At 46.4% G+C, this 121,670-nt stretch overlaps 5 protein-coding genes and 1 long non-coding RNA gene across 16 annotated transcripts; 3 read left to right on the top strand and 3 right to left on the bottom strand.

Moving 5' to 3' along the window:
* Positions 1 to 262: 262 nt before the first annotated feature.
* Positions 263 to 44,562, bottom strand: UHRF1 (ubiquitin like with PHD and ring finger domains 1). Of its 6 annotated transcripts, none has more exons than XM_074978646.1 (19): positions 44,504 to 44,519; positions 38,673 to 38,798; positions 30,113 to 30,281; positions 22,015 to 22,278; positions 21,031 to 21,206; positions 20,197 to 20,412; positions 15,544 to 15,650; positions 15,153 to 15,339; positions 12,228 to 12,351; positions 12,033 to 12,140; positions 10,964 to 11,068; positions 9,163 to 9,269; positions 7,090 to 7,252; positions 6,840 to 6,977; positions 4,577 to 4,676; positions 4,300 to 4,457; positions 3,720 to 3,818; positions 1,548 to 1,631; positions 263 to 1,172 (listed from the first exon to the last, which is right to left on the bottom strand). In XM_074978646.1, exons 3-19 carry the CDS (start codon positions 30,269 to 30,271, stop codon positions 1,083 to 1,085), a joined length of 2,385 nt encoding a protein of 794 aa, XP_074834747.1. In that variant the 5' UTR covers positions 30,272 to 30,281; positions 38,673 to 38,798; positions 44,504 to 44,519; the 3' UTR covers positions 263 to 1,082. The 6 variants fall into 6 exon arrangements, with proteins under 6 accessions (XP_074834747.1, XP_074834746.1, XP_074834749.1 ...); XM_074978645.1 differs by lacking the exon at positions 44,504 to 44,519 and adding an exon at positions 34,757 to 34,888 and having other exon boundaries at positions 38,673 to 38,750; XM_074978648.1 differs by lacking the exon at positions 38,673 to 38,798 and having other exon boundaries at positions 44,504 to 44,562.
* ARRDC5 (arrestin domain containing 5) lies at positions 35,419 to 44,947 on the top strand. Its single transcript, XM_074978659.1, has 3 exons — positions 35,419 to 35,671; positions 38,622 to 38,830; positions 44,465 to 44,947. Exons 1-3 carry the CDS (start codon positions 35,419 to 35,421, stop codon positions 44,945 to 44,947), a joined length of 945 nt encoding a protein of 314 aa, XP_074834760.1.
* A 5,475-nt stretch (positions 44,948 to 50,422) lies between these two features.
* LOC142002497 (perilipin-3-like) lies at positions 50,423 to 68,646 on the top strand. Of its 2 annotated transcripts, none has more exons than XM_074978658.1 (8): positions 50,423 to 50,498; positions 58,894 to 58,973; positions 59,463 to 59,658; positions 61,643 to 61,725; positions 63,041 to 63,452; positions 64,654 to 64,853; positions 65,079 to 65,210; positions 65,309 to 68,646. In XM_074978658.1, the coding sequence occupies exons 2-8, from the start codon at positions 58,911 to 58,913 to the stop codon at positions 65,873 to 65,875; spliced, it is 1,653 nt and encodes a 550-aa protein (XP_074834759.1). In that variant the 5' UTR covers positions 50,423 to 50,498; positions 58,894 to 58,910; the 3' UTR covers positions 65,876 to 68,646. The 2 variants fall into 2 exon arrangements, with proteins under 2 accessions (XP_074834759.1, XP_074834758.1); XM_074978657.1 differs by having other exon boundaries at positions 65,306 to 68,642.
* On the top strand, positions 68,551 to 76,142 carry TICAM1 (TIR domain containing adaptor molecule 1). 5 transcript variants are annotated; one of them, XM_074978654.1, is made up of 3 exons: positions 68,556 to 68,690; positions 71,608 to 71,716; positions 73,508 to 76,142. In XM_074978654.1, exon 3 carries the CDS (start codon positions 73,754 to 73,756, stop codon positions 75,860 to 75,862), a length of 2,109 nt encoding a protein of 702 aa, XP_074834755.1. In that variant the 5' UTR covers positions 68,556 to 68,690; positions 71,608 to 71,716; positions 73,508 to 73,753; the 3' UTR covers positions 75,863 to 76,142. The 5 variants fall into 5 exon arrangements, with proteins under 5 accessions (XP_074834757.1, XP_074834755.1, XP_074834754.1 ...); XM_074978653.1 differs by lacking the exon at positions 68,556 to 68,690 and adding an exon at positions 69,964 to 70,102; XM_074978652.1 differs by lacking the exon at positions 68,556 to 68,690 and adding an exon at positions 70,899 to 70,971.
* Positions 76,143 to 87,141: 10,999 nt separating this feature from the next.
* On the bottom strand, positions 87,142 to 91,100 carry FEM1A (fem-1 homolog A). The gene has a single exon (XM_074978374.1). The coding sequence runs from the start codon at positions 90,996 to 90,998 to the stop codon at positions 88,947 to 88,949; it is 2,052 nt and encodes a 683-aa protein (XP_074834475.1). The 5' UTR covers positions 90,999 to 91,100; the 3' UTR covers positions 87,142 to 88,946.
* Positions 91,101 to 94,550: 3,450 nt separating this feature from the next.
* Positions 94,551 to 96,388, bottom strand: LOC142002323 (uncharacterized). The gene is made up of 3 exons (XR_012642646.1): positions 96,340 to 96,388; positions 94,776 to 94,821; positions 94,551 to 94,605 (listed from the first exon to the last, which is right to left on the bottom strand). It is a non-coding gene; the product is annotated as an uncharacterized LOC142002323 (long non-coding RNA).
* Positions 96,389 to 121,670: the final 25,282 nt, after the last annotated feature.

The raw sequence follows: 121,670 nt of genomic DNA, 5'->3' as shown, positions 1-121,670 counted from the left end.
TCTTAATAAGGAATCACCAATATAATCCTTCAGAACCAGAGGTATTTGAAAATCCATTTCCTTGTTTATTTTAAACAGAAGTGTTATAGTAAAAAGTTTTCTAAGTTCAGATTAAGTCTTACCATATTCTTGCATTTATACTATAGATCTAGGCTTGGATTTTCAAATGAGATTAAAAAAATATAGATTTTAATTAATTTCTGTATGTAAACCTTTTCACAATCTCAAAAACGTAAAGAAAAAGGAAAGGCAAGCATTTTAATCTGAGAAGATATTTATTTTGAGAACTTCAACTTGCACATTGTACAAAAATTGACAAATTCAGCAAAAACCTATAAAAATTTCCCTAACATATTAACATTATAATTTTAAAGGGTAAATGTTAAAAAACCACGCATATTTGTTCCAGTCTGTGTGCAGTAAAGTGTAATTAAAAAATCCCTGGTACACTGAGGTATCAAACTGCTAACTTTGGTACTGTTAGGAAAAGACATTCCATTCACAACATAAGATCAGGAAACCTTTTATGTACAAACATCAGATGTTTAATTAAAAAATTCAATATTTTATCCTTAATTTTCAGATAGAAATGCAGTGAAACCAAATAAATGCATGTTATGATAATATACCTAGCATCAGGAAAAAAAAAAAAAAAAATCTTAAAATTGCAGCTCCACGCTACCAACATACAGCTACAGTGTTACGTTTTACCAAAAAGAAACCTGGCTGGCAATTTAAACATTTCAGTGCTTTTTTTAAAAAAAAAAAAAAATGGCAATTCAGACCCCTGTGTCTTTCCCAAAAAGGACCAAAGGCACTTAAAAATGGCTTTAGTATGTTCTACTATGGAATTCCGGCTAGAAGACAGCACCTGGCTGAACAAACAGTTCCCTAAGTAAGAGACAAGTCCAACTGAGGTAGTAGTTCTTATTGCCCCAACTACTTGGCTAATGCATAAAGGCTTTTTGTATATAAACTGGTGAGGAATGGCTTTTAATAAAATTTGATGCAAGCACAAGAGCAGAAAAGGTTATCAAAAATAATCTGAGTCACAGGTCATCAGACAGGAACCATCTTGTACATCAAAATGCTGCCATGGAGATGCTCAGTTTTTCTTTTATGGCCAAATCCATCGACTTAATAAAGATTGTTCTAAGCAAAAAAGCCATTTTCTGAATAAAAAAAATAAAGGGAACATTGAGAACTTTGTCACAATCTTTAGCAGCCTTACCAGAAGCAGTTTGTAATTCCATTAAAAAAAAACGTGCTGATGAACAGGCAGGTTTCAAGGGGGGGAAAAAAATATATGAATGCAAAGTCCAATGTTTAAACAAAAAACCCACGAACATACAAAAGAAGATTTTGCAAAGTTTATAACAAGGAAGACTTAAAACTTTATGGAAAAGGGAGACTATTTCTTTAAATTAAGCCCACTGAAAACCCATTGGCAGGTTTAAACAAAGGAATACAAGTGCTTTACAAAATCACCGTCCATTGCCATAACCGGGAAAGAGCTGAGTTAGGAGGGCCTGCAGCGTTTCATTCACCTGCATAGTATAGTTTTTGCCAAGATCATAGCGACACGCTGGACAACTATACACATCTGCTTTGAAGGATCGATCCAAACAATCCTGAGGGAGGAAAGAAACAAAAAAAGACAGATTAAATTGCAGGCCTTAACTGATTTTACACATATCTTCCCGACTTCCCCCCTCTCCAAAAAATGTTCATTCTTTCTCCTCAGCCTCCAAGTCCATTCTCTTGGCAAAAATTCACATAAGAACGGCCATACTGGGTCAGACCAAAGGTCCATCCAGCCCAGTATCCTGTCTGACAACAGTGGCCAGTGCCAGGTGCCCCAGAGGAGGTGAACTGAAGACAATGATCAAGCGATTTGTCTCCTGCCATCTATCTCCAGCCTTTGACAAAAGGCTAGGGGCACCATACTTTACCCTTGGCTAATAGCCATTTATGGACCTAACCTCCAATAATTTATCAAGCTCTTTTTTAAACTCTGTTAGAGTGCTGGCCTTCACAGCCTCCTCTGGCAAGGAGTTCCACAGGTTGACTGTGCGCTGTATGAAGAAAAAATTTCTTTTTAGTTTTGAACCTACTACCCATTAATTTCATTTGGTGTTCTCTAGTTCTTATATTATGGGAACAAGTAAATAACTTTTCAATATTCACTTTCTCCACACCATTCATGATTTTATATACCTCTATCATATGGCCCCTCAACCTCCTCTTTTCTAGACTGAAAAGTCCCAGTCTCTCTAGCCTCTCCTCATATGGGACCCTTTCCAAACCCTTAATCATTTAGTTGCCCTTTTCTGAACTTTTTCTAATGCCAGTATATCTTTTTTGAGGTGAGGGGACCACATCTGCACGCAGTACTCAAGATGTGGGCGTATCATAGTTTTATATAGGGGAAGTATGATATTCTTCGTCTTATTCTCTATCCTTTTTTTAATAATTCCTAACATCCTATTTGCTTTACTGACTGCCGCTGCACACTGCGTGGATGTTTTCAGAGAACTATCCACTATAATTCCAAGATCCCTCTCCTGATCTGTTGTATCTAAATTTGCCCCCATCACATTGTATGTATAATTGGGGTTATTCTTCCCAATGTGCATTACCTTACACTTACCCACATTAAATTTCATTTGCCATTTTGCTGCCCAATCACTCAGTTTGCTGAGATCTTTTTGAAGTTCTTCACAATCTACTTTGGTTTTTACTATCCTGAACAGCTTGGTATCATCTGCAAACTTTGCCACCTCACTGCTTACCCCTTTCTCTAGATCACTGATGAACAAGTTGAACAGGATTGGTCCCAGAACTGACCGTTGGGGAACGCCACTAGTTACGCCCCTCCAGTGTGAAAATTTACCATTTATTCCAACCGTTTGTTTCCTGTCTTTTAACCAGTTTCTAATCCATGAAAGGATCTTTCCTCCTATCCCATGACCACCTAATTTACATAAGAGCCTTTGGTGAGGGACCTTGTCAAAGACTTTCTGGAAATCTAAGTATATTATGTCCACTGGATCCCCCCTGTCTGCATGTTTGTTAACCCCTTCAAAGAACTCTAATATTAATTGGATGAAGACAACTCAGGAGTGGCCATACAATAGAAGCATCTGCATGATTTCTTCTGTAAAGTAAGTTGCTCAAGCACAAGGTTGAAATACACAATATGACTTGTTTAAATGTATGATTAAGACTACTGAAGAGCAAGAACTCCACAGTTGCTAAGTGCCATGGTCTCTGCAGGAAATAATTCACAGGAATCCTCATACTCATGTTTACAAGTCTGTCAATAGTTTAAGTGGGGGCAGAAGGTGGGTGCAATATCTTATTTCCTCATCTCCACCCCATCCCTCTAGTATCCTGGTACCAACAGTACTGTGAATAATAATTAAGTGGGCTGGCAGGCTTACTTGCCCAACAATGATTTATCTATTGCTCTCTCAATCAGATCCTGGCAGTGGATAATCCATTATAAGCATTTCTATGTCACAAAATATTCAAGTTACCATTATTTGTGACCTTAAGCAGGACAGAAAGATACCTTGATTTGCCTACAAGAAAAACTATTGCATAATCGTCAGGCCAGAATACAGTTCTTAAATGCTATAGAAGGTTTTTTTTTAAATTTTGGATAGGAAAGTTCACAGCTTTCTTAATGAGCAAAATCACATATCCTGGCTACTTACCTTGCACACGTTATGCTGGCACACTGTTGTGACAGGCCGAAATACCACCTCCTGACAGCAAATACACAGGAAGGTTTCTTCCACTTTATTCAGAAATTTCTGCAAGAGAAAGTACAGTTGTCATTCCATTGCTATTGCTCTCTTGATTGAAGACACCATTCATAAAATGGCAAAATGTAAGAGACAGATTGAAAATTAAATCAGGATATTCTGTAGAATTCAGAGAAGGGAACCTAAAATTACAACAGGTTATTCCAGTCAGACTATTTAGTATTGAATTTGAGCTGTGCTATAGATTTCCAGGTACCTGAACAGCCACTGACACAATGGAAAATAATTAGTTTTTCTTGTCCAAAGAGTTAAGTACTAGACAGAAACAGGATTCAATGCACAGCAGTCCTGGCTTCAGTATTCTGACTGAAGACAGCATCCATTCAGCCTTCCTGATATAAAGGAATGTTTTCTATGAAATTCAGTGAGGGCATTCCCCTGTAAGGAGTGAGGCCAAAAGGCTCATGTCTGAAAAACAACAGGTAGTTATTGTGACTTCAGGTTCTGGGATGAGGAATATATGACTTACTGGCCCATCCTTGAGAGCTTCTAGTACTTCGTTCCATAGTTTTTCATTAGATTCATCCTCTTTAATAAGGGCCTTTTGCTGAGATGTCAGCTTGTATGGCTCAACTTTAGTCTTCTTTGGAGTCCCTCGAGGAGAGGTGGGGAGCTTTATCTCATTACCTTAAAAAAAAAAAAAAAAAAAAAAAAAAAGTGACCTGTTTTAGAGACAGTATTCAGCTTGTTAATGCACTAAGAGCTATAGAAAGAGATTGCCACCTTCACTTGCCTATTATACCAACCTGCTGATTTCCTTTTTCTCTTTCCCTTCCCTGGTGTTTCACACTCTTCATCACCTCTCTTATCTTTGTTTGCAACAGCTTCCAAATACCCCTCAGGGTACTATGGGGAGGGAAAAAGATTCTAAAATATCAGATGTAAACATACACACTCATTGGTAGGACTCTCAGATTAAGTTAAATCAAAATGATTTAAAGCCAGTTTAGAGATATGTTCAAGTTTTCAGTCTCCTGCTCCTCCTCCTTTGGAAAACAAGACAGGAACAGGCAACAGAAAATGAGAAATCAAGCTTTCTGGTGTTCTATAATTTTGAAAAGTAACTTTAAAAGTTGTGTAGACAGTGCACTACCATGCTACAAGAAAAGGGGTGGAATACATGCTAACTAATTTACCTACCTATCTTATACTGGGCACCCCTGCACCAGAAGGATCCATAAATAAAACTGACAAGGTTAGATTTCTGGGAGTCTCTGAATAAAGAATTTTATACCTAATCATGCAAATGTTAGGGAAAAAAGCCTATGTAAAACAAATGAAGCAAGAGAGTATAATTGTACAATTTATATCACTAAAGAACTCTAAGTTTAGTAATGATACTTATTAGTTGATTACATTAAACACATTACAAGGATTTCGGGTAGCAACTTCTACTAGAAAATCCAAGACAAATGTAACCTGGGATTCAAAATACATTCATTACATAGCAGCTTCCTGGCTCCAAGAGTTCAGTTTTCCTACTGATATATACATTGCTGACAAGGGACACTGGGAATCTCAGCTAGCAAAAAAATAGTTCAACTCCATAACATGATAAATTTGTACTGTCAGTTTCAATTGTTATTAAAGTTCAATGGCCCCAAATCAAATTCACTTTATAATAGACCCCAAGTGAGATAAGATTTCCATCCCACACACACTCACATAACCCAAATTTTGTGTAAGTGGGGGTCCGGCTTTTTCCCCGGTGGAACACATGTTCTACAGCAGGGGGAGCAGCAGGAAGGTAAGACCTGGGGTGGGGAGGGCAGTTAGGGAGGGTTCAGCCTGGCAGTGGGTTGGGGCTGTAGGAGGCAGATAGTAGGGGCTAAGCCTGGGGTGGGTTAGGGGTGGACTTGAGCCAGGCCACATGCAGGGGTTTGAACCCAAGCCACCCGTGAGGGTTGGTGAGGCAGAGCCAGGCATGGAGGTAGGAGCTGAGGCAGAGCCAGAGCCAGGCATGGAGGTGGGGGCTAAGTGGTGAGCCAGCGCTGGGGGGTGGGGGGCGCGGCGGGGTGTGTGTGTGTTGAACTGGGTTGAGCCAGAGTCACGCGTGAGAGGTGGGGAGGTGAGCAGGAGCTATGCATGGGTGGCAAGCAGAGCTGGAGATGGGAAGCGAGTTAACAACTGAAAAAAAAAAAAAAAAAAATCGCACATTTCCAGGGTTTACTGTAGAAGATTGGGGTGAGCCGCATAAGAGCAGGGTCGCATACTCTGGGTTTGCGTACTCAGACCTTGCTGTATTAATAAAAGGAGCTGTACTAACTGCTCAGACTCAAACTAACCTCTGGAACCTACATCACCATATGTCAGAGATTTCACGGGCCAAATTTTACCATGATTTACAGCTAAATAATTCCACTGTTCTGTTGCAATTAAACGGCAAAGTTTGTCTCTGCTATTGGAAATCAACTTTGTTGTTGATGTGCTAGCCAGAAGGAAATATCAGCTCAAAATGCATTCAGCTGTGCTGGTTCTGCAGCAAGAAGATTAACAATTTAACATAGTAAGTGAACAGACAGACTCTTGGCCCTCAGATCTGACTTCTGATAAAGAAGGTGCCAGTTTCCACTGACCCCAAACCAGTCACACCATGGCCAGTTCTGGGAAAACAGGAAGGGGTGGCATCTTTGTGAGTTATGAACAGAATATCTTCAGATATACATTTACTAGTGCAGTGCAACCAGCAAAAGTTGTTCCACAGAACATCAGTTTGGGATAGAAGAGTTCCAGCAGGACTAGATTTTGCCTGTATTTTGGGGTAAACAATGACTATATTCCATTAACCAACTTTAATTTACAGGTATGCTAACTGTCTGGTAAACAGTTCAGAAATAAAAGGTGCAGCATCCCTCAGCTGAGGCAGTACAATACTAATTAAATTCCTCCCCTCAGACAAAGCAAAGAATCCTAACTCATCTGCCAAAGTAAAAGGCCAATATAGCAATCCTTGCACTCCTCCTAGTTCTTCGAGCAGGAACAGTTTTATACTCAATAAAAACCATGTACCTGCATCGTTAGGCCAAGCTTTTTCATCCTGTCCTTTCCTTCCTTGGTCCAGGGGGCAGGCTCCTCATCATCCCTCCTAAGTAGGTAACGCCACACTAAAAACCCAGATTTCCCTTTCTCAGGCCAGTATTTCACAACCTAAAAAGGTGAACATAAATAAGGTCCTTAGAAGCTACAGAAACATTTTTCTGCCATAGCCAATGTTTATAATCCTCTCCTAGTTCATTCCAAGGTGGGAATGCCAACTCACCTTGTATATTCCATCATATCTGTTTCCATCTAGGGGAGCATATTTGCTGTGTTTGCCTCCCTTTACATTTCTCACCACCCTGACTGGCTTCCCAGCTCTCCAGTCCTTGGCCTCTGCTCCATCTTTATCATTGATGGGGGCACTGCAGTTTAGTGCCAGAGCCCTGAAAGAATAAGCCAATTTAATGTATTTATCAGGGAAGCACTATCCAGAAGCAGACAAGAAAAGCCTAGTACAGTACACTATTATATACACAAGTAAACCCTTTCATATTTGGCATTCTATTATCCAGCATTTTCAGATAACTGGCATTTTAACTATAAGTAAATTTTAGTTACATTTCCATAAGTACAGTATAGTGAAAATAAATACAGCAAATACAGTACAAGTTTACAGTATATAGTAATACTGTTGGTAAATAAAGTACTCTGCATAGCTTTTTGTTTAATATCTAATCTTGTTTTTCTTTATTGTTATGCATTGCTAGGTATACACCTCTATTATCCAGAATATTTTGAGTATCTGGCAACCTCTCTGTCCTGAAGCTGCCAGATATGAAAGGAGTTCACTGTAATAAGCTTGTTAGAAAGGATATGAAGTACAGTAAGGCAGTATTAATGCTCAATACAAAGCTGAGCAGCACATACCAAAGTCAAAAACAGGAAACAAAGCTACAACAACCAACGTTACTAAGAAACCTACTGCTACCATGCAGCCTGACACTACCCGCTTTGCAAATCTATGCTTTTAATACTCTCTTTAGTAAGGAAGGTAGTCAAACAGCATACTTCCAAAATTCCAGGTGAAAGTATGGAGTCTTGCCCACCCATTTTATTTGTTTATTGCTTGCCTAGACAAAGGGGGAAATATTAACTTACAGGAAAGGCCAAGCAACCAGATAGCCAGAAACATGATTATGATCCACATCACCAAATTTCCTTAGTGAGCACCATATTTTCACTCACAATATCACACTGATTCCTTATCTTGCCTCTCTCAATTATCTGCACAAACCTCCAACTCCCCCCCAATGACAACCAAAATAATATCTATCAACAGGAGTGTTGTGGGCAAGATATGAGAAGTAATAATTCTGCTCTACTCCATGCTGATTAGGCCTCAGTTGGAGTACTGTGTCCAGTTCTGGGCACTACAGTTTAGGGAAGATGTGGGAAAATTGGAGAGGGTCCAGAGAAGGGCAACTAAAATGATTAAAGGTCCAGAAAATATGACCTATGTGAGAAGATTAAGAGACTAGGGTTTGTTCAGTTTGAGAAAAAAAGGAAGGCTGAGAGGGGGCAGGATAGCAGCTTTCAAGTACCTAAAAGGGCACTATAAGGAGGAGGGAGAAAATTATTCTCCTGAGCTGCTGATGATAGGACAAGAAGCAACAGGCTTAAAGCGCAGCAAGGGAGGTTTAGGTTGGACATTTGGAAGATTCTCCTGTTATGGTAGTTAAGTACCGTAATAAATTGCTTAGGGTGATTATAGAATCTGCATGGTTGGAGATAAATTTAAAAACAAGTTGTATATCTAACAGGGATGACATAGATGGTGCTTGGTCCTGCCTTCAAGGCAGGGACAGGACTGAATGACCTCTTGAGGTTCCTTCCAGTTCTAGGATTATATGATCTTCCTGCCAATAAGAATACCTGATTATTTGGTTTTAAAGGAACTTTTAGTTGTCCTAAGGTGGTTTAAAAGCTAAAAATTAGCTGAGGAAGAACAGTCCCACGTGACCTGCCATCTCTGCAAATCAATAGCAAGTGTTGTATGGATCACAAATATACCAGAGGCTACAGTTTGAAAACTTGCATTCCAATCATCCCTCTGTTCTTTGAGGTTGCAGGAAATATTAAATCTGGAGTCTAATCCCATTCTAGTATGCAACAGGGAATTTTCTCATTACACAATTATCTACAAACCATCATGCACAGCAAAGCCATAAATTGTGAGATCCTAATTTTTGGTTGTCTGTGACAGACTTAACAGGAAAAATCTTTTCTATTAGTCTGTTATAGTGCCAGTCACTAAGCAGAATGTTTCATAAAGCACAGCATGAATGTTTCCAACCTGTTCATGTTGGTGAGTTTTTGATCACAAGATTGTTCCGCCGTACGTTTGTTTCCGGAAAGATCACGACCTCCACTCCCTGTATAAGTGAAAGAATTTCCATGGTCCTGAAAAACACAAATCAATTGTTTAGGCATTCATACTCACAAAATACTCCAAGAGCTATACAGATCTAGTGGAGATAGTATGGGATTCCGATTTGTAATTCCAGCGCTGCCAGATTCAATTGCCCTGTGGTTCCTTACTCTGAGATTCCTTTTTATACTGTCTACACCAGTTCAAGGTCAAGGTGACATGATGTACAGCACCAGTAAAAGGGATTTGTAGAAGTCCTGGCAGTCCCTGTGCACTCACTCACGAACAGCTTTCGCACTGCAGCTTTCACACTCAACCTTACTTTTACAAATAGGCAGCAATATAGTCACTTTAACAGATGTGAACAAGGAAATGTGAACACCACTAACAAACCCCTTTCCAATAAGAGCTTCACCTCAAGACCCTGGTCAAGTTTAGCCAGATTAGTCTGTTGGAGCCAGAAAGAAAACCCACTTCCCACTGCACAGCTTGTTCCCTTATCCAGGGCTTGCTATTTATATAGCCCAAGGCAAGGTCAACAGCACAAAGTTTCAAAGGCGACCTGCTAGCTTCCATCAGGAAATCCCTGGATTTTCAGGGGGGGGGGGGGGGCGGGGGGCGAGAATACAATTTGCCTTCCTTTGTTTCTTGCACTGGTAGACGTAAGTCCGCTGAAGTCTGACTTTACAGCAAGAAAAAACTTAAAGCCTTTAGGCTACTGGTTAGTTCAGATATATTCTGTTTCAACTGGCTCTTCCCAGGATTGAAGGGCATGCACTAGGGGGAACTAAGGCTAACAGAGGTGGTGGGGGAGGAGGGAAGACAAGTATTCATGGACAAAGTCAGCGCCAGTCAAACCTGCCCATGCCAAAAGGCCAGCAGTGGTGGTTCAATCATACTTCCTAATTCCCTAATTCTGCAGTGAACACTTGATACAGGGAGATATGTCAAGAAGGAAACAGGTCTCCTAAAAAGGAGGACTGTGTTTCCTGGAGAGAGGAGACACACACAAGCGTCATATGACCTGAATTAATTTGTCCCTGACCCTCATTATTGCTTGGAATACCAAGCAAGAAAATCATCCTGTTTCAGAGTTAAGTTTTCTCTTTGCCAGTTCTCCCTGTATGAGCTGGTATTAAGTTCTTCAGAGGAAAGATGAGCTGCAGAATGCAGAGTATCAAATAAACCAAGTTTTTATTTTAAATACAGAGTGTAATTCAGTATTCTGGGATCTTTTTTAAAGAAGATCAGCAAGTAAACACAGTTCATAGAATGCTAGAACTGGAAGGGACCTTGAGAGGTCATTGTATCCAGCCCCCTGCCCTCATGGCAGGACCAAGTACTGTCTAGACCATCCCTGATAGACACTTATCTAACTTGTTCTTAAATATCTCCAGAGATAGAGATTCTACAACCTCCCTAGGCAATTTATTCCAGTGTTTGACCACCCTGACAGTTAGGAACTTCTTCCTAATGTCCAACCTAAACCTCCCGTGCCGCAGTTTAAGCCCATTGCTTCTTGTTCTATCCTCAGAGGCCAAGAAGAACAAGATTTCTCCCTCCTCCTTATGACACCCTTTTAGATACCTGAAAACCGCTATCATGTCCCCCATTAATCTTCTTTTTTGCAAGCTAAACAAGCCCAATTCTTTCAGTCTTTCTTCATAGGTCATGTTCTCTAGACCTTTGATCATTCTTGTTGCTCAAAGTTCCAAGATTCACTTACTATATCATCTTCATAACCTCCTGCCAGTACCAGAGAGTAAGCACCATCATTGCTCCTGCCATGTATACCTGCTACATGGGGTCTGTGAACTCCAGATTCACTCACCTAGAAGAGATGAGAGTTTACCAGACAGCTGTTCCAACAGGCCAAAAATAGCTTCAACTATTTAGCACCAACATGAACCAATGCATGTGCACAACTGAACTGATAATGGCCCACACAAAAAAGCTCTGATTTTTATTTACCTTATTCTTTTGCATATTTGTATGTATGAAAAACAGGAACACATGAAAATATTCAATTTACCTGTATTATAGTTACACATCTTCTAACAGAAAAGGGTCTTGAGTTGTTGCCCTGTACAATGTGCATTTACACCAGTGCAAAGTAAATGTAAAATACTATCAAAGTAAAACATTTACATTTGCTATGCTCAAATGGCAAAAAACAAACTGAGCACTGTAACTTCAAGTTGAAGAGAAAAGGAACAGATTAACTCTTAAGAGCAACATAAAGGACAAATTTACTTTCCCCCCCACCTCTCATAATAGCTTCATAGGTGAGAGTAACCATCAGAAATGCATGTCTTACCTTCATGCTTGTGTTGGAAGACTGCCACCTGAGCTACTAGATTTATGATATTACAAATACCATGGAAGAGAAACAGTTACGAGGGAAAGCAATTTTATTCTGTCTGTACATAACAGAGTGCAGGATGGGAGATTCTGGTTAATTCAGTTCCCACACCCCACTCCTTTTAATTATGTGATAAAAGATCCCCCTTTTTATATATCTAGGTTCTTAAGAGAAGTCTCCAGCAAGACCATAAAAGATATTTTACTGTCTGCTTGTGTTTGTATCTAAGAGTCATATTACATCAGCACATAAAACAACAAAAACAATTCACCACACTTTACACTCACAACAAAAAAAGCCACTATCTTCCTCTCAGCACACTGAAGTCCTGTGGCAAGCATGCCAACATAGCTTCTATTTCAAGTTCCTTGGGAAAAAGTTACATCATTCCCATTTTCTCATCTGAGTGTTCACTGACACTGCTATTTCATACCTGGACTCTGAATTTCCACATGGTGCCAACTGGAACTCCAGGAATTGGTCCATAGTGGTTAGAGGGGACAATGGTGCATTCCCTTGTGCGACCCACACATGCCATACCCTGTTTCAATGATAAAGCCAGATCTAAGAACTAGCATGAACTATCATGCTTAAGATATTAAAACACGATCCAAAACTTTACACCAACCTTGCCCCAGTCTCTCCGAGAGGATGAATTAGCAGATGCCATCTTTGCCTTCTTTTTACTTTCTTTTAACTTTTCTCCTGCTAAAACCACTTCACTCGCATCATTCCGACATTCAGGGCAATACCTAGAATTACCAGCCAGTATATATTAGTTTCTGATAGCCCCTCAAGTTAAAAATTGTGGGGGTTTTGTTGGTATGGGTGTATTAGTGGATTATAAAGTAGATGCTTGAGAAACGTATCTGAAGTTGTGGACACACTCTATACTGACAGCTTGTCCACAAGAGGACTAAAATTTTAAAAGCTACAGCTGTTCAGACAGGGTGCATGCACAGCATCAAAACAGGGCTGTGTCTGAGAATTATGATGGAATGCTGGAACAAAATCTGTGGAAAAGAACGTTAACACACACACCATTTTTTAACTGGCATGGTTCTCAAAAAGGGCAGGGTCACGACGGATAAGGTAAAATATACAGAAACTCTGCAATAACTAGACTCGGGGTAGTCATGTAGTCTGCATCTTTGCAAAACAAAATCCTGTAGCACCTTAAAGGCTAACAATTTCATTATGAAAGCTCATTACCTAGGAGAGACCCATCTCTTCAGATTCTGGAGCAGAACCAAAAGAAAAACGGAGGAATCAGCTAAATATAAAAATTAAAAAGTAAGGGGTGGGCAGGGAGAGGAAAGACAAACAGGATGACCCCCATGCCAAAGGGAGAATGGACACAAAAATGAAACATTAGACATTTGAATACACATAAACCTGTAAGTGACCACTTTAAACTTGGAGGACACTCCGTAAGTGACTTAGAGATTTTAAAATCAGATTCCAGAGACAGCTGAACTGGAATTCATTAGCAGGTTTGATACTTAATCACTGGGGCCTCAAAGACCTCAGTTCTCTTATGCATTACATGGACAATTTCCCCACCTTTGATATTTACAGACATCCCACTTAATTTACTCTTCCCAGAGGTTTCTATCCCCTCCTTCCTCTGCCCCATTTTAATTTTTATATTTAGTTGATTTCTCACTTTTCTCTCAGTTCTGCTCCAGAATCTGAAGTGGGTCTCTCCCATGAAAGCTCATTACATAATAAAATTGTTAGTCTTTAAGGTGCTGCAGGGCTGCTTGCTTTGTTCTGTAATAACTGGTCAACTAGCTGGCATCACTCGGATTCCACTCCAGACAGGCTCTACCTAAGACTGTAATCTGTAGTGAAATAAATTGGCTCATTCCCACCCTGTCAATAAAGAGCTACATTCTCTTCCCCACACACTATCAATGAAGTGACTACAAATCAGATTAGCTGGAAAGATTGCACTAACAAAATACCATTTATTAGATATCTATGTGCTACTTTCAAAATTACATAAGTTAGCACCTCCACAGCAATATAGCATGGAGAGAAGGTCTAGTCTCCTCTTCTGCCCCCATCTGGTTACATATACACTGCATATTTTTGAACTGGACTAGCTAGTCCTAACAGCAGCAAAGTGCCTGCTTATTTTACTTTCCACAAATCAGCACTGTTCATAGAACTACCATTCAAGAAATGTACCTATAAAAACAGTAATCTGGTTTATGAAACCACATTATGGTGCTCAAGACTTTTCTGTTATTAAAATGCATTTTAGATTTTAAACTGAATCACAGTCCTGGTTTTCATGTTTCTGTAAAGAAGCCCTGCAATTTCCAGCAAGTGACCCACAGCTCAGAAGAGTCTAATTCACAGATCCATCCCCCAAGTCTGAGACAGTACAACTTAATAGTGCCGGTAAAGTTTTATTCAGCTATGCCACCAATTCTTCTACAAGTTACATCGAAACAATTATTTACATTTAGGGTTGACTACACACAAAAAGTTTATCTATGATACTTCTGCTATGGCAGTACAACTACAACACATCAACAGAAATTGTTTTCAATGTTGTTACTCACTCTCTCCAAAAGGTGGCATTAGTCAACAGAAAATTCTGTCAGCCTACCTGCATTTAACCACATGAGCTATGTCTATACTTAAACTTGATCCACAAAACTCGTCATTCATAGATGCTAAAAAAAATACCCCTGGAACAACCAAGTTTTGCTGCAGCTAGTCAACACGTAAATGCTGCTTTGTTTACAGCAAGTGAAGCAACCCCCGACCCCCGCAGGAGGTGGAAGTATTTTGTTGACAAAAGTACAGATAAACAGTGTTCACAGCCTTTTTGCTACAAGTAGCAGAGTGTAGATATGTTCTGGGTTTCTGGGTGATCTAAGTACAGTGCTCATAGTGACTTTTTCCCCTCTCCTTAAGTGACATCACTAAGTCAATCTAATTTTGAGCAGACAGACCAAAATTCCACATATGTCTCTGAAGGTGTTTTATTAAAAAGGATGAGAATTGACTTGAGCTAACAACTAAATAAACTACAATTCAGCTTTAAATTGATTAATATCATTCATGGGGTCTTGCATAACAAACATGTATAAAACCCTATGCGTGCGCACACAAGGCATTATAACAGTGGCAAGCGACCTGCAGACCGACGACCACATGCAGCCTATTGTGGTTCTACATGTAATACATAAGACATTTTGTTTACAGTTGCGTGCACAGGGTTGCCAGATTCTGAGAGATTTCTTCCTCATAGTGCCCCCCTTTCCTATATTACAAAAATGACATGCATGTGAAGGGAGGTGCATCCTGATTACACACAACATTGTGACACCAATGCAGCTCTGCATTCAATTGGCACACCCAACAAATTGTACGTATGCAAGCACAATTAGAAAAACCACCCTATACTGAGATTGATTACAACAATCTTGCAGCCAAATAACGTGGAGGGACATCCATACAGCCCACTTGCCTCTCACTGCCTTACACTTTCTGCCACCTAAAGTTACAACACCGAACAGGCCTGTGCGTGGCTTACCAGTCTTCATCATCCGGTATGTTACTGAGAGGAGGGTTGAGGCAGTAGATGTGGAAAGCCATGTCACACTCATCACACATTAGCTGTTTATCAGGATCCTGTTTACCTCCACAAACATGACAGGCACACATCCTGCAGGTCTTGTTTGGGTTGTCTTTACAATGTTTACACACTGGTCCACTCTGCCCTAGGAACACACAAAATTATTGCTGCTTCAGATTAAAAAAAAAATAGCTACGCTGAAATGGACAAAAAGCCTCAACCATAAAAAAAACCCTTTTTAAATTAATTTTCTTGGTATTAAATTAATTTAAATACCAACATCATAATTATAGGATGCAGTATAAAATTTAAGGACTACATTTTAGAAGAAAAAAAACCCACAACTTACTTTTTAATGGGTTGCTGATAGCTGGATTAGCACTGCCAGGTTCTTCAATTTTGTAAATTTCATCCACAAAGATAATTCTGCAGTCATTCAAGGAATCACCAGCATCCCTACAGGAAAAAAAATTAAGAAATCAGTTTAAAAAATAAAATAAACTCACTACTCTAGATATACTACATAATGCAGACTGGGAGACAGGTTCAAGGTATCCTGTATCACAAGTAATTTCAGTGAAGCATTCTGGGTCACATACAAGGTGATCAATTAACAGATGTCTAATAGTCAGTGAGGCAACACCAGATCTGAAGAAGTGGGTCTATCCCCACAAAAGTGCATCACCTATAAATTATGTCGTTAGTCTTCGAGGTGCTACATTACTGCTTTTTTGTTTTGTGAAGATACAAATTAACACAGCTACCTCTCTGTGACTATGGTGCTATAGTACTCATACACATAGCATAGTTTGCCTTAGTCTGCACCTGGACAGGAGCACCACAATACTAAATAAAAAAACCGAGAAGTTCTGTGAGACCCTATACACTAACGGATGTTTGGAGCATAAGCTTTTGTGCACGCATCTGACAAAGTGGCTCTTTGCCCACAAAAACTTATGCACCAAAAAATCTGTTAGTCTATAGGGTGCTACAAGATTTCTTGTTGTTTTTGCAGACACAGACTAACACAGCTAACCCTCTAATACAGTACTAAGTGCAGCTCTATACCCTATTTTTGGACAGCTATACACATTGAGAAACAGATATAGTTAAGGACAATACAAATCTCCTGTGCGTGTGCGCACGCACGCTATTACTCCTATAAAAAAAAGCAACTTTATCATTACAGTGATCCAAAACCTCTATATAGAGAAGTCTTTAAAAATTAAGTTCAAGTGTTTGGGTTCCATGTTGCTTTATTTCTTTAAAAACATGCCATTAATGCCTATTCTAAACAGCAGAGGAACTTTAATCAATTAATTCCAAAGGGTTTTTAACCAGACTGCCCTACCTTCACTAACAAACAAAAGGTTTGTTTACCTGGCTGTTCATTTCTTCCTAGGCTCCAGAGTCTGCTCCCTCACCATCCTTAACTGCCTTTTTCCCCCACACCCTCCTGGAACATTCCTGACCCTCACAGCCTCTATGCCACTGGCCAAAAAACCCTTTCTAACCCAAGTACACAGCCTCTTCACTCTAGCTTCACTTTGAATGCTCCACAATCACCTATTCATGGCTATTGCACACCACCTATAGCTTGGTCTCCACCTGCCCCTTATTTGATTTGAGATAACACTTAGGTGCTCTAGTCATGGACCAGGGTCTCACCTAGATTCCACACACAAAACAAAAAGACAGCCCTGCCTGATGTTTAAAATCCTTTACTACCAACCTGAATCCCTTTTCACACTCCATAAATTTACTCATTAAGGGTTTAATATCCCCTAAACACAGTTAAATATAGGGGCTCAGCTGAACTTGGAAGAATCTGAACCTACAGCTCAGAAGAGTTCACCCTTTTTTGAGGAACTCCCAGAATTTCTACCAAGTGTTTTGTCCACCAGTGTCTATATGCTTCCCATTCCACCCTCCTCACCTATGGGGTCTGTGCCCTTTTTTCTCTGCCATGCCATGGGTTGCATGTTCCCCACACCAAAGACTATGTACAGGTTGTACCTTTCTTGTCTGGCAGCCGAGTGGTCCCAAATGAGGGGATTTGCTGAACTGGGAGTGGAGGTTGAGTGGTGGTACCACCAGCCTACTAACTGGGCTCCCCTCTTGGCCCCCGCCAGCTCCCAGCCTGTCTGTCTAAGTGGCTTCACTCCTGCCAGGGCCCCCTACCACCAGCAAGGCTCTGCTGCAATTCTCTCATCCATGCGCACTCTGGTTCAGAATCATCTGTGGTTCTGCTGGACCAGGGATGTTACTGAGAGAGGGAGTTTCAACCTGTATATGCCTATTTCTCCCAGATCTTCCATTCCCCATTTCCCACCCACCCTCCCTACCCCCTGCAAACTTCCATCACCTGTATGCCTCCTGCCCTCCCTGAGACAAAGATCCATTGGTGAATCACAGTTCTGTGTCAGTACCTCTTACCAGGATACATACCTTAAAAGTGGCATACATCATCTCACTGGGGGTGGGTGGAACCCAACTCATCCCTCATTAATATTACCGAGTAATAATACATGTATGCCACATAAAAAGAGGAGTACAATGTGCCTTAAGTCAAAACAACATGTATTTTGGACCAGCCTTGTCAGGTAGTGACATCAAAAGTACGTTCACACATAAGGTAAATATAAACCTATCGTGATAATAAGCAGGACAGAGAAACTTCATATGGGCTTATTTTTCAAAATATGTTTTATGGGTTTCCTGGCCTATAAGAAGATCGTTTTTTCTCCTATGTAATGGTCCACCACTTGAGAGTGTCAAGGGGCCCTTCAGCCAAAGTGGTTGAAGTCTCTAGGAACTGAATACAGAGGTGAGAACCTGCTTAGGCAAAAACTGTAACTTGCTGAAGTTAGGTTCTTCATCTTAGGCTACATATACACTACAACAGAAAGTCTATTTAAGCTATACGACTCCAGCAACGCAAATAACGTAGTTGGAGTCAGTGTATCTTAAACTGAGTTACTGCAGGCTCTATACTGTGTGTGGAAGCGGGGGGGGGGGGGTCAATGGGGAAACCCTCCCACTGTCTTCCCTTATTCTTCTCATCTGGAATGGAGTAACAGTCAGGAGCGTGATCTGTGGTCCATTTGGCAGGTCTTCATTAGATCCACTAAATCAACTGTCAGTGGATCTGGGCTACAATGTAGATGTTGCCTTAGAAATGTATTTTTATCTATTTCTAACCCATTCTATCTTTACTCCCCATAGCTAGAATCACTCAAGCCTCTTTCTATTTAAGGGAAAAAAGTGTTTTGCATTTATTCTACGCTAACTCAGACCTTTGATTGAAGCAGGTTTTGTGGGTCACTCTTCAAAAAGTAATTGAGTGGTGGAAGCAAGAGTATGACCTGCATGCTCAGAGGCTGGTTGTTAGTGTCAGGGCTTGAGCCACAACAGAATTAGCATTTAAGGCACCCAAAGCTGCAGAGCAACTGCTGACAGACCCTTACTGATCAAGGTTAAATCACAAACACGTTACCCACCTGCCAACCCCATTCTTCCCTCCCCATAAAAGGGTCTCTATGTGAATCCTTATTACCTGCTTCCACATGTAAGGGTTTTGCGCACCCACCTTTACCCTGACACCAGACTCCCTGATTCTCCCTTCACATTCCAGAGACTGTATGCACCACCTCTTGCACCGTAATTTTTTGACTTCTGTCCCAAACAGAACATTCAAATGTGCCAATATATTAAGCCATTGCTAGGATGAGCAGGTTTATTATTCTAGAAAGTGTTAATGAATACAATACACAATTACAGGTGCTAAAAGCTACTGTTATGCTAAAAAGAGGTAGCAGAGCCTCCTTTTGACCTCCATTTTCAGTTTTCTAATGTCCTTAAAAGTTAACAAGGTTCTGACTAGTCATCCCAAGAACATTCCTTGAAATGATGGCATTAAGTGCAGCATTCAAAAAATTACTTCACAGTCACTGAATTTAGTATAAGGCCCACAAACATTTGGCCCAAAATATGCGAATTAAAAACTGGGACCAAAAACAAAATAAAAGGGTAGATAAGACTCATTGCGGTGTGGAGTTGTTAAAATTCAAATGATATAAATATCAAATACACACAGAATGTTGCCAGATAAAACAAACAAAAAACACACTATACACAGAGATCTTATCTACACTTGCAGGGCCCTGGGGAAAAAAAAAAGTGGAGCGTTCATATTGCCATGTATGAAAAGTCGAGATAAGAGGGCTTTTCCTCCAAAATAACTCCAGCTCTGTGAATGACTTTTGTCCACTCCAACCCCAAATTTCAAGGAATAAAACAAATGTGTGTGAACAAAGCACAGTTATTATCAAGTTACGTGAACAATCCTTTTGCAATGCTGTGGCTGTAAATTAGAATGCTGTTTCACAGTGCTGTGTGAACACAATCTTTTAACTTTACTTATTTTGACCTTGGAACGTCAAAAAAAGTATAATGGAAGAAAATGCAGTACAGAGAGAAACAGACTTTTTTTTTCAAAGGTATACGTTCAAAATGCTCAGATACCTTTAGCTACCTTCATTTTCTAGATTAAGACTTGGTCAAATGAAGCTTAATGTGGCAATGTACACAATGGTATTTTTCTAAATAAATAGTTATTGTAAAATGAAAACAATGGGAGTTCTTTCTTTTTCCTCCCAAGTTCTTAAGGAAGATTTTTCTACCTGTAGACCTTTCTTAATGTGCATAATGAAATATGGGATCATGAATTAAATCTAGCAAGTGGAACTCACTGTTCTAATAGTCTAACAGCTGTCCAGATCAAATGAACCAAGTAAAACAAATGGTTAAGACTTAGAATTTTACATTCCATTCAGTTTGCTAGTCGTACTAGCAACGTTACTTTTTTTAAAAAGTTGAAAGTAACTGGTTTCTTCATTGAAGGCAATAATGTCAAGCAAAAATCTATTAAATAAAAACACTTGCAAATAGAACATTTAAAAATAATTTTGTGACTCTACACCTCATTTTCATGATCACTTACCCAAGCAGTATCTTTGCATGCATCTCCTTGTTCATTCTAGTTTCCCGTTTTTGCAAGATCTCTGCATCATACCAAAAACCTCTCTCTTTTGGCTCATCAGGATTATAGTTGACCATCACCACTTGTCCTACTTCTAGCTGGTGCCACTTCAAAACAGTGCGTGCACGAGCACGTACATCTTTTGAGCTCAGCTCTACAACTCCATTCTCTGGGTAGCTTGGTGGGGGGGGGGGGAAGAAGGGGGAAAAATGCTAAGTTGTATTTTCACGTTATATTTAACCACCTATTTTTAAGGACAGTCTATGCCCACACATTATAAAAAACTGTTCAGAAGTTAAATCTCTTCTCTCCTCCCAGCATATCCACTGCTGGAAGAGGGCACATCTAAATTCTTAGTGCTGCATTCCATTTAATATTTTGGCTATTTATTTAGTCAACAGAAATTACACTTATCCTCCACTCTTGACCACTTATCCTTCCATTTTATAGTTCATACAGGCCAGACAAGCTGGCAGTATTAAGCCTGTTCACACATGAAAGGGTTTATTGTTATAGATATATTGGTAGAACTAAACTGGCAAAAACACTCAGTGGAGAAGCAGCGTTATTAAAAAGCTCTCCAAATGGATGACACTATACCAGGTTTTGTTTTTTTTTGACAGTATAGCTAGATTGTCTAGAGTTATGACTTCCTCCATACTCCTATCAATTTAGAAGTGCTGATAAAGCTTTCTAGCGCAGACCCAACCAAACATCTTGCTTCTCTACTTGATCAAACTCTCCAACATCAGGAATCTCTCTCATTCAAAATGACCTTCATTAGCCATAACTCACTCTTCATATTTCACATGATATATGATGTCTTCTTCAGCAGTAGTTGATTGAGGTTCAGATTCTGTATCACTGTCTGTTGACTCATTTGCTGCCTTCTCTTTCCTGGTCACATTTACAATCTGGGCTTCAAACCATGCTCCCATGTTCATATCCCGGGCATCTACAAACTCATTGATCTAAACAAAGCAAGATATGGAACTAAAAATTTATTTTGGAGAAATAAAATTAAAGCTCAGTTAAACCACCATCAGTGATGGACAGCCTGCAGCCCATCAAGGTAATCCACTGGTTGGCCACGGGACATGCTGATGTTGACCATCTGCAGGCAAGCCCCGTACAGCTTCCAGAAGCCACCGTTTGCCATTCCTGGCCAGGGAGCAGCACAGGCCATGCAGATGTGCTGGCCTCAGCTTCCTGCTGCTGTCATTGGCTGGGAATGGCGAACCATGGCTACTGAAGATAGAGGGGGAGGGGAGGATATGCTTGTCATAGTCAACATCAGCAATATGTCTTCCAGCCTGGCACAGGATTACCCTGAAGGAAGCATGTGGCCAACAGGTTGCCCACGACTGCTCTACAGGCCTTAGTTTTTGGGGAAAGATAACTGGTCACTTTTAATAATCTATGTTTGAACTCGCTTGATGGTCCCATAGCACATCCTGACATCTCTCTGAGGCAGGGTCAGGAATTCTCTTAATATTTGTCTTGTGCGTCATCGAGCACACAATGATGTTTCAGGAATAAATGCTGTTGGTAAATCATTTAGGACAGCCTGCGAAGATGGTTATTGTCTGTATTGGACTGATACGGGGAGGCAGGGGGACAGGACACAAATACTCAAACCTATAAAATGCCACTATAAAATGTTCATAAAAGATAACTGTTCTAAGCCATCAGTTTTGCACGGTAGTTTCAGAAAGATGTTTTACTGTTTATTTCTATCTAATACTTGGTTCCAGACAAAGAAATATAAAGTACACTCACCTTATAGAGTCCAAATCCTGGATCAACCCAGTCAGCCTGTGCCACTGTACTAGGCTGACACTCCAGCTCTATTGCACCTTCACCATTGTTTGAGTTCTTATCAGACTCACTCTGGCCTGAGCCACAGCCAGAGTCTGTATCTGAGAGTTCCGAGTCCTTCTCTTTGTTAACATTAGGAAGCATAGCTGGGCTCTGTCTTACAAGTAATTGAACAATGTCATTCAGCCCAACGTTGTAGTCAAAGAGGGAGTGTCCATCTTCCATCTACAGGATAAATTCAGAATTTAATCTAGTTAATTCAATTTCTATTTTAAAGCCAACTCAAAACTGCCTTTGATTTAAAAAAAAAATATCACTGCAAAAGTAAAGATATGAAAAGCACTAGCAAGAATTAAGCAATATTTTTAATTTTCAAACACTTATGTGTAAGAGATTTTTACTCTATAAACAAAGGAATTTAACAAGAACAAACTCAGATGCAAATACTGCAGAAAAATGCATCTATGCTATGGTAGAACTGCTGCACTGGACAGGTCACTCCACTTCCCTCATGGTCTTAATTTCACTTTGCAGCTGTTCAGCAAAGCAAGCAGCAGTCATGGTCACTGGACTCAAACTATGTCAGGTCACATTTTTCAAGTTACAGCTAACTTAAAGGAAAGTTAGACTAAAATTTTGTAAAAGTGGCAATGCCACTTTTAACTATACAAATTTATACAATTATAAAAAGTAGAGGCACCCGTCTGTCCATCCCATCCCAGCCAGGTCCCTGAGGCTAGAGCTGCTGGTGGAGCTCGACACCCCCTGCCAGGTCCCAGCCCTGGGGTTCCCCTGGACCCAGAGTTGCCATCAGAGTTCTCCACCCCTGCTGGCTTCCAGCTCCGAGGCTGCCGGGTTACCCCCTAGCCCCAGATGGGTCCCCGGGGCTGGAGCTGCTGGTAGAGTTCTATGCTGTGACAGAGTCCCCGGGACCAGGGTTGCTGGGCTGCCCCTGGCCCTGTCCAGATCCTCCAAGGCCAGAGAACTTCCAGCAAGGTAACTGCCACAAAGGGGTGGGCCCTGCTTGTAGTAATAAAAATATAGATGACCAAATACATCAGTATCTTTTAAAGTTCTTGAAATTACTAAAATATTGCTATTCCAGATCTGAGGCATAAAACTTGATGCTGCTTCAAGTTTGGCAGTTTAGACAAGCTTCAACCACATATTTAAGATCTGACTAATAGAAATTCTACAGGAAATCATCATCTCTCCCAGTCAAAACTATCAAAAAAAGCAATTCTCAAAGCTTTGTTCTCTATCAGCAGGAAACAAGTTAACCACAAAAACTTGCACTTCAGAAGAATCACTGAGAATTCAGTTATGATTTATGGCATAAAATAACCATGAGAATATCAGTAGAAAAAAATGATAGGAACAGCAACGGTCTAGTCATTTCCTGTGAAGGGATGAAAAAATCATAGCACTAATTAAATCCGTAACTCGAGAAGCCACTGAATCTTCTTATAGTTACTACGAGTAATGGTATCACAAAAGTGAGATTTGACTAGTAATTCATATGAGAAAAGCAGCACAGAGAAAATCCAAACGACAACTTCAAAAAAAAGTAGCACAGAATAAGAGAACATGCACAAAGAGCAGAGAGCGCCAGATGTCATGAAGAAAGTAGACATAGCATCTGCAATTTTTTTTTTAAATGGGAGGTTCTCCTCTCCTGCCATCATTTTGCACTATAAACCAGAACATCACAAATATAACATATATATTGGGGAAGAAACTGAAAATCTGACTACACTCTATCCTCAAGTAGTCTCCATCAGCTATTCCCTATATGTGCCCTGAATGAGTCTTTTGTATTCTAGTCCCGCCAATCTCGTAATAGAAAATGTACCATCAAATACATAGAAAGCCAGTACTATTATTATCTTTCACGTCTCTAAGTCTGCATTTTTAGAGTTTTCTTTTGTTTCCCACATGCATTTGAGGCTGCTGAAGTATGTGCAAGCTACTTTCCCTACCTGACCATAAGCAAGGTGAGGCAAAATAAGATAACTTGGAGATTTAAAACATCACTAGTTTCTTCAGAAGCAACACTAACAATATGGTACTTTTTCTATGCTTTGCAAAACCACTGCAATTTACAATGGCAGTGGTTACTATTAGTTGAAGCTTTTACTAATTAAGGCCTCCAGTCTATCAATGCCCAAGAGCCACTTATTTAGAAAGGAATATCTTGACACTTCACCTTTGGAAGAATTCTTGTTAACCATCTTGACTACACTGTTATCTTTTGCTCCAGTTAATATGTAGGTAATCTTGTATTTTACAAAAAAAATCTGTTTTATAAAAGATCAGCTCTTCAAGAAGCAAAATACCAGCAAGTTTCACTAACAAAACATGCAGAAATGAGCTAAAGCAAGGAGGTAGCCAGAGAAGGAGAAAAGAGCAAACACGCCTCCAGACAAGAAATCAGAAATGTTAATAATGGTGCTCTCAAGAACACCAGTCAAGTTCTCTTTTTCAAAGATGAACATAAGAACAGCCATTACTGGGTCAGACCAAAGGTCCACCTAGCCCAGCATCCTGTCTGCCAACAGTGGCCAGTGCCAGGTGCTCCAGAGAGGGTGGACCAAAGACAACATTCAAGCAATTTGTCTCCTGCCCTCTATCTCCAGCCTCTGACAGACAGAGGCCAGGGACACCATTCCTACCCCCTGGGCTAATAGCCTTTTATGGACCTAACCTCCATGAATTTATCTAGCTCTTCTTTGAACTCTCTTACAGTCCTAGCCTTCATAGCCTCCTCTGGCAAGGAGTTCCACTGGTTGTGTGCTGTGTGAAAAAGAACTTTATTGGTTTTAAACCTGCTACCCATTAATTTTATTTGGTGTCCTCTAGTTCTTATATTATGGGAATAAGTAACTGTTCTTTATTCACCGCCTCCACACTGCTCATGGACTTTATAAAACGCTATCATATCCCACCCCCCACCCCACCCAGTCTCCTCTTTTCTAAACTCAAAAGTCCCAGTCTCTTTAACCTGTCCTCATATGGGACCCGTTCCAAACCCCTTATTTTACTTGCCCTTTTCTGAACCTTTTCTAATGCCAAAATATATATATTTTTGAAGTGAGGAGACCACATATGTACACAGTATTCAAGATGTGGGCATACCATAGTTTTATAAAGGGGCAGTAAAATATTTTGTGTCTTATTTTCTAATAATTCCCAACATCCTATTTGCTTTTTTGATGAAGACAACAAAAGTGCAGACTCTGAAAGCCCAGCCTACACTGGGGATATTTAACAATATATCCCCACTGGGTCCGGTATTCAAACCAGAGAGGGGGCCACAGCTCTGGCACAGGTTTGATTACCCTGCTAAAAAAAGAACAAGACTCAAGTTACATTAGTGGTTAAAACAGTTCTGGGTGCAGGAACCTTGTCTGCATCAGGGCTAACAGTATTTGGTAGGTGTTTGTTTTTTTTTTTTAAAAAAAAAAAAAAAAAAAAAAAGGTAAGTTTCTCTGAATAGCATCCACATGGGTGAACAGTGCTATGTGACAACTTCTTTAGCAATCAGTGCCATGTCACTAAAAACAGCACACCTGGCCTTAAGCCCAAGAATACAAACAGATGATTAAGATGAGCTGCAGTTTGTCTTGGGGCTCAGAATTCCTACTCTAGCAATAAACACTGAACAGTGAAGAAACAGCTTCATTCCAAGATAAAATTGGTGCTAATTTTTGATACAGGACCTCAAATACTTTAGAACAACCATTACTTCTGTTGGTGTCTGTACACAAATTACTTATAAAGGCACTTTGGTACTTAAGCAATGAAAAAGTTACATTCTCTACATTTGCTCCAAAATGTTTTCCATCATCTTGACTCCTTAAACAGGAGAACCCCTCTTCATGTGCAAGCTACACAGACCTTAAAATTCCTGCAAAATCTCACTTAAATGTGCTTCCAGCCGCTCACAAAGCATACAATTTGGCACATATAGTTCTGGCTGAACACTAGTAAATAGCCTCTAAGCCTCCAGTGAAATCTAAGTATATCAGCACTGCACTCAGAGAACTCCAATGCACACATTCTGAGAATTTAGGAGCTAGCATGACGGGGAAGTTCATATTGAACAGGCGCAAGTTATTTCCCTCAGACAGGCTGCAAGTGTTCCCTTTACAACTGAGTGTATTTTGTTTGAACAACTAACAGAAGGCAATAACCAAAATTGTGGGGGAAATAGTTGTATGTATTGCTAGAACAAAAACTGCATGTTAAATTAATGGGGTTTCTTCTCTCTGAGCCTTGTAATTTCCAATAAACCAAGATGAATTACATACGAAGCTTTGGAATGTAACAATGCAAATCTGTCTAGGATATGAGCCATGTACTTAAGAGCCTTTTAAGCTTATTTTATGACAAATTCAGTTAGTCATTGAAGTAGTAACTTCTTGTTAGAAGAAAAATATTCTTGTTACACAACTGTAATATCCCACACAATGTCAGGAATGTAATAATACTGAATCACTTAAACTTTGGCATGGCAGTCTCAACTTGATAACATGATTTTTAAGAAGTACTGCTGTTTAAGGTTTTATGGAGATATAAAGACCTTGATTCAAAGGAAGTAGTCTAACTTCTCAAAGCAGTAAAGCTTCCATGACTTGAAAAAACTTACTATTCAACCTACCAGTCTGAGATCACACAGATCTAGTAAAATCTGATTTTCTTAGATAGCATGTGGTTTTACACACTAACCTTTTCTTATAAATACTCTCTGAACAACTAAAAAATGGAGCTGTCCTACTCTGGATAAACTCCAAGATGTTGCACCAGAATTAGAAATAAATTTGTTTTTAGACAGCTCAGAACTCTTAGATTTGTTTATTAAGTCAGGACCTCACAGCAGAGGTCTAACTGTTTTCAGCTATTTACACAGAGTACTTACATACAATCTGTTGATTTCCAACAATAGTAATGTGTGTGCACAACAGTAGATACTGAAAACATTAAAACATCCACCAATAGGTTTCTAATTAGCAGTAATGATGTTCAGAGTTTGTCATTTAATTCTGGATAACAAGACGCACTGCTGTCTGCATGCATACTCAAGAAAATGTTACAGTTGGTTTAGAGCCAACAGTTTTCTTCACAATCACAAGAATCAAAATCTTAGGACTCACGTACACAGCCATTACTGCAAAATAAGATAAGGTCTAAATTTAAAATTGAGTATCTGTTTCTGAATGTCCGGACATACATTTAAAATGAGCATACTAAACCAGAAGAGGGCACTCATGCTGAAACAACAGTGCCCACGCACTTAGCTGGTTCTGAATAGCTCACTGTGCAGACAAGCTCTTGGATCAGTCCATAAATCACAAGTCATCATACCTATAGGCTATGTGTAAACTGCACGCTTCTATAGGAACCCAGAAGTCTCCTGCTTCAGAAGCATTCTGCCAACATCCCTTCTTCGTCGTGGAATAAGGAAGACAAGGATGTCTCAGCAGAGGGGGGCTTTACCGACATTTGGCCTCAAGTCGTTGGGCAAAGTGTTGGGAAAAGCCTCTCTCAACTGAAATGTTGGCAGAAGAGATGCAAATGCCTTGCCCAATTTGCATATCTTTTGCCAACGGTCCTTGGCAATCTAGACATAGCCATACAGGGGAGTTAAGACAAGTCACGCTCTAATTGGAGAAACGTTCCTATTGAGCAGCAAATTCCCGTTTAACTGGGTATGGGTATGTGTGCTGAACTAAGATAGAAACAGATTGTGAAAATGACTTAAAATCAATGCAGACTGTACAAGGCAGTATTAGCCCAAGAGTTTCTTGAAAGTACAACTAGGCAACATTCCTGATGGAATGTGCAAAACACAAAGTATAATAATGTCTAAGAAAAATCACTAGATGGCAGCACAATCCAGTTTTTAAAAACAAAATGATTCAATCCGACAAAACTTACCACTGCACTTCTCCAGTTTCAATCACTACATTCAGCTCATATGTGGTGATAGCCAGCCCCTTTGTCTTTACATTAATTTTGGTCTATTTAACAGACATACTGCTGAAACCAGTCACTGCTGCTAACCCAGAAATCTTCACAGTTTTACATCCAATACCACATGGGTCTCACTAGGAGAGCTAAAGAGTATGTGTACACTTACTGCAGCATTAATGCTATGGGTAGCCATCTAATAGGGATGCACTAAACTGAATGCTGCGGGTGTCACCGTCAACCCCAGTAGGAAGTCAACCAGAAACCTCCTGCTGTGGGGAAGGCAGCAAAAGTCGACCTAAACTACATCACCTCCAGCTACACTATCCTCACAGCGGGAGTTGCATATCTTAGGCTGGACTTTCTTCCTTTGTGTAGATCAACCCAAAGAAAGGTAAAGTCTATTCTGCTCCCCACCCTCCCTGTATACAACCATCTCCTCTTTGGTAGGTTTTTGCCAAAGCTGCATGCTACATTTGAATTACAAAAAGAGTAAACAATAAGCTCGGGGTGACCATACTCCTACTAGCAATGAGGTTCTCCCACACACCAAGATATACTATTCACATCTAAATTCTCAAGGTGCACATGGGCTATGTCTTCACCACATAAAAGCTGTGTTTGATTTACCATGGATACAAACTGGACTTTACACATGTCCTTTCCTGGACTGCTCACAGACAGCCTCCAGCATGTAAATTACGGCCAATTATATTGTCTGAATGCTACAGCTAGCCTCTTATGAATTACACTGCAGAGCAACACCAGCAGATTCCTATTTCCAGACTTTACCCAGATCTCTCCTAGACAATACAAGCTCACATAAAGTTCAGAATTTCATTAATAGAAGATGATATGCACAAATCCTTGTCTCACAAATGGAGTTCCCCCACAGTTCAATCCAAACACACTGGTTTAGATAAAAACAAGTTTTGGGTTTGTTTTTTTTTTTAAAAAACCTTAAAAAGATATATTTTAAATACCAAGTAATGAAGCATAAGTCAGAACTGATTACAAGAAAATGAAACACAACTAATGCTCAACTTAAACTAAATGAACTCAAAGCAAAGGTCTCTTTCACATGTTCTACCAGTCTTACTAACTGAAATTTATCAGTCAGCATTCTTGCCCAAGTCCAACCTGTTTCCTTTGTTCTTTGGATATTGCAGATGCCAAAGGGCAGAGCAAGAGGAAAAATAATGTGGGGCATCTCCCCTCTCCCAATAGTTCTTGCTCTTTTTCCAAGAATGATTTCCAGCAGAGGTTCAGGGAGACAAAGTCAATCCAGACAAGAATCCCCAGCTGTTTTGTCAATATTTAGATTTGCACCCAAATCATCTTTCCTGTCAAAGAATAGCTACTGAATCATGAGATGATCCATTTGATTTTGTGGCAGCTCCTCACAGACATTAAACAAGTTTTACACTTTGATACAGAGAAGTCCTATCACTTTATAAACTATGCCACCACACATTTTACCGTGGAAAAAAAATCAGAATGTTATGAAATTCCAAACAATACCTCACAAGGTATACTTTTGTAGAAAATGTACCATCGTCCAGTGAAAGGGTGAATGGGGGTACAGGCTCTCACTACTGTTTCATTGAAAACAAAGCCACATCGTGCTTTGTCAATATAACAAAAGAATCCCATGTCACCTTAAGGACTAACAAATGTATTTGGGCATCAAATGCATCCAACAAAGTGGTTTCCAGCCTATGAAAGTTTATGTCCAAATAAAGGTGTGAGTCTGAGGCACAACAGGACTCCTTGGTTTTTTGCTGAAACAGGGCTAGAGTCTGAAACATTAACATACATTGGGCATCTCCGTTTGCTCTTCTTATGCTTAAGGACTCACACTGTACCGTTTGGCCAACACTCCAGTGGAGAGGGAATGCCTAGTTAACACTCCCCTTAGACGAGTTATGGCCTTTGGTAGCAATTTAAGGCAGATTCCCTGTCTGATCTCCTGCAGCCTAGTGGGTAGAAAAAGTTGGAGCTTCATCCACTCCCCATGGGGCGGAGAATGTGAAGGGTGTTTTGGGGGGCTGCCGGTTCATTGCGGTAATAAAGGAACTAGAGTAGCTACCTGCTTGCCCCGGTAGAAGAGCCTTTGCCTGTCGGGTTCCACGCCAGCGCCGAACACCTCATGTATCCTCAGCCGCAGCTCCTCCACCTTGGTGAGCTTCGAGAGCGAGTCCACCCGGTGGGTCTCCTTGCCATCCATAGTGCGCACCTGGATCCACATGGCGGCGGCTCTGCTCAGGAGAAAGGGGGAGCGGGTGACGGACCTCGCAGCCGGGATGGCGGAGGCGAGGCCGAAGGCTGGTTCTGCACCCAGCTCTACGGGCGGCAGCTCTGGGACAGACCCCACTCCACCGGGAGGGGACACGTTTAACTGCCTGGGCACCACCCCGCCTCAGCCCGTCCCACTCCGGCCCGGGGACAGCCCAGCACCGCGGAGATCTGCCCCAGCGCGGACACCCCGTCCCGGCCAGCAGCCCTCACCCTAGAGCCGGCCGGCCACGTCCTGAACTCGCCGCGGCCCCTTCCGCCGGTTGTACACTACCGTCCCGAACACCCACCTCAGCCACAAGTTGGGACCAAGCCAGTGTAGGCGACAGCGACACTGTGGGGCTACTTCAGCCACCGAATCGAATCAATGGGACCTCTCAGCCTAACTCTCTCTCCCCTCAGAGCTGCCCACCCTCTCCTACCACATTATTGGCTCGCGGCCGACCGGCCTCAACGCCGATTGGCCCAAGGCACTAAACACCCGCCCCACCTCATTCCCTAACCGGTTAGGTTGCGCCAGACCATAGGTCTCCTTCCTCGCGGGCAGGCGCCGCGCGCCAACTGTATCTCGCGCCACAATTGAAATACTCTCTTGGGTCTCGCGGAGTTTCCCCCTCCCCTTTCATAAAATCTCGCGTGATTATGTAAATTACCGAAGGCAGCTGCAAAGCTTTTTAAAGGGAGAGTTCTACTAGAAGATTAGAGAGGGCGTGCAAGGGCCTATCCGGTGGAATAGGCAACCACAGATGCCATTGAATGTGCAAATGTGCCCTCCCCTTTAGGTTTTTGCAACGTTCCTTAGCCTGTATAAGGGAGCACATTTTAGAGCCTGAGGGGCAGCTGGACACTCACCTACGTTTATAGCACTGCCTGCTTGCTGCGGGAGGAAGGAATCTGTTTGAGTATTAGCTACAGCACATTGCAAATGAGACCAACCAGGCGTAAGCACAAACTAAGCCATTGCAAAGTTAGGAGCCTCTTAAATGAAATGCTCTGAAATGCAAATGGCACTTCTTACTTTCTGCTGCTGGGTAGTTGCCCAATTGCTATAAGCTGACAACAATGTGCCTTGCGAAAATCCGACCCACCACACACAAATTTAATACAGTATATAATTTAAGCATAAACAAGAGCAAGATTTAGAAAACCTCATGCATGCGTTTGCAACTCAGGCAACAGAGTGAGTGCACGGAACACCCTGATGGATTGTTGCTTGCACTTAGGATGAAGGGAAACTCGTTTGCATGTTCAGTGGCAGCATATGGTGAATGTGGTTAACATATGGGTCTCTCAGTCTGCCCAAGTGCATGCAGAGAACAAAGTTACTACAAATGCCCCGCTGCTCCCAGGTTCTAGAACTCTATTTCTAGTTGCAGGGGTAGCCTTTTAACATACTTACAAACATTAAGGGTGCACTTGTGGGGGTGGGTACACAGGAATGCAAAATGCACATGTGATGGGAGTGTGTCAGTTTGCAAATCCTATTCATCAAGTAGAAGGGAAGTTAGGTAGATAGAGAGGTTATACATGTGGTTTAAATTTTAGAACAGGCCACTTTTTTTTTCTTTAAACTGACTCGTTCTCTGCATGAACTGGGAGGGACTTCCTTGTTTATCCTATACTGCTGATGAATGTAGACAGAGGGCTCTCTCCAAGTCCAATCAGTGCTCAAGTCACAGACAATTACTTTAGCTGTATTTATTTGTTTGGGGGGAGGCATACTGCCATGTTTCTCTCCATGGACTACCAACTGGGAGTGGTGAAGAGGCTTTCATGGTTCAGTGACCCACAGAGCGATGCCGTCTGGAGTCATGTACTCCCATGGCAGAATGGTCAAGGGCCAGGTTCCAGACCAAGTGTGATCCAAGAAGCTCTCAACAGCAAAGCAGATGGAGGATAACTGCACAGTGGAGATGAAACTGTTATGCAGTGTTATAAAGGACATGAAGATGGATGAAGGCTGCACCTGTGAGAGGATTTCCAATCATCATGGTGTCTGTGCCAATGGTTTCAAGCCCTCTATCTGTCAATCACAGCATGGTGACTGTTGTGCACCAGTCTCACCGCTCTAAAAGAAGTCCCACACAGACCTCTTCTAGGTTTTGCCATTGAAGACGATCATGATGGGCAATGGGTGGTCATTGCCAGGTTGTGCCTGCAAACCTGTCACACCTGCAATCCCACCCTCCCCAAAAGTGAACTTCAGATACAGCTGCAAGATTTCAACCTCAATACCCAGCAGCAAAAAAGGAGTGCTCAGCTTCTTGTGAAAGGGCCTGTGTGCCACTGTGACGGATGCAGGCAAGAACCTTCCTTTTGCATTACCTAAATCCATTCTCCTCTCTAACAATAGGATTACAAATGAAAACCAACTGCAGTTTCCCAATTACCTATTGCATTTCAGGGCTTGAAGTACAGGTGACTTTCTCTCTGTTTGTACTTGGAGATGAGGAAAGGTAAAATCCAGGTATTATGCCATACCTGGTTAAATGTTGCACTCTGTAAACAAGGGCACACAATTTTTAATTCTGCTGACCAACCCGCAAACTCCACTCCTTCCCTGTTAGGGACTGGGAGATAGCTCACTTAAAAGACCAGGACTCGGTCACGGAAACAAGGAGCTACAGTGTGTACATCCCACGTTTGCAAATCCCCCAGCAAACACGAGCAAGATACCATGGAAATGATCGACACGCTGCTCGACTCAAAATGTCTCCCTGCCCCCTGGCATTTGCTGCTGGAGCAAGACACTTTTTTGGCATAGGCTTGTCCTCTCTGCACTTGGGGGGGCGGGCTCAGTGGATGCCCTGCTTCCTAGCGGCTGCCGCCTAGTGAATAGGAAACGTGCAAATCGTTCCTCCACGCTTTCTACAAGATAATTTAAAAAAAAATACAAAATAATTTACTCCACTCCGCGTTGCTGTTTCATAAGGGGCAGGGGCACTGGGGCTTTTGCAGTGATTTGATCTTATACTTAAGCAACTTCCCTGTTGGTTGATTGGCTGACGAGCCCAAATTCCTCTCCCTCCCAGGCATCACCCTTTGCCAAGGTAGGTCACCGTCCGCCTGCAACACCTGCAGGCTGCATCCCATCTGGTACCGTTACAGGCGCTCCGACGTTAGCCGAGACTCGGAAGCATGGGAGGGGGGGAGACAAAGTCTCCCGTTTGCCCCCCGCTCCCGATGCGAAGCCCCCTCCTGCGAATAAGCCATCGCAATCACCCCCGGGCTGCAGCTCGGGCACCCGCACGAGGCACTCACCGCTGGCAATCCCCTGCTCCCGGAGTCCGGCGGCGGGACGGGCGCTCGGGGACGGGCGCGTGTTTGCAAACGATGCTCCCCGGCCGCTCAACCCGCAGAGCTTCTCAGCGCCGGGCCAGCAGCCAGGGCCGGGTTGCAAAGGACGCCGGAGCCGCTCGCAGGGTGACAACTGCAGCCCGCACCCTCCTTGCAGCGGCTGCCGCCCGCGACACCGGCGGCTGCCTTTGGAGTTTGGCGCGGAAAAGCCCGGGGTGGGGCGGGCTCCTGCTGATTGGTGGCTGGTGGCGGGAATGAGGAAGAGGGGGAGGAGCCCACGACGCCTCATAGGCCCAGCCCGGCCTTCCCCCCCGGGAAGAGGGGGTGGCAGCAGCGCCCTCCCTTGCGGCGAGGGCTGTACCTCGGCTGCATGGCGGGAGGCGGCCGCACCGCGCCTGGCGCTTTGTTCCCGTCCTGGCCCCGAATCCGGGTGGTTGGGGCTAATTCCCACCCCCACCCCAGATTTGGAAGGGGTGAGCCGGCTCCAGGAGTACAATGGGAGCCCGCCCTTGCCACCTCTCGGCTCCCTCCGTCGGAAAACGCTGCCTCCTCTGGGGCGGAACAGGGATGGAGTTTAACTGCGCCTAGGCAGGCAACTTCAACTAACCCCCAGGCTAGAAGGAGCTCTAATTCACTTCCAGAAGGGCCATCTGGGGTCACGGCATATTGAGCAACCACTTTCCCACCCATTAAACTTTGAACTCCATCCCCCTTTCTGACAGTGTATTGTGATAACAAAGGCTGGCCTGTCACCTCTACCTCTAAACTACAGGATTTGCCCTACTGGGGAAAACACCCGATTGATTCCCCTTCCCCATTTCTGGGCTGCTCAGCAAGGAGAGCCAGTCAGAACTGCTGCCCCGGCAGGCAGAACTGTCCTCTTGGGTACCACAGGAGACGTCAGGCACTTGGCATAATGAGGCAGAGTTGCTGGACATACATTTTGAAAAAAGAGTGGGGCATGTAGTAGAAAGAGTTCAGAGCAGGCTCTGTTCCTTCCATCCATGAACGTATCTCTAAAACGCAACAGGTCTAATACCATGATGCTACCATGTGCACACTTTCTCTTTTACTCAGCCTGTCTCCCAGAAGAGCACTTTAACAAAAGAAAGCAAGACCTCCAAAGCGTTTAAACACGTACCAAACCTGAAGCATGGACTTCACTGCTTTCCTGAATCTGGGATAGTGCCTTCCAGAAAAGTTGGTCTGCAGGCAAAAGCCTAGCGCTTCCCATCCAAAGCATGAGAAATATGGTGCATTACTCCATCTGAAACTGTGGCAGAACAATAGGTCTCTCACCAGACAGATTCCTCATAAGGCACTGGCTGACAAAGAGCAATGAATGCAAGCTCCAAGGAAACTTGGCAAAGATGATCACAACCCTCCTGTCATGGCCATGAGCCCTCAAACTGTCTTCCTGAAGGTTCTTCCCTTTCTAAAGGCTAATCAGATCCCCAAAAGAGTCTGAGGAATCAAAACACGGGGGGTTCCATTCTCTAGCCTCTCTGTCTTTGTCTGTCTTGTCTATTTAGAATGTGTATTTGGCCCCAGCACAAAGAGGCGCTGATCACAGTTGAGGCCTCCAGGCATTTAACACCAGTACTAAATAATATGTGCCTCAACATCATCATTACTGGGCAAACCCTGAAAGCTGTGGAGCACCTGCCCCTGCTGTCAAAGCCAAACAGAACTGCAGATGCTCAGCACTCACGGTCAGTGCAGTGATGTCACAAACCTCTGACATCACAGACATACACGGATCCTTGGGAAGCACAGACAACAGCACGCTTCTGTTATTCCCTGATGTCGGTAGTGAAATCGATTAGCCTGGTGGTGCCTGAAGATAAGGTGTATTTGGCAGGCTCCAGCATAGATGGGCAAGTGATTCTGACACTTAACAACTCTTTGATCGACCCTATAGTGAAGGTAGAATTAATGGGAAGAGGCTATTTGGAGTGGAATGAAGAGATTAATGCTGACAAGGATTACAGCAGAGACATTGTCTGCAATAACAAGGCTGACTACATCAATAAAACAAAGACATTCAAAATAGAGGGTAAGGAATTTGAACCATCAGATTCAAAGAACACAGGGTAATTTTGCACTAGTGAACACAGGCATTGCCATATTGGATCGGATCAGTGATCAGTCTAGCCCTGTATCCTGTCATTACACCAACTCCTCAAAAGGAAGGCGCAGGAAACACTAAATAAGACAATTATGTGATAACCTGCCCTCAGGAAGAACTTCTTACTAATCCTTATTGCTTAGACAGATGCTGGGTTAAAGCTCTGAAACAGAAGGCTAAACTTTGGGCCCTTTTTAAAAAATATTTAACTGTATAATTCTGGATGATGTAATTCATGTCACAGTCCAGTCCCTTTTTATTCTCTTGAATCCTTCTGAATGCTTGATTTCCATGAGGTCTTTATATATTTAGATTTCACTGTTTTTAGGTAAGTATAAATGAAAATGGCAGCAAGGAAGTCCCAAGGCTAATGCTGTATTGTCCATCATTTTTAAATTTGCTCCCTTTCAATTTCAGGGACTGTCGCCTTGTTCTTGTACTATGAGAAAGGGAAGCCAGGAGACCGCTGGTGAAAGATTGTATTCTGCAAATCAGAGGCAGTTTGGGACACCCGCACTCCCACTTAATATTAGTTTATACCATGTACAGTTCCCTTGAAATCTAAGGGTTCATTTGTGGAGTAATGTGCCACAAGTTGTGAATAAAGGTCACAACTTGACCCTTAGTAAGTGTGTGTACATATGTATCCATATAGTCACAGTAATGCATCACTAAGGCCTTCTCTAAACTAGGAAAGGTTTTCTAGATCAGCAAAATCCTCTGGAGTGAACACATATTGGGATAAAACTGATTATACCAGTAACTTCTTTCTGTTCTCCCACTCTGCGTAATGTGTAATAGCATCAGCACAATAGTAACAGTTTAACTGCATCTACGCTGGGTCTGAATCTTCTTTGGGCACAGTTATGTAGATCACATACTTAAATGACAGACAGCTATGCCAGGAAAGTCTCATCTACACTAGATAATTAGGTCATTATAACTACATTTCTGAGGGGACTGTGAAAAATCTACACCCTGAGCAGCGCAGTTAAGTCAACCTACATGACCTTGTACACAGCATTAGGTTGACAGAATTCTTCCACTGACCTACCTACCACCTTTCAAGGAGGTCGATAATCTACAGCCGTGAGAGAATCCCTCCTCACAGAGCAGGATGTGGTTCAATGGAAGCACTACCATGGTGCAGCTGCAATGACACAGCCGTGTTACTGTCATGTTTTCAGTACAGACAAGTCCTAAGTGTAGCCCAGGTATCAATGTGCTTTGTCCATTTCTTTGGTCAGCTGTCATTTTTAAGTTATGCATGTGCTGGTAAGGGTAGCACAGCATATTGTTTAAATATAATGAGGTCTCCATAATAGGACACCTCACCATGGGGTACGCTATTATATCCTTGATGAAAGGCAGGGAGATAGATATGAGTTACACTGAGGAGGTAAATGACAATTAGTCAGGGCCTTACTAGGTTTTTATATACAGAATTCACTATTTTCAGATGTTTATGGGAATATAAAAGCATAGGGTTATGAACTCTTCCTAGATAGTTAAAAGTTCAAGGTTAGGCTGCATGTCAATATATTTAATCTTGGATTTGATCTATGACCTCCAATGGTCAGAATTCATTAGGCTTCTAAGATTTAAAGGCCCTACCCCACCAGATAGCTCATTTTTCCTGCATGTGCAATCAAGTCTTGCATTTGACCTCTCACCATGACAAGGAAATTCCTACTACAAGTTGAAAGCTATGCCAGGTATTATTGTAAATCTAAGGTGAAGTCATCTTTCCAATATTTAGCATAACAACAAGCATGTTTCAAAAATGAGTGCTTAAAGGCAGACACTTAAATCCATATTAGTCTCCTAAACAATTGGCCTGATTTTCAGAGATGCTAAAACAAGAAACACAGTTCTCAAGGGCTCCCCCCAACACACAATTTACCAGCAGTCCTGTACCAGTATAATTATATTGCAATATCTGTGCAGAATAACTCCCTACATGCACATTCTTTTGGGAGATTTAGAATGCCTTTTTCAGTTTAGTTAATGGGGTTTTTTTTAGAAGTTCTTTAAGCTAAATTGAATAAAGGAATTCTAAACCCCAAAAGAGTATATGTAGAGAGGGAATTGTATCATAAAGATGGTCTGAGCAGTTCAAAGTGAGACAAGGCCAAATTTAGCCTAATGCGAGGAGGAAACCTCTCTGAATTCAATGTAATTGCACCTGCTTAGGGAGTTTAAGAACAAAGCAGAAGCAGAGACAGTAAAATGATTTTGCGTGGCTTTGCATCTTCTGTCATTCACATTAATGCAAAGTGAAAGTAAAATATGTATCTGGTTTCTGATTTTACTCTTCCTTGGCACGGGTGTAATTGAGAACACACAAAAAAGGTTGTGGAGAATTAGGCTCCCTGGCTATGTCTCCATTAGAAGCATCTGTCTACAGAAGTTACTATCGTAAGAGATGTTTTGACAAAACTTCTGTTGACAGATCGCATTTACACATAAAAGCAGATAATCTTTTGACCCACTCTGTCAGCAAAGCAGCACACCACAGCATCTACGTGGCTTTTTTGTCGACAGTTTTGCATGTAGATGCTCTGCAAGTTTTGTCTATAAAACCCTCTAGTGTAGATGTAGCCTCTGAGTATTTGTACCCAGTGACAGCGATAAAGAAAAAATCAGTATTCCAGTACGTTACTTCTATAGGATCTGGGAAGACTTGAGCGCTCCTCAGGCCTAGTGACTTCATTAAAAGTTCAGGATGCTCAGCATTTGGCAGGAACAGACCCCTTAAAATAATTTGCAAGAGACTGTGTGATTGCTATCTTTGTTAAAAGAAATTCCACTGAAGCAGCCCATATGTAAGAGATGATCTTTTAGCTTAGTAAGTGAGGGGATGTCCTTTGGCTTACAGATAACTGGCTGGGTTCAGGCACCCACACCTTTGATTTCCACTTCAACTTACCTCCCAGACTTCCGTCGACGTTCACCAGCAAGATAGCCCGTGTCTCCTACTTCCTCCAAGCCACCTGTGCCAGCCGTGAGCTTATCTTAGCCAAGCAGAAGAAATATTTACTGGTGCAAGGGACCTCTGGTATCCTTAAAGATAAAATACAATCCGAGGTAAGGTAAGCAAAGAATATCCTTCCTGTGATAAGAAGAGAAAAGGAATGTAAGGGTGCAGTGCTGCTGCCAAGGAGATCTAGCTAGTTACTTGTGCAGATCCAACCCTATGGTATACGGGCACACATCCAGAGCTTCCTAAATCCAGGCAGGTTATCTACACACACAATTGTCTCCTTTCCTCCTCCTCCCAAGAGATTTAGTTTGGCCTACTAGGTGCTTTAGAGATCAAGATCACAACTCTGTTGATAGAACCAGAAGCAATGGGCTTAAATTGTAGCAAGGGAGATTTAGGTCGGACATTAGGAAACGTTTCCTAACTGCCAGGGTGGTTAAGTACTGAAATAAATTGCCTAGTGTGGTTGTAGAATCTCCATCACTGGAGACAGTTAAGGACCAGTTTGATAAATAGCTAACAGGGATGATATAGATGCTGCGTGGTCCTGCCAAGAGGGTAGGGGACTGGACTTGATGACCTCTTGAGGTCCCTTCCAGTTCTAATGTTCTATGATTCTGTGAACTTGGGAGCTGCTTCAAGCAAATATGAGGACTCACTGCAAAGTCACATGAATCAGGGCTGCCCACTGTAAGGGATGGCTATGTGCAAAAGCTGCACCATGTACCACTTTAATGACACCAGTACACTTAAAGCAATACACTCCAGCCCCGACCAACCCCACCAAGGTGGATGCAGATATACTGATATAAAGTGGCTTATATCAGTAACAATAAAAGTCATACCCTTGACTGACTTCATTATCCTAGTGGAAAAACATTGGGTCAGTGAAGAAGATACAGTCCCATGGAAGGTAAAGGACAGCAATAGGATAGCAGGTATATTTCTGGAGGGCAGTCAGAGAATTAGTGGATGGAGTTTTCTCATTAAAGAGGAACATGGGGATAAATAGCAGGTGTGTTCCAATGAGACCATGGTGAAAGGAAGAGGAGGATGACACCTCACTTCCTCAGGGCTCCACATTAAGTGATACTGTAAAAGAAAAAAATCACCCTAACATTTCAGCCTGTTCTAGGGTACCTTCTTGACTGTAGGTTTGGTCACATTATCTGCTTTCTAGCCCAATCTGCTATTCAACTGGCAGCCAATGAAGAGACTTGAGCACTGGAGTAACATGGTCTCATTAGCCTATATTGGTCAACAGACATACTACAAGTTGTGGTCTATGGCATCTTTCTCAATTGTATAGACCGAATTTTCCTGATATTTCTAGAGAGAATTAAAAAAAAAAAAAGTAATAGGCATGGGGAGAGGTGAGAATCTTCCAGGTCTTCCTTCTATATCATAAAGCAGAAAAAAAAAATCACACAACCATTATCTGTTTCCTTTGACAATCGTTGTTAAAATTACAATGATTTAAACAACACATTCAGTCAGCAGAAACACTGGAATCGTTTTTTGCAGCTGTGTAACTATATTACTAAAAGGAGTCAATAAGCACCATCAGCTTCATCTTGAATAATTACCAGTAATAATGCAGAAAATGCACAGACTTGCACCCAAGAGTTTCAAAAGAGTTGGGTGAGGAGCTCATTAGACCATTGATGTTGCTTTTCAATAAATCTTGGAACCCTTCGTAAGTTCCAGAAGACTGGAAGAAAGCTAATGTTGTGCCAATATTTTAAATGGGAAAAGGGGACAACCCAAGTAATCATAAGCCTGCTAGTCTGGCATAGGTCCCAGGTAAGATAATGGAATAGTTTATACAGGAGTCAATTAGTTAAAAAAAATGTAGATAGTATAATTAATGACAATCACCAGGGGGCTATGGAAAATAGATGCTGTCAAACTAACTTGATACATTTTTGGTGAGAGTATACATTTGGTTGATAAAGATAATAATGTTGATAAAACATACCCAGACACTTGTAACTGACTTGACTGACATTTTGATTAAAAATCTAGTCAGTATGAAATAAGCACGGCTCATATTAAATGGATTAAAAACTGGTTAACTAATCTCACAGTGTAAGTGTAAACAAGGAATCATTTTGTGAGCAATATGTTTCTAATGGAGTCCTAAAGGGATCAGTTTTTGGCTGTACATTTTCGTCAATGAGCTGGGGGAAAAAAAACTGATAAATTTTGCATATGACACAAAATGGGAGATTGGTAATTACTGAAGAGGACAGGATTGCTTGGTAAGATGCAAAGCAGTGAATATTTTATTATGGCTAGATGTAATTATATACCTATAAGAACGAAGAATACAGACCTACTTACCGGATGAGGAACTCAAGGTTGGAAGTCATGACTCTGAAAAAGATTTGGGAATCGTGGTGACTAATCCCCTGAATCTGAGCTCCTGGTGCAATGCCGGATCCAAAACAGGGGAATCTCAAGTAGGAATACAGAGGATCTTTTACTCTTGACAATAGTACAGTTGCCCCTAGAATATGTTTCCAGCTCTAGCGTCCACTATTCAAGAAGGATGTTGATACAATAGAGAGGTTTCAGAGTAGAGTCACATGAATGAGTAAAGGATTTGGAAACCTGCCTCAGAGGATAGACTCAGAAGAGAAGACTGAGGGGCAATTTGACAGCTGTCTTCTACTTCCTGAAGAGGGCCTCTAAAGAGGCTGGAGAGAGACTGTTTTCAGTGGTGACAGGCAGCAGAACTAGGAGCAATATAGTCTGAAATTACACAGGGAGAAGGGTAGGTTGGATATTAGGAAAAACTATTTTCCCGGGAGGGTGGTGAAGCACTAGAATGCGTTACTGAGAGAGGTGGTGGAATCTCCATCCCTAGAGATTTTTAAGTCCCAGCTTGACACAGTCATGGCTGGGATCATTTAGTTGTGGCTGATCCTACTTTAGGCAGGGGTCTGGACTAGATGACCTTGTGAGGTCCCGTCCAGCCCTAGAATTCTATGATTTCATGATTCAAGCAGCTCACTGAGAAGCAACTTCAATGAGAAAGGGTGACTTAATTAAACTTTATAAATATCTATATATGAAGCAGATGCATGAGAATGGGCTCATCAATGCAGCAGAGAAAAGTCTAACACAATCCAGTGGTTAGAAGATGAAGCTAGACAAATTCAGACTGGAAATAAGGCACCAGTTAGGGTCATTATCCCTAGGAACAATTTACCAAGGATTGTGGCGGATCCTCCATCACTGGTCAGAGCAGAGGATCACAGTGGTCCCTTCTGGCCTTGAGATCCATGCTCCATACAGAGTCATGAAACTCCCCACCCACCCTCAGCAACATGGTTGCTGGAAGAACTGTAGCCACTGTAAACACATAGGTATATTTTCTGAGAAACTTACATTCCCCTGTATGTTTGTATTTTCCTGTATCTCCTGATAGGATTCATAGACACTTTGTACCTAACTCCTTATTGTACCTAAGACTCCATTTTGAGGGATATGATCTGCTGTATTAGCCCATAAACTTTGTGCTGTCTCTGTGTGAGGAAGAGTGTGTGTCACATGCATCTGGAAGTGTGAATGTGGACGCTTACTAAGTTAGCCTCTGGAGCTAGCCTGTCTGGACAACAAAGACTTGGTGGCTGAAGAACAATGAGAACTGGATTCCGCAACAATGACCCACCTGCAGAGGAAGATTAAGTGCCATCTGTAGGTGATGAGTCACACAAACCTAGGGAAAGAATCTTTCCTATCCACCATTGACTGGTGACTCTCAGTGCCTGGAGCAGTGGGACAGAACCAGCATTATGAACTAAAAGCTATAAAAGATGTGTGCACCATTACAGAACTGGGTTCCTCGTGTCTTGTCAACGTCAACGCATTGATACGGAGCAACAGAAACTGGCTCCACACTTGCATCTAATCCATCTGGCCAATGGATTAGAGGAAGCAACTTTGGGTAACTATAAGCAACCACAAGGTGGTGTGTGCACGTGTGTGTGTGCCTGTGAGTAAATTGAGTACATTATATGCAGGTAATATGATGGTGCTGCATTCTCAATAAATGCAGCGCTCTTGCCTTATCACTCCGAAAAGATCTGTGCGCTTTTTATAAGCATCACATTTTAGCCAGAAACCATAAAGCCCCTTGAGCCTAGTAGGATGAAATAATCTTCTTTTCAGCAGTGTCAAACAGGGTTCCTTCTAGTTTTTCCATCCGTGAGCAGAATACATTTTGTTATGTACTCCGAGACATCCGCAAATGTGCACCACCAGTAGAAACATATGCTGTGGAGACCATACATGCTCTGCTAATCACCTGGGCAGCTGCCCAAGTGCTCAGTTTACAGGGAACACTGGTGTCCAGCATCCCTAAGGATGTGGAGTAAGGGCAGAAACTAGAGTTAACACTATATAAAAGAGAGTTGATAGTGAATTGAACCCTAAAGGCGCTGACATTTTTGCAGGACACATTAACATCCCACTGATCTCAGCCAAAATGGTACAGAAGGAAAAAAGAGATCCTGCTTCATTCAGCGCCTCAAGACTTCCAGGACACAGCCCCCTACACATCATTTTCCTTGAACAATAATATCCATGTTCTTATTTCATAGCCACGTTATTACATATACCAAGGGATCAGTCCTGAAAATATATGCAATCAGGTGGGAAAAGTTCTACTGAACTGAATAGGTAAGCAGAGCTACTCACACGTATCAGGATTAGCCCCTTTGGCTGCAGAGTCATTAAGATAGAGACAGGGAGCCTGATTCTCATTAACACCAGTGTCCCTTTGCATTCCCAGAGTGATGTAAAAGGGCCTGAATGTAAATGAGCATCTGGACCATAGAACCATCTCTGCTCTCTCTGTCTCATGTGCAAATCAGGATTAACTCTGTTGAGGTCAATGGAATTATGGTTGTGTCAAGTGAGTGCCAATTCAGGCCTATGGCCTTTTATTACTTGCCTGTTAGTGACAGCACCCAGCTCCACACGTTTACGGTGTGGTGTAAGTAACACAGTGATTTCTCATTAATTACTATCTTTAGGGGTTTTTTTTGTTTGTTTTTTGTTTTGTTTTAAACAGTGGTCTCTGCAAATTCGGCCATCTTCCTTCCTGACACCTGCACCAGGAGATAACACTTCTCTACCCCACAGGGTGGCTGACGAGGCTTCGCTCATTTTAGTTTGTAATACGCTTTGAGGTGCCTGGATGGAAGGGGCTAAGGAAGTGAGACTATTAACCTTATTCTTATACTTTGGGAGTCTGAACTCTTGAATGATCTTCCCATGGCACAGAAACTGCCTGCAGTAGAAAATCCCATATGCTGGGGACCTAATGCTATTTACTGCAACAAGATGGTGAGAAAATGCTATTATTAATATCCTATTAGTGGCCTTCTCCTGTGTGTGGTGTATTGTAGGTCTGTATTGTGTGTATTTTCTTGCTCTCTACTGGATGGAATCAGGACAGCTAAGCTGTGTATCATATACCCTGTACCGCTAACAAAAATTCTTCTTTAGCTCAAGTGACAGGAGCCTGGGGAGAAGGACTGGAGGTCTATCCTCACTGCGTCAATGAAGTACAAAAGGCCACACTTACAGCATGAAGTTTTAGTTATCCACAGACTTATTTCAGTGCGAAGCAGCTTCTGCTCCTTCACGTGTATAAAGATTCTAGCACATCCCACAGTGTCCTGTGAAAGGCACTCACCATACTCTGCCTTCTCCCCCTCCCCCTGCAGTACCCTTTGGTGGTAGAAGTTGACAAGCACATTGCTTACCACTGCTGCATCAAACACGGCCTCGTCGTCCTCCGGATCTCCCTGGAGGAAAACACATTCGCCCCTGGTGAAAACATCATCTTCACGACAGAGATTGACAACCAGACCGGCAAATCCATCAGGAAGGTGGTGTTTGCCTTGTACTCCATCATCATCTACCTGGGCTACACTGCCAGGGCAGAGCAGCGCTCCCTGGAAGACCGAAACGAACTAATGAGACTGGAGTCCAGAACAAAAGCATCCCCCTTTGAGATCACAAGGATTACTAGCATGTTCTCCCTGCCCAAGCTGCTGTCCGTCAGCAGCACTTCCATAGCCAATGAAATCATGGAAGTCCGGTATGAGCTGACAGGGACTGTTTACCTTCCATGGTCCATGTCCACAGTTGTAGCCAAGGTACCTATCATCATAAGAACCACACCTGCAGGCAGCTCTGAGGACTAGCAGAGGGGTGCAGAGCTGCACCAGAAACGAAATGCCCACGTGGCTACAGCCAGTGTTTTCTGACAAATCTCTATCCAGGAACAAGTTTGCTGAGGTCCAGAGAATAAAGGTTTTGCTGTGAAACACGTGTGTGCACCAGCTGCCTGATTTCACAGCAGGGCTTTGCACACGAGGATTCTGGACTGGATCGAGGGGCCAGAATGAATCCAAAATGGAGAGCGGCTGGGACTAGGCTGGATCCAAGCGTGTGTTGAGAATACAGAGATGCTGCCTGTCTCCCAGCTCAGGGCTGCAGCAGGGTCTAGTTAGAGCAGAAGACCGGTTCTAATCCCAGCTTCGCTGCTGGCTAACTCGATTAGTGGCTTTGCTTCTCTGTGTGTCCCGTTCCCACTCTGCAGAAGGGGGATGATACTAGAGCAGACCCACAGCTTCATTCCTCCCACCTAAGTGTCTTGAGTCATGGACGTGAGAAGGGAGACCCAGCTTGGTGGCCTGGACTCAGGAGGGATCTGGCAGACAAACCCTTCAAATAGACGTCCCCAGGGACATATCTAAGTCTCTGCTCCCAGCATATCCCCTCTGGCTTTAGAGGTGTGGACTGATGCAGGTCTGGGGAAGAAGGGAGGACGAGGACTGGGTGGAGAACTGGCAGGTTAAGAGACAGCGATCTGGGAAAAGGGTCAGGAATAAGCCAGCCTGACTGGGCAGTCTCAGAGGAGGCTGGGGAAAGAAATCAGGCTGTGTAGGATTGCATACAGAGCCTAGGGAAGGGCAGAGGCTGAGAAGGCACCTAGGGAGCGACCAAAGTGGGAGGGGGACTGGGCAGATGGTATAAGGCAGCAAAAGATGCTAGAGTCCTGCTGTGTCTGTTGGTGCAGGAAGGAGGCTGCAAGGCCCTGTAGCACTCCCCTAGGCAGGGAAACAATATAGGGCCTAGCTGCAGGGACCATAGTTTGGTAAGGAGAGAATGACAGAATTGCAGTCAGGTGCTGTTTGGTGTATCCCTACAGCCCACCGTTCTCAGCTTTTTACCATTTTTATAGAAATATTCCCAACTTTTACAAAAACTATCATCCATGTCATCCTGCTTTTCACCCAAAATCTGAACCAGACAAGCACCTAAACAGATTAAGTGCCAAACATCCAATCCATTACTATAGGTAGATGTGTTTCTGTTAATAATAAATTAGTCTCAATGTCCACATGAGGGTGTCTGTTAAAGTCAGACAGTGAAGTGTGGAATTTGCACACATATAGACAGGTACCTCCACGTTTCAGTACTGTTAATGTACAGTTTGTGAAATGAACCAGTTCATTAAACTGCTTTTACTTCCAATTCTTATTTTTTTCCCTAGTAGTTGCTCTTTTCCTGCCCTGTTGTCCCCCCACCATAAACCCAGAAAATCATGTGCACCAGTTTTAACCAGTCTTTTTAATTTTTGTAATAAAAACTGGATCAGATCCAAAGAAATTTAAACAAATTAAAAATGGGAAAATGAAGGCCCTTGAATATCCCCCAAGTTTCTTAAAGCCCCCCGCATCACTGCTTCAAAAGCTCCTTCCAACAGAAAGAGCTTGCAGGGACCGGCATCAGACGGTGGGAGGGCACCCACTCACACACACACTTAACAGGACTATCACACAGACACAGACACACAAAATAAAAATTAAAAAAAAAAACTTGGCAGCCTGACCTACACCAGTTCTTAGGGTAGACGAGCAGCCATGCAGATCCACTGCTTCTCTGTAGCCTGGAGAGGAGGATCCCTGCCCATTGTGCCCCTGGGAATTCCCAGCAGCACCCACTGCAGGGCTGGGAACTAGAAAGTGTATCCATAACTTGTGCCAAGTACAGTTTGTTCTTTCCAGCAGGGCAGGCAGGCTGACAAGCCATGGCACCTCCAGCAGGGCACTTCATTGTGCTCCAGCAAACGAAAAAAAAAAAAAAATTCTGTGCCCTCTCTCCATCTACACCGCCTTCCTTTGCTCTGTTCCAGGGTCTGCATAGCCAACATTCCAGGGCTATCTAGGGCCATTTCAGCACAAGGACGCACCACACGCCCTCCCCCACAGACAGTGGTCTTGGCCAATAGCCCCCAAAGTGGGGGGAGATGCAGCGGAGTGGGTGGGGTATGTTTTTTAATCAATGTCATCAGCTTAACATATTTCTACAGCCTTAGAGCCTTCCTATAAAGGAGCCTCTGCAAGGGAGAAGAGAGGAGCTTGAGGGGGAAAGAAGGATGCAAGCATGACAGCCAGTGTTTTATTAAACCTTTGCTGCCTGCAGTGGCTGACAAAGACCTTGTGGGCTGCCCCTGCCAGCCATGAGCACTAAGTAACCTCATTTCCAGAAGGAGGGGCCTCTGGGCTCTGTGGCACCATGATCCACACAAGTAACTTTCTGGGAGCCCAAGGGCTGTGTTTGATTTATGTGCCATTTAGAAACCAAAGCTAAGTGCTGCCCTAACAAAGACTCTTCGCTCGTGCTTGCATCTGCTTTGACAGACAGTTGGGAGCAGCTTGTTGGCAGAGTTCGCCAGCACCAAAAACCTGTGGTGGATCAGGGACGATTCCTTCACTGGGTGGAGGAATTTTGCGCTTGCCATCTTTGAAGACATTCTGGGCCATGTGACCCTGAAATTAGAGCACTGCAGGGACCTGGTCCACAGCAGAAGATGCTGGGCTTTCAAGGGGCCACACAGGGGAGATGGTGGAGAGAGAGTCTGGGGAGCATACAGCCAAAGCCCCTGATCCTGCAAACATTTCTGCCTAGTCAGATCCATGAACCTACATGGGACCTCACTTATTAGCAAATACAAGTAGAGATGAAACACTATCACCCTGTGATGGGCACTCCAGCTATGAGCATGGTACGCTGTTGTCCGCTGAAGCTGGGGAGGAGCAGCTGTAAGAACAGCACCAGGGGCTCAGTTTCACAGCACAGAGCCTACCAGCAATGAAATTGACATTCTAGTCAGTTTCATGGCTCCAGCTGTGGGAGTGCTGCTTTGAGCCAGAAGCAGTTGTGAAACTGCCCAGAGTGATCGCTAACAACTTCTGTAACTAATGCCATGTCTACAGAGACATTGCTCCTCCTTAACTGCACCAACATAGGTGCTACACCTCTCATACAGGGAGAGTTGTGATGTCAGGATAGCAGGCCACTTACTTAGAGGGAAGCAGTATTCGAGTACAGACACTGACATCTTGAGGTTGAGGTAAGCTGCCTCATGTTGCCCTAACTCTGTAGCGTAGACCAAGCGTACATGTTGGACTTATATGCCTAAAGTAACAATTAGACACCTAAGCCCCTTGTAGACCCCATCCTTAGCCTCTCTATACCTTATTTCCCATCTGTAAAATAGGGATTACAGCAGGGGGATTTTGAAGCTAAATATATTGGAATGTCAGGTTCAGATCATATAACCACGAAGGGAAAGATAAGCACCATGTAAACCTTTGCTATCATATCACAAGAACATGGGATACATTTTCAGGCCCTTCTACCATTACAGACATTAATCACGGCAGGTCGGCCTTGGGCAAGAGATCTCATGGTGGTGTTCTGGCTGGCATTACTGGCTACCCACACTGAAGACAAATATATATAGAACCATAAAATATATATAAAATCATAATCATTGGGATATGCACATCCATTTACCTGTCACATGGACAGCCAATAGTCATTCAAATTCAACCAACCTGTCCCAAAAGGCTTTCACCGCCGTTTCAAAAACTGGCCTACTTAGACACCCTTTACCATCATCATTTACCACTTCAGCTGTGAATGTGACAAGTCACATGCAATCTGCTTCTCAAAGCAGCAACTGACTCCGGATGCCGTCACTTTTGGCTACCGAACTTCAGATTTGCACAAGTGGAAACATGCACAGATCCTGGTCACCTCAGGGCATCCTGTGGATCATATGAAAATCTGATCCTAAGGTCTCATCCACAAACTGCAATACTGGGAATAATGCATCTACATTAGAAAATGTTGGCCTTAGCTCTTTGTTGTTGACTGAGTACATGAAATAGGGAAAATAAAGAACATTTTGATGCTCAGCTAGCAACTATTTGCAACAAGCTTTGACATCCCTGGATGAAAGGTGGTACAACATTATTCATTATATTATTTCTTTCTTTCATAGAAGCACCCGGACACCCCGATCAGGGATCCATTATGCTGGGTACTGTACAAATATGCACATAAAAGTCCCTGCCCCAAAGAGCTCACACATTGCCTAAGACCTGAGATATTTTATCATCATGTAGTGCTGAGGCACAATCTCATGAATGGGCCCAATGCTGCTTATGCCAATCTGTAGCCAGCAAAGACTTCAGAACAGGAGAAGCCAACTCCCTTGTTAGCAAGGCCAGGGCAGAAGAGGACTGGAAGGTAAATATTCCTTTTTTTTTTTTTTTCAGACCTTGCATCCCAGTTTTTAGAGGCACTTTGTATGCATGGGCTTGCTTTCATGTCTCTTTATTTATGGGGTACTCCATAACAGTTGGAGTCTCTGGCTAATTTATTAGCTTCTCCAAAGGAGCCTTCCTACAGAGCAGCAAGGATGGGGCACTGGTGTGATATGGAAATGAGCTCAAGGGTTTGGTGGCTTAGGGATTTAAGCAGTGGGTGTCAATGGAGTGGAAAAGGCAGCATCTGGGGGATTGCAGACAGAGGGGTGTCATGGAGATGAAGCTAATTTCAATAGTTCACCATGGACAGAGGAAACAGGGTGAGTTGGGAACTACACCAATACTATCAACTGTGAGAGTGGGGTGGGGGAGTGCCTCAGGAACCCAGAAGCGTATCCTAAAAGTAATATATAAAACCATGGTGAAAGTGAATACTGAATTGCCATAGAGTCCCAGTAGCTGGTGAATGAACCTCAAAATATCTTACTGTCCTAAGCCCTGCAGTGCCCAGAAATTCATCCCCAGCTCCCATCATGCATGACAAATGGGCCCTTTTAGACAATGCAGTTCCTGCAAGAGCTGCCCCCTGCAACACCCGAGTCCCTTGCTATCATAGAAGCTTGCACCAAGAATCCCCACAGTACTTTGTGGGTGTTTTCCCTGGCTAGCTCCTCCAAGCCATATCAACAGCAGCCACCCCACATGTCCACCAGAGAGATGCTAATAAGTATCCAACAGTAACTTTAGCAATTCTCCCATCTTTGTTCAGCTATTCAGGGACTAGGAGTGCTTTGAATCACTGGTCTGAGCTGGACCCCTCCAGAGGAGCCCCTTACCTCTCACTTCTGGAGAAATCTTCCCTCTCATCCAGTCCCAGGATCTGAGCAGCAGCAACCCTTTGGAATCTTGAGTTGCCACCTCCTTCTTCCCCAGTTTACAACATTCTAGCCCCACCTTTCCCACCCACATACCACTTCTGATTGGCCAGGATGGAGAATGCCACTTCTCCATTGGTTTTCCTCTGTTGCTTGTCATGTGCTCGGCTGTACCTATTCAGAAGCTGAACAGAAGTTTGCCAGTTGTCATACAAAGATATCTCAGGAGCCAGAGTGAGAAGACAAAAGACCAGGTAAGGCTGGGCTGGAATTGTAGGGCTGTAGGCTTGGATATAATTAGTAAGTTTGCACGTAAAATTTCAGGCTAACTCTCTACTCCAACTCAGCGCTTGGCTGGGATCTTTGACATTTAACAGTTTCCACAGCAACTAGGAGGGATCTCTCTGCCCTCCGGGTCATTGCTGCTGTTTTGTAGTGGAAGCTCTGGGACCCTTCTGATTCTTTGTTGCCCTGTACTTTGTGTCATTTACACACTAGTTTAATGTGAGTGTGTAAGGCTTCCAGATCAGAATTTTGTCTTTTCCACTCACTTGGCGGTGATGTAAAAAGTACCAAAATTGCAGGGAAAATGAAGAATTAGGTCCCTGCTTTGGCCTTTTATTCCCAGTCTTTCCAAGACCATCTTCAAACAGAGAGGGCTGCAAAGCTGAAAACTGCCCAGTAAAAGCAATTCTTTTCTCATCTCTTCCCCAGTGTATGTGTGTATTTGTTTTTTTAAGACCTGTGGGGAGATCAGTGCCAACAAGACCTGCAATCTGTCTGTCTCTCTCACACACTCACACACATTTTGCTTTATGTAAACCCTTTTGATCCCTACATTCTACGCAGGGGTTTGGTTTCGTTTGGTTTGGTTTGGTTTTGGTTTTTTTCCTTCCTGGCAGTGTTCCCTCTAATATTTTCCATTCATGGTTGGAATAAATTTTGTTATGTGCACCAAGGCATGTGCGGATGTGCACCACCAGTAGACATACATGCTGTTCACTGTGGGTGGCTATGGCTCCTCTGCTAATCAGCTGAGCGGCACCTGATGAATCTCCCCCTGGCAACCATCTAAGCACTTCATTTACAGGGAACACTACTTCCTAGCCTGTGCTCTCTTCAAAGCCAGACATATCTTCCAATGTTTGTGCATTGCCTGCTATATTTTGGATGTGACCATAACCAAAATTAGTAGAAAAGGCATTTGTTTTCAGAAGCCTGCAGCTGGCAATGGAGGGCGCTCCTGAAAGTTAAGTTAAAATTCTTGATGCCATTCACTTAGTGTTGCAGTTCTCGATGAACCACTAGCATAGCCATGAGAAGAAAACATTCTGAGAACCAAGTAGTGGGATACAATCCATGGGAGGGTTGATCTTGAGTGAAATGGGTAAGCTATAGCAAAGTACTGTCTTACAGAGTTCTGTTTACCTCTAATGTTAACATGGACTTTGTGGCTATCTAGAGGACGTCAACAATCCAATGGCTAAGAGAAACTGATGAGTTTAGGTCTCTCTTCAGTTTCAAGAACCTTCCAAGGACCCTGTCAATTTGCTATAGTGGTGACATAAACATGATAAAGACACTCAACAGTTCATGAGTTTAGGAGGGTGTCTCCATTCATTTCCTTTTTCAGAATACCCTTCTCTCTGCAGGTGTAAGCTGCAGCCAAACCATAATTAGCAGGCTCACTGTTTTACAATCTACTGGTCTAAAAAGAAACTCTAGAAAATCTGCAGTAGGACCTGAAAAATGGCGGTAGCTGTATATGTTTAGAGTTGGTGCTTTAGGCGTGACCTTCCAAGGGAAGAAAAAGCAACTAATAACACAAGGCTCTGCCTGGAGCCTTACAGGGGACCCAGCAATGCTAATTCTGAACCACTGACAACACGTTCGATGCTGCTCAACCCACAAATCCAGTCCCTAACCTAAAAGATTTCAGAGTAAACAAGACAGACAGGAGACTAGAGGCAGTGAGATGCCCAAGAAGCAGGACTCTAAACTCAACCCACATGGGTAGTTGACATCGTACAGGCACAGCCTCACACCACATTACAAAACTCTTGGGCCAACATTTTTAAAGGCCACCAGAAGCGTGTACGTTTTGTGTTGGTTTTGTGGGTGCATCACTTTGGGGCGCCCTAGGTAAGACCTATCAGGTCTGGTTGTCCAATAAGCTGCAGGGTCACGTCTCCCAGCAATTTGAGAGGAAGGCCTAAGGCCAAGGCCCAAGTTGGCAATCATTGGCCACTGCTGAAAACGTTGGCCTTGAAGCCTCTTTTTCTGACCCCTTTACTCCCAACGCCCCTACCTGTGAAGTGTTGTTATCCCCATGTTCCAGCCAGGGAGTGACAGGCAGGAAATTGTACACAGGTACCCATCAAGTCAGCGGTTGAACACCTGACAAGTCAGGTACTTCAATCACAAGATCACACACCCATTCTCATTCTTTCTAATGGTCCCTCCTCCCATCCAAACTATGCACATGAGCTGTCTCTCATCACAGTCATTATTGTCCAGTCTGCCAAGTTTCCTAGTTCCTATTGATCAGCCAGTCCTTGCCAGGGCTTCAAAGATTGCTGGACTTCAAAGATTACTCATAGGCCATGAAGCAGATTTCCTGACTCATGGGATTCCAGGTTTCTATTTACATAAGAATATAGTATATAAGGTTGGCAGAACTAACAGCAAACATCAGCACAGCCACTTTCCACGGGTAGGTTAAAAACTGTTTTGCACTTAAGCCACCCCCTGGTTCACACAAGCCAATCATATTCAGGGTGATAAAGCCAGGGAAACAGCTTAGCTTGATAAGCCCAGCCTCATGTGCTCCTGAGCAAACATCTGGCAGATCCACTGCAGACAGCATCACCCAGAATGTGCTGAATTGGGAAAGCAGGCTGAAGGGCACACTGGCCAGTCTGAAAGAGACCCTCCTCCAGCTATAATCAAACACTTTTGTTGCAACAGAAAGTCTTCAGAGGGGTGAACCAGCTTCTGATCTCCACAACCAGAGGGAAGTTTCAACCACTCAGTTATACAAGCCAAAAGAAGGGGCAGGGAGGTCTTGAGATACCAGTGGCCTAGATACCAGTGGCCTATTTTTTTCCCCTCAAGGCGCTGAGTACAATACCTGCAACATTCACTGATGTCAACCAGAGCGTGAGGCTGCCCACCATCTCTGAAAAATCGGGCCACAGGCTTATATGGGCCTGCCTCGGCTGCAGAAACTAGCACTGCAAGAGGGACTGGTCCCACCTATGCAGGCACTTGCAAACTGTGTTTTGACATGCTCACGCCCCAAGCACTGTGTCACTCAGATTGAAAACAGTATTGAAATCAGGCCTGACTCCAATCTCACACTAGTTGAGGACCAGCTGATCTCCTTCAGCTCCAGAGCTGATCCTGATTTCCACCAGCAAGAGTCAGAGGAAACCCAGGCCCTCGGTATTTCTCAGTGAGGTGCTCTGTGGCCGGGTGTTGACAAGCTATTTAGGAGACAGTCTTGTGGTGCAACAAGGTTTTAACTCTAGATTAACCCAGACGCCAAGGCCAGCAAGAGATACTGCAAAAACAAAGTGTATTTTCAGACTGGAAACGAAAACTGATTGCAGGCGGGAGCTGCCCTTTGTGGTATTGCGTCAGCTGCACGCTCTTGGGTGTGGGTGGCGGGGGTCCTTGGTGACAAAAGCTGCATGCTGATTCAGCCTCTGCTTTGACAACAAACCAGCCTCCTGAAAACATCCGAGGGAGAACCCCCAAGGTGCTAGTGCCTGTCATGAGCAGTAGCCTGTTGATTCTTGGAACTGGGTTTCTACCACACCCAAGCCCCACTGACATTAAGGAAACATTCTACAAATTTCCCAGGCTGGCTAACACTGAAGTTTGTCTTCCCAATAGAATTAGCCCAGCCCTCACCCAGGTGTTGCCCCTAACCCGGGGGGGAAGCAGGAGAGCATCCATCCACACACCACCCTCTCACTGGAGTGGCATGTTGTCAAACTGGCTAGGGCCGGGGTGGGTTGAGCCTGGGCCCTGCTTTCCCTGAGGCTGGTAACTAACCACGCTGCAGCAAGAACACATTAAACCTCAGTCCTCTCAGAACTTCCCACCATTTTGTCCCCCAGCTCCAGCGTGCCCAGAAGGACAAACATGGTTTCCCACAGTGCACGGGGAAAGCATGTTAGAACAGCTCAGCTCTGTGCATGCAACACAAAGACTCCTGGGCTATGAACACACAAGGCTACACACTGCTGGCTGGGGTGGGTAGAGACGGCTTGCCTGATGCTGTCACCTAAGTTTAACACTTATCTGTAGAGCAGTCGGGGGAGAACAGGGCCCAATTCAGGATCGAGGCCCACGTGTTAGGTGCTGTACATACACAAAATTCAGCCTCTACTCCAGAGCATTCTCCATGCCACATAACTCAGGTCAGAGCTGGTGCAGAGTTATAAATGCCAAGGCAGCCAGAAGCCCATTGACACTATGGCCGTGTCTACACTAGCCCCAAACTTCGAAATGGCCATGTAAATGGCCATTTTGAAGTTTACTAATGAAGCGCTGAAATACATATTCAGCGCCTCATTAGCATGTGGGCGGCCGCGGCACTTCGAAATTGACGTGGCTTGCCGCCGCACGGCTCGTCCCAACGGGGCTCCTTTTCGAAAGGACCCCGCCTACTTCGAAGTCCCCTTATTCCTATCTGCTCACAGGAATAAGGGGACTTCGAAGTAGGCAGGGTCCTTTCGAAAAGGAGCCCCATCAGGACGAGCCACGCGCCGGCGAGCCATGTCAATTTCAAAGTGCTGCGGCCGCCCGCATGCTAATGAGGCGCTGAATATGTATTTCAGCACTTCATCAGTAAACTTCAAAATGGCCATTTACATGGCCATTTCGAAGTTTGGGGCTAGTGTAGACACGGCCTATGTCTGTTAGATTTAAATACTATAGCCCAGGGGCACGTGCGGTGTTTGGGGCAAGCCGAGGCATGACCCCTGACACCTTAGCAGTAGGTGCACAGAATTTCTCTGGCCATGGGTCCAGGAAGGGAAGGAGAGCCACCTCTACTTGCCACAGTGAGAGCGCTCCTCCAGCCATGGGGCAGTGGGTGGAGGGGAACAGCTCCCCCCAGCCGTGAGGGACACAGAAAGTGCCTCACCAGGAGCAGACAGATTTCTAATCCTGTGCATGCTGCTGCCACAGCCTCCCCGCCACACCCACAAGCACTAAGGCTGCAGTTCAGGGCAGCATTTAAGCACAGTTGAATCACACTGAATTCATTGAGACTTAAGGATGAGCATAATTTGTCACATGCACTTGGGTATTCTCCTGACTAGGGGCCTGGCTGCTGGGATGGTTGGTTGGATGCTGCTGCAATGGTTGCCGTAAAACATCAGTAACGACGGGGCAGCAGCTGGTGAAAGGAAGCAGGTGCAGTACACCAGTCAGAAAGTGACCAATTGGCGGTGGGGCCTTAATCCTGCCCTATCCCAGCCCCCAGTGCCCAAAGTTGAGGCCATCTGTTGGTTCCCGGGTGTGCAGGGCTGGCAGCAAGGACCCCTGGTGCTGGGCCAGGATCCCCAGGTGCTGCAGGATCCCACCCACCCTTAGCTCCCTTCCCGTGCCTCCAAGTGCTGCCCCCACAGCTCCCATTTGGCTGGGAACTGGAGCAGCACAAGGCAGGGCCACCAGCCAGGACTGCCCCAGCCCCAGCCCCAGGCCTCCCATCCTATGCACATCCTGGCCAGCGCCCTGCCAGACCTCTGCATCCCACCCCACAGACCTCCAGCCCCCTGCCCTGCGCCCCTCACACACCCAGGCTCCAGCCCTGACTCCAGCCAAACCCCATCCCTGTGCCCTGAGCGATGTTCCCTCAAATTTTTGCCATCCACAGGCGGAGTAAATTTTGTTTCGTGCATTTAGGCATGTGTGGATGCGCACCACCAATAGAAACACGAGTCACTGGCGGTGGGCACTCGGCTAATCAATTCGGAGGCACCTGAATCTCTCCTGGGCAGCTGCCAAGAGCTCAGCTTACAGGGAGCACTGGCTCTGAGCCCCTCCTACACTCCAACCCTGTCTCCTGCACCCTCCCTTATCCAGCCCCTACCCTGACTCCTGCCTTCCCCACAACCCAACCCTCTGCTGTGCCCCCCCCCCCCCACACTTAAATTTCTTACGGGTGCAGTCATGTTGCAAGCGGGGGTTGTGATAGGACAATACCTGTAAGACATTTGAGTTACTTTCACCCCCATTGGCTGACGAGGACTGGCACTGCTGATAGCCCTGTTGTGCATCTTCGCCCACCACCCCTAGCTGCGCGCATGGCTAGAGCTAGCCTCTCCTAACGCCAGCTGTGCCCAACGATCCCCTGCTCCTCCTCTCAGCTCCCTCCCACAGCTTCCATCTAGTGTTGCGTCTTGTACCCGCATCAGGACAGGGACCATCTGTCTTCACTGGCGATGCTGCTGCACCAGACAAACGCAGCAACAGCAAGGCCAACCCAGAAGCTGAGCAACACCCATGCACAAAATAAATTAACTGAACCAGGCAGCGAGTCTAGGCAGCAGAATATGCCCCTTCTCTCTCTCTTACCAGGTCCGCCCTCCCGTAGACTTTCAACATCGCTATTGCTGGTGGTGCTGAACGGGTATTAACAATGCTGGGAAATGTGATAAAGCATCCCTTGTGTAGGCAGAGCTGCAGTGAGCGAGACCTCAAGATCAGAGCCTTGCAGAGGATGGTGTAAAATGAGCCTGGAAACAAACGTGGCAGTCACCATTGTTGCTCATATCATCATTAATGGGGAAAGCGCCTGTCTCCGTCTCAGCATTTATCTTACAACAATTGGCCCGTGTCACACTCTCTCATGGGAGTTACCGATTTGCCTGGGTGCTCTACATCCTGTTGGGATGCAGAGTGAGACATGGGGAAACCCATCTTCACGTCAGAATTAACGGGGTGGGGGAAATCTGAGCTTTTCAAAGGTGTTGTTAAGGAAGTTTAACAGGCTTAAAATATAGATCTTTAAACATTGTTGTCATTCTATCATTTGAGACAACTATGTTTCCAAAATTAGAACACCGAAAGCCTGACTTCCCTGCTCATTGCAGGGTTAAGATGTAGTTTCCCTATTGCAACACTGTCACGATGACCTCTTGGGTTATTAATTCCCTTTTCTCATGGTTAGGCTTAAAAAGGATTTGATTTTTATTGTTATATGCTGAAAAACATCAATTCCCCCACCAACCCACAAAATATATTTCCATTGCTGAGCATCAGAATTTACAGCTTGGCAAAATAAGGAAAATGCTGAGAGAGAACATTTTAGTTTGGTTTAAGGCTATTTACCTTGTTTACTTTGACATGTGATGTTGCCAGTTTGTATTTCAAAGGTTATAAAGCTTTAACTTTTCCAACCTGTGTCTGCTGTCATTAAAAAATGATTCTTTTGACCCCCAACACGCACATTTAAAATCAATAAAAATAAAAAAATGCTTAACAATAAAAAAAAAAATCAATATTATCCATCAAAATGACAACAAAAGTGCATCTCAAATTTTGCCAAGCTTAATTATAGCAAGAGGAAGGAAAACAGGCAGCGACACATACCACCATCTTCTGCAAAGTACACACCTTTTATCAAGCATGCTCGACTTTATGGGTGCAGAGAGGACATTCAGATCAGGGGGAGCAAGTTTTTTTATGGAGGGCCCTCTTTCCCCACCAATTAGCAGCCCCCCAGCACCCACCCCTCCCCCCAACCTGTCTAATGTCATCAAAACCTACAGAAATGTTGGTTATGTTCATATGAAAAAAAAAACAAAAAAAACCACCAAACCCTTTTGGCGCATGTAAGAAAATAAGTCTGCAAAATGTAAAAACTTTATTAAGTAGCATATAAATGTGAATACACAGACATGAACAGTAACATATTTCCACATTTTTAATGAGATGGAGGAGCCTGAAACCAAACAGACGATCGTGCTGTGCCCCTCCCCTTACAGAATATCATACCCCCGACTTCGTGCACCCCTGTAAAAGATACAGATATAGAAGGCCTCGTGTGGGTTAAAACTGCCCAATTCATCTCACTGGGGCACGAACACTCAAGTCTAAGAAATGAACCTGTTTGTGCCCTTTCAGGGCTCATTGTTTTAGGAGGACCGTGCAGCTGACTTGGGCTTGTGGGAGGAGGCAGAGTAGAGCAACACTGCTTCCTTCCTGCATACACACTCTGATGCCTGACAATATTTCACATTGACTTGCAATCTCTCTCCGACTAAACAGATCCATTAGAATGTCTCCACATTTTTTCTCTTAAGGAACAGGAGGAGCAGCTCTGACGTTATGGAGATATACACATATCATAGAGCTGGAAGAGACCTTGTCGGGTCACCAAGTCCAGTCCCCTACCCTCCTGGGAGGACCAAGCACCACCACCCCTTCCCCCACCGTTTTCTATTTGCCCTAGATCCCTAAATGGCCCCCTCCAGGGTGAGCTCACAACGCTGGGTCTAGCAGGCCAATGCTCAAACCACTGAGCTATCAATAATCCAGCTCTGTGTCGCGTTACACTTTCCACCTGTGGTTCTGCGCGATATCGGAAGGCAAACTCATAATGTTGTAACTGCCCTTTTTCTCCACTTTCAGTTCCGTCCAACTCGGCAATGGCATCTGAAAACGAGACCACAAACAGTGACCCTCCAAAAGCTGAGGAAGAGCAGCAAGAGGTAGGTAAATCCTAGGACTCCAAATGATCGGTTCGCCTGCCAACCGATGTGTCAGCACGCTGACTTGTGCCAGCACCCTGACATCCAGGCAAGAGAGGAGTCCTGCCACACAGGCTGCTCTGAGCCTCCACCATGGATAACAGAGTTTCCTCTTGCTTGGGAGAAGGCAGTAATTTCATGTGCGGGGGCCACGGGGGGGGGAGGGGGGAAGGGCGCCGTAGGGCTGAAATTTGGAAGAATGATAGGCAGTGGGCTAAATCCACGTAGGGACTGACAAGAAGCATGGCCTTGAATTCTAACCACTGCTCCGCCTCTGACTCCCAGTGTGACCCTGAGACAGTCCCATCTCTCTCTGCTCCAGGGCCGCAACAGAGAGGTGGACAAAGTGATTTTCATCACCGGGAATACACCTGGCTCAGACTACAGTTTATAGTCACCCGCCAGCCAGAGGTTCTGCCACTAACATCACTTCTTCTTTCCCTTGCTCAGAACGTAGTGAACAGGGTGGCCAGCTTGCCCTTTATCAGCTCTGCCTACAACCTGGTCTCCTCTGCTTACAGCTACACCAAGGGGGCACATCCGTACGTCCGCCACATCTGCAGCATAGCCGAGATTGTGGCTGCTGTGGCAATGGGCAGCGCAGTTGGTGGGGTGCAGCCAATTCTAAGCCACCTTGAACCTCAGAGTGAGTAAAGACTGAGACAGGCAATTCCTGCTTGCAGGTGGGCAATGGGTGGGGAGAAAATCCTCCTGGGATATCTCAGACTTGACTGCCAAGGCAGCAGCGTGGGAGGGCTCAGGACACAGACCAGCAGGGAAGACTTGTTTAACATGAGAGCAGCATTAGGCAGCTTTCTAAGGCTTGGTCTATACCAGGCAGCTAAGTCAATTGCAGGTACGCAATTCTAGCTATGTCAATCGTGTAGCTAGAATTGATTTATCTGCAATCGACTTACCTGGCCATCTACGCAGCGGGAGGTCGATGGGCGACACTGGACAGGGGATAGTGAGAGTCCAGGAGTCGACGGCCGATCCCAGATAGTTCAATTTCTCCCCTCGCTACCCGGGGCGTGAAAATTGAATTCCAGATGATCAACCTCAAATAGGTCAATCTTCCCTGTAGTATAGACAAGCCTTCAGTCTCATGTCCCAACACCCTAGTCCCATGGTGTGAACTCCCCAGCTACAGACAGTATTGGCAAAGTGGTGAAGGTATGTTTGTGATGCTCAGTACATGGCAGGAAAATTAAAAACAGCTTGAATTTGACACCTTCCTGCTCTGGGTGCTCCTCACCTAGTTGTGAAGAACAAATCATGCCAAGCTAAGCTTATTTCCTTCTGTGGGGAGAAGCTGTTAGCCTGATATAAACAAAGTGGACACACAGGCTGCATCTACACATGCCACTTCTTCCGGAAGCGGCATGGTAATGAGCTGTCCAGAAGATGCTAATGAGGCACAGATGTAAATTTCCTGCACCACATTAGCATATGGGCACCTGATCTGGAGTCTGGAAGAAGCTCTTCCAGGCTCTAAAATACACGTGGCGACATGTGGCCTGTGGGGGAATCTTCCTTCTGGAAGCCCCGTCCTTCCTCAAAATGTAGGGGAATTTATTTCCCATCCACCTTCGCCAACTCTTTCCAACAACAGCTGGGCTTGCGTGGCACAGGCACCAAAGAACCAGCTGTTACTCCTTTCCTTGGTTAACCGTGGCGCTGCCGGCTCCTCACCCAGCTGCCCCACATATTCCGCCAGACCCTGGTGAAAATAATGGAAGACTTTGCCATTGACTCACGGCCGCTCTGTGCTCTCACAGCTGCGACAGCTGAGGAAGCCAGGCATGTCATCCAGGGTCATACTGGCGCCCAGCGTTCAATCAGAGTCCCTGCCACCTTCAGTTCAGCTAGTCCATTCCTGGGGACAAGGGGCTGGTTACAATGTCTCTCCCCTAGCTTGAGGCTTTCTTCCCAGTTTCCAACCTTCAGCTGGAGGGCTAGGCAGGAGTCCTTCCTCCCAGTTAATATGGCCGAGAAGTGGCTGCAGCTGAACAGGAAAGACACCTGGTCCAACAGAGAAGCATGGGAGGCTCTGCATGGTGCAACTTTCTCCCATTACAGGCAGTGGCGACTGGTGAGGGCTCTGGGATGGGGGGGCGGGGAAGGACAGTGACCACGTGCCCCTGCCCTGCCCACTCCCCCTGCCCCGCCCCCTGCCTGCATATTCAGCAGTGGCCCTGCCTCTCTCCTGCAGCAGGGCAGCCTGAAAGCAGCGTGAGCTAGAAAGCTGGCACTGCTCTGGGACGTGTTGCACCAGGGGAGGGGTGGGACCATCTGCATTCACAGGAAGCAGCATGATGCTGACAGTGAATGTGGGGGCAGATGCTGGGGTGCCCACGTGCACCTTCCCTGCATCCCCCCTTATTAAAAGTGGGTCAGGTTCCCAAAAGACATGACTGCAAAGCTACTCAAATGAGAGGCTTGTTCACACCTGCAGAGCACGCATACGATTCTCTAGAACAGCCCCACGCCGGCCCAGCTTGGTCTAATGGTGTTCTTTGTGAAGCTCTTCTCCTGGACTTGTGGGCCCTCTGCCTGTCTTTGCCACTGTGCGAATGAGTCAAGCTGAAGGAGACTCGGAGAACTAACCTAGTGCATCTCCCTCTCTCCAGTTGCGTCAGTCAACGAGTGTGCGTGCAAGGGACTAGACCAACTGGAGGAGCACCTGCCCTTCCTTCAAGAGCCAGCGGAGAAGGTCAGCCTCTCTGCATCCAGCATCCTTCCCCAGGAGGGGAAGGTACAACCTGCTCAAAGGCCAGTGCAATGGATAAGGAGCCCTAGGCCTGCCATAGGGAAACAGAGAGGTTGCAGAACTTTGCTTAGACTTGTGGGGCTCCACCTGCAGCCCGCAAACCCCCTGGCTGCCCCCCCTTCCAGAGGCACTGGGGTGCTGGAGCCCCACACTTCCTATGACTCCCCTACCCTGCCAGCGGTTTCAGAGACATGAATCCACCTATTTGCTTTCCATTTCCCTGCTCCTCCCCCTCCTTTCCAGAGATGGAGCACCATGAATCAGCTGTTTGCACTGTTCCAGCTCTGGAGGGGGAGGGGAGTATGAGGCTGCAGTGCCCCAGGGCACAAGAAGCATGGGGGGTGGGGCAGGGAGGAGGGGGCCGTGGGCTGTAGGTGGAACTCCAGTGGACCACAGGCTGCTGCAACCGACTGGGATGAAGGAGGGCCACTCACCATCCTGGTTGCCCAACCCCCAGTGCAGAATGGATGTGGATGCATTGTGGTGGGTCCACTGGAGGGCAATGAAAATTAGGGGGTTGGAGCACATGACTTTTGGGAAGAGGCTGAGGGATCTGGGCTTATTTAGTTTGCAGAAGAGAAGAGCGCGGGGCGACATGATAGCAGCCTTCAACTTCCTGAAGGGGGGCTCTAACGAGGATGGAGAGAGGCTGTTCTCAGTGGTGACAGATGGCAGAACAAGGAGCAATGGTCTGAAGTTTCAGAGGGAGAGGTGTAGGTCGGATATTAGGAAAAACTATTTCCCCAGGAGGGTGGTGAAACACTGGAATGTGTTACCTAGAGAGGTGGTGGAATCTCCAGCCCCAGTGGTTTTTAAGTCCTGGCTTGACAGAGTCCTGGCTGGGATGATTTAGTTGGGGCTGGTCCTGCTTTGGGCAGGGGGCTGGACTCGATGACCTCGTGAGGTCTCTTCCAGCCCTGCGATTCTATGATCCCTGGCTTAGAGGGAGAGACTGAACAATTTGCTTTGCAAGTGTTCAGGCTAGAAAAAGAGCTGTCCACTCACAGAGAGACGAAGAGTGGGATTCCCAGCAGGTGTAAAGAGCACTGATGTCAAAGGAGTTACACAAATTCATACTCCCTGAGCGTCTGACCCTACAGCTTTGGGAACTAATGGGCAACATTACCGAGCCATGCAAATATTGATCTGGAGAATGGCCTCTTGGGAACAAAGATGATCAAGTAGCTCCCCCTTGGAAAACACAGCCTCAGTCTTTGAGACAGTGTAAAATAATCTTTGCTCTGGCTCTCCCCACTAGGTCATCTCGGACACCAAGCAGATGGTCTCTTCCACCGTGATGTATGCTACGGATGCTGCCTATGGTGCAAAAAATGCAGTGGCCAGCAGAGTGGCTGGAGCTATAGATGTCACCAAAGATGTTGTCCAGGAAAGCGTAGAGCTCACCAAATCAGTGGTTACCTCCACAGTTAGTATTGCCAGGGAAACTGCCTGCGGTGCAAAGGATATCGTGACCAGCAAAGTGAATACAGCTGTAGGGCGGAGCCAGGAGGCTCTCCAGGAGGGTGTGGAGATGACCAGTTCCATGGTAACCACCAGCATAAATAAAGCCAAGGCAGCAGGCCAGTTGATGGCAAGTGGAGTGGAGATTGTGCTGAAGAAATCAGAGACACTGGTAGATCATTACCTCCCCATGACAGAGGAGGAACTAGGTGAGAAAATGCTTAGACACGCTACAGCAGGGGGTCAGCAACCTTTACGAGGTGCAGGGCCAAAATTTGACCTTTTTGACCTCTGTGGATGGTCCGAGAGCCGATGATGCTTTTGAAAGTCACTAATAGTCCTACAGCTTCATTCATAAATGAAGAGGCCGAGCTTTACCACAGAGGTGGTGGCTGGCAGCATTAGCTTTGGTTCATCCAGGGGTGGCCTGGCTTTGAGCAACCTCCCAGATGTAGGGGGCAGGAGGGCGGGGCTGAGCTCCTACCTCATGTGCCAATGAAAATCAGCTCACGTCCCACTCTTGGCACCTGCTGCAGGGGTTGATGATCCCTGTCCTATGGCACGTACTTAGCCATAGGAAATACAGTCCCCTCCCTTCTCTTCCATCCAAACTCAGACACTATTGTTCTGCTACATGGCGTACGGACAGGTTGACCACTTTGGCCTCATCACCCCAGTGACTCTCTCTCAATATTAGGTGATGTGCACCAAAGGGAAGCGGCTCTAATGTTCACTGGCTACTACTTAGTCCTATTTGCCTTGAAACTGGTGGGTAAAAGCAGGCAACAGTGCAACCAAACCAGAATCAGTGCATTCAGCAGGTTTAGTCTGCTACAAAGGTTCTTTCAGGCCGGGGTTTTTTTTATGCCTGGTCTACAACAGGTGATAACGTCAATTTCAGATACAAAATTCCAACTATGAGAACTGCGTCGCTGGAGTTGATGTATTGTAAAAATTGATTTTTGCCACCATCCCCGCTGCGTGAGGTTGACGGGAGAAACTCTCCCGTCGACTTTCCTTCTTCCTCACAACTGCAGGTGTACCAGGGTCGACGGTAGCGCCCTAAGTATTCGATTTAGCATGGCCCCACTAGGTGCACTCAATCGATCCCCAAAAGATTGGCTGCCAGCACGTTGATCTCTGGTAAGCATATATGTGCCCTTACTGTCTGAGCACTAACAACAACCCTTAGTTTGTTCGTCAGTCAGTTGCAAAGTGCTTTCAGAGGAGGTCGGTATTCATATCCCCATTTTGCAGAGACACAGCCAAGGCGTAGGTCTGGTAATCTGGGCTGAAGCTAGATGGCATGATCCTTGGGCAACAGGCCCAAGAGAAGCCCTGGGGGTGTCGGGGGGATGGATTGGTACCTCCCTACTGATAATCTCACCCTTCCCCTATTGCTCCCTTCAGCTGAACTTGCCGTGGCTGTTAAGGGTTTTGACGTGGCCTCCGTGGAAGAGCAGAGACAGCGGCAGAGTTACTTCGTACGCCTGGGTTCCCTCTCGAGGAAAGTTCGCCACCGTGCCTACAAGCACTCCCTCCACAAGCTGCAGCTTGTCAAGCAAAACACCCAGGATGCTGTTTCCCAACTGCAGCTGGCAATAAACCTAGTAAGAATACTCCCATCCCTGCCTCGGCTGTGCAAAGCGCTCCACCCCAGCGCTCTGTTCCCAGGCTGCCCTCTCGTGTCACACGTCGGCCTACGTCCGTCTTTGCCTGAGGGGCAGCAGCCTCCTAGTGGGTGGTTCTTCCCGCTCCCGGGTCCCCACGGTGTCAGAGAGCCCCATCACTGCGGATGACTGGTATTGCCATGATCAGTTTTCTCTCTCTGCCAGATCGAATACGTAAAACAGGGCATTGGTCAGAGGCTTCTGGACAGCCAGGAGAAGCTTCAGCAGCTGTGGATGGAGTGGAGCTGGACCCAGGCCAGAGGGAGCCTAGCTAAAGATGCTTCCTCCCAGACGGAGGTACCACGGGTGGGCAGCACTTACAGGGGCCTCATCCAAAGGGTGGTTCACGAAATGCTACTTTCACCTTGTCTCCCCCACTTGTATCTTCTCAGCAGGTGGAGACTCGTACTCTCGCTGTGGTACGTATCATCACCCAGCAGCTGCAGCCTGCCTGCGAGAACCTGGCAGCCAGCCTCCAGGGCCTCCCCAGCAGCATCCAAGAAACTGTGCAGGAAGTTGTGAACAGCGTGCAGCAGCTCCACGCTTCCTTCTCCAGAGCAGATTCCTTCCAGGACCTCTCTGGCAGCTCTCTGACCCAGAGCCAAGAGAAAATGACCAAGACCCAGGAGTCTCTGGATGCCCTACTGGAGTATTTAGCACACAACACTCCCCTCAACTGGCTCGTGGGCCCCTTCACTCCATCAGTAATCATGACCCAAGAAGCCACAAAGGAGCTGAAAGAAATGATGATGACAGAGAGATCACAAGATGGGCCTGCAGCACAGAGGCAGATGGCTGAAGTCCCTAAGGCACCAGAGAAAGAGATGGTTGAGGCACTGAAGGAGGAGGCCAAAGTACTTTCAGCACCAGAGGAGTCAATTAAAACAATGAAGGCAGCTATAGAGGAGGTGATCAATGTATCGGAGAAGATGGTGGCTGAACAACCAAAGGAAGATCCTTGAACTGTTCCAGCTGAGGTGTTGCAGCCAGCTTCCTTCAAAAGAATAGAACCTCCCTGTAGGCTTTAGTCACTTGTATACTTGCCAGACCAACCAAAAGCAGTGTGATTGCCTCTCTGCACCAATGTTCCCTCTAATGCTTTTCCATCCATGTGTGGAATAAATATTGTTACGTGCATGAAGGATGTGCACCACCAGTAGAAACACATGCTGCCAGCTATGGGCACTCTGCTAATCAGCTGGGAAGCATTTGAATTTCTCCTGGGTGGCCACCCGAGTGCTCAACTTACAAGGAACACTGCAGCATGCACCTACCTCAGTGCATTATCCCACACTCAGAGCTAGCGTACAGTCAGCTCACTAGCTGTACCTGCAGGAAATTCACTAACCAAAGTGGCTTGACTGTCTGCACCCACCACTCTTGCCTCACTTGTGAAACACACTGTACTGAGGCAGGGGAGGAGGGATTCTCAGAACTGGCCTCAAGAGCTGCAAATCTCTAGCGGTCCACATGCAAATTGCTTTGCCCAGCTGCGTAGGGTTGTAGAGGAAAGTGGCAGTCTTGCAAAAAGTCAAACATCCAAATTAATGCATTCATGTTGTGGGCAGCTTAACACACCAAAATGATGCCCTTAACTTGTGATGCTGTTTCCTCTGAATTATTATGGCTGTCCATCATGCACACTACATCTTTTCTGACTGTTCTCCTCCCACAGGGCAGAAACCATCAGCAGGACAGTCGGTGGCAGCTGGAGTGTGCCTCCTTCCTGAGACAATTTCCATGCCCTTCTTTGCACAGTAATCATATCGGGCAAAAGGGGGGAGGGAATTTTTTTTTTTTTAAATCAGCACCAGTGTTCAGGAGATTTGCACTCCCAGTGTATTCGAGACTTTTAGAAATCCCGCTCAACAATTAATTCTGTGTATGTCAAATTCCACCCAAGTCCCAGACACTGCAGCCACTAAATAAATGGCTAATGGCGCTTTTAAAGGAGACACTTCTTAGGCCAGGTCAACACTAGGAAAACAAGTCGATTTCAGATACACAATTCTGGCTATAGCAATTGTGTTGCGAGAATCAAATTTTCTGAAATTGACTTACCTGGCTGTCCTCCCATTGACCTCCCTTACTCCTCACCATAGCAAGGAGTACAAGTGTCGACTGCCAACCCCAATAGGTGGATTTCATGCATCGCTACCAGGTGTGCAAAACCGAACCCCAGAAAAATCAGCTGAGTGGATCCATCTTCTGGGTAATGTAGACATGGCTTTAGATTGATCCAACAATGCCAGAGTCATGGGATTAACTGAGTTATGAAGTGGCAAAGATTGGTGCTGGTGCATCTTGGTGGTCAACTCCAAGTGAGTCCTATACTCCTGAGGCTGATCCTGATTGTCCCTCCAGAAATTAAAGGCCGAGTCAGAAGTTATGGGGAACGGCAGCACAGCCTTCAAAATAAATCTCAGTTGTTTTCAAACCATGAGAACTGTTTGCAGTGTGTCCCTCCCTCTCCTTCCATATTTAAATCTGACAGTGAAGCCCGCCTGATTGGAAGATCTGAGAGCAGCCCAGGAACATCTGGTTCTCACCCTAGCAACAGTCTGGAGTTGCTCTGCTGTTAATTTTTTCAAAGCAATCAAGCTATCTTCTGTAGGACAGTAACAGAGGACTTCCTTCCTTCCTGAGCCCTTCCCCAGAAGCTGCTCTGTCATCCTCTGCCCTCCAGTGCCCCTGGCTCCAGCATGTCTCATATTCAACCTCCAACTTGTAGCGACAGCTTCCTTTGCTCTGCTGCTCCGCCACGTTCTGCTCAGGGGATCCCCAGCACGAGTTCTAACTCTGCCCATGACTTTAAGTCTGCGAGCCTGACAGCCACCATGGGCCCTGGGGCAAAATGGGAGGGGAGTTTCTCTCTGTGCCCCTGGAAGGGGTGGAGCCAGGGACGGCGCCAAGGGCAGTCACCTTTAGGGCTGCTGGCCTCCCCAGAGCCAGGCAGAACGGTGCTGCCAGCACCTCAAAGGGACCCAGAGCTCCAGCCACCGCTGCTGACAAATTAGCAGTGGTGGCCAGATCTTCAGGGCCCCTTGAAAAGCCAAGCCCAATAGCAACTGCCCCTTTCCACCCTGTCCACCCATTGGCAGCCCTGCCTTAAGTTGTCACCTTCATCTTTTCACCCTAGTTCCCATGTCTGCCAGCTGCAAACCACACCTCTATTTATTTCTACTTTAATGATTCACCTCAGGCCCTTGGAGTCGCTGCTTGTGACACAAAATATTTTACTCCCTCGAGTAACGTTCCTTCTAAATGTTTTCCATCCATCTGCAGAACAAATTATGTTATGCGCACCGAGGTCTGTGCAGACATGCACCACCAGTGAAAACTCACACTGCCGCCTGTGAGCGCTCAGTTAATCAGGGAACTCTCCGCTGGAGGACTGCAATATTTTAGCCTAATTCCGGTCCCTCAGCTTGGTGTGCAGGTGCCGGTTATGGTTGATCGACTAAGATAATTTGAAGGCTTTGTCTGTCTCGAAACTCTACTGCTGATATCATAAAGACCTTTCAGCTAATACCTTAAACACCTTAAAGTCCACCTCTTGATTCAACATCTGTACAGCAGAACCTCAAGAGTTACGAACACCAGAGTGTTACAAACTGACCAATCAACCACACTCCTCCTTTGGAACCACAAATACGCAGGCAGACAGCAGCAGGGACCCAGAAGAAGATCCATCTAGCAGCACAGTCCTGTGTTAATCATCAGCTACTAGCGAAATAAAAGGAAGTTTAAAAAAAAAAAAAGAAAAGATCTGAGCAGGTAAGGAGGCTGCCTGATTTTGTTTCATTTAGATTCAACTAGTGAAAAGCAACCTTTTAATTCTGCAGGGGAAAGGTTCAAAGCTGCCTCCACTCAAGGCCCGGCTGTAAAAGTTCGCAGGAACACCCAGACTGTTGTTCCGAGGTAGGCCCATTGCAGAGAGACACACAAGCTCCCTCCTCAGCTGTGACTGTACCTGCCAGTCCTGCGGGGCAGAGGTGAGGCGCAGCGTCCTGCCCCCCGGGGTGCCTGGCCGATGCCCTCCGTGCAGTAGATTGGTGCTGGGAAGGAGAGCGAAGCCGGCTCGGCGGTGCCCCGCGACCTGGGAGGAAGAGCCGGGGCTGTAGGGTGAGCTGAGCCTCCTCTGCGGGTTGCTGCAGCTGGCCGAGCCCCGCCAGCCAGGGACAAAACCGAGGCTCCCCCGCCCGGCGGGCGAGATTTCCTTATTGCACCGGCGCCCTCTGCTTGCAGCAACGGGAACGTGCTTGGACGTGAACCCGCCTCAGCTCAGCCTGTTGCGGGGACAGGGATCCCCGATAGCCCGTCCCGCCCGCGCGTGGGCACGGGTGTGAATTCCCTGGATCACCTCTGGCCTGCTTAGGGGGGCTCGGGTGGGGCAGAGCCCCCCGAAGAACTTCCGCAGCCTCCCCGGCCTGCTGGGAGTCAGTTCCCCCACCGTTGCCCCCCCCCACATCCGGGGTAAGGGGTAGGGAGTCCCCCACACTTGTTGCCCTCTCCCGCTGGCTCAGGGAATTCCCCATAGTTCCCCCCTCCTCCAGCTGGGGCAGGGATTTCCTCTAGCTTCCCCCTCCTCCCCGCTGGGAGAGAGAGCGCCTACGCGTCCTCTCGCCTCCACCCGGGAGTGGAATTTCCCCCCAGCCCTCACCTTGGGGGGGCCAGATTCCCCCCCCCATTTCCTTACTGGGGGCGCCCTTCTCCTGCAGGGGGCTGGGAGCCCCGTAGTCCCCTGGGGCGTCCCCACAGGGCTCTCCGCAAACCACACTCCAACTGGGGGCGGGAAGACGCCCCACAGCCCCTCCTCCCGCTGCAGGGGCCGAACTCTCCCTCTAGCTCCCCCGCCAACCTCTGGGGAAGAGTGCCCCCCGCGAGGCCCCGCCCCTTTGGAACGCGCTGTAGCCAACCGGCCACATGTAGCCACTTCCCCGCGTTCCACGAGCCGAGCCCCGCCCCTCGCCGGGCTCCTGCCGCGGGCGGCCCTGGGGTAACCCCGGCCGCGGCTCCTCCTCCTGGGCGCAACGTGGGCCCTGGGAAGCGGAGCCAGGCTACTTCCGCCTCCCCACGGCCAGCTCGGAGCCGCGCTCGCCCCGGGGGCCAGCAAGGCTCGGGACGTGGCTTTGGAAACGGGCTTAGCGGCTGAGGACTGCCCTGATCAGTGCACCCCAGGGACCCAGGTAACCAACCTGCTGTGGGGGCCCCCTCCCTCCTGCGCCCATCTCTGCTGGAAGACGGAAGCCTGACATTTACCCTTCCTGGGGGCCAAGCACGGGGGGAGCGGGGAGAACGAGGTCCCTGGGGCCAGGACTTCTCTGCCACCCGATTTCGGGGTCTACCTAAAAGCTGGATCCATGCAGCAGGCCCCTGTTTTATTCATCCCAGCGCTGCTGGCAGCAAGGACACATTGTCAAAGTTGGCCTGCTGAGGATGAGGTACTGGTGGATCTGTTTAGGCCCTAAATACAACTTAATCAGATGACCTGATTTTAGACATCAAAGTTGGAAAAGCCTGGCCCTTGGCACTTTTCCAGGATTGGTAAAGAACAGCAGCAGAGCAATCTTGGTTCCAAATACCCTGGGAAGGAGTTTGTTAACTAGTAGGCCAGCTCCTCAGTGGGTGTAAATGGGTATGACCCCAGTGCTGTCAGTGGATCCACATGGATTTGCACCAGAGGATGGGGTAGGACAAAATGCAAGGAACTTCTGAGAGAAACAGGATTTTACAATCCTTAACTTCTGAGCAGGCTTCCTAGTTCTCAGCTTTACTTCCCAGTTGATGTGTTATAGCTTCTACTAGAGGATATTAGACAATGCAGTCAAGTGAGTGGAAGGCGGAAGTCACAATTTTATATGGATTTGAAAGAGTGAATGGGGAAAGGATGATCAACACAGGCCTGCTCAGCTCACATCTTCTTTGTTTAAAATGATATTTTTAGTGAAGAATCAACCCGCCCTTACCTCACACCTCAAATACCAGGATAAAAAAACAGCAGAACAGGAAGGTCAAGTAATGGGTGCAGAGGAAGAGAGTGGAAAGAGACAGACAGGTACAGTTTCCACCTGCAGAAATTAACCAAAGGTTTCTAAAAAGTTAAACCCCATCTTTTTAAATTTGACCAAGTTCCCTGTTCTCCAAAAAGTTAAGCTGCAAGGTCAGCCACTGATACTTGCTAAGCTTCTATTCCAGGATGCAAATGATTTTTTTTTAAAAGTCATTTTGTAGAATACCAGGAACAATATTCAGTGTCCATGGCAAACAGATCGTTTCATCTGATGGCAAGTGCATAAACGGAACAGGCAGAACTTTGGATGATGAATGTAACATCAGTCTGACTCATCCAGGCTAAGGGTTAAACAGCTGCACATCAAGGTTCTGGACATTTCTTGGACCTATTTGTTTTTGTTTTTCAAGAAGTTTCTGTGAACCAGAATTTTTCACTAAAAGGGAGGACAACTTCCTTAGATATCTGCCTGATCTCATACATTAAGCAATCAGAGGGTTTCTGTGAGGTAGAAAAACCAGTAGCTAAAAACAGTGAAATTGTAAATTTTCCCCCAAAAGCTAGATTGTAGTGAGAGCTTTTGTTCTGAGGTTTTAGAGGCACTGTTTTCTGGTGCTCTTTTAAATACTGGAAGGTTTTTCTAGAGGGTCAGATATTCTGTTGTTGGTCTTCTATTGACAGTATTCCTTCTGACTGAGAGATGCATCAGCCTTCCACTACTGCTTTGGGTCTCTCCATGCTACCAGAGTGAGCTCTGGTACTAAATTAAACTTGCTGCCAGCAGACATTGGTGAGTCTAACAGTTTAATAAGTTTCAGTAGTAGGACTAGATGTGGATGTGAGCATCCACCAATACATGCTATCATATATATATATGTATGTAAGAGATGTACTCATGCTTCAGGGCATCGGCTAACTGGAAGGACCTAAGTCAGGAAGATGCTTTCGCTATGGACAATTTATTCCATAACTGTCCATTCAGCGGACCTGTGTACCTTCCATCTGGAATAGGCCACTGTCAGACAGGATGTTGGATGAGATGGATCCAGAATATTGTTCTGATCCGGTCTGGCAATTTTGATGTTTCTAGATTAGGGCTGTCAAGCAATTAAAACTTAATCGTGATTAATCATGTGATTAAAAATTAACTACAATCAATCGCATGATCAGTGGCGCAGCTAAACAATAATACTACTATCTACCCCTCAATGTGGGGATGAAGAGGTCTGTTTGCATAGGAATGCAGGATTTGGTCTGTAGCTACGCTCCAGTTTATATTACTCAAAAAGAAACACCTTTTAAGGGTAACAATTGATCCAACAGTTGAGTAACAGGCCTAAAAGTAGAAACTAAAATGAATAAAAAGGCATTTCAGTCATGTAGGGTGAAATTTTGGCCATTCTGTAGTCAGTAAGAATGTTGCCACTGACTTCAGTAGAGCCACTGTTTAATTCATAATTCAGAGAATGTTAACTGTCGGAAAGATAGGATTTAAGTGCAAAACAGTGCTAATCAAAAATACTTCTTGCAGCTCATCATATAAAGGATTCAAAATGGTAAATATGCACATCAACAATTTAAGAAAATCAATATTGCCTCTATAACATTAATGTTGCATACATCCATTTCTAATATTTCCAAAGTAATTCATATTTAATGGACACTTTTAGAAATGTCTGTTACAGAAGCAGAAGTGTATGTTACTGTGTTTTGGTAGTCATTTGAAAGCATATCAATATGATGATAAATTACACCCAAAAAACAAACAAGAACACTTTTGGAAGCTTTAAATTAAAAATTACAAATAATCTGTTTGTCATTTTTTACTAAATTACAATAGATACAGAAAAGAAAAGAGCTTTATATAATTAAAATAGTTTATTTAAATTTCTACCAGCTGTACCTTGATTTTTCAGTCCTTGTTTAATTTTTATGTAAGGGATGAGATACTCAGCAGGATGGGGAACAGAACGCCTTCCTGTCTTTTTAGCTCTCATTCAAAGGTCCGTGCTGAGTCAGCATCAACCACTCATCATCATACACCCGTGCAACTCTTTTGAAATTGTCTGCTGGTTGACAAGGACAAAACCTCAACCAGGATGGGGACTGTGGCTCATTGCAGTGATCCCTGTGTAGATGTACAGAGCTATTGACTAACGATGCTCCCCTGAGTAAACCTATTAAACAGGTTGACTTCTGTGGCTGTAGGAGCAGGAGCTGGCACTCTAGAGAAGCTGGCCGTGGCTCTCAGTGTTCTGTGCTATTATTTAGCTGTAATTTACCCCTAAAAGTCTTCTATGAGCAGTGGAGGCGTTGGTAACGTGCTAGAAAATATTGACCTCCTATTGTCCAGCACCAGTCCGAGGGTGACAGATGAGAGAGGTTCAACCTGTAATGTTAAATGCAAAAAAAAAAAAAGGGTATTTAATTTATAAAGGGGCTGCATTCAGAGGTTTGCTGCATGACAGCAGTCATTAATACCAGAGTTTGAGAACCTCTGGTGAAGACACAATGCTGACAGGGCAGTGACGTTGGACTGACCTGGCACTTTTCTGTAACTTGCCATTCTGTTTTATCGCAGATCCTACGGGTGAGCTCTGAAGAGCACGAGGATGGCTGCATTAGCCTTCGAGCCTGAAAGTCGTTGCGGAAAGAGCCGCTAAACACAAGCAGATTTATGAATTATGTAGCATTCAAAGCACAGCAAGTGCTTTACAGAACACAGAAGGGGCCCAAGACTTTGCTCCATTCCTGCATCCAGAGACTGTAGTATGCTCTTTTCATCACCTGCGTTTTCAGCAAACCGCCTGGATAACCAGCTGAAGAGATGGCAGAGGCTGCCAAGGCCCAGCTAGGCTTTGAAGGTGTCTTCAGCATTTTATCTAGGATCCCAGAAGAGAGACTCGTTAGGCTCAAACATAAGCTGAAGCACATGAGACCTTGCACAAACAGCTGTAAGCTGTTGCAGGCCATGGTCCTGCTGGCTTTGGGACGAGAAGCAGATGCGAGGACGTGCCTGGATGCTCTGGGTGATGATGAAGGAGCCCTGTGTGTCTGGAGGAGTAAATGGGGTGCTGCTGGCAGTGAGAGCCCTCTGACCCCCCATCAGGAGGCGGGAGCTCTGCTGGCTCTGGCACGGATCTACTCGCTGCTGGTAGAGGAGAACCACTGCAGTCACCTGTGCAGGGACAATGCTTACAAGGCTGCCATTGTAGCCCTCAGAGCCAGCGAGGATCCTCGGAGAGACAAACTGAGCAGCCTCTTGGCCGAAGCTCAGGAAAAGTGCAGGGTTGACGTCAGCCCCAGCAAGACGGACAACGGACTTAAGTCCCTCAGGTCGGACCCTGGGCCTTTCCCAACGCTCAGCCCCGCTTCGGAGGTGAGGACTCCCCCAGTGCACATCAGCAGCAGATCGTTTCTCTCAGGGCCACAGACTCTGCGTTCCTCTGGCAGCCCGGCCTCCTTCGTCAGCCACTTTGAGATCAGCCAGTCCCCCACAGTGGAGTTTCACACCCGCTCAGCTCACTGTAACCGCGTCCCGCCGCCCAGCAGGCTTTGTGGGGATGCCACGAGCTGCACTGGGCAGCCTGGCCGGGGGAGAGTCAGCCACAGCCCCCGTGACACCAGCCCGGGCAGCTGCTCTGCTGCACCCCCTCTGCAAGGAAGAAGCCACATATCGGAGAATCCCCAGGCTGGTAGCTTTGCTCCCCCATCTCTTCCAGTTCCCGAAACCCCTGTTCTCCCTCCGAGTGCTGTGCACTGGCCTGTGGAATGCACTGACCCTCCCACCATGCTGACAGAAAAGTTGCAGGAGCCAGGGCAGCGCCTGGTCCAGAAGCCAAAACAAGAGTCGCTCACCAAGCTTCCTAGCTTGCGTACACCTGGGCCAGCTGCTGGTTCCACCCAAGTGCCGGTGGAGGATTCCTACATCCTTGCAAAGAAGGCAGACACGGCATCCATCTCCTCTTCCAGGGCCCCACCACCTCCCCAGTCAGCAGCTGCTCCTACAATAGAGCTGGACTGTGGCGAGAGGAAGTTCTTCAGCTTCGTTGTGGTGCACGCCAGCGAAGATGTGACTGTTGCCTGCCGGGTTAAGGAGATGCTGGAGAGCATGGGGGTGCCCGACGGTGCCACGTTCTGCGAGGAGTTCCTCATCCCTGGGCAATGCCAGCTGACGTGCTTCCAAGATGCGATAGACAACTCCGCTTTCACCCTCCTGCTGCTGACCCAGAACTTCCAGTCCCGCTTCTGTGTGCACCAAATGAACACAGCCCTGATGGACTCCCTCCAGCGGCGGCCCAAGTACAACTCGGTCATCCCTTTCATACCCAAGGAGAACCCCTTGAAGACGTGTCAGATGCCCAGCATGCTGGTGGGACTAGTGCCTCTGGACGAAAATTCCCCTGTGTTCTCCAGGACAGTGAAGAACACCTTCATCCTCAAGAGACTCAATGAGCAGAAGATGATGTGGAGCCAGATACAGCACCTCCAGGAGCAGCAGAGGAAGCAGCAGCAATACCAGGAGCATCTCCAGATGCTGCAGCAGAACTTACATGGTCTGAACTTGGGGTCCCAGCCTGGCTACCCACCTCAAATGCCTTTGCCAGGCTGGTTGTCCTGTCCCATGGGAACTCAGCAGCTTCTGCAGCAGCTTCTGTCTAGTTTCCAGTTCCAGAATCCAATGTTTGCCCCCTCTGTCCCTTACCAGACTTACCCAGCTAGTCAGTTCATACCTCCCCCGTCAGATCCCTCCCTCTCCCAGCACTTTATCCTTCCATCAAGCCACCAAAACATCATGCAGGGGCCAGGAGGTCCCCAGCCACTCATCATTCAGAATGCTCAAATGGTGCAGATTGGGGACCATAGTCAAATGCACGTGGAGAGGACCAGGTCGGTGCCTGAGAGCTCTGATGAAGAAACCAGCGAGAGCATCTGACCAGAGGGGTGGGAATTCCACACGGTCTGGAGAAAGTAGCACTTAGTTAAAGTGGAAGCTATGAAACCATCTAGGGCAGGGATTGTGGTCTTTGTTACTTGCCTGACTGGGGAGGACCAGACCTTCTCCTCACCTCCCGTGGAACTCACAGAGGGCAGAAGGAAATGACAATCTCATCTACTGGAGGGAAGAGAGTGAGAATGAACGGAGAGACTCAAATTCCTGGGAAAATTATTTCCCACAGCTCTTGAGGGAGTCAAAGATTTTTGAAATAAATGTTAGGTAATTTATTTCTCTTTCCGGAAATTCTCTTTCTTGCCAGGGTGGGAAGGGCAGTCATTGGTCTTAGTACTGCTGCATCTAGGACCTGTCCTCTTTTCTGTTAGCTATGGGGAGACAGCATGGCCCAATAGGTAAAGCAGGAGCTGGGACTCCTAGGGGCTATTCCTGGCTCTGCCACTGATTTGCTGTGTCACCTTGGGTGAGTTGCTTAGGCCAAATTTCTTCAAAAATGGTCAGTGTGAGACACCTGGAGCCTGACTCTGAGGTGCTGAGCATCCACTGCTCCCAGTGCCTTCCCTGGGAGTGATGTGTGCTCAGGAGGCCCCATAGTGTTTCTTGTTCATTTTGTGTTGATGTAGACAAGTCCAGGATGCGATTTTGCCATCAGAAGTTGCATATCTGCACCTCCACAAACACAGGAATCCCGTCTGTGTTCTCGGTTGACCATTATCTCTTTTCACATTCAAGCATTTGTTAAAAACTTGCTCCCCTCCTGGCTTCTGGGATAAGGTGGCCACCGAGCGAGTGGTGCTTCAGAATTTCATACTTGCTTCTCAGCTGATGGTGTTGGACAGGCTAGACAAACACAGTTGCAGCATCTGAATGGCATTTCTGTGGGTCCCCCGTCTCCATCATAACCAAAGCTGCTTTCCCATGTGAGTTACATGCCCTGTCATTGAGACTTTTTTGTTGAGAAAGAGCAAGAGTCTTCCAAAGAGCAGATGTGTCTGCCACACCACCGCTCTGGACGCATGCACGCAGCAGAGCAAAATGAGAAGTGGCTGAGGCAGTGCCTCGAGGGGGCTCAGCTTCATTGGCGTCTTTTAAGAAGCATTGCCAGGCTGAGTCAAGTGGCCAAAGAAACATTCAGTATTTAGGGGAAATACTCAGCAAACAGGAAGTTCCAGGCTGTGGTGTAAAATATTTCAAAACACCAGATACTTGGCTGCAGCTACCCTACATCTTCCACCACTTGCAAAAGGGACTTTTGGCCCAAGCAGAACTGCCAGTTGCACATACAGCTCCTGATCCTCACACACCCCTTACCAATTGGCTTGCCCCTCAAGGCTGGATTTTCAGGGGAACTCAACACTCCCTCCAGCTCCAGACAAAGACAATGGGAGTTGCCTAGCACCTTTGGAAGCAAACTATTCAGAAAAAAAGCGTGTTATGGTTAAGACTCTGGGAGGGAACACTGGAGAGCTGGGCTCAGTTCCTGGCTCCATCACAGGCCACCTCTGGGACCTTGGGCAAGTCACTTTGGCCCAGATTCTCAAGGCTGTTACCACATTTGGCCAAAACTTCGAAATGGCCATGCTAATGGCCAAATTAGCATTAGCACGCTGCTGGCCATGGCGTTTCGAAAGTGTCGCTTTCGAATGTGCATGGCTCGGCATGGCTACACAGGGGTCCTCTCAAAAGGACCCCGCACATTTCAAAATCCCCTTTTTCCTCTCAGCTGAGCACCACCAAGAGAAGCCCAGAACCTCAAGGATATTTAAACTATCAGTAGGAGGTAGGAATTGAAATACATTTGAGCTGGGGCCACGCTTGGCCAAACCTTTGAAATGGCTCCTCAGATGAGAGGAATAAAGGGATTTTGAAATGCGTGGGGTCCTTTCAAAAAGGGCCCCCACGTAGCCACACCAAGCCGTGCGCATTTGAAAGTGGCACTTACGAATCGCCACAGCCGACAGTGTGCTAATGAGGCGCTGAATATTCAGTTCAGCACCTCATTAGTATTCTTCGATTTGGCTATGCGCATGGCCATTTTGAAGTTCTGGCCAAGTGTGGCTACAGCCCAAATGTACTTCAGCTCCTACCCCTAGTGTAAATATCCTTGAAGTTCTGGACTTCTCTTGGTGGCGCTCAGTTCCATACCAGTCAAATGGAGAGAACACTTCCTTGGTCTGTCTTTTCTATGTAGATTGTAAGCGCTCTGTCTCTTACTGCATATTTATGCAGCACCCAGCACAATATAATTTTGTCCTCAGGTGGGGCCTCTTGATGTTACTGTTGTACCAAGAGTAACGTGTTTGAAGAAGGGTGTTCTCCTAGCCCCACTTGTCTGTTTGGATCTTGCAATGATAAAACAGTGACAGTAGAAATCATCACCAGGGCAGGACTTAGCACAGCGTCAAATGAAGGCAAGTGCACAGGAACATGCGGGGGGTGGGCTGAGGGGTAGAATGACTGTGTCTTCCATCGCTAGCAGAGGAAGAGTAAGCCTTGGGCTAGGGCCATTTCTGTTGTTATCCAGGCCCCCTGGGAGAGGGTTTTCAAATAGTATTGCACCAAAAAGCAGAGCCAGAATCCACCCTGTGTACATGCTCAATCCTAGTAAATTGTTTTAATCCAGGGCAGCATTTAGGCTAATCAACTTTGGGGGGGTGGGGGGAAATACCCTGCACACACTGGTGCCATCAACTCTTAGCTACGACTGGGTCACAGTGTGGTTCACTCTGCAGCAGGACAACGCCCATCCATGGGGCTCTCCCAAGTGTTTGTCAGCATCGCAGGAGTCACGAGAATACTACCAGCCCAGGGGGTTGGAGGATGCAGCCCAAGCCAGGTCCTTTGGGGATGCACAAAGTGCATTTTTCTGGTCTGCTTTGGTTCCCAAACCCAGGGGCTGCAGAGTTCTGGCTAACGTGCCATCCTTACCTTGTCCCCTTGTGCTGTGGTACAAACTGCAGCCCTTACAAGGCCCTGAGTGTGCCTAGGTTCAATAAGAGTCGTGGAAGTTAAGGATACAGTCAGAGCACTGCATTTGCATTGCCAGGCCTTGTGGGTGTAACTCAGACCTTAGCCTTACTGGGATTTTACAGTATCTCAGAGATAGGTACTCTGAAAAAAATACCCACCACATCCTTGGTCATTGGTCTCTTGAAATTATCTTCTGCTGCAGACACTCGGTGGGTCTGGCAGTAGGGGGCTCTCTAATGCCATGTAGTCATTTAGCACTGAAATGGCTCATTCATAGACAAAGGAGATAGGGAACAGCGCAGTACTGCTGCTCCTTGCCACTATCCATCAAACCACATGGCAGCAGCTTGCCTGTCTTCAGAGGGGGCACAGATCCTACAAAGGGGCCGGGATCAGGGAGGTGCTAAATCCCAGTTCAGATAAGGCCACAGGGACCAACTATCTGATGGGTAAATGTAGTGATGGTCCTTAACCTGAGAGTCACAGCTTATGGGGAGAAGTGTCTGCAGCATCCCTCCAGCTCCTTCTCAAAGACATGTATGATGGCTGCTGAGTTAGTCCAAGCCTGTACATACCAGACTAAAGGTAAGAACATAAGAACAGCCATAGTGACTCAGGCCAAAGGTCCACCTAGCGCAGTATCCTGTCTGCCCGCGGTGGCCATTGCCAAGATGCCCCAGAGAAAATGAACAGAACAGGTAGTCAAGTGATTCCCTCTCCTGCCTTTCATTTCCCATCTTTGACAAACAAAGAGGCTAGGGACACCCTTCCTACCCATCCTGCCTAACAGCCACTGATAGACCTAAACCTCTGTAAATAGATCAAGTTCTTTTTTGAACCCTGATGAACCTAGGCAAGGAGGTCTACAGGTGGACCGTGCACTATATGAAGAAAAACACCCTTTTCTTTTAAACCTGCTGCCTATTAAAATTTCATTTGGTGACGCCTAGTTCTTATGGGAACAAGTAAATCACTTTTCCTTCACTTTCTCCATACCTGTTGTTGTAAGATGGGGGCCTGAGCCCCTACAGCACAGGCCTGGTTTGAGGCCTAAGGACAAAACATGGCTAAAAGCAAAGCTAAGCCATACGCAAGAGGCAGGCCTCTGCTAACAGAATTTGGCACAGACAGGGCTGAGAGTACAAAACTGTAATTGGCACAAGCGGACATCACAAGGCACCACCAGCTCATTAAAAGACCCTGGTACCTACTTCTCAGATGCAGACGTGATAGAAAGGGTCTAACATGACAGCATGATGGAGAAGAGATGGTATAATCAAACCACAAGATACAGGGTGATGAGTGGTAACCTGACGACATCAGCAGTGAAGTGTGCTTTGTTTGTACCTGTGTATAACATGATGTCTTGTGGGGACTGTCTTTGACCTGAGGGGCAGTGGAATTAGCACTGACTGCGTCAGTCCATTGCTGCAGGTACATCTGCACAACATATCAGTTACTTGACAACTGTTATTTAGCAATAAACCCCGGCCGCGCACCTTCAATCCTTATCTGGTCTGTGGTCTCTGGATTCCTTGAGGATCCCTTCCATGATTTTTCCAGGGACTGAGGAAAGGCTGACTGGTCTACAGTTCCCTGGATTGTCCTCCTTTCCTTTTTTAAAGATGGGCACGTTTGCCTTTTCCCAGTCATCCGGGACCTCTCCCAAACTCCATGAGTTTTCAAAGATAATAGCTAAAGACTTTCCACTGACATCTGCCAATTCCCTCAGTGCCCTTGTACGCATGGATTTGTGTGTGTCTAGTTTTTCTAAAAGCTCTTAACCTGTTCCTTCCTCACTGAGGGCTGCCCACCTCCTTCCCATACTGCATTGCCTACTGCCTTAGTCTGGGAGCTAACCATGTCCATGAAGACTGAGGCAAAAAAAGCATTGATTACTTCTGTCTTTCCCACATCGTTGGTCACCAGGTTACCTCCCTCATCCAGTAATGGCCCCACACCTTCCCTGATAACTCTCTTGTTGGTAACATGCCTGTGGAAACCTGTCTTGTTGCCCTTCATATTACTTACTAGCTGCAGTTCCAATTGTGCTTTTGCTTTCCTGATCACTCCCCAGAATTCTCCAGACATATATTTATACTCCCCCTTAGTCATCTGTCCAAGTTTTCACTTCTTACGTGCGTCCTTTTTGAGTGTAGGCTCACCAAGGAGTTCCCTGGTAAGCCAGGCTGGTTGCCTACCATATTCGCTTTTCTTACTGCACGTCAGGATCGTTTGCTCCTGTGCTTTCAATAGGACTTCTTTGAAATGCTGCCAGCTCTTCGGAACTCCTTTCCCCTTTTTAGGGTCGCAGGGGATCCTGCCCATCAGTTCTCTCAGGGAGTCGAAGTCTACTCTTCTGAAATCAAGATTCTGTATTTTACTGCTCACCTTCCTTCCTTTTGTCAGAATCCTGAACTCTACCATCTCATGATCGCTGCAGCCCAGGTTGCCATCCACTTCTATTTCTGCTACTAGTTCTTCCCTGTTTGTGAGCAGCAGATCAAGCTGTGGATGGTCCCTGGTCAGTTCCTTCAGCAGTTGTACCAGGAAGCTATCCCCAACATTCTCCAAAAACTTTCCAATATACATTACTTTGCTTTTATCAATATTGAATTTTGTTGGCCGTTTTGTTGCCCACTCATCTAGCTTTGTGAGATCCTTTCAAAGCTCTTCATAGTCCTACTCTGGACTTATCTTGAGCAGTTTTGTATTGTCTGCAAATTTTGCCACCACACAGTTTGCCCCTTTCTCTAGATCATTTATGAAGATGTTGAGTAAGACTGGTCCCAGTACAGGCACCTGGAGTACACCACTAGTTACCTCTCTCCATTCTGAAACTGACCATTTGTTTCCTACCTTTTAACCAGTTACCACACCATGAGAGGATCTTCCCTTTTATGCCATGAATTTGCTTAGGAGCCTTTGCTGAGGTATGTTTAAAGGCTTTCTGGAAATTAAAGACACTATACCCATTGGGTCCCCTTTGTCCACATGATTTTTTGACCCCTTCAAAGAATTCTAGTACAGGTTACACCTCTAAAAATTGTGACTCTCTGGTCCTGGAATCAGGGGACAGGAGGGCCTGGAGCTGGAAGCCTTGTTAGACCTGTGACAATAGGGCTGGCCAGCCAGAACTCCACCCAGGACCACCAGCGCAGGGCTGGCCAGCTGGGAGCCTTGCTGGGAACAGTGGAAGGACTGCTCAGATGGGAGGCTGAATGTTGGCAGGCTCGGAAAGAGGCTAGCTGGCAATGGTAGGCCCAGCAGCCTAGCTGGGCCTTGCAACAGCAGGCAGGACAGCAGCTGAGAGTCTGGCTGGGACAGGAAATGGAGCTGATCATGGTGTGGCAGGGGGAAGGGCAATGGCCAGGGCCAGCCACTGCAGCCTAGAGCAGAACCAGACAGAGGGGCTGGCGGGAGGGTGTTTTTCCTACCACAGGGGTGTTAAATTTAATTTTGGTCACTATTTCCAATAGGTCCAGCTGTAGTCACCTCTTGGACTAGGACCATGCACTTCACTTAGCACTAAGTGTGAGGCTTAGGTCATCTGTGAGTTCTTTGGATGAGAGGACAGGTGAGCCAGCCAGCACCTATGATCCCACACTCCAACCCCTTTCACAAACTCCTTCTGGCCAGAACAGGGACTACATCACACTGCTCCTTTGTAAACAACTCCATAGGCAGTGACTTGCGATGTTGGAACTGTTCCGCTTTTATTTTTAGCTGTGCAGGGGGCTCAGTAACAGTGTTTTCTTTATATAGCATTTGCTGTGGGCTTCCAAAGGGAATGACAGGACCTGGGTGCCTGGATCCAACAGAGTTTTCTTCTCAGCATTTTCTCTCCCCTTACATGACCTCCCTTTCCCTAGGTTACTGCCTGACCAATCCAGGTCAAAGCAGTTGTGCCTGGTTGGCCACCCTTTCCTCAAGAATGGAATTTGTAACTGCTTCCGGCCTGAGTTTTACCTGGCATGTTCATGGAGTAGCAGAATTCACCACTTAGGTGAAGGCAGAGTACAACTGATACAATTTGTAAGAATGGGACCCTCTTAGTTCAAATTGTTGGGCTGAGAAGGATAGGGGGTAGAAGCCCAAAGAGTTCTGGTTGTGTTTTTTATACATTAGATCTGCCAGATGTCTTCAGGAAAGACCAGAGAACTGGGAGAGCAGCTCTGTCAGCTCTCAAATGAAAGACTGGTCAGGAAGAAAATCTTTTACAAAGCACTTTCCCCTCCCAGACACTTTAGGCTTTAGTGCCAATGGGTGATATTGTCAAGCACAATCTACAGCCCTCTAACCAGCAACTCAAAAATCGCTTTGTGCCCTCCAATGCTCAGCCTTCACTTGGTACCAGTGACATCCTCATACCCCTCTCTTCAACCAGCCACAAGAAACAGGGCAGGATCATGTAATAGTGTCAGCTAAGTAACTCTTGAGGAAGAAATTTAGGTGCCTAATAACCACCAATGTGTTTGACATTTATTTCGGAGTCCAAAATTTCTGGCTTAAAAACCAAGCATTTTGTTTTTAAATGCACACAACCCACCAGCTGGGAAAGCAAAGAGGGCACATGCCCATCTTTAACACCTAATTTCACCAGTAAAACAATAGTTTTAGCTGAAAACTACCCCACTCAAATCACATGCTCTCCCTTTGTGGTAGCAGGTTTGCTTAGGGAGCAGACAGGCTGGTTGTGGGAAGCGGTCAGGATAGAGCTGCCTGTGTTTTCAGTGCACAATCTCAGGGAAAGTTCTGCTTTAAAACCCTTATTAAAATTCACCTACAACAAGTCTCAACCATGGCAGGCTGGGACTACGGCAAACCACCACGCTGTAACAGTCTGTCACCTTGCACTCATCTGGTCTGTTCTATCCATGTTTTCCCATCTTATACTTCGGGGCAAAGGATTTTTTGTACATACAGTGCCTAGGACAATAGGCCTCCTACCATCTAGTGAGGCACTACCACCATCTATATAACAAGCAAAGCAGATCACACGCAAAGGGGTCTGTAAGCTTGTGACCTAACAACAGAACTGAACCTGCAAATGCACTCAACTAATTGCTCTCACAGGAGTGGTCCCACACTGAATTCAACGGGATTTGCGCAATACCCAAAGGGGAGAAGAGATGGATTGCTGAGGAGACAGTGAGAATGATTTTACTGTGAGCTTTCCAGCCTCTCTCCTCTCTGAAGGGATTCAGGATTGGGAAGAACTCCTCTCTTCCAACCTCCCAGGAACAGTGACAGTTACAGTCTCACCCAGGTCCACCTGAGCTCTAGCAGGGCTAATTGCGAACAGAGTACTTGTGATAGCCATTTCTCTTTTGGGCCCCAGAGCAGCCTGTGTCATTTCACTCTAGGGCGACATACAGTATAGATCCAGCGATCCAAACAACCAACTTAACTGAATCCACAGTACACCCCTCCCACACGTTTGTTAACAGCACTTCCACTCCTCTGTATGCCAGCTGCTTCTCTAAAAATTTTGCCGTCTCCCACCCCTCCAGGTCACTCAAGTATGCTGTTGTTGGAACCCTGATGCAAGTTGCACCCAGTAACTGCCCAAGGAGAAAGAACATAACGTTATTTCTGACACTCCTCAGGCTTTCCAGCCAGGCCCTGTCTTCACCACAGATACTTTTGAGCTTTGGTGACCATCAAACAGCTCCTGCTATGCCCTGGGAGCCAAGGAAATGCTGACACTATCCCTATCTTTAAACTCCAGGCTCTGCACTTTGTAAACACTGATCATATAACATGAACGCCTAAAAAAGCTCCATAGAAGGGCACTCAGCAAGGCCTCAGGTGACACTTTCTTTGTATGTGTACAGACACCTGCACAGGAGCCATTTATTGGCCTGTGGAGCTGAGCATGGAAATCGGAGCTGAAATTAAAATAAAATAAAATAAAGTGGAAAGCAGAAAAAAAAATCATCTACAGCAAAAGAATTTATAGGATCATTTCAGGGCAGAAACATAAACCAGGGCTTATGACTGTCCTAGTGAAAAATCTCTACCCTCCACCCTGATCATCATCCAGTTACTAAAACAGTCCCTACACATTTCTCTGTGCCAGCCCCAACTGCCTGTTCTACCCTGCATGGTGGAATTGGCCCAGCCAGCACCTACAATAAATAATGGCTTTCACATGATAATTGTACTTCAGCTCATACAGTGATTTCACTTACCCACTAATTACCATCAATATATAAATTGCAAGGTGCAAAATGAAACAATATGGCCTTTTCTGCCATGTTAAGCTTCTTCTTTCATAAGGCTCCAGTCAATGGCTAGATTCCAGAGCTACCTGATCACAGTCACAGGTTCAGATTTCTTACTGTCCTTTTACCACCCCTAGCCTTATGACTGCTGTGGGCACAAGCAGGGAGTTAATCGGTGGGTGTCCTGAAGGGATCCACGGCAGTTATGTCACAGCATAAATGGTACATGATGGGTCCCCTTAAAACATCCCAAACCAAAACCTCACACTACTTCTAAGATTTTCAAGTGGCTAATTGGTTATCCAACCTGAGACCTTAAAAGTGGCCTGGCTTTCGGAACACACCAAGCACCTGCTCTATGAAAGTCAAGCACCTTTAAGATAACCAATAGGCCATCCAACTGCTGAAGCATTCAGGACCTTAGGTACTCAAGACTATCTTCCCAGAGCCTACATTTTTAAAATTAGTAGTACAGAGAGTAGAACACCACCACTAGATTTAAACCAAGCAAGCCAGATCCTCAGCTGGTGTCAGTGAGCCTAGCTCCAGTGACTGATGGATTTATGCGGACTTACCCCAGCCAAGGGTTCAGGGACACTCAGATGGTTTAGAATGGAGGTCTTTTATTGAACTAGATGTCAAAAAGTGTTACCAAATCTCCTATCAGCAAATGTTTTCATTCATATTAAATGCTGAATAATATATTTGTGTTCAAACCTTCCCCAGTAATTTTTGCAACCCAATCACAACCGCATGGTGCTAATGCAGGAAATCCAGAAAATGAGCCTCACTAGAAACAAAAGGGGAATGATTTTCAGTGACAAAACAGAGAACAGTAGATGGAAGTGTAAATAAACAGTGGAGGAAACCAAACTGTTTTTCACTAAATTAAGGTCCCTTAATTAGCAACAAGAGATGCTGGTGTGGGCCACTGAGCTCTTGAGGAGATCCACTGATTTCAGTGGACTCTGCCAGGGCACAAAGATCTATGCAAGGGGATTCCAAAGAAGATTTGGAATCTACGGATTTGGCTAAAGATTTGGCTCTACGGACACACTTCAGAGGAGTGCTTAACAGCCATCACAATGATTTAAAATTAGTCAGGAATGGCCAACACTGGGGTTCTATTCTGCTCTCCATTCACATGCAAAGTGACCACACTCATTTCCTGCAGAACTCCCCATGCTGTCCACTCTCGCATGCTGGCATTATCAAAGAACCAGATGAGCTAGGAAAAAGTTTAAAGGAACACAAATTTAGCACTAGACTTCCAAAACCAGTCAGCACCAACCGGCTCCTGCTGCCATCAGTGGAGGGCGAGCATCTCGGAAAACCTGGAACTTGGAAGTCTAGTATATTTCCAATTTAAGATTAAAATAGTGTCAGTTCCCACACCTATCCCCCATCCCCCAGTTCCTTCCCACCCTGTAACGCTGGTAGTTTTATAATCATGTAATTTGTTTCTAAATGCTGGTCTCTCCTACTGCTGTGTGAAGCCCCAGCCCAGTAAGGTTGTTAACGTGTGTGGCTAACTATGTGTATAGGATGGGAAATCAGTGGAACTATGCTTAATGAACCCTTGCTAAATCAGGGCCTATAAGAGTCACAAAGCAACTGAGGAAACCAAAGATGTCACATTTATATATGGCCTCTTTTCACCTCAAGAGACGGTGGCTAGCAGCAGTGGTAAGGATCTATGTTTGAGTCTCCTGCTTCTCTCGTGGCTTTTCTGTCCAATATTGGATTTGCACAGTCGATTGCAATAACCGCATGTCAGTCTATTACCGAATTCTTGAGTCACTTATAATACAATAAGGATAAAGAATTCAATGCCACGTGTACTCTTATTAAACAACTCCATCCCTTTAAGGAACAGAGGAAACTCTTGCTAGGGCTGTACAGCTTTATCGTTCCATGTCTTCCACTGGTTCTGAAGTTGGGTTGAAACAGAGCAATTCCTCCCATTTACTGCCCAAAGAATTTCACCATCCTCCTCCCCACAATGAAACTGAGTTCCTGAAAACAGAGTCCTGGCAACAAGGAATTCCAAGGCATTTGCATTCCATCAGCATTTGTTTTGTTTTATTATTCGAAGTTAGGAGCACTCAGCTCACAAAATTAAATTTATTTGTGCAGTTTAATCCATACCAGCCAGAAGGAGGAAAAAAACCCACTGTCCCTAAATTAACCCAGCACTTTACACCTCAGTAAGAGTTAAACCTCCTTGCCTCATAAATTAAATATTTCATAGTTAACACTGCAAAAACTAAATAGCAGCTCTACAATAGATCCTTAAAGGGCAGAGAACATTGGTTTATTGAGGTTTATGGTTCAGCTGGCCTATAAATACTAGTAAAGCAGCTTTATTAGATCACAGTGCATGGACATTTGTCAGGATTCTGCTTTCCTGATCATCCTGACCTTTCCTGTATGCTCAGAAGAGCAGCTGCTTCACCCTCAGCAACACATTTCAATCTGACTGGGTCAAAGAATGAGCCACTGGCTGCTAAAGCAGTTATTCTTGTCAGAGGCAAATTAAAACACAGGGGCATCATGCTTAACCAGTGGCTTAAGACACAGCAGGGTTCTGCTGATGTGCACAAATATCCACCCTGGGGCAACAGGTAAACTTCTGTCTGGGTCCTAAACACACAAAACCAGCTCACCCCAAGAGTAGCTGAATGAAGAAACATTTTTATTTCACTCTTTAACCTAGCACCATACTTGCTATAGCTGCACAAAGAACCACAAGCCAAAACCAACAAGAGTCAGGAGCCCTTTCAAGGGAGGTTCAAGCCCAGTAGATCAGTACTTTTCAATGTAAAAGAAATAAAAATCCTTCTCTAATATGCCTTGTCTGCTCTTTTCTCCAACCATGAGCCACTCCACAAATCCTCACCTGTTTTAAATAAGCCTCCTGTCCTGCTTGCAAATACTCTCTGATCCTAGAATGGCTTGAAAGAAATCTCAAATACCAGCTCAAGTACCAAGGTTTTGGCCTACAGACCAGACTATATGGCCCAGCTTTCATGCCTATCTAAGTCTACATAAGCACAAGAGTTGGCTCATGCAAAACTGGTAAGATCGAGGCCCTAGCCAGCAACCAAGTCACACAGAATCCCCCATCTCTCCTCCACTATATAATTCAGTTTTGCTGATAAAACCATGTGACTAAGGCTGGCCTTGAGATGCAAGTAAAGGATTGGAGAAATCCTGCAACGCAGACAGGGCCTAGATCTGGCAGGGAGAAAAAAAATGTTTGCAAACAGACTTCAAAATCTCACAAATTTTGCACCACTTTGGCAGAGGGAGCGAAGAGAATCTCTCAGTGTACTGGGAAGCTGTAAAAATGGGAACTAGCCTCACTGGGCACTAAGTGCCCAGCTTTTAGGCTCATGTGCCGCCTGTGGGAAAGAAAGGGGCTAGGTTAAACGGAAGATGTTGCTATTTTATTCCTTGTGCAGAGGAGAGGTACACGTATATAAATCTGTAGCTACCCTGAAGCATAACCAAATTAATCCAGCACTTTTAGGAAGAGAAAAAAATGGGAGGATCCAGGGAAATTTCCTCTTGCCGCCTTCTCTGAGGATGAGATGGTTGGCAGTCTCCTCCTGGTTCAATTCCGTGAAGGCTTTGGTACTTGGGGACGATGAGGAAGCAAGACAGCCACAGTAACAAAATCTTGCGTTGCCTTCCCCTGTACAGATAAGCTCAGTGATACGAAGGGAGCATGGCTGCAGCCTGCCTCAGTGCAATGAAGGGTTCCAGCACCCAGGACAGAGATCTGCCCCCAAACCTTAGCTTTCCCTCCCTCTTGGGGAAGGGCAAGCAGATCCGTGGGGAAGGGCGGTGATTTCAGCCCTCCCGCCCTAATGAAGTTCAATGAATGCCTCCAGCTCCTCTGGGATGAAGCCCTTATAAGGGATCTTGTGCTTGTCCAGGGCACGGGCAGCAAGGCACTGGAGGGTGATGTAGTTAAAGGGCTGCATCATGCTCTTGGTAAGCAGCTTCTCATCCAGCAGCTCATATGCTGTCTGCTTGAAGGCGTTTGTGGCATCCATGTGGGCACCAGCCTCCATCAGGGCACTCATGATCAGCGGACAGTTGTTCTGGGCAGCAATGTGCAGCGGGGTGTTGTTGTCATAGTCACGGCTGTCTGGGTCAGCCCCACACTCCAGCAGCAGGTTCACAACATGGAGCGAGGGGAACTTGCCCACTGGATAACGCCCCACTGTGGTGGTGTCTTTATCCACAGCCATGTGCAAAGGAGTGAATCCATTCTTGGCCCGGGGGTTGCATTTTAGCAGGCAGTAGATGGTCTGGCGCTTCTGGTGTTCTTGCTCTGGGCTGCACTCCACCTTCTCCAGGAGGAAGACCAGATGGAGAATGATAGCTAGTGCCTTGGTGAACTGTGCTGAATCAGCCACTGGGTCCTTCCGAAACAGAAGTGCCCTCTCTACCTCTCGGACCCCTTTGCTCAGCACAGCCATGAGGTCTGAGAAACCCAGCTGGGTAGCTAAGGTGCCCTTGGAGCGGTCCTGAAGCACATAAGAGAAGAGTTCAGCAAAAGAAAGGAAGCTGCTGGCAGTCATGGGGCTGAGGGGCTCCAGGTTGCCTTGCTGCATGTCCAGGGCATACTTCCATAGGTTAATACAGCGTTCAAAATTGCCTGAGTCAGCATAAACTGCCCCCCTGTAACGGATGTAATAAGAGGTGTCTGGATGAGAGGGGCCAAGTATGCGCTCTCGGATCAGAAGCGCCTGCATGCGCATCTCATCTGGATCCGTGATCAGGGCTTCTAGCTCCTCCATGGTGCTCACCTCTCGGGAATAGTCATAAGCCAGTACCAGCTGCCGGGGCTCAGGCTTGGTCAGGTATTGCCCCCGCTGATGCCGAAGCTCCATGGCCCGTCGCCAGTACTTAAGGGCGCCCAGGAGGTCACGCTTCTTATCCACAAAGGTGGCGCCCAGCAGCTCCAGGGCTTCAACAGCAGCTTCTCGAGTGCAGTACTCATAAGGACCCTGCTGCTCGTCCTGGCTAGTGGCACCGTATCCTTTCTGGCCCTCTTGCGGCCCAGAGGAAGGACAGCACAGCTGTGTTTCCTGGCCAGCATCACAACCGCTCTGTTGCCTCTCACTTGCTGTGCAGTTCCTGTCCTCGTTCCCCGCCATCTCCCTCCCCGCCTCGTTTTGCAGCCCTCCTTGGATGAGGTACTCCACAATGTTGGTGTGTCCAGTGACGCTGGCAGCCAGCAGTGGGGTCATGCCGTAGCCGTCCCTCTCCATGCGGGCCTTGGAGCGGAGCAGCAGCTGCAGGATCTCCAGGCTCCCGGACTCGGCGCAGTCGTGCAGGGCAGTGTTGCCTTTCACGCTGCGCCGGTTGACATCGGCCCCTTTCTCCAGCAGGTAGCAGGCGATCTCTCGGTGCCCCTTGTAGCAGGAGATCATCAGGCAGGTGTGGCCGTGCCGGTTGGCCACCTCCAGGTCCGCCCCCCGCTCGCCCACCAAGTAGCGCACGATCTCCAGGTGCCCGTCGAAGCAGGCGGCCCGCAGCGGGGTGGAGTTGGTCAGCGTGGTCTGGTTCACCGAGGCGCCCCGCTCCAGCAGGCAGCGCACCACCTCCAGGTGCCCGGCGGCGGAGGCGGCCCACAGCGGCGGGGCCCCCTCGATGGTCTCGCCGTCGAAGCTGACCGAGCCGCCCTCCTCCACCCGGGCGCCGCAGTGGTCCAGCAGGTACTCCACCACCTCCCGGTGCCCGTGGCGGGCCGCGATCAGCAGCGGGGTCCCGCCGCCGCCGCCGCCGCCGCCCGGCCCGGCCGTCAGGGCCTCCAGCTCCTCCCGGCTCCGGCTGCCCAGCAGCTTCTGCAGCAGCTTCAGCTTCCCGTCGCGGGCTGCGTTGTAAACGGCCGTGCGCAGATCCATGGCCCCCGCGGCGAGCCGCCCGGGCCCTCCCTGGCCATGGAGCGGCTGCCCCGCCGGCCCCTCAGCGCGGCCGGAGCGGGGGAGGGCCGTCAGTGCCTCCCCGCCGCCATCTTAGGGTTGTAATGCAAAACAAAATGGCGCCTGAAGGCCTGAGGATTCTGGGACACGTAGTTCAGGCCCCGCCGCTCGGCCCGCTCCTGGCAAGGGAGAGGCTGGCTGCTGGGAGACCGCGTTTCCCAGCAGGCAACGGGAAGGAGGGGCCGCTCGCGGGCGGTGCCGGGAGCGTGACGAGGTGACGTTTGGGAAGTGTAGTTCTTGCCGTCCTCGCCCTTTGGCAGCCAGTATCGGGGAACCTGGCTCAGGAGAGACTACATTTCCCATGAGGGCAATGGGAAGGAGGAGTCTGAGCGCCTGTCGGGCCGCTCTGGGGAGAGGGAGGTTCTGGGAAATGTAGTTGTTTAGCCTCACCCGGCTAGGAACGGCTGTGTAGGTCCTAATTCATCCCTCCTTGACAGTTTTCCAGCATTTCGGCCACAGGAAGAGGAGCCCCAGCATGCGTGGTCTTGGTATGGGATTGTAATGCTTTGGAGACTACGTCTCCCAGCATGCAAGAGGCATTGGTCAATGGTTGCTTCTGTGAAATTTTTCCCATCCGACCAACATCCACACATCCTCCCCTAGGTGCAGGGCAACCTTCCCCATATCTCTCCATCCCATAGGCACATGTCACGGCACATGCAGTGACACCAAACAGAAGACTCTGGAAAGAAGAACAGCTGGTTTCACCACACTAGTGCCAGCGCACCTTGTAATTGGAGATACACACCTCCTAGCACTGGAAGGGACCTTAGGGCATCATTTAGTCTAGTTCCCTACCCTCATGGCAGGGCCAAACACCATCCCTAACATCTATTACCTCAATCCCTAAATGGCCTCCACAAGGATTGAACTCCTAAGCCTGGATTTAGTAGGCCAATGCTCAAGCCACTGAGCTATCCCTCCCCCAAGCACAGCTTAGGAACTTCACAAGGGCCTTCAGAAGGGTGAGATGAAGATCAGACAGTTGGCAGAGGAGAAGCGAGCCCATAGAAAGGACAGCAAGAACCAGCCAGACACCCACTACATATGCAGCAGATGTAGCAAGGACTGTCACTCTTGTGTGGGCCTCCATAGTCACAGTCAACGCTGCAAATGATGACCGTAAATGGAGTTACCAAGGGCGTGATCCATAGTCTACGCAGACTAAAGGGTGCCTAGTGTAGGCATGTTACACCCATCCACCGATATATGATTGTCCAGGTGCCTTGCAAAAAGCATTTTGTATCTTCATTCAAAGAATACAGGACCTTGGCTTCTTCAGATTTCCACTTGTGACTTCATAATTTCTGTACATTTAAACTGATACGTTAGTTTTTAAAAATCTTGATCTCATTAAATTCCAAAATACAGTCGCTAGAAGGATCAACATCACAAAAGCACAGCTGTGCTGTACACTGGGTTTTTAACAGCCTTAACTTGGGATATTTTAGAAATGTGAATTTTTTAGATAAGCTTTCAGGAGGTTCCATCAACAATGTGGTCTAGAGATAAACATCAGAATGTGTGTAACATTAGCCAAGTGACAAGAAGAATAAGCCGTTGTAACCCTGATCCGTCAAGTGTGATTGGATGGAAGAAATACATCATTCATCACTATATATATGTATATCTCACAGAACTGGAAGGGACCTCAAGAGGTCATTGAGTCCAATCCCCTGCCCTCACAGCAGGACCTGTTACAACCCCAACAAAATTACTTTAAATCTAACCTGCCCCAGGTCCTTGAAAGGTTCCCCTCAAGGGCTGAATTCACAATGCTCTAACCACTGAGCTACGAAACTAACTGCAACTGAAATGACTTTCAGTGTAGCAGCACCTGCATGTACAAGGATTGAATTTGGGACTGTGAGTATATTGCCTCTGAAAATTTTTAGCCTCTGATGAAAAGGGAAGCACATGCCTGAGAGCAGACGCGGTCCCCAATTCCCTGCTTCTAACGTTCTGTTAGCACTGAGCCTTTCATTAACATTATAAAGGCAAGCTGGCCTTTTTCAACTGAAACATTAATTTGAGTCCATAGCTGCCACTCCAGAGGACGGGGTGAGACAGGAGATTGGCCAAAGGGCATTCGATCTGTAGCAGTTGAAGCTCGAGTGCACAATGACCTCAGCCCCCTACGCTTTGACAGCCTCTCTGAAGTGACTTCCTAGGTTTCAATCCTAAAGACAAAAAAGTGTCCACAACTCAGAAACCACCATTTTAATGGGCCCAATTGAAATTGAAGGGAGATAAGTCCTTAAATTTCTTTGAGGATCTGAGTTAAAAATACCGTCAAACGGAATGAGAGCAAATCAATTAAATAGTTGCAGAATGCTCACCCCGGGTGAGAGTCAGCCCTGCTCAGGGGGCCAGCACAGTTAACGAGGCCTGTTTTGAGGCGTCTGGTGCCTCCTGCTGAGCATCTGCACGGGGGCAAATTCTATTCGTGATTAATTTATTAATTAGCCCACATTTGCCTGATTTTGTTTTGTCCTGTCTAGAATTACCTGGGATGCTCCTGCTAGTGCGTGTTGTTTTTACAGCAAATGACATTTTAGTTGCTAAGAAACTGCTTTTGGATAACAAACAGCCTGAGCTGGATTTTCACTTAAATCAGTGGGGGCAGCAGGTTTTCAGCAACTCTCTGATCATCAGGGCTGGGAGTTCTGTGTCTTAACTCCTGTCCAAGGTGGTGATTGTGTGTGTGAGACAACAGGATTTTTGAGCAGCTTGTGCCAAAGTTTGGAGTGGCTGTGTGTGCAAAACTGCAAAGCTGTTTGTGCCTGGACATGTGTGCTTGTGCATCCTTGGCATGGTTTGCATGCAAAAGCACAATTCTGTGCTTGAACGTGTGTGTGCAGAAGGAAGAGTACGTGTGTTTGAGAGTATTCCCATGTCTCCTGTGCACACAGGAGGGAATGCGTGTGTCCAGCTACCTGTGTCTGCATATATTGGAGAGCAGTGGGTGTGCATTAGTGTACCTGTGTGCACAAGTGAATACATGCCAGAGGCGAGTGTGTGCAGGTATGGGATAGGGGTTGCCATGTTCCCTTAAGCGCTGGTGAATATCCATCTATGTGCAGGTCAGTACATACATAGGCAGCTGTGCATGAGCATTCATGAGCAGATGTGAGACAGCGTGGTGTGGGGAGGAGGTCTGTGGCTGGATGCATGTGTATACATGTGAGACTAGTCCGTGTGAACACTTGTGTTCTTGTGTGTGTGCGTCCTCGTGGGAAATTAGGCGGTACTTAAAAGGCTGACTGAGTTACAGTTTCAAGGCAAAGACATTGGGGAAACACATTTGCTCTCCTCTCTGCCTCTTCATGTTGCTATAGTGATGAGATGCACCGGCACTTTAATCTGAAGTGTCCATTAATTGAAACTCCCTAATAATGCCCCTTCCACAAGAGGCACATGGCATCTGTTTGAGCACTTTGAAGGCTGCTTTGGGCCCGCAACTGGGTACTTACACCAAAGCCTTTTTTCAGCTGTTCCATGGTCCATCCTGAGCCTTCCGTTCCTCATCCTAGGATGGAAATACAGCATTTGTGAATAAAGATATTGGTTTAGTGGTGATGCTGAGAATTTGCCTAGATATAATGAGGGACCAAGGCCATTGGTCCTCCAGATCCTTTCCACTCAAATCCCTCCATGTCCTCATTCTCCTCCCACCAAGAGCATCAGAAGAGCAATTACCTGCTTGAAGCTGGGACAATAAAGTTGCTCCCCGTGGGAATCACACCTAGGAAAGGCGAGCACAGTTCTCAGGTCCTTTAACTGACTGCCTCTAGGCCTAGTGTGGGGATCATGGGCCCTTTCTGGATCATGGGCCACTGACTCACAGAAGAACCCAGCTGGGGACCATGTGCAAGTGAGAAACAAAAAAGCAAAACAAAAACCACACACACGCATAGAGGGGAAAAACAAACAAACAAACACCCACAACCCCCCCCCAAGAGGCAGCCCCAAATGAGAAGTCGAAATAAAAGCCCTTCCCCTCACTACTGTCAACCTCCACCCCAGAATTGAGGGGGTCTGGGGCTAGTAGATTTGGTGGGGGCCCCCCAGGCTCTGGCGGGAGGTTCAGTGCAAGATTATCTTGTATGACCTTTTGCCGTCACAGGCCACAGATGAGCTACTGCAGGACTCCAGGCATGGGCCCTTGAAGGAAGAGTGATCTGGGATCTTCCTGTACCTTCCCTCTCACGGGCACTGACTATTCCCAGGTCACCTTCCTTCTCCACAGGATGGCAACAGTGTAAGTGGCCATAATGCCCTGGACTTTCTGAGATGATCCATCTCTGTAGCCTAGCAATGGTTCAGGGACAGAGGTTCAGGTTTTCTTGATGAGTGCTCTTTGTGTTGAGGAGGTCTGTTGCCAATGAACTCTGTACCTCCTGAATAACTTGGGCAACCACCCTTCCTAACAAAGAGATGAAGGAATAATCAAACCTGCCCTGGTCTCATGGCTGAGGCCACAGGAAGTAGCCAGATTTGGAGGGTGTGATGTTAAAACTCCAAGGGGTAGGACTGGGTCCGTGAGGAGGCATCACTGGTCTTTGAGTAAAGAGCAGGGGATGTTCTGGCTTACAAGCTGACTCACGGATATAAGGTCCCACTATATCGGGGAGAGAGAATTTTTTATATAGGGCCTCACTTTTTGTCTCTGCAATTAGCAGCACCGCTCCCCCCAACCTGTGTAATGTAACCCAAACCGATGGAAATTTCAGTTATGTCCATAAGAAACAAAATAACAAAAAAACAAAAAAAAAACCCCACCTTTCAGCCCATGTAAGAAAATAAGTCTGTAGAATGTAAAAAGTTTATTAGTCGGGCTAGAAATGTGAATAGACGCTGTGACAGGGTCTGCGTTCCAAGAAGGGGTCCTCCCCTTCTGGATCAGTGGGCAGCCATCCCGCCCCATGGTCACATGTCCCAAACAACCCCCAAGTCACTAGTTTGTGGGGGGGGTTCCCACCTGGCCCCAGGTGGGCGAGCGGCAACAGTTTGCAGTCCCCTGTCTTACCTCAGGCAGGGGCTAGAGGAAATCAGCTCGTAGTGCGTCCAGGCCCTAGCTCAGGGCGGGGCAGCAAACAGTACAACACTCTGCCCTTGCTGGCAGGTGGGGGGAGATTGCCACCTGGCTTGTGGGTAGTGGTGGGGGGGGAGGAACATGGGCGCACCCACTCTGTTGCCCAAAGGACCTTTAAAGGCTCTCTCTATCCCCTGGGCCAGCTCCGTCCTTCCCCTCTGGGCATACCTGGGCATCCAGTTGAGCGTTCAAGGGGTTCCCAACTGGCAGGGGTGCTGGTTGTCCAGTCCAGGCCTTCATAGCTTGCCAATCCCGCTGCCTCAGTTTCACTCAGAGTGCTGGCTGGGGATGAGGTTGCAGCTGCTCCTGGGGGTCAGGTGGGCCCTCTGGGGCTTCCCGAGGTTCCAGGATTGGACAGGGTCCCAGGGGTCCAATCCAGCCTGGCCCTCTGGGCAGGTCCTCAGCCCCCTGCAAGCTGGGAGCACCGAGCTGACCTCTCACTCCTCTGGAGGCTGGCCTGGAATGAGGCCTCAGGCTGAGGTTTTATAGTCCTGATTTCGCCTCCTGACTCCCAGTCAAGTGACTGGGCAGGGCCAAGTTCAATCCAAAAAAGGCCCCCGGAAGGGGAGGACCCCTCTCCATGTCAGTGGGTGGCCATCCCACCCCACTACACACACAAATACAAACAGGAATATATTTCAACACTTTTAATGAGATGCAGGAGCCTAAGACCCAGCAGCCGATTGTGCTGTGCCTCTCTTACAAAATTTCATGACTCCCCAAGGGAACCTGCCCCCCACTTTGTGCACCCCTGCTCTATAGAGCAAACTGCTGCCTTATCTCAGCTGTGTCAATGGCACTACATTTGTAAAGGCAAAGGTGCAGCGGGAGCTGGGCTGGGGGAAAAGGGGAGGGAGCTCAAGCAATTTTTTTTTTTAAATTTCCTCTCTGGCCCAGCAAGCACAGAGGTGCTGGGGCTCTGGACTGCCAGGCCTGGAGGTGCTGGGGTGCTAAAATCCACAGTAGTGGGGCTATGAGCTGCCCAAGCTCAGAGGTGCTGAGGCTCTGAACCGCCAAGCCCAGCTGTGTGGGGATCAGCCCTGGCACAATTAAGGACTCTGTAGAGCAGGGGTGTGCATGAAATTTCGTAAGCGGGGCACAGCATGATCGACTGCTGGGTCTCAGGCTCATCTATCTCATTCAAAATGTTGAAATCTGTTACTGTTTTTATGTCTGTGTATTCACATTTCTATACCGAGTAATGAAATTTTTACATTCCACATACTTATTTTCTTTCACATGCCAAAAGGGCTTTTTCCCCCTGTGAACATAACCAAAATTTCCATGGATTTAGATTACATTTGACAGGTTGGGGCCCCTGCTAATTGCAGACATGAAAAGAGGGGCTCGACGCATAAAGTGCACTCACCCTTGCTGTGGAGGGATAGACTTCAAATACCAACTAGCATCAGACCTGGCCTAGGAAGTTACAAGCTAACATTTCAGCCAAGCCACAAAGCAGCCATCAGATGCACCTTTCGGCCACTGCCAGCAAGGGGCAGATTTGAACCAGTGCAAGCAGGAGGCACCGAACAGTTATGCGCCTGCCAGGTTGCAAAGCCCTGCCTAAAAGATGCTCATTAAGGTGTTGGGAGCTGGTGCAGCTAAACCCCTGTATAGTGCTCTGCAAATGTACCAAAACATCAACTACCGAGGGGTCAAAGAGAAGGTAAAAACGAGATATTTTGACAGTGCTGCCAGGCAGGAGGGTTAATTTTTCTCTATTGCCATTTCATGTTCCCATACAGACGAGCTGAATTACACAGCAGCAGCTGCTGCAGCAGTTACACAATCACCTGCATTGGCATAAGGACAGCGCTGTGAAAAGCAAATAGAAGGCTGTCCTTGTGGTTAAGGCATTGAAGTGGCACTTAGGAAATCTGCGTGCAGTCTCCATCTCTGCCACAGAGTCCATGTGCAATCTTGAGAACATCACTTAATCTTGCTGGGTATTTGTTCCCACCTATAACATGGCAATAATAATCTATGTCTTGTCTAGTCAGACTTCCAGCTCTTTGGGCATACATGCTATCTCACACTGGGCCTGTCAAGCATCCATGGGTCTGGAAGCCCTCATTTCTACTCTGCTTTCTGCAAAGCAGGAAGGGATTTGGATTCAGTGTCAAATTTCCAAAAGTTCCTAAACCACTTAGGAACCTACATCCTTTGACTTTCAATTAGCCTTTTAAGTGCGTAAATCACCTTTGAAAATGGGTTCCTTGAATACATTTGGCAGTTTTATCCCAAGTCTTTATAACTTGCTGCTTCCAGTGCTCACATCTGAGTCTGGCTTGGAACTTTCCCCAAAATTGGGTGTGGGGTTGAACTCAGGTATCTTCAATCCATAATCCCAAACTCCAAGCAGCTTTCACAGGGAATGGCCAGTTCCCAGGAGCCAGAAGAAGCTGTCTCTTGCCAACAGGCTGTTAGAAGACAACATTCCTTGTGCTTTTAAGCAATTGAAGAATTAATTTGCTTTACAAAAGGTAGAATTTTAAAAATACCAAGAAATGGCAGCGTGACCTTAGCAGGGATAGCGACCGAGTAGCCTACTCACCACAGAGGCTTTTGTCCTCTAACTACCTTCATCATTAAGGCTTGTGATGACATTACTCCCTCTGCTTAAATAGGGCAACAAGGTCACAGCTACCTGGGAAGAAGGGTTTTGATCAGCCAGTGCCATACGAGATGGAGAGGCATGAATGTTTCATTTCCATTAGGCGCAAGCCTGACAATTTTGGACATTAGCGCCTGTGCTGCCAGTCTTTGAGTTGTTGCAGACGTCGTTTCTCACGACTCAAGTGTGCGTTGCACTCAGCGGGTGGGCCAGGGGGAAAAGGCCTGTCCTTTGGTGCATCATCACAGGCTGCTGTGTTGTGGAGCTTTTGAATTTCTTTGGCACTGATTCCCTGCTGTTAATGTTGCTCCAGTTCCCATCTGACTGCCCATCCAGGACAATAACAGCTGTGACCTTTTGCCCCCATATTTTTATAGAAATTTGTTTTTGAATATGAATATGCATTATCACTGGAGCCTCCATGCTTTATGAACATTGGCTTATGCATATGAATATGTATAACTCCAAGATGCTTTAGACAAAATTGCTCATGTAACATACCAATTTTAAAGTTACAGTCTACTGAATGCGTACATCTTATTTTTGTGCATATATCATTCTTGTATGTGAAGTTAGAAATATGAAGTGTGGATCTGTTTATAATTCCGAATGTGCTAATGAGGGCTATTACTGATGACCAGAAACACAATGTTTCAATGATCAAGTCAACAACCCATGAATAGCCTTATATGACCTATAAGCCCAAGCTGTGATTGGTCCTACAAAGACATGTGGCCACTTTGGATCTGGTACCTTTCCACTCCAGTTTTCCACTGAGAAAAAATTGAACTGAGCACAAAGAATTCCTGCCTTGGGCAAAAAGGAGATACGGGGTGTGTGGCAACTAGACAACAGAGCAGTCACCAGATATCTCGAGACCCTTTCTCTTACCACCTAAGATGCCTGCTGGAAACATCTAAGATTGAATAGGGGAAGGATCAAACCTAAGTTAGGAAGCTGCTTAGAGACAGGTTTAGAACAACTGTTTAGGGTAAGAATTTGCATGTAAGGAGTTTCTTAGCAGATCGTGATTCTTTTTGTGTGTGTGTGTGTATTTTAACTTAGTAACTTACTTTGTCTGACTGTTTTCACTTCCTGCCACTTCAGTCCTACTTTCTGTACTTAGTAGAAACACTTTTGTTTATTATAAAGCCCAGTGCCCTTGTAGTTGAGCCCTCCCATAGCTGGACTTTTTCAGTATTTGTGCTGCTCTGCAGAGGTCAGTAACCCGTGTTCCCACTAATGTTTTCTATCCATGGATGGAATAAATTTTGTCGTGTGTGCCAATGCATGTGTGAATGTGCACCACCAGTAAAAACATGTGCTGCCAGCTGTGGGCATTCTGCTTATCAGCTGGGTGGCACCTGGATCTCATCTGGGTGGCCACCCATGTGCTCAGCTTACAGGGAACACTGGCAGTATCCCTAATTCTGCGCCTTGGGTGGGGGAGACCAGAGCATCTGGCCCAGGAGAACGGGGGAAGTGGGGCACCTATCAGTGGCTTCCTCGGTACATCAGGACAATCCCAAGGGGATTTCTGTAATCTAACCCATTACATTCATAAATCGAGTATTCTTTATGTAAAAGAGGGCAAGAGCTTGTGATCCCCTGTATGGGCACATTCTATTTGTGTGCATGCATTATTCTTCTGTGTGAACTTAGCAGTATGAAGTGTAACTCTGTTTATTAATCTTCTCATTCTAGTGAAAGCCCTTAGTGGGTACTTAGGGGATTTAATGGACCAGTGTGCAAGGTAATGATCTGTGAATGGTCTTGTCTTTCTGTTAAACCTAGACTGTGACTGGTCCTACAAAGACACGCAACCAATGCACCTGGTGCTGGAATCTGTGTTGAATTGTGTACTTTTCTGGGGGGATCCCCACCCTGAAAAAAGGATGGGAAAGGATTCCCGCCCTTGGGAAATTTTATATAAGGGATGGGATCCAAACGAAGACTGTCTTCAGCTGGCTTCACAGACTGATTGCTCTTTGAGTGAAGAAGAGGACGTGTTCTGCTTGCCCCATCACAAGAGGACACATGAAGAGACCTGGAAAGAAAGAACTCTAATGATGAGCAGAAGCGGGTGGGGGGAAAGTAGCTGGGCCCAGGTCAGAAAAAGATCAGCTCTGGTCTGAAGGACTTTACCAGAAATAAGGACTGATGTGAGAAATTATGATCTGTAACAATTTCTCCTAGTGTATTAGGCTCAGTTGCCATGTTATGTTTATTTTAGCTTTGTAATTTACTTTGGCCTATTTGTCATCACTTGCAAACACATATCCTACTTTTAATGCTTAATAAATTCACTTTTGTTTATTCTCAAAGCCAGGATAAATCATTGTTGGCTGGAAGGAGAAAAACAGCTGTGCATATCTCTCTTCCCTTGATAAAGAGAGGGAACTCTATGAATTTTTTCTGTGTAAGACAGATTTATTTGAAGGTCTGGTCCACCTTGAGGGGGATGCTCCTGAGTACTGACAAGTCATGGGAGTGGGTGTCAGAGGCAGGGGAAAACACTGCCCTCCCAAACTGCCTGATTGTTTCCAGCCACACTCTGTTCCTAGCACTCCCCCCCGACCCCTTCAGCATGGTTCTCCCAGTCTCCTGGGGCTGCCTGGGCTTCAGCCCCACTGAGCCTGGGGCTGTGCTGTCAGTCTTCCCTGCATCTGGAGGCCTGGGGCCAAGCACCACCCACTCTCCTGGTGCTTCTGGGGCCAGGGAAGGCTGGGGCTGTGCAGCACTCACCCGCCCACGTACCTGCTGCTGGTGGGAGGTGGCCTGCCCTACAGCAAGACTTGGCTCCCATGGGGCCCTTGGCAAGGTCTCAGGCAGCAGTGGTAGGGAAGAGGATTGCCTCCCCCACCCAAGGTTCACTGCTCAAGGGATGAGTCTATGTAACCTATCTTTCTCAGGGTTGAGTTGTCTCAGTGCCTGTGTTACTCTGCTGGGGGGCTCTGACCCCAGCTCTGTGCCTTGGCTGGGGGAGACCACCCAGCAGGACAGGGTGGTGGGGTGCCCCAGAGGACAGGTAGGTGGGCTCAGCACACTGTGTGACAGTCTCAAGGGGCTCTCAATGATCACAGTAGCAATGGGTCAGACCCCTGCGTCTGGTTTCGCACCTTAGCTGAGGACTACAGGACCCAATCCTCCACAAACAGGAAGAAGAGACTGGTGGATGAGAGGAGGAATGGGGTGGTGGATATGTACGAGATGGAGATGCAACAAGTCCCTGGTTCTGTTTGTGTGTCTTTATCAAGCTACTCTGTGTTATGCCCATAGCGTGTGGCTACGACTCCAGGGGCTGGGAGGGTTAACTGTGAGGTGCTCAGGAATTACAGTGATGAAGGACATAGAAGTATGTGGCTGGATAGTCGTCATAGTGGCACAACTTCTCTTTCCAATGGAAATTGTGATCGAGAATAGTAACAGAGCAGCAGCCATGTTAGTCTGTACTTCAACAAAACAAAGCAGCGGAAACGTAGCACTTTAAACACTAACAAAATTATTTGTTCAGTGATGAGCTTTCGTGGGACGGACCCATCCCTTCAGATCAATCACGTCTCTGGAGTGCTACGTTTCTGCTGCTTTGTTTTGTTGGAAATTGTGATTGTTAGTTTACAAATAAGGAAAGAGGGAGACAGGAAGAGGGGAGACACTGACTCTCCAAGGTCACCCAGCGAGTCAGTGTTCGAACTGGAAATAGAACCCTGAGTTATTGACTATGTGGCTGCAGAAAATACAGTCTATTAGTAACCTTAGAGCACAGGGATTAGGAAATCAATAGATTTCTTTTGCCTTTTCACGCATGCTGTGTGGGTTCCCTAGAAAGTCTCCATAGGTAGCTATATTTGTGGGGTAACATTTTTAATAGCCCGTAAGTCTCATAGAAAATCAATGGGACTTTGGCTCCTAAGTCATGGAGATACTATGGAAATTGTTACCTCTGTTAGGTTTTCAAAATCCCAATAGAAATCAAGGGCCAGTGAAACAGGGTCTGTCAAGCCTTCTCGGCCCCTGGTTTGAGTCAGTACCCTGCAGTATTAAGTAGAGAGAGACCCTCTCATAGCCAGAGCTCATGCCCATTTATCACCCAGAGTGGCTGTCTGTAAACTCATCAGCCAGCTGCCCTGGTCCTTGTCCATCAGCTAGCTTTTCAAGTCAGATGGGGTGAGGGGCAGAGTTAATACAGCTGCTTCAGCACCATGAAATTAACCACTTTCTCTTTGGTCTAGCCCCTGCCCTGTCTGTCCATTTGCAGGCGTATCATCCTATCCTCAGGAGCAGAACCAGGTAGGTCTCCCCAGGGGCCTTCTGTGAACTCCAGAACTTTTCCCAGTACACCTTGGGGGATCAGCCCACACTTGTGCAGAAGGGCTTCTTAGAAAAGTTTATAGTCCATTGCTCTTCATCTGGCTGAACATCCCTGTGGTCTTGGGATTTAGTAAGGGGGTGAGAGGCCAGGGCCTGTCTGCAGGATTACTCTGATACAGATTGCAGTCTTTCTCAAAGGCATTAAGGAAAGCAGCTATGTTTTTCCCCTCCTTAAACTGGGACAGGATGTTCATACTAAAGCTTCATGCAGCCAGCAGCTCTCATTTTGATTAGGGGACTCTAGTCCCAGCTCTGCCACTGACTTGCTGTGTGGCATTGGCCAAGTCTCTTCACCTTCTCCATCTGCAAGTGGGGCTAAGGCTACTGTCCTTCCCTTTCCAGACACTGTAAATGGCAGGGAATGGAAGGAGCGAGTGAAATGTTGTTAGCAGCAGCCCCTGGAGCAGAACCCCTTAGTGCAGGGAAGTAAAGGTACACAGGGCTTTGTCAAGAGACAAAACTCCCACTGACTTGCAGGAGAACTGCAGCAGGGTCTTAGAGCAACTCACTCTGCTCTGGAGAGCGTACAGTCTAAACAAGCCCATATTGATAGAAGTGCTTAAGCTGGTGCTTAATTTTCATTATTCAAGTCCTATTGAAGTTAACATGGGATTGGGACTGAAAGGCAGTGTGGACTGAAGGTGAGTAGCCATGGCCCATGCTGTATGGTTGCTATGGGCCAGGCTGTATAGCGGTTATCCTGTCAGTGGGCAGATGAGATCCAAAATGTACAGCAGCTGTACTGTCAGTCGGCAGAGGGGTCCATGCTGTATGGCAGTTTGGGGGTCAGGCTGTACAGTGACTGTCCTGTCAGTAGGTGGATGGGGTCTGTGCTGTACAGCGGCTGTACGGTCGGTGGCAGATGGGGTCCGTGCTGTACAGCAGCTGTCCGGTCGGTGGCGGATGGGGTCCGTGCTGTACAGCGGCTGTCCGGTCGGTGGCGGATGGGGTCCGTGCTGTACAGCGGCTGTCCGGTTGGTGGCGGATGGGGTCTGTGCTGTATGGCAGGCTATGATTTGTTGTCACTTTTATAAGTCAGAACAACAAAATCACTAGTCTTCCACACAGAGCCAGACCTTCAGTGTCAGCGCTTCTTCCTCACTCCACAACGAAATGCTCTTTTGTTCCTTTTTCCAGTACCTTCCCCCATCGCCTCTGCCTCCGGAGACCTGGCTCATCATTCTGGGATCAGATCCCTGCCTCCCAACACCCTCTCCACATTGCCCTCTATGGGTCAGTCCCACATCTTAGCCTCACCGACTGGCCTCGCCAGGAGGTTCACTGAGGTTCTCTCAGTGAGCAGACCACACCCCTGAGGAGAATGCAGAATGGCGACGTCGCTCATGTAGCCCCTCACCCCTACCTTCGCCTGGAGCCGTGCTGCTCTGTTGTTGGGCAGATGGGCTCCGTGCCCATCTCCTGACTGAAGTGCGCCAATGGAACGGGTATTCGGAGGACACAGTCATGCAGCGGAGGGACAAATGAGATAGTGGGAGCACTGGAGTTTCCCTGAGTCTCCCAGTGTCCCACCTAAGCTCACGTAGTGAATGAGATTAGTGGGCGATGCTCTTTCTTCTTCCCTGGCTCTTCTGAGCATGATCGTCCTTTCTCTCCGGGCTCAGCTTCGCTTCCACCTCCCAGCCTTCTGTTATTCGTGTTCTGCATGTCTCTTGGCTAGCGTGGGATGGGGCATAGCAACCCCCCAGGCAAGGCCAATGGTTATTCTGCGCTGCCCTTGGGGTGAGGTGGACGCACTGGAGCCATGCTAAGCTCAGGTATGGGCACATCCTTCTTCCCCGTGGTCTGATCTTCAACTCTCCCTGTGTGAAGGTTTGGGCAGTTAACTAGAGCGGGTCCATATTTTCATTGTCTTCCCCTCATCGAGCTGCTCTGGCCTTAGCTTGCAAGGCCATTTCTGTTACAGACTCTCCCTGGGGGCAGGAAACGTTCTCTCAAAGAGGCAGGTGGCTGGTGCTGAGCAAGGTCACGCCCTCAACGAGCAAACAGCCCAGGCTCTGAACTGGGTTTCCTCTGCATGCTCCCAATGGACTTCTGAGCCTGATTCCAGATGGACATTTTAATCTGGGGGTTTGTGCTGCTTAGGAGATAAGTCCATTGTGCTGGCCCAGCTAGCGGAGCATTTGCAGTAGGGCTGATAAAGATACCAGGTGATGCCCAGGTGGACTTATTTACAAGTGAGAACAAGCCTGGCTGCAAGGCTAGATGACAGGCTGGGCCTGCTGTCCAGGTGTTACTTGACACCATGTTGATGTAACGACATCACCAGGTGCTGGTTATTAACTGGAGTGTACCACCCTGCCCTTTGTGACCTGGCTTCCTCCTTTCTTTGTTTCACAGGAGGTTGAAAAAGCCAATTTCCTTCCACCAGCCAGTTCCCCTCAGGGCAGCAGCACAGCCGCCAATCAGGGGAGTAAAGGGGGCAGCTGCCCCAGGACCCAGAGATTTAATTGGGCTTGGGGCTCCAGGTCACCACTGCTGCTACCCTGGGCCCTTTTAAATTGCTGCCAGAGCTGACTGCTGAGGACTGGGTGGGAGAGGTTATCCCCCATCCCCTCCCCTTCCAGGGGCCCGGAGATGAGCCCCCACACCTTGTCCAGGGTCCCGCAAAATCTGCCACCAGCATACAATACTTTAGTGCAGTGGTTCCCAACCTGGGGTCCGTGGACACCTGAGGGTTCACAAGAGTATTCCAGGGGCCCCATGAAAAAAATAAAAGATAAATAAAAATGATCACAGAAAATAAGTTTTAAATAAATTGCAGCATTACAATCAGTTATTATTTTTAAATTAAGTATCTTCTAATAATATGAATTGCTGTCTGAAAAATCAGTGTTGTGGTTTCCTTTTTCATTTAATAAAGTGTACACAGAATCTAGAATTGGCTCTGGGGGGCCTGTAAACTGTTTGGGGGGGTGACTGAGGGTCTGCACTAGTGAAAAGGTTGGGAACCACTGCATTAGTATGAAATGGACCATTGGGCCAAAGCTGTGGGGGTTCCTTTAGAGGGCAGAGCCTCCATCTTTATTCAAATCAAGTAGCATCTTCCTCTGCAAAGTGCCTCATCAATTTCATAGCCACGAGTTGTCTTTTGTCTGACACAAAGGGTATGTCTGTCATGTGATCCCTTGTGTGATTGCGGGGATCCTTACCTAGCTTCATCTCACCAGCTCGGGTCCCAGAGCAGAGAAGACTCAGTCACATGTATTTCATGGTGAGCTGTACAAACCCAAACCTAGCACCCAGCTGCCATCGTTTCTTTGCTCTGGTACCAAAACTAGCTAGAGGAAAGGTCTCTCGGCTGTATCTACTCAAGCTGTGATCACACCCAGTGATGACAGTAGCTCAGGCCAGGTCTACACTAGACCTTAAAGTTGATTGTAGATACGCAATTCCAGCTATGGCAATTGCATAGCTGGAATCGACTTACCTACAGTCAACTTATCTGGCCATCTTCATAGAGGGAGGTTGATGAGAGCAACTCTCCTGTTGACCTCCCTTGTTCCTCATGATATTGAGGAGTACAGGAGTTGACTATCAGCCCAATTCCATGTGTCTCCCCTAGGCACATGAAATCAACCATAACCCGGTCGATCTTCTGCAGAGTGAAGACAGACCCTTAGACCCTTAGACTGCAGGCTCTTTGGGGCATCTTTTTGTCCTGCAGGGTTTGTACAGCATCTGGCACAACGGGAGCCAGATCTAAGACTGGGGCTCTTAGACACCAAAGCAATACGGATCATGATGGAGTAAAGTCCTATTCCGTGTGAGACCATCAGAATCTGGCCTTTTGGGCTTTTCAAATCCATGTGTGTTTGCGAGAATAAGGATGAAACCGAGACCTGTGCGTGCGGGTGTTAGGTTTGGGTCTAGCATTTAAGCCAAGTAACCTGAAGAGTGGAAGGGAAAACTCTTCTAAATGCTCTCTAACTCTGGAACAGTGCTTTTCCCCTGGCAAGGAGGGGAGGGGTTCTGCCCATAGAGCCACATGGGAATTGTTTGACTGAAAGGTAAAAAAAGTAGATTTAGCGAAATCACGTCAGTTTGTGAAATAATGTCAGTTGTGGTGAGTCTCCCAATTAAAAAAAAAAGATGGAAGTTTTTAAAGTTATCAGAATGCTTTGTGTTGCATTTTCAAAAAAGAAAAGAAAATCTGGTTTGTCTATTCAAAACTGTCATTGTTTAGAGATTTAGTCTAATTCCAGTTTCGCAAATTGAAAAAGGTCAAAACAAAATCAAAACATTTCAAATGCCTGAAAGCATTTCTCTCCCTTCCCCAGTTCACAAACATTTTCAAGATTTCAACTCTGAGCACTGAGCTGGGATGACTGGAAATCTTAGAAATATCGGCAAAATCAGGAGAACCATTTCCCTCCCATCTCTAGTCATGATGCTGGGTGGGATTATGAAAGACAATGGGGAAGGATGGGTGGGCTGTGAAGCATGGACGATTTTGTTGCAAGCTAAAGCAAAGAAAATGTTGCTTCTCCACTTCCCTCACACTTTCCCCTTTGAGATGAAGCACTCTCTGTCATCCTCTTGAAATGCATACTGACGGGGTATAAGCTTAGCATGGATACATATGCTTACTAGTACTTTTCTGGTAAATATCAGGGGGTCATGAACATTTTGACTTCATATAAGGGGGTCGCCAAGCTAAGAAATACTGATCTAGGGTAATTGAGCCCCTGGAAAATTTTGTTTTGGTTAATGCCAATTGGTGAAATTAACCATGGCACTAAGGGCCAGTGCTAGACATTGCCCCTGAAGATAAAACTTATTCATAACCAGTACTCAAAGTAGGGGAGGAGTAGCCCCACGAGCCACAGAGGAATCCTGCTTCAAGGCAAAGGCTGGCAGGCAATCAGAAATCCCAAATGGAATCAGTGCTGTGCAATCAGGTTACTGAATTCATGCACACGTTTAGGAGAAAACAGAGGTAACATTTCAACTGGTCGGAAGCCACCTTAGTCAGAATTTAATGGGAAAGGGGAAAATAAACCCTGATATGCTTATCTGATTGGCTCAGGGGACAGTGAGTATCAGCCAATCAGACTGTCATAAATAAATGCAAACTTAGGAACATTTGCCTTTTCATAGATTGCACCTGTTGCAAACGCTGATGCTGGAATCCACCCTCCAATGTTCCTTCTAATTTTTTCTGGGCTTGTATGGAATAAATTTTGTTCTATGCGCTGATGCATGTGCGGATGTGCATCACCCGTAGAAACACACACTGCCAGCTGTGGGTGCTGTGGGTGCTCTGCTAATCAGCTGGCGGCATTTGAATCTCTCCTGGGTGGCACAGCTCACAGGGCGTTCAGCCATCTGCCATAGCCTCCCTTGACTCTCGCAGAAGCTAGAGACAGGAGAAGCTGGGCTGTAAGCAGGCTGGAAATGGCCCCGTCAAAGCCAATGCGGATGGAAGAGCCGCAAGCTATCTTGGAAGAGGCTGGCTCTTCTTGGAGTGATCCCCAGCTGTGTTTGCAGGCTGTAAATTAAACAAACCAAATTTCCTATCTTGCAGCATTATTGCCTTATTGCTGTTATTTCCTCTGATTTAAATCTTCCCTCCACTTCAGACTGGAGGTGCCCACTTTACCTGATTTGTTATTTATTAAAACGATTTAAACAAGAGACAGGCTGGGGGCAATGTGGGGGATACTCAGTGCAAATTATATTTTGAGCCGTTGTGCTTTGCCAATGCAATGGAAAATAAATCTCCCCAGCCTTGTTTCTCTGGATGGGAGTTGTCATTAAATGCAATTAACCAGCCCCTGCAGGTGTCCTGGATCAGGCCTGCAGCAGCCCATTCACAATCGCAATGTTATTATCATCCTGACAACAAAACACCAGATACTTCCCAAGTGGCTCTGATCGATGAGATTGCCTGACTTGGAGCTGGAAGCTGGAAGCTGAAGCGGGGAGGGAGGGAGACCGGCCTGATTCAAACATGCTCTTTCGAGTTACTGAGGGAAATGCCGAAGAGCCAATCTGCAGCCAGGAGGATGGAGAGCTATGAGATCTGGGGGGAGGGGAAAAGAGGATGTTTGGGGAGCTGAGAAAGAGGGAAAAACAGAGGGGATATAACGTCGTAGAATCAGAGGGTTGGAAGACAACTCAGGAGGTCTAGCAGAGTCTTAGACCTTACTAACCCTGCTCCAACTAAATCATTCCAGTCAGGACTTTGTCAAGCCCTCTAGGGATGGAGATTCCACCACCTCTCTAGGTAACCTATTCCAGTGCTTCACCACCCTCCTAGGGAAATAGTTTTTCCTAATCTCCAACCTACACCTCCCACACTGCAACATGAGATCATTGCTCCTCATTCTGTTGTCTGTCACCCCTGAGAGCAGCCTCTCTCCATCCTCTTTGGAACCCTCCTTCAGGGTCGCTGAAGGCTACTGTTGAATACTCCTTCACTCATCTCTTCTGTTTCCTAAAGAAGCCCAATTCTCAATCATGTGCCCCAGCCCCCTAATCATTTTTGTTGGCATCCCATCACCTCACATGGTCTCAAGAAGCCTCAAAACAGAAGGCTGGGCTTGAGGATGAGGCACTGGACTAGAACTCAGGAGGTGGGGATTTGAGGCTAAGCTGCTCCATGGGCTCGCTGGGTACTCTCAGGCAAGTCCTCTAGGGTCAGAGCTCAGCTCCCTTTTAGACACTAAAACATGGAGCCTGATGTCTGAGGGAACTGCACATTGGATGCTGGTATCTCTGACAATCTGACACTTGTTTCTTTCTCCTCTTTGTTTCATCTCTTTAGCCCTGATCTCCACAAAGGGTGGGACATGCCCTCCTAGGAGATGTGACAGGACCTTTAGGTGGGGTGGAGGGAACCCCCCACCCCGATGCTGCCCATGCCAAGCTCTGCTCTGGCCCCTCCTCAGCCATGGCTCCCACGCTGTCCCTATCGTAGTCTGGCTGCACTTCTGGACAGGACTGAGGCTGGAGGCAGGACAGAGGTGGGGAGTGGAACCACACTTGGCCTTGGGTCTGGCTGCTGGTCCCCACTGTGGCCTAGTTGCAACTTTGCTTCTGGCCCCAGCCTCATCTCTGCAGTCCCAGCCCCAGCCTGGTGGGGAGGGGCACAGCCAGAGATAAGAAGGCACATCCCTCAAAAGTTTACGGACTGCTGAGTTAGCCTATGAACACTTCAAGCCAGGATCTCTCTCACTAGGTGCCTATGCAGCACCCAACATGATGAGGATCCAATCTCAGCTAGTGCCTATGAATACTGCAATTACTATAAATAATAAAACAGAGTGAGTCCTGATTACACCAGTTAAAAAGAAGAATCAGGACCCAATTCCCTGGCTGAAAAGAGAATTATATAATAGCACGTTTCACCACTTTGGCGTCCATTCACAGACTGATCCTGGAAACCCCACGCACCCATATCAGACCTTAATCAGGAGAGTTACTAGACCTGGGGTGTCCAATACATTCGCCACATGTGGCGAATAGGACACCATGTTCTGGTGAATATGGTTCTCAAGCCACATGAGGCTTTTGAAGCCTTTAAAAGCAGGTCCTCCTGAGAGCTGCACATGGGGAGTGCCATCCACCTGCTCTGCGTATGCGCTGCCCAGTGCTCCAGCAGCAGCCCCGGTGGCTCTGGCAAGTCGCTGGCATTGAATTAGTACAGGGGGAAGACATTTATTTAGGGGAGGGTTGGAGGTGCCTGACTCTCAGGGGAGGGCATTTATGTAGAGGGGCGGCTGGGAGTGCCTGGCTCTGGGGGACCCTGGCTCTGTGGGAGGGAGAGGGCATTGATTTAGAGGCGGGTAGGGGGGAATATGGTGAATATGGAACAATGACAACCACAAGCGTGGCGATCTTTGAACTCCTATTGGACGCTGCTGTCCTAGACTGACTGGTTTTGTGGTGGCCCCACTTCTCATTCCCCATCCAAACCCACACTGCTAGTTACAAAGCCTGGGTCAGATTCCACCAGATCCTGCTCCCACTTGCGAACCCAGAGTGACTGAATTTAGGCAATGGAGTGAGCCATCCTGGGTGAAAGTCCTGTCAGGGCAGCATCAGATTTCTACGGAACAACTTACTGGGCCAGACTCACTTTTGTTTACACTGCTGTCAGTCCAGAGCGACTTCACTTAAAGCCCCAGAGCGGCTTTTGTTTGTCACGAGTTTAATGGAATGCAGAAGTTCTCCCAATTTGTATTTCAGTCCCTCTTCTCTTTTTCAGGTCCTTCTCTCTTCCGAGCTGAGGCCCAGGAGCATTGGAGAGCAGAGAGGCACAGCAGGTCCACGCCTAGGTCTCTAACTTCTGGCTTTCTACTGGGATTACAGTGCAGTTTCTCAGGGATGATACACCCCCACAATTCCCTTCTGGAGCTGCTAAGGGACAATAACCTGGCAGAGGCAGGGGCAGTCTATGAGGATCAGGACTGAGTGAATAAGTGGTTTTTTTTTTTTTGGTTTGGGCTTGAACAAAAAACAATCCCCCCAAAATTCCAGTTTGATCTGGACCAAAATTCCCTCCCCGCAAAAAAGATTTCCTTTGGAATTGATCAAATGTATTGTGTGTTGACTTGATTTTTTGGGGAAGAGGAGGGATTAATTTCCATGCAGATTTTGTGGGTGTTTTTGACCCTTTTGGTTTTTAACCTGGCCAGCTAGGAAATTGAAACACCCTTTCAAATGAAAAAGTCTGAACAAAACATTTGGACTTTTGTAAAAAAAAAAAAAAATGTATTTTCAACCACCACTATTTGCTGACTTTAACCCAAATTCAGTTCACCATTTGGGCTACCAAAATGCATTTTTCCATGAAAACCAATTTGCTAAAAAGTATCACCCAGCTCTAATGAGAATCCTCTTTGCACTGTGGTAATGTCTGTGCCCACAGGTGGACAAATTCCAGCAAGTATCAATCCAGCCACATTCTGACAGAACTTTGTTTCTGCTACATTCAACTCTTGTGGGCTTGCCTCCGGTCCATGGGGGCAAAGTTTCCCAGCCAACCACTGAGGCAGACACATTTGCAAAAACTCTCAGTTATTGGCTCAGCTCAGTCTCAGGTGCTTGGAGAATGAGCCACCTCACTTCCAGGGAATCCCAGCCTGGTCATGCATACAGTGGTTTTCGACCTGATTTCCAGAAGGACCTGATCTCCATTTGAAATATTTTAGGGCTCACAAATGAAAAGAAGGTTGAAAACCCTGGTTGTAGCACATGGTGGATTCCAGCCTACATTTTAACTATGCTTTTTACATATTCACCTGCAACCCCACTGACATGCAGCCACCTTTGGGGTGGAAGGTGGTAGTAAATCAGGGATGCATCAACAGTGTGTGTGTGGGGGGGGGTCAGGAGTGATGGTGGGGAGTCAATTGTTGGCAAAATAAAAGTATCTGGAGAGTCTGCAAATAGAGCAAAGAGGAGCTCATTCTTTTAGATCTCGTTTAACACACCCACCCAGAGCAGACTATAGCACATAGCTCTTTGCATGTCAGCATCAGTGGATGAAGAGGGAGTTGCCCCCATGGCAAGGGGAATGCAGGATTCTGGATCTTCCCTACTCCTGATTCCATTCCTTGATGCCTCTCTGGCCGGTCTGCCTGAGTGCACGCCTGGCTAAGCACCACTGCGATCTTCCTACAGCAGCAAAGTGCCCCTGGAGTTCACAGACCTTCCACGAGTTGTACAGCAAAGAACCTGGCCCTAAAGCCTTAGACATTCTCAGGAATGTCAATTTCCTGGGCAAAAGTGTTTTTTGTTTGTTTTTTTTTAAATCAAAGTACAGATTTCTTTGGCTCGGGGGTTTTCAGGGCCAGATTCTACCCTCACTCATGCGGATGTAAATCCAGAACAGTGCTAAGTCTTCAACTGAGATGCTCTGGGGGTTTTTTGGCGGTGTAAGTAATAGGGGAGAATGTGCCCCTTGTGTCTGTTTCACAGACAAGCCAGAGGACAAGAAACCGCACGTTCCAGCTGCAAGCATGAAGAGCTCTGTGGCTGCTAATAAGTGTCATGGGGACAGTGCCTCAGCGGATGTAAATCAGCATAGCTCGGGGAAGCACCGTAGGGACTTAAACAAAGTAACACCAATTTACACCAGTTGAGCACCTGAGCCAATATCTGGACTGCTTAGGGACACCCCCTGGAGTTTCTATCAGTGGGTGTGAGTGTGCAGGGGGACTGAGCACATGTGAATACCAGGGTCAGGAGAGGAGATAGAACAGGTCCAGCTGAAAGTACGTTTCCCAATTCCCCCCGACCTGTTTTCTGTTTCTCTTAGGAGCACCTCTCTTTTGTCTCCTCCACTTTCTCTTCTTCTGTCCTCCTTTCTCAGCTGCCCCATCCTGCATTGCTCCCCGCCTCAAAACACATTTGTAGGGCTGCCCAACCCTTTCCCTTCTCTTGTCACTCAATGCACTTTAATTACCACTTCAAGGGCCCTGGCCACCATCCGCTGGGAGTATCGAGATGAATTTCCCCCGGGGGTTATGCCTGCGTCTGAGTTCCAACCAAACTCCAGCGTCCTTGTCAGTCAACTGTCCATCTATTTGGAGGCGCAGCCTCCTTTGCTTCTGAGTTCTCTGCTTGCACTAACAGAAAACAGAACCTGCTGATAAAGAAAACACAGCCATTAGATCTGCAGGCTGTTGAGGGGGGGGGAAAATATCAAGGCCAAGATCTTCAATTGCAGCAGACTTAACTTAGGCTCCTAAATCATCTATTGATCTCCAGAATCAGCAGGCCAATTTTCAGAAGCTCAGGGAGCCCAGCAAAACCCATTGACTTTCACAAGAGGTGGGATTGTCGAAAGATACCAAAGTGACTTAGGGGGACAAAATTCCATTGGGACTTGTGCTTCCAAATCACTTATGTACCATTGTAAATCCTGCCTTAGATGTTTCCTGCTTGTGAAAATCAGGTCACCTGTTTAGCAGCCTTAGTGCTGAGCTTTGAATGGTTATTTTTGATGTCCTTGGCCTAAGGGAGAGATTTTTCAAACAGCCCCAATGGCAGATCCCTAGTTCCCACTACAAATCAATGGGACTTCTGACTCACCTTTGTGTCATTGCATAGTGACTCTGTCCTTGTCTGGAGAGCACCGTCATGCCCACAGCTGGCTGGAAAGCAAATCCCCTTTGTCACAAAAAAGTTCAAGCGTTATTTTACAATTTTTCCCTCCAAAATATTTTTTCATTGACTTTTTCTGACCAGCCACACTCAACAGGCTGGTGCAGTATAAACAGTCTGGCTGTATTGCGCTGCTGGGCAGTTTAATAAGAGAGCTGAAAGAAAACTATCCAGAGGGCAACGAGTGGCTCCAGGTCAGCATCCTTCTGATAAACACCTCCAGGACCATTAAGAGACAATGTCTGAGTTGTCAACTGGGAAGAAACCACCTCCAGGCTTCAGCCAAGACAAAACTTATTTTACCAAGTCTAGGAACAACCTGGGAAGGACCATAAAGAGCTACAAAGTCTCTCACTGTGCAGAGGTGGGGGCTGTATCAGGGAGCTACTCCTGGCAAACAGACTGATGCTGACATGTGCTTGGGGCTCTGAAGAAGTCCTAATTCTCCCAGGGAATGATAAGCCTTAAGTAAGACAGACACGATAACAAGTCTTGTGGATAAGGGAGAAGTGGTGAATGTGGTATTCCTAGACTTTAGTAAGGCATTTGATATGGTCTCACATGATCTTCTTATCAATAAACTAGGCAAATACAACTTAGATGGGGCTCCGATAAGGGTGGTGCATAACTGGCTGGATAAACAGTTCTCAGAGAGAAGTTATTAACAGTTCACAATCATTCTGGAAGGTCATAACAAGTGGGGTTCGACAGGAGTCTGTTTTGGGACCAGTTCTATTCAATAGCTTCATCAGTGATTTAGATATAGGCACATTTATTAAGTTTGCAGACGATACCAAGGTCGGAAGGGTTGCAACTGCTTTGGAGGACAGGCTCATAATTCAAAATGATCTGGACAAACTGGAGAAATGGTCTGAGGTAAATAGGAACAAGTTTAACAAGGACAAAAATAAAGTACACCACTTAGGAAGGAACAATCAGCTTCATACTTACAGTATGAGAAGCGACTCTCTAAGAAGGAGTACTGCAGAAAGGGATCTAGGGGTCATAGGCTACGTCTACACGTGAAGCCAACATCGAAATAGCTTATTTCGATGTAGCAACATCGAAATACGCTATTTCGATGAATAACATCTACACGTCCTCCAGGGCTGGCAACGTCGATGTTCAACTTCGATGTTGCGCAGCACCACATCGAAATAGGCGCTGCGAGGGTACGTCTACACGCCAAAGTAGCACACATCGAAATAAGGGTGCCAGGCACAGCTGCAGACAGGGTCACAGGGCGGACTCAACAGCAAGCTGCTCCCTTAAAGGGCCCCTCCCAGACACAGTTGCACTAAACAACACAAGATACACAGAGCTGACAACTGGTTGCAGACCCTGTGCCTGCAGCATAGATCCCCAGCTGCCGCAGAAGCAGCCAGAAGCCCTGGGCTAAGGGCTGCTGCCCACGGTGACCATAGAGCCCCGCAGGGGCTGGAGAGAGAGCATCTCTCAACCCCCACAGCTGATGGCCGCCATGGAGGACCCAGCAATTTCGACGTTGCGGGACGCGGATTGTCTACACGGTCCCTACTTCGACGTTGAACGTCAAAGTAGGACGCTATTCCGATCCCCTCATGAGGTTAGCGACTTCGAAGTCTCGCCGCCTAACGTCGAAGTTAACTTCGAAATAGCGCCCGACGCGTGTAGCTGCGACGGGCGCTATTTCGAAGTTGGTGCCGCTACTTCGAAGTAGCGTGCACGTGTAGACACAGCTATAGTGTCCCACAAACTAAATATGAGTCAACAGTGTGATGCTGTTGCAAAAAAAGCAAACATGATTCAGGGATGCATGAACAGCAGTGTCGTGAGCAAGACACAAGAAGTCTTTTTTCTGCTTTACTCAGCACCAGTTAGACCTCTGTCGGAGTATTGTGTCCAGTGCTGGGCACCATGTTTCAGGAGGGATGTGGAGAAATTGGAGAAGGTTCAGAGAAGAACAACAAGAATGATTAAAGGTCTAGAGAACATGAGCTATGAGGGAAGACTGAAACAATTGGGCTTGTTTAGTTTAGAAAAAAGAAGACAGAGGGAACATGATAGCAGTTTTCAAGTATCTAAAAAGCATTACAAGAAAGAGGGAGAAAAAACTGCTCTCCTTCGTCTCTGAGGACAGGACAAGAAGCAATGGGCTTAAACTGCAACAAGGGAGGTTCAGGTTGGACATTAGGAAAAACTTCCCAACTGTCAGGATGGTTAAACACTGAAATAAATTGCTTAGGGAGGTTTTGGAATCTCCATCACTGGAGATATTTAAGAGCAGGTTAGATAGACATCAATCAGGGATGGTCTAGATGGTGCTTGGTCCTGCTGTAAAGGTAGGGGACTGGACTCGATGACCTCTTGAGGGCCCTTCCAGTTCCAGAGTTCTATGATTCTATAATTCTATAGACTTGTGTGTTGTTTTCAAGTCCCATTTTGCTTATGTTTCACTGTCTTCCTGCTGTCCAGGTTAAACCTTGGGTCAGAAATCCCTGTTATGGGTACCAAGAGTGGCACATGAGCTGATTTTCATTGGCACACAAGGCAGGAGCTCAGCCCTACCCCACCTCCCCTATACAACCATGAATTTGCTCAAAGCCATGCTCCCTGTGGGTTAGCAAAAGACCAGGTAATGCTACCAACCACCACCCTCAATGGTAAAGCTCTGCATCTTCATTTATTTGTTAATGAAGCTATTGTAAGTAGGACTATATAAGAAGTATCACCAGCATTCAGACCATATATAGAGGTCAAAAGGTCAAATTGCAGCACTCCACCTAGGAAAGGTTGCTGACCCCTGAATTAAACAGTACTTTGGTTTGCAAAAGCTTTCTGGTCACCTGTATTCCACATGACTGGTCACACAAAGTGGGGACTTAGAATGTTAGAATCGTAGTCTCCTAGGGTTTGAAGGGAACTCAAGAAGTCATTGATTCCAGCCCCCTGCCCAAAGCAGGACCAACCCCAACTAAATCATCCCAGCCAGGACTTTATCAAGCTGGGACTTAAAAACCTCTAGGGATGGAGATTCCACAACCTCTCTAGGTAACACATTCCAGTGCTTCACCACCATCCAAGTGAAACAATTTTTCCTAGCATCCAACCTACACCTCCTGCTCTGTAACTTGAGACCATTGCTCCTTGTTCTGCCATCCATCACTACCGAGAACAGCCTCTCTCCATCCTCTCTAGAGCCCCCTCTTCAGGAAGTTGAAGGCTGCTGTCAAATCACCCCTCGCTCTTCTCTTCTGCAGACTAAATAAGCCCAAATCCCTCAGCTTCTCCTCACAGGTCATGTGCACCAGCCCCCTAATCATTTTCATTGCCCTCCTTGTTGACCTGTTGGTGACTAATCCAATCTGGCCAACTGGAGTAAACATGGCTTAATCACAGGATATGGTAGTCTAGGTCCCAGTTTAAGGCTGAGATTCCAGCCTGAAACAGAAGCTGATGTATGGGGGGAACTGGGAGAGACCAGAGAAGAGGTCAGACTGGGGAGCTGGTCAGACGGACACCAACTGCAGTTGTAATGCAGATACACAAATTGCATGGTACTGTCTCTACTCTCTATGGGTTCCCCTGTCTGGTGGGATGAGGCTGCATTAGCTTAACCCATCTTGGCAGGCAACAGAGTCATCCCATGGGGAGAATGTAGTGAACCCCCTTTGCCCTGCACCTTGTGTAGCTATCCACTGACATGCAAAGTGAGTGAAATGCTACCAAGTGCTAAATCAGAATTTCTGCTTCTGTACATAAGTGATAGTGCTTTGCACTTGTTTGGGGTTTGCCTTGCACAAGGGTAAGGAGCTGCAGAAGGGATCTGATTCTCCCTAGGTCTGTGCCTTGTGCAAAGAGAACTGTAGCGTATGATGCTCAGTTTTCAGAGGAGGAAAAACAGGGGGGAATCTTCCTGCCCTCCCTGCCTGGCTTTCAGGGAAGCGGGGAGGCAACCTCTCCAAAGCAGACAATAAAGAGATTCAGCGTCCTCCATTAGAATGACCCTGAGGAGTCTGGAGACAAGGGTCCAATTCCCTAAGGAAGGGGCAATTGATAAAGATTTTGCTGGTCCAAGAGAAGGCACATTCACTCACTGTTAGTCATCAATGGTTCGCAGTCAAACTGGGGAGTGAGGCATAGCGGGGAGGGCAAATCCAGAGTGGCCATTAATGATTTGGATAACGGAGGGGAGAGGATGCTTACAAAGTTGGCAGATGACACCAAGCTGGGAGGGGTTGCAAGCTCCTGGGAACCCAGGCTTTGAATTCAAAGTAACCTGGGCAAATTGAAGAACTGGTCTGAGTTCACCTGATGAAGCTCAGTTCAGATAAGTGCAAAGTTCCACGCTTAGGAAGAAAAAATGGAATACACAACTACAAGATGAAGAATACTGCCAAAAAGGATCTGAGAGTTGTCATCAACCAGAAATTGGATGTGAGCCAGCTATGTTGCAAAAAGAGCTAATATTCTGGGGTGTATTAACAAGTGTGTCACTTGTAAGACACAGGAGAAAATTGTCCTGCCCTACTCAGCACCAGTGAGGTTTCAGCCGGAACACTGTGTCCCATCCTGGGCCCTCTCCACTTTAAGAATTCATGTTGAGAGCCCAGAGGAGAGCAAGAAAAATGATAACATGTTTAGAAAATCAAAAACATTCATCAGATATCTTTAAGGCTGGTAAAAAGAGGACAGTGATCAACTGTCCCCCACGTCTACTGTAGGCAGGTCAAGAAGTAAATGGCTTAATTTGCAATGAGGGAGATTTAGATTAGATGTTAGGAAAAGTTTTCTAACTATGTTTCAATGCATCTGTAGAAGCGTTTCCCAATTTGATTTGGCCATGGAAACCTTTTAAACTCAAAATAATTTTGTGGAAGCCCATTCTACTCCCTGAACCTCTAAACCTGCCCCCAATATTTAGGTTGTACCTGTCTCAGCCCCCAAATCTGCCCCGCATCCCCAAGCTTTACCCTCATCCTGCAAACTTGCCCTTCCATCCCCAGGCTTAACCCCTCTCAGACTCAAACCACCCTTCCCAGGATTAACCCACCTCAGCCTCAAACTGGGCTCTGGGACTAACGCATATGTGGTGCTGGCTGTGGAGCCTATGCCAGGTGACCATGTGAACCTAGCTGGTGTGGAGGTGTTCCACTGGTGGGGGTGAGCCAAGCCATGCCCACCAGAGGGGTGTGGCCGCTCAGGTTACGTGGCAAGTGAGGGGCTCTCTGTGGTTCCCTGCCCTGCTGCCCCTGAAATAAGGAACTAAATTCAGTTGGTTTAATGGCTGGATCCCTCCCACTGCCCTGCCGGCCGTTAAATAATTAAATTTAGTTCTACTGTTTCAACAGCAGGGCAGGGAGCTGCAGAGGAATTTTCTTGCATAATTCTTATTTTCACTTTGTGGAACCCCAGGGCTCTGCCGAACACCATTTGGGAAACACTGATCTATAGTAACACAGGACTGCACCTTGGATGAAACGGGGCTGCATAAGAAAAAGGGTTTGCGGGAAGTCCTGGCTCCAATGAAGTAAATCTTAAAATTCCTATTAATTTTACAGGGGTGGGGTCATGATTTCACCCCCTGAATTTACCCAGCCACTGACAAACAAATGTAAGGAAAAGGCTGTAAGCAATAAAGGTTTTCTAGATGACGGAAATTTGCTCCTGCGCAAACTTAACACGGATCCACTTCTCTGGTGCAAAATGGGGCTCATACTGGTGCATTTTATTTGTTAACTTCCATACTGATGTAGGCTCCATCTTACCCCAATGCAGGGTGCCTACCCTGGGGATTTACAATGGTATAAGTACAATGATGTAACATGTCCCAGTCTAAGCTTAGCCTTAGGAGGAGTGATTACAAGAACTGAAGAGGCACATGAAGAGTCAGGGAGGGCAAGAGTCCCCAGCTATGCTCTAAGGAGGGAAAGCGATTGCATTGTGTGGAGGGATGTGGGTGCAATTAAGCTCAGCTGGGGCTGAGTCTCAGGAGCAGCTTCCTGACTGCGAGACCAGACCTCTGTGAGGTGCCTCCCAGGGGAATGGGAAGAAGCTCTGTCAGTAGCTGAGCCATGTACAGTCAGACTGGGAAAAACACTGGCTGTCATACTGGAGGGATTGATGCTGGTTTAGCCAAGAGGAGATGGACCAGGTCACCTGAAGGGCCCTTCCTTGTGCTGAGGCTTTTGACTTCCAATAATGTCTGATCACCCAGGAACTTGTCCCAGGCTGATGTTTAAGATGGAGAAGGGCTGGAGGAGGACACCAAGTCTAAGCAGCCTAACATATCAGGGGATTCAGAATCTGGAGGTGATTTGGAGCCAGCTGGGGGCTCTTTAAAAGCATGTTGTGTCTGAGATGAAAGTCATCAGACCAGATTACTTCCTCTGGGCAAGGGAGAGAGGAACTATCAAAAGGAGGCCTGTCTTTCTCCAAATATGGGCAGCACATCCTTGTTAGCTGCGAGATACCCATTTCCAAGCATAGAAACAAAAGGGTCAGTGGCAGGGGTGAGTGGTGAGGAAGCAAGAAAAGGCACTCAAGGTCAGAGCTGGATGGAAAAAGTTGTCCCAGGCCATGAGCATTGAAAAATGTTCCTGTCCCAAACTGAATGAAAAATCGAACTGGTGAAAATTTTCCCAAAACAAAAGTCTTAAAATAAAATTCGATTTGGCTCAGTAGAAACATTTTGTACAGATCATTTTCAAAAACATTCATTTCCCCCACTTGTCTTTTTTAAAAAAAATCAGCCCAAATTTAATAACATTTCAAAGCAAAACTTTGTGTCAACGCAAAAAATTGAAACTTCCCAAGTCAATAATGCAAACACTTTCTGTCTTGACAATTCCAATCTATTTCACCCTGTCTCACACACAGCTTTTTTGAGTTGTCAGGTTGGTCAAAATTAACCTGTTTCACAAACAGTTTTCATGTTGGTTACTCAGAGTTTTCCAGCAAAAACAGGTTGATGGAAAAATCCCTGACCAGCTCTACGCAACGTGTCCGGAGAGAATCAGGACAACAGAGCAGAGCTTAGGGTGAAGTGGAACAGGGGATAGGAGAGGTGGACTCCATCCCCCTAGCTTGGGATCAGAGCACAGGTCTACAATGAGGACACATGACTCATCCGCCCGCCATGTCCACTATCCCCAGCACCTGACTCAGAGGGCTGCTTAGATATTAAATTGCTGTCTAGTTAATGCAAGGACACAGGGCCCAACTGAGCCTGTACTGTTCTCCAAGCACAGGCTTTGTTGTCCAGTCCACCTCCTTTGTAATCTCCATGTGAAACAGCTCTCCCTTCTGTGGGCACCTTGGAAATGAACATACCGTGGTCACTTTCAGGGCCATGTTCTTAGTACAAAGGGCTGCTACAAAACTGACAGCTGCCGTAATC

The sequence above is a fragment of the Carettochelys insculpta genome, chromosome 27, assembly GCF_033958435.1.
Source record: "Carettochelys insculpta isolate YL-2023 chromosome 27, ASM3395843v1, whole genome shotgun sequence".
Lineage (NCBI taxonomy): Eukaryota > Metazoa > Chordata > Testudines > Carettochelyidae > Carettochelys > Carettochelys insculpta.
This window is presented reverse-complemented; position numbering and strand designations above follow the sequence as displayed.

Bases quoted from the DNA above. Each gene is read 5' to 3' on its own strand.
- UHRF1 (XM_074978648.1), bottom strand. From the start codon at position 30,271: ATGTGGATCCAGGTGCGCACTATGGATGGCAAGGAGACCCACCGGGTG. The intron at 21,207-22,014 runs GTGAGTGTACTT...TGCTTTGTTTAG, and splicing joins CAGGATTTGGACTCTATAAG to ATCAATGAGTTTGTAGATGC. The intron at 15,340-15,543 runs GTAAGTTGTGGG...GTGTGTTCCTAG, and splicing joins TATCAGCAACCCATTAAAAA to GGCAGAGTGGACCAGTGTGT.
- ARRDC5 (XM_074978659.1), top strand. From the start codon at position 35,419: ATGTCGGTAGTGAAATCGATTAGCCTGGTGGTGCCTGAAGATAAGGTG. The intron at 35,672-38,621 runs GTAAGGAATTTG...TTTGGCTTACAG, and splicing joins AAAGACATTCAAAATAGAGG to ATAACTGGCTGGGTTCAGGC. The intron at 38,831-44,464 runs GTAAGGTAAGCA...CTCCCCCTGCAG, and splicing joins AAGATAAAATACAATCCGAG to TACCCTTTGGTGGTAGAAGT.
- LOC142002497 (XM_074978657.1), top strand. From the start codon at position 58,911: ATGGCATCTGAAAACGAGACCACAAACAGTGACCCTCCAAAAGCTGAG. The intron at 59,659-61,642 runs GTGAGTAAAGAC...CCCTCTCTCCAG, and splicing joins AAGCCACCTTGAACCTCAGA to TTGCGTCAGTCAACGAGTGT. The intron at 64,854-65,078 runs GTAAGAATACTC...TCTCTCTGCCAG, and splicing joins TGCAGCTGGCAATAAACCTA to ATCGAATACGTAAAACAGGG.
- TICAM1 (XM_074978656.1), top strand. From the start codon at position 73,754: ATGGCAGAGGCTGCCAAGGCCCAGCTAGGCTTTGAAGGTGTCTTCAGC.
- FEM1A (XM_074978374.1), bottom strand. From the start codon at position 90,998: ATGGATCTGCGCACGGCCGTTTACAACGCAGCCCGCGACGGGAAGCTG.